We start from the raw sequence: 120,988 nt of genomic DNA, 5'->3' as shown, positions 1-120,988 counted from the left end.
CTCTACCAAGTCGCACACGTGCAGGGGTAGGGGGGAAGTGGACTCTACCAAGTGACACACGTGCAGGGGTAGGGGGGGAAGTGGACTCTACCAAGTCACACACGTGCAGGGGTAGGGGGGGAAGTGGACTCTACCAAGTCGCACACGTGTAGGGGTAGGGGGGGAAGTGGACTCTATCAAGTCGCACACGTGCAGGGGTAGGGGGGGAGTGGACTCTACCAAGTCACACACGTGCAGGGGTAGGGGGGGAAGTGGACTCTATCAAGTCACACACGTGCAGGGGTAGGGGGGGGAAGTGGACTCTACCAAGTCACACACGTGCAGGGGTAGGGGGGGAAGTGGACTCTACCAAGTCGCACACGTGCAGGGGTAGGGGGGGAAGTGGACTCTACCAAGTCGCACACGTGCAGGGGTAGGGGGGAAGTGGACTCTACCAAGTCACACACGTGCAGGGGTAAGGGGGGAAGTGGACTCTACCAAGTCACACACGTGCAGGAATAGGGGGGGAAGTGGACTCTACCAAGTCACACACGTGCAGGGGTAGGGGGGGAAGTGGACTCTACCAAGTCGCACACGTGCAGGGGTAAGGGGGGAAGTGGACTCTACCAAGTCACACACGTGCAGGAATAGGGGGGGGAAGTGGACTCTACCAAGTCACACACGTGCAGGGGTAGGGGGGGAAGTGGACTCTACCAAGTCACACACGTGCAGGGGTAGGGGGGGAAGTGGACTCTACCAAGTCGCACACGTGCAGGGGTAGGGGGAAGTGGACTCTACCAAGTCACACACGTGCAGGGGTAGGGGGAAGTGGACTCTACCAAGTCACACACGTGTAGGGGTAGGGGGAAGTGGACTCTACCAAGTCACACACGTGTAGGGGTAGGGGAGGAAGTGGACTCTACCAAGTCACACACGTGCAGGGGTAGGGGGGGAAGTGGACTCTACCAAGTCACACACGTGCAGGGGTAGGGGGGGAGTGGACTCTACCAAGTCGCACACGTGCATGGGTAGGGGGGGAGTGGACTCTACCAAGTCGCACACGTGCAGGGGTAGGGGGGGAGTGGACTCTACCAAGTCGCACACGTGCATGGGTAGGGGGGGAGTGGACTCTACCAAGTCGCACACGTGCAGGGGTAGGGGGGGAGTGGACTCTACCAAGTCACACACGTGCAGGGGTAGGGGGGGGGAGTGGACTCTACCAAGTCACACACGTGTAGGGGTAGGGGGAAGTGGACTCTACCAAGTCACACACGTGCAGGGGTAGGGGGGGGGAGTGGACTCTACCAAGTCACACACGTGTAGGGGTAGGGGGGGAGTGGACTCTACCAAGCCGGCGTGAGTAGGTTAAACGTTGAGTTTTATAAGGTTCACCACGGGGTGACCAGCCCCTCCCCACCCCCCCACCCAGCCCCACCCTCCCTACCCCCCCACCCAGCCCCACCCCCCACCCGGCTGGGTGGGGAGGGGCTGGGTGGGGAGGGGCTGGTCACCCCGTGGTGAACCTTATAAAACTCAACGTTTCACCTACTCACGCCGGCTTGTGCCCGCCCTCACAGTCGGGCATATTTGCGGAATACACCACGCCGCAGTTGACCCTGGCCATTGACCGAGCAACCCAACGTTCCTACCAGCTCCCTCCGCAGGAGGAATGTGTTTTACAATCCGAGTTACGAAGTTGTGGACTGAGTTCGCTTAGGACTGTACCACTATAGGGAGGGTGGGGGGGTGTGAATCACGCGCCATCGAGTTGGTATCGTCCGCCCCCCGCCCCTCGCCCACACCCCCCGCCTCGACCAATCAGGACGCAAGAGGAGCGCCGTGCAAATTTCCCAGCGCGCATGGGTACCGCAGGGACGAAGGAGCCGCCGCGTATCCGTTGTAGGTAATGTAAAGGAGGCTCTGCCAGTGTCACCAACAGCGCCACCCGCACCGCAGATGCCGTGAAGAGGTGAGGGGCTCGTTCTACACAGGCGAGGGTCGTGTCCTGGTGAAGAGGTGTGAAGAGGTGAGGTGAGGGTAGGTGAGGTGAGGTGAGGGGAGGTGAGGTGAGGGGAGGTGAGGGGAGGTGGTGAGGTGAGGTGAGGGGGTCTGTCTACACAGTCGAGGGTCGTGTCCTGGTGAAGAGGTGAGGTGAGGGTAGGTGAGGTGAGGGGAGGTGAGGTGAGGGGAGGTGAGGTGAGGGGAGGTGAGGGGAGGTGGTGAGGTGAGGTGGTCTGTCTACACAGGCGAGGGTCGTGTTCTGGTGAAGAGGTGAGGGGAGGGGAGGTGAGGGGAGGTGAGGTGAGGTGAGGGGAGGTGAGCTGAGGGGAGGGGAGGTGGTGAGGTGAGGTGAGGGGGTCTGTCTACACAGTCGAGGGTCGTGTCCTGGTGAAGAGGTGAGGGGAGGTGAGGTGAGGTGAGGGGAGGTGAGGTGAGGGGAGGTGGTGAGGTGAGGTGAGGGGAGGTGAGGTGAGGTGAGGGGAGGTGAGGGGAGGTGGTGAGGTGAGGTGGTCTGTCTACACAGTCGAGGATCGTGTCCTGGTGAAGAGGTGAGGGGAGGTGAGGTGAGGGGAGGGGAGGTGAGGTGAGGTGAGGGGAGGTGAGGTGAGGGGAGGTGAGGTAATGGGAGGGGAGGTGAGGTGAGGGGAGGTGAGGTGAGGTGAGTGAGGGGAGGGGAGGTGAGGGGAGGTGAGGTGAGGGGAGGTGAGGTGAGGGGAGGGGAGGTGTGAGGTGAGGGGAGGTGGTGAGGTGAGGTGAGGTGAGTGAGGTGAGTGAGGGGAGGTGAGGTGAGGTGAGGGGAGGTGAGGTGAGGGGAGGGGAGGTGAGGGGAGGTGAGGTGAGGGGAGGGGAGGTGAGGTGAGGGGAGGTGAGGTGAGGGGAGGTGAGGGGAGGTGAGGGGAGGTGAGGTGAGGGGAGGTGGTGAGGTGAGGTGAGGTGAGTGAGGTGAGGGGAGGTGAGGTGAGGGGAGGGGAGGTGAGGGGAGGTGAGGTGAGTGAGGGGAGGGGAGGTGAGGTGAGGGGAGGTGAGGTGAGCGGAGGTGAGGGGAGGGGAGGTGAGGGGAGGGGAGGTGAGGTGAGGGGAGGGGAGGTGAGGGGAGGTGAGGTGAGGGGAGGTGGTGAGGTGAGGTGAGGGGGTCTGTCTACACAGGCGAGGGTGTGTCCTGGTGAAGAGGTGAGGGGAGGGGAGGTGAGGGGAGGGGTGTGAGGTGAGCGGTGTGAGGTGAGCGGAGGGGGGGGTGAGGTGAGGGGAGTCGAGGTTGTCTGTCTCCACAGTCGAGGTTGTCTCGCTAGACGAGGTCTCCCCACACGAGGATCGTGTCGTGAAGAGGTGAGGTGAGGGGGAGTCGAGGTTGTCTTCCTCAGACGAGGTTCGCGAGTAGCTGCTGGGGTCACGGACTCACGATCAGCACCTTCCCCACCACCCCCTATCTCCTCAGAGAGCGATCCAGCTGCTGCTGTGTGGTGATTGGTTGGAGCGGCTACAGTGGTGGAGGAGTGTTCCACGATTTGCCACGAAGGTGACGAGAGTCAACTACAGGTGAAGTGCGCTCCTGTCACGTCTTTGGCGTCATCATAGCCCCTCAACATCATCATCATCATCACTGGCATCACCAACATCATCATCATACCCCCTCAACATCATCATCACCATCATCACTGGCATCACCAACATCATCATCATACCCCCTCAACATCATCACCATCATCACTGGCATCACCAACATCATCATCATACCCCCTCAACATCATCATCACCATCATCACGCTGACATCACCAACATCATCATCATAGCCCCTTAACATCATCATCACCATCACGCTAGCATCACGAACATCAGCCACCAACACCATCATCACGCTAGCATCATCAACACCGGTCATCGTCGTTATCGTCACTCTGGCTTCAACATCATCATCACTGGCATCACCAACATCATCATCATCATCATTCTGGCATCATCAACATCATCCACCATCATCGTCATTCTGGCATGACCAACATCAGCCACCAACATCGCCATCCTCAACATCAGCATCCTCAACATCAGCATCCTCAACATCGGCATCGTCATTATCATCATCAGCGGCGGCGTCAATAACATCACCTCCATCCATCGCGCCACTCGTTACTCATTACCCACCACATAATCGCCGTCCTCACCATCACCACCATCACCTGCATCACGTCACCGACTTTACATCACCTAACACCAAACACTTTCACACACGTGTGCTGCTGCGGTGTCTGCAATGTCTGTCTGGGGTGGCATCGCCTCTGGGCGCCGCTTCTATAACCCCGGGGCGCTGTGGACGAGGAGAAGGGACGCTGCGGGTATCGAGACCATCGCCTCGATGTTTCCAGGAGAAGCGAGTGTGCAATAAGCCGGCAGTGGGCACGCCAGGGGGTTGCTGGCTGGTGGTGCAGACGGAAACCAAGAGACGGAGCGATGGAGACGGAGCGATGGAATCCGCTCGTGTGCGGGTTGAGACGGATGTGGACTGTTGGGGAGCGTGAGAAATCTTCTTGGTTCTTTAGGTAAAGTCACGTAGAATGGAAATAATATTATTTTATTATGTTTTATTTTTATTATTTTATTATTTCCCTTCTACGTGACTTTACCGAAAGAACCAAGAAGATGAATCCCTGCAGTCACGAAAGCTTTAAAGCGTGATAAATGTTGACCGCTTACCGGTAGTGGGACATATCACGGCTGAGGATGAGAAGCACCTAATGGTGGTGATGATGGAGGTGGTGGTGATAGTCGTGGTTTTGATGATGATGGATGGAGGTGGTGATGGTGGTGGTTTTGATGATGGTGGTGATGGATGGAGGTGGTGATGGTGGTGGTTTTGATGATGGTGGTGGTTTTGATGATGGTGGTGATGGATGGAGGATGTGATGGTGGTAGTTTTGATGATGATGGAAGTGGTGATGGTGGTTTTGATGTTGATGATGGTGGTTGATGGATGATGTAATGGTGGTAGTTTTGATGATGATGATGATGATGATGGAAGTGGTGATGGTGGTTTTGATGTTGATGGTGGTGGTTGATGGGTGATGTAATGGTGGTAGTTTTGATGATGATGATGGAAGTGGTGATGGTGGTTTTGATGTTGATGATGGTAATTGATGGATGATGTAATGGTGGTAGTTTTGGTGATGGTGGTTGATGGATGGAGGTGTGATGGTGGCGATGTCGGTGGTGGTGGTGATGACGATGGTGCCTCCTGCGTGTGCAGTCATGCTCGCATACCGGGCTAGAGCTCCCACGCTGTTGGGGCAGCTGCTGAGAGGAGTGACCAGGAGACACGGCACAGCATCCGCTACAGCTACTCAGGGTATGCGAAGAGGGGATCACAGTCATCACCTTGATCGTCATAATCATGTTCAACATTATTGTCCAATGTCGCGGTCATTCACATCCTTGGTGATGATTCTAATTATTAAAAAGTCACCATCATCCTACCATCGCTGACCCCTATTATTATTATCATCATCATCACCACAATCATGGCATAACGAACAAAGTGATCCATCTCAACGGGTCATCAACATCCAACATCATCACGGCATCCACTCTGTAACCTTGCTGCCAAGAATAAACGGTGCCGTTACTTAACAGCGTATTTTTAAACGCGTTGCCAGGTGATGGCTTTGTCATGGCCCAGCGGTCTAAATCCAGCGGCCGCCCTGGTTATTACTGCGGTGTGCATATTTACTGTAAAAAATAAAAACTACTGGCCGTCTGCTTCACTCGCAGTGAACGTTGAAAGTCCCGTGACACCACGAGGAAGGAGAGTGGAGGCCATGGTGTGCCAGGGGTCATGGTCCACATTTGTTAAATGGGAAACATCGCACCGCGATTGGGAAAGGCAGAGCGGCGATTGCTCCCTGCTGGAAAAAAACACGAGCAAAAATAAATACCCTTGAGTCGTCAATACATTGACGATGTGGCCGGTTGCGTAACGCTGAGGCCGCACATGATTGTTAATCGCTTGTAATGTCCCTAAACTTTTGACCCTAGGAAAATCAGAGGATGGGAAGGCAGGGCAAGGCAAGGCCAAAGGTGAGGACATGACACATCTCACGAGTTTGGTGAGCGAGTGACTGGAGTGAATTAGCGAGTGCTGGGTCATCAAATCACCCCGACTGCCCTACATTGAATTCTGTCAAATACAGAGGTAGGAACTGGGTGGGCAACTGCAATGCATGTCTGTGCGCATGTGTGTGTGGGGAGCGGTAGTGTAGCGGTTAGCGCGCTGCGCTATGAACCTGGCGACCCGGGTTCGATTCCCGCTCACAGCCAACACCAGTTACGATTATCTGAACCGGTCCCGGGCCTCCCCTAGGTCGACTCAGCCTCAAATGAGTACCCGGTGCGGTGTGTAAACATCGCCACTGGGGAGACAAAGGCAGTCGGGCGTGGTGCTGGCCAACCACCCCCTCGTGTACCGTTCCGGCCTTCATAGGTGCTTGCTAACAGCACTTGCCCCTACAGTCTGTTAAGGCTATACAGGGCATCTTTGTCTTTGTGGCGAGCGGTAGTGTCACGAACAGCGCACTGCGTTACGAACCTGACGACCCGAGTTAGATTTGTGCTCACGGCCAACACCGGTGATGATTATCAGAACCGGCCCTGGGCCTCCCCTAAGTTGACTCGGCTTCAAATGAATACCTGGTGCCATGTGTAATCATGGTGCTGGCCACCCACCCCCTCATGTGCTGTTCGGGGCTTCATAGGTGCTACTCGCTAACAGCACTTGCCCCAACAGTTTGTTAAGGCTGTCTTTGTGTGTGTGCGTGTAGACTCGGCCCCGCTGTTCAGCTGGCGCGACGGGCTGTGCATGGAGTCGCTGCTGACGGAGGAGGAGGTGATGATCCGAGATTCGTTCCGCACCTACTGCCAGGACAAGCTCATGCCGCGTGTGCTCATGGCCAACCGCAACGAAGGTGCCCCCCCCCCGGCGAAACGTGCTGCGTCACAACTGCTGCGTGACACGTGCCGACTGCGTGACACGGGCAGCACACGAAGCGGCCAGCAAGAAACGGCACCGTGAAAGTCGTGATAGATACGAGTGTCTAGAATGTGTTCGTGCCCGTTTCTAGAATGTGTTTCGTGTATATTCTTGGTTCTTTCGGTAAAGTCACGTAGAAGGGAGATAATAAAATAATATAAATATAAAACATAATAAAATAATATAAATATAAAACATTATAAAATAATATAAATACAATAAAAATTCTCAATTTTATTATCTCCCTTCTACGTGACTTTACCGAAAGAACCAAGAATATGAATCTCTGCAGTCACGAAAGCTTTCAATCAAAATGTTCGTGTATGTTTGCATATTTATTGCGGTTATGCGTCTGCAGTGTTCGACCGGGAGATCGTGTCAGAAATGGGTGAGATGGGAGTTCTGGGCCCAACGATCAAAGGTGCGTGCAGCATTTACACAGCGAGTGCACACACGGGGCGATGAGCCCAACCACGCACAGCAAGCGTAGAGAATTCGTACCAACCAATCGCCAGCGCACATGCGAGTGTCTGCACCCCGTGTCCCTGTTCCCTGCGTCTCCATGTCCCCATGTTCTCATTGGTGTCCCTGGGTCCCCGTGTCTCCACATCATCCCCTTATCCCCATGCCCCCTTGATTCCTGCAACTCCAGTCCCCTTGCTCACACATCCGTTTCCACGTCTCTATATCTCCACATCCCTGTGTTCATGTGGGTCTGTGTCCCTGAATTCCCATGTCCACTGCTCTCCTGTCCTCACACCCTCATTGTCCTCTCGTACCCATGTCCCTGTGACTCGCCGAGTCTCTACATCTCCATGTCTTCACGTGTCCCTGTGCATCTCCACGTGTCCCCATACATCTCCCCGTGTGGGCCCCTGTGCATCTTCCCGTGTCCCAGAGGTCGCAAACGGGTTTTGATTCCTTACCCGTACCCGGCCGCACCAGGGTCGCAAACGGGTACCCGTACCCTACCCGATACCCGGCCGGGTACGGGTAGCCGGGTATCGGGTAGGGTACGGGTACCCGATTGCAACCTCTGGGATGAAGCCATGTTGCAGGCGTGGGTGAGTTGATTCGAGGAACTTGAATTGTGAGAAGAGACAAGACGTTGGGAAATGAGTGACAAACGGTTACTCACCAGTGACTCACGGCCTACCCGTACCCGGCCGGGTACGGGTACGGGTAGGGTATCGGGTACCTGATTGCGACCTCTGCCGTGTCCCCGTTTGTGTCTCAATGTGTCTCTACGTGCATCTCCCCGTGTCCCCATGCATCTCCCCGTGCACCGCAGGCTACGGCTGTGCGGGTGTCTCGTCCGTGGCGTACGGGCTGATCGCGCGCGAGGTGGAGCGGGTGGACAGCGGCTACCGCTCCGTGATGAGCGTGCAGTCCTCCCTCGTCATGCACCCCATCCACGCTTACGGCTCCGAGCAGCAGCGCCTCAAGTACCTGCCGCGGCTCGGTGAGATGTCGCGGCGACCTTGTCGATAGCGAGGACATCGTCGCCTTGCTCGACGCGTGGTGCTTGCATCGGTTTGGCCGGTTCTGTGCGGACGCCAGCAGATGAGCATCGATAATTTGGCTTCATCTTTTTGGTTCTTTCGGTAAAGTCACGTAGAAGGGAAATAATAAAATAAAAAAAATAAAACATAAAATTATTCTTATTTGGGAAATAAAATTTTTTTTTTAACATTATTTTATTGTTTTATTTTTTTTATTTTATTATTTCCCTTCTACATGACTTTACCGAAAGAACCAAGAAGATGAATCCCTGCAGTCACGAAAGCTTTAAATCGAAATTGAATTTGGCTTGTTCGTTGGATATTGCCGTTTTTAGCGATGTTCAGAGCACAAGCGTAAAAACAATGAAAAGCGCTGGTTACTGCGGTAATCGGGCCGTTCGCTTGCTTGCTTAGGACCGTGCAAATGTTTTGGTCGTTTTTTAACCCACTTCCCGTGATCCAATCGAGCTGACATTTTGCACACAGACTCGTTGTGCGTGACAATGCATTTTCGTGAAAAAAAATTTCGAAAATTTTACACTGTTTAGGGAATTGTTTTTAAATATTTAACTACCAATTGTTTAATGCTGCCAGACAATCATCTGACCCATAGGTAGCCATCTCAAGCCAGAAGACGAGAGGACTCTAGCCGCCCCGATGCCATGCATATAAAGGATTTATAGTGAAAAACTTTGTTTTTACGGGTTTACTTGTTTCTGATGACAATCTACGTTTGGTGTGAGATGGGGTGCGTGTTGCTTTTAAGTGGGGATGGATTGGGACATCAGATCAGGTTCTGCTCTCTCGTCAGCTGTCAGGGTATAACACAATTTGCAAACCTCACCCTGTTAGCACTGGTCCGGGTCACCGAGTTTTGGGCATGGACAGACCGCGACTCGTATGTGGAACTTCTTTCGCACCGTACGTAGCCAACCGTGCGCATCGGAGGTGCAGCAGTGGATAATTCCACAGCTCGCTATGATGAGGATGATGATGGGGAGGGCCTTCATCCGGCAGTTGATAGACCATGGTCCACGTGATCGTTGCAGCGAAGGGAGAGATCATCGGTTGCTTCGGCCTCACGGAGCCGAATCACGGCAGCGACCCCGGCGGCATGGAGACGCGGGCGCGCTACAACGCCAGCAGCAACACCTACACGCTCACCGGCACCAAGACGTGGTGAGGGCAGACGCGCACACACCGCACGCGCCGCGTGGTCATCCCCGCTGCTTGACGCGCCGCACGCACACAACATGTTGAGTTTGGAGCAGCCATTAGATGGCGTCTGTAGCCGCCATACGGATTTCGTTTATAACGTCCTGCGCAAGCGGGGCGTGATCGGGATATGGTCGATGATGCGAGTGAAGTGATGGATTACACTTCACTGCAGTCACTACGAGGCTCGCCGTAGACTCACAATGAGGCTTAAACTCACTTGGAGATCCATAGGCTCGCACAGAACCATGCTAAAGAGCACAATGTAGTGCGAGTGATGGATCACGCATCACTGCAGTCGGTGAGGCACGGTCAATTTTACTCCCATCTCATGCAAGCTGTGTCCACTTATCCTGTACATCAATCGAACACAACGCGACACGATGCTTAATATTGGTTCCCAAATGACTTTCCGATCGATAGATTTGCTAAACGAATGACTTAATACACTCACGAATGGCGACGTGGTTGACCCACGCTGTACCGCAGGATCACCAACTCGCCAATCGCCGACGTGTTTGTGGTTTGGGCCAAGACGCAAGAGGATGGGCGGGTGAGAGGCTTCGTGCTGGAACGCGGCATGGCGGGCCTCTCGGCGCCGAAAATCAACGGCAAATTCTCCCTGCGAGCGTCGGTCACCGGCATGATCGTCATGGAGGACGTCGAGGTCCCGGCCGAGAACCTCCTGCCCGGCGTGTCGGGGCTCGCGGTGAGTGTCCCGGTGAACGGGGCCACGGGCAGCCGAGCCAAACAAACAAACGAACACGCGGGACGGAGGCTCATGGGGATGAGACCCGAGCGTCTCGATCCAGTGCCCAACACAATTAGACGGTCGTTATGTGCAACGGAATTTCAGGTTTTTCACGAATGTGAGGAAAACCTTCCTTCGTGGCTTAGTACTCTTTGGTGGAACAATGTTAAATGATGTTCATTCTAGATTTAAAGCTTTCGTGACCGCAAGGATTCATACTCTTAGCTTTTTCGGTAAAGTCACGTAGGTAAAAAATGAAATTAAAATTTATAAAAATAAAATAATAAAAATCTAATCTGGCTGTGACGGTCCCACCTGATGACGGAGACTTGTGTTGCCTCCGAAACGTCGTGATATTTATTATTTAATTTTTATTAATTTCATTTTTTACCTACGTGACTTTACCGAAAAAACTAAGAGCATTAAATGATGTTAGCCGACATAAGGCGACGTTACGCTCCGTTAAGTGATGTCAAGCTACGAGAGGTGATGTCGGGTGACCTGTCGTTGGGCGACGTGATAAAGAGACACCGTCTCCCGCTCCCAGGGCCCCTTCGGCTGCCTCAACAACGCTCGCTACGGGATCGCGTGGGGGGCTCTGGGCGCCGCCGAGTTCTGCTTCCACACGGCGCGGCAGTACACGCTGGACCGGTGAGTGGGCACCGGCGATTCGAGAGTCCTCTGCAGGGACACCGTGACTCAGGTGGTCACCACCCGGTCCCGGTTTCGCCCGGGCAGTCCGGGAAATTTGGCATCTGTGTTCGGGTTTGCTGGAATTGATTTGTGCCGAGATCTGGTACCGCCGCCGCGTTGAACTTTCTTCCAGGCAAATTCGTGGTGTAGATAGACCGAGAAACCCACCCGGGTTTGGTTTGCAGTGGAAAAAGTGGCGACCCTGGGCATTGACTTTCGCCTACGGAAAGATCGCTGTTGCTCACAGGGGAGCACTACTCTCAGAGCGCCGTGTCACCGTGTCGTCACGCAGCATGCAGTTCGGGGTGCCGCTGGCGAGGAACCAGCTGGTGCAGAAGAAGCTGGCCGATATGATCACGGAGATCTCGCTGGGCCTGCAGGCCTGCGTACAGCTGGGACGGCTCAAGGACCAGGGCCTGTGCGTTGACGCTCGCTCACCCACTCAACACGCACACGCTCGCACGCACGCGTCACGGGTGTGTAGTGCGTTCATGTGTGCAAGTGCCCAAGTGTGCAAATGTACAGTTGCTGAGCAAAGGCTCAAAATGCCAAGCGGCCAGCAACGAATGGCACTTTCAAAGTTGCAGTGGATAAGTTAATTGCGTTTTTGGAATCGAGCAAGGTGGTTTATTGTGAGGGCTTCAGGAAAGAGACTGTGGGAGGGAATACCAGAGTGGAGCAGTGCGAGGGAAGAAGCAGAAAGGGGGCAGTGTTGTGACCGGCAGTGTGGTGGCGTCAAACATATTGTGGTTTGGACGAAGCCGTGACTGGTAGACCGAGTGTTCAACATGGGTGGAGCAATCGATGAGTGAAGTTCGTGGGCACGGTAACCATGGTAGTAGCAATAAAAGAGCGCTGATTAGGCCATTGACCACTTGTGAGCGAGTGACTGGAGTATGTATGTCTTTTTGAAGAGCAGTCGTATAGTGATTAGCGCGCTGCGCTACAAACTAGTCGACCCGGGTTCAATTCGTGCTCACGGCCAACACCAGTGACGATTATCCAAACCAGTCCTTGGTCTCTGGTGCAATTTGTAAACATCGCCTTGGCTGTGGTATTGGTCACCCACCCCCTCGTGTGCTGCGCCAGCCTTTCAAGGCGCTCGCGAACATCACTTGCCCCAACAGTCTGTTAAGGTTATACAGGGGATCTTTATCGTGCGTGCGTTTGTGTCGTGTCAGGGCGGCACCGGAGATGATCTCGATGCTGAAGAGGAACTCGTGTGGCAAGTCGCTGGATATCGCCCGCACAGCACGGGACATGCTGGGCGGCAACGGCATTGCTGACGAGTACCACGTCATCCGACACGTCCTCAACCTGGAGGCCGTCAACACCTATGAAGGTATCGCAGCGTGGCAGCCGGAGTACACCAGTGGAATCTCATTTGCCAGTAGCAAAATATGATAATTGGTTTTTTACCCTTTTATCTGGCAACAAAACTGACACCCTTTTTTACAAGGAGTCATGTTTGCATTGACCACAATACCTGCAGTTGTAATGCAAACAAAAAACACAACTTTGATCATGTATGCACTGTCCTTGAAGTTGATTGGTCCACACCCGAGACAGCTTTCCTTAGAGCCTAGTCTCACATGAGTTGGACCAGATGACGCCAAAAGGCGCACAACTCAAAGGCAATGCACCATCAGAGTATGAGAGCTCGGGGTAAGCATTTACACCATTGGAACCTCATTTGCCAGTAAAAAATATAATTGTTTTTTTACCCTTTTATCTGGCAACAAAACTGACACCCTTTTTTACAAGGAGTCATGTTTGCATTGACCACAATACCTGCAGTTGTAATGCAATACTCTGATGGTGCATTGTCTTTGAGTTGTGCGCCTTTTGGCGTCATCTGGTCCAACACCATGTGAGACTGGGCTCTAAGGAAAGCTGTCTCGGGTGTGGACCAATCAACTTCAAGGACAGTGCATGCATTATCAGTTGTTTTTTGTTTGCATTCCTACTGCAGGTATTGTGGTCAATTCAAACATGACTCCTTGTAAAAAAGGTGTCAGTTTTGTTGCCAGATAAAATGGTAAAAAAACAATTATCAGCCGTAGTACAATACAACACCGTTAACGAGACAACACGGCACCGTACACACACACGTCAACATTGTGTGTGTGCGCGTCAAACAGGAACGCACGACATCCACGCGCTCATCCTGGGCCGCGCCATCACGGGCCTGCAGTCCTTCACCGTCGGAAAGTGACGCGCCAACAGCACGAGCAGCGCCATCGCCAACAGCACCAGCAGCAGCAGCAGCACCAGACAATCGAATGCTTCGCTGTTGTGTGTCGATGATTCTGTGCAGGCCTCGGCTGCAGTTACTCGACCCCCATCCTCCGCGCTCGGTAACTTCTGCACAAGCGGCAAGTGCTGCTGCTGCAGCCACGTTAGCAGCTGGTGTCGTCACGACAGAAAGGACGCAGGCCTTGCACCCACAGCTGCCGTAGAAGTCTAAAGTCTCGTTTAAAAAAACTAAAACTTAAAATGGTCCCGCACACAATAACAGCCAAGTGAAATAAGCATCTGCACTTTAGCTCGTGGTTGAAATCCCACATTCCTATGGTCGAGGGCGAGTTTATCCATAGGACAACCACTGATGACATCCCCACAAAGAAGTTGGAGAGATGGGTCGTGTGACCCCTCCCCCCTACCCCCCTCTCAATCAGGATTTGAACTCGTGATTTCTGCGAGCACTGGCTCTGGCGTGGAGCCACGGGGTCGGTCGCGATGGCTTTGCGACGCTTGGTCGCGGTCAATGCCGTGACCGCACTAGCGCCACGGTCCTGCGTGGCATTGCCCACACTAATAATGTCGGACAAGCGAGATGCATTGTCACAAGAGACGGGGCCCGTTTGTGTGCCGTCCTTTCACAGTTGCCGCGCGACTAGCGCGGTTCATTTTGCCTTCTGTGCCAGACGGCCGCTGCGTCCAACGCTGTCCGCGCGTCGCTTGGGTCACGTTTTAAACTCTTCGCCGTTACCTTCTCAAAACCTCGAGTTCCAAACGGCGCACAGTCGTTGGAAAAAACGCGGCGACGCAAAAAAACACACATCGGCATTTCCCCAAGTGCAAAGTGAGGACCACTGCACCAAGTCAGTAATTGCTGCTGGTTTTTGCGAATGCAAAAAAAGGCTGTGTGGTATTTAAGGCGTTTTCCGTTTTGTTTGGTACATGTGCTTTTACAGCAGCCCGGGATTTTTCTCGTATATTACAGATGTGTTGCCCAACCTTGGCGGAGATGCGTGACATGCATTGTTCCCCTAAAAGGGAATGGTGCTCCAAGACCCGAGTGATTTTGCTACACTTTTCAGCCCACGCATTTTTGTTTCACGTTGGGAAAATCCGCGATGCTTTTCTCCCAAACGAGAGGCATGGGGATTCGATGCGGAGGTGTTGATTAAACGTGGTCACGGCACAATGGGTCGCGAGCTATAATCCTTTCCCGTGCCAAGCTGCGTGGGATAACCCCGCTGGTGGTCGAGATGCGTTTGTACCGTGTAGAATTGCACCAAATAAACGCTGCGAGCGACTTTCACCGCCCTCCAGTTTCATTTTGACAGGCCAAGAAACCCGAAATGCCTAAACAGCCTGCAACAAACAGCACCGTTTGAGGTCGCAAGGAATAATGAATTAACGCGCTTCTTGAATCGAGCAAGGTTATTAGAAGGGCCTTGGGGAAAAAGGGACGACGATTGGTGGGGATTCCAAAGTGGAGGATGGAAGCACCCTGGCCACCCCTTTGCGTCACCTCCCTGCCCACCCGCAGGCTCGACACCCATTCCCCTTCTCGCTCATTGCCTAAGATCAACATGCCCCCACCCCCGCCGCTTCTGTGCAGCAGCGGCGTTGAACGCCGTCGCATTTAGATGGAAAATAATCCGCACGGTCGCCGTTGTTTTGGGCTTTGGGACAAAACGTGAAAATCTTGGGAGGGAGGGAATCATCATCGCCAGTCACGGGCAGCGGCGACAGGCGTTAAGTCCCCGAGGTGTCGCATAGGCAGGGGGAGGATAATACGGGGACAAGGTCGCACGGTTGCAAGAGGGCAGCGGTAATGATGGGGGGGGGGGGGGGGAAGATGAGGGCGACGATGGGGACAATGATGGAGGGAACGCTGGGGGTAAATGTGCAGCGTGCAGGCGACGAACCGTGAGGATGGGGTTGAGAACAGGGTGCAAATGCTGTACGGCAGAGTGGGGACAGTAGGTGGCAAGGGGGAAGATGATGGTGTAAGAGAGCGTTGGCAGAAATATCGGGGAACAAACAATTGCAATGTCCGAGTGGCAGGAGTAACCAGAGGACGGATCCCGGGTGATCTGGGGTCAGAGGACCTTGGAGAAGGTGGACGGGATGAAGGAAGAGGGTGGAGAAGTGGAAGAGGTGAGGGTTTGTGTTGAAGTTGCCGCTTAACGAAGTAGGGGGAGGGGCGGTAAGGGGGAGTGGGGAGGAACCCACAGAACTCTTGAAACGGCGGTGCCAGAGGAGGTTCAATAGGTAAATAACTGACAGGGTTGCACTGAGTTCATGGGCACGCAACAGTCAGAATGACATTACAGTCTCATTCGCGTGGGCCATTGCCCGTCGACACACGCCGAGAAATACGCTCGCTGGTTGCGTCGGTGCAAACGTGGATCTGTGACTGCCGTGCGCACATTCCTGCCACAAACCCGCCCAAGTTGGACCGCGTGCGCCAACTCCAGCCGGCGGCGAACGCGCAACTCGAACGGCAAGATGCGTGCGAGGGAACAAGCGAGCAACGTGCACAACCCTTGCGGATATTTATTTTTAACGACCAAACTTAATGGGCAACTGCAGAACTCTTTTTGAACCGTCCGAGCACTTGATAGACCATTTGTAAAAGTCGAACAACACGATGAAAAATTTCAAATCTTTTCACAACTGCCCAACGTGATAAACGCTTAAGTCAATGGACAATCAAAAACGTCAACAGCAACCTTGGTTTAATGAATCTTTTATGTGGGTCCGCTTCTCACGCCCGCCACGACATGGGCCAAACATACAGGGGTTGCTCAGGGTCGGGGGGAGGGGCAAGGGGGGTCCCCTCATTCACCATCACCACACTCGCCACCCCCCTCTCCAACATACACACACAGGCATGCACCACTACACACACACAACACTTTTGCTTTATCGTTAACACTATTCCTATGTTACGATCGTAACGGTCGGTAAATGTACAGCGGCCAGTGATGGAAATGTGAATGTACAAGTCCAGGTATGAAACCCTATCCCCGTCTTGTGCGCAGCCGTCTTTCACGGGCATCTTCCCCCTCTGCGGGGGACACCAACGGGGCAGTAATAGGAACCGTAACGGAAAGTGCCAGTAGTACACGTCTGGTATTGCGGGAGGCGCCGGTAATGCCGCACCGGCATCTTCACAGCCGGCGGTGTGGTTAATCGAGACTCGAGACACGTGGCGATTTTCCCCACCAGCCAGCACTTCTGTGGCTGTGTGAGGTGCTCGGTGCCAGGTCTTTTAAGTGCTGCCACACACCTGCGGGTGGGAAAAGACACGACCATTAGGACTTGTCACGCAAACCAATCAACACCGCGAGGCTGCATCGCTAAGCAAACTAGATGCTCCCCCTGCACACACACACACACTCTCTCTCTTACCTCTCACCATCTCATGATTCCCCTCCACACTCCTACCTCTCATCTCATTCCTCCTCTAAACATTCTCATACCTCTCACCTCACTATATTCCCCAACTCATCTCGCTACTCCCCTAAACACATCCCTGCGGAGGGAGCTGGTAGGAACGTTGGGTTGCTCGGTCAATGGCCAGGGTCAATGGCGGCGTGGTGTATTCCGCAAATATGGCCGACTGAGGGCGGGCACAAGCCGGCGTGAGTAGGTTAAACGTTGAGTTTTATAAGGGCACCACGGGGTGACCAGCCCCCCTCCCCACCCAGCCCCTCCCCATCCAGCCCCACCCCTCCCATTTTTGGATGCACGACAGACAGACACAATAATCCCGTGGGCTGGTGGAACCAGGTGGTTCCTACCAGTAACATTCTCCTACCTCTCATCTCACTCGACTCCCCGACACACTCTCCTGCCTCTCCCCCTCTCACGCTATGACCCCTCCAGACACTCTCCCTACATCTCATCTCACTCTCCTACCTCCTGCCCGATTTCTGTTCTGTCGTCTTTGCTCCGATTGCCATTTGCTTCACTGCCGTGACTTTGTTTTCCGTGTCGTTGTCAGTTTGGCGACCCAGTTCACTCCTGGCCTCTCTCTCTCTCTCTTGAGCTCTCAGCCGGCCAAACAAAATCCCAACCTGCAAACTCTCCGCGAGAACAACGCTGCCCCCCCCCTCACCAACTCGCGCGCAGCCTCACCAAGAGTGTGACCATGACAGCTGTCGTCGTCCCCCGCGTGGGTTTATCGTATCCTGGTGAACAGGTTCAACACAGACTTGGATTCCTGTCGAGAGACAGGCAAAACAAAAATGGTCGTCAAAATTCAAACACCTGCAAGGTTTCACATACTCTTTGTTTTTTTCGGTAAAGTCACGTAGGTAAAAAAATCTATAAAAATAAATTAAAACAATTTAGTTTTTTTTAATGTATTTTTTTACCTACGTGACTTTACCGAAAAAAACAAAGAGTACGAATCCTTGCAGTCACGAAAACTTCAAATCTAAAACCTGTAATGTTACCTCACCTAGCAGGTCTTCACAGTCCTTATCACGATTAATTTTTATGGGGCTGGGCCACGTAAATGATCCGGGGACATATTTCATCCCGAGGACCCTCCAAATCGCACGACGCAGCCCCAAAGAATACAGCTGTCGCGCGGCGTACAAACGTTTTAACGACTCGTCTATTGTAACCGTGTCATCTTGCCAGCGCGCAACTCTCACGGCCAAACCGAGCACCTTCAGGACAGAATCCAGCAAGTCAGAATAAATGCGTCACTTGACCGGGCTCCTTAATTCGGGTGTCATGGCATCGTGGAAAAAGAGTAACCATTACAAATTAACGTATTTTCACTCTTTTTCTAATGAATCTGGGCCAATAAATAACATTGGTATCTTGTTGAATGCCGTCAACGTTGCCAATAACTCGCACGCACGCCCAGCACGCGGCCTCGCATCACACCGGTAAGAGGTGTGCGTGTGAGCGGCGTCGTCACGTGCTGCTACGCAAGCGCCAAATCACAGCCTGCAAACGAATCCATCCCAAGGGATTTTCCAGGTGAAACATTTTACATTCCCCAGTGCGTCCATAGGACCACCACTGCTGATCATCTCCACAAAGTGACACCCTTTCTGTCGACCCTGAAGGGAGAGACGATGGGCGGCAGAGTCAACCTTCACCAAGCGTTGAAGTCGCAAGCCAGGCGCTCGACCATCGAGACACCCGGCCGGTTAGGAACAGGTTTAACATTTTTTATTGAACGGCAGCCTCGTTAGCGCCCACCCCCACCACCCCTCCGTGCCTTGGTGGAGCGCGTCTTGCTGAAGACGTTCCAGAAGCGGAGCGTCTCGTCTCCAGCTCCCGTCACGATCGCCTCGCCGTCCGGTGACATTGCCTGCAAACGCAAAGATCCCCCGTGTAGCCTCCTTAAACTGTCGGGGCAAGTGCTGTTAGGCGAGCGGAGCCCGTGGGGGGTCGGCACAACACACGAGGAGGATGGTGTGGCCGACAATACACCTGGGTGCCTTTGTTGTCTGCCCAGATGGCGATGTTTAACACACCACAGGCACATGCTGTTTGTGGGACAAGTTAACCTCGGGGGGGAAGTCCCAGGAACAGTTCAGATACTCTTAAGTTTTTTCGGTGAAGTCACGTAGGTAAAAAAATAAATAATACAAATAAATAATAAAAAATAATAGAATAAATAATAGAAATAAAATAATAAATCACGACGTTTCGGAGGCAACACAAGCTTCCGTCTTAAGGTGGAACCGTCACAGCATGATTTCTGGAAGCTTGTGTTGCCTCCGAAACGCCGTGATTTATTATTGTATTTCTATAATTAAAAAATGTATTTTTATTATTTATTTATTACCTACGTGACTTTACTGAAAAAACTTAAGGGTATGAATTCTTGTAGTCACGAAAGCTTCAAATCTAGCGGTTCAGATATTCATCACCGATGTCGGAGTGGGAATTGAACGTGGGTCGGGGTTTGTAGCGCAGTGCGCAAGCCACTCCTCTCCACGTACACACAAAGACACGTGCACACTCACATGCTCCATACAAACACGTTCACACACACGCATGTACTTAGACACGCACACGCGCACACATGCATGAACGCCCATACACGTACAAACGTGAGAGGTTGGAGAGGCTGAGTTCAACAGGCAAGGAGGCAGACACGGAGGCAATGAGATAACAGAGAAGTAGTGAGGGAAGGCAGTAGAAGGGTGTGGGAGAGAGACTGGGAGGTGACGGACTCAAGCAAGGGCAGACAGGGCAAGTGTTGGTGTGAAATGTGCGCGTATCGGTACGCGCATATCGGCCGGTGCGCTCACCAGGTAGAGTACGCGGTAGGAGTGCCCCGTGAGCTTGGCGACCTGTGTGAGCGACGGGTACTTCCACACGAGGATCTGGTTCTGCGAGTACCCGTGGGTGCTCACCTGCACAGGGGGACGCGACAGCAACGATCAACGTCAGCCTCTCGCAAGTACAGACGCGCGTGCATCCACGCGCGGAGACAGCTAGCGTGCGCGCCGACGCAAAATCTCGGCTGGAATGACGCTGGTGGGGAGGTGGAGGGGCGAGGCAAATCTTCACCAAACAGCAGAAGAAACTGAAGCGGAGATTATCCAACGTCGCCGGAGGAGTGACGCTCACAACGAGCGGCTAAACCACTGCACTTTCAATGCAGAGGTGAACAGCAATAAGGAACGTTTATTCATCCTCCCTGCCTCTGTTCACCCAGCTGTATACAAAGGGTACAACGCCACAGTGGGTTGCACGGGCCAGTCATCGCAGACAAACCGTAACACCTGCGTCAATCCGTGACCCCCCACTGCCAGCGAGCCTTTCACACTTCACAATGCGACGGCTTCAAAGCGCACCTAGCCGGGTACGAGTGCCGATGGCGACGTTCGCCATCACTCGGTGGCGAACGGCGACCGTCGTGGTGACGAGCGCGTGCGTGCGTGTGCGGCGCCACCACTCACCAGCTCGTTGGCGTGCTTGGACCAGGCGAGGTTGCACACCTGCGAGCCCGTGTCCACGTACTGCAGCGGCTGCCCCGTCAGCGTGTTCCAGAAGCGGATGCAGCGGTCGGCCGTGCCGCCGCCCGACGCCAGCAGGCCGTGCTGGTGCGGGGACCAGGCGATGGCCTTCACGGCCGCCAGGTGCTCCGTGTACTGCTGCACCGGGCTCAGGCTCGAGCCGTTCCACACAAACAGCTGCCCGGGGCGTAAACGGCGGACGTCAGTGGGCACGCGCCCAACGCCTCTGTCAAGACGTCGGCGTGGAGGGACGGGCCAATAACCTCTGGTGCCGCCGCCGCCGCTCGTGGATGCCCTTCCGCCAGCAGTGGCGTGAGCTAGCAGTTGCGGGGTTGCACCTTTACCGTGTAACTGAGAAACTACGGCAACTGGTCGCAATCGTTAATAAAATTCCACTCAATGATTATTGGTTTGTGACTCAAATCAACGACGTAAATGCTTACCGGTTTACCAGTACCGTTTAACAAATGTGGCTCTACAAACATACACACGCAGTCAACACACCATTTGAACCTCATTTGCCAGTAAAAATATGATAATTGGTTTTTTTACCCTTCTATCTGGCAACAAAACTGACACCTTTTTACAAGGAGTCATGTTTGCATAGACCACAATACCTGCAGTCATAATGCAAACAAAAAACACAACTCTGTCTCGGGTGTAGACCAATCAACTTCAAGGACAGTGCATACATTATCAGAGTTGTATTTTTTGTTTGCATTATGACTGCAGGTATTGTGGTCTATGCAAACATGACTCCTTGTAAAAAGGTGTCAGAGTTTTGTTGCCAGATAGAAGGGTAACAAAAACAATTGTCAGGTACCTTGTTGTCGTTCCCCCCGGACGCCAGGTGCTGGTGGTCGGGCGACCACTTTAGGCCGCACACCTCCTGCCGATGGCCCTGCAGCCGGCGCTCCGTGGTGACGGGCGGCGCCCGCACGTCTCGCTGCACGATCATGCGGTCGCGGCTGCCCGAAGACAGCTGGTCGGCGTTCCACGCTAGCGCTCCTGCACCGGCGGCGAGACAGCGGAGGCGGCGCTCGTTTAGGGGAGCATTCGGTACTTGAGTCCAAGTCCTAGTCTAGCTGACGACAACCTGCGTAAGTTTAGTCGTAGCCTCAGTCTGTGGATTTAATTTTGTCATTCTTGAGTTCTTATCGGGCTGGGCGGCCAAGCGGCTCGCAATTGGAAGGTCCACAGTTAAAACGCTGGTTGGGGACTCAGCCCACCATCCCATAATGCCTCTAGGGTCAACAAAACGAGTACCAGTGTGTGCTCAAGTCAACAATGGTTGTGTTATAGATGGACTTACCCCAGTCATCATAGGAATGCTACATTTTCCCTCAGTGGCCAAGGGCTTTACACGGGTGAGCACCGCCTCAACGTTCGACTGAGAAGCACGCCGCTTAGACTCGAGTCCACGACTTCGTCTGCGGATTCACTTTCGTTGCTCACTCGAGTCGACTCAAACAACAAATCCATGCTTTGCTCCAGGTACCTCCCACCCCGGCCCAATGCCTCCCTGCCACCTACCCCCATCGCCATAACCCCCCGCCCCCACCCCGCTGTCGTACTCCCGCCCGCTGTACCCCACCCCCGCCATAACCGCCCCCCATCGTAACTCCCCAACGTAGCCCCCCCCCCCCCCCCACTGTACCACCCCCCCCCACCGCACCAACGCGGGCCGTGTGCCCCTCGAGAGTGTTGATCTTCTTGCCGGCGGCCGCGTCCCAGATCTGCACGAGTCCCTTGTGGGTCCCGACGGCCACGTGGTTTCCCTGCGCGGTCAACACGGGGAAGACTTCACTACCGACAACAACAACAACAACACCAACAACAACAACGGCGACGACGACGTTCATCGCGCGTAACTTCAGCGGCACGGCTCGTGCTTCTGCAGTGGGGGACAAAAACCCGGCGCCTCCTGCGTTTGCAGTGGAAGAAGAGGTGTGCATTTGCAATTAGATATTTAGAATGAGATATTTCTTCTGCACGGTGACGACCATGCTGCTGCAGACGGTGGTTAGCGGGAGTTGGAAAGCGGGCGAGCGCGTTCTCGTTCGAGTCAAAAGTGGTGTCGCGGGGAGAGCCAAGTCACCTACCCGCTCTGACCAGCTCACAGATGTCACCGAATCCCCGTCCACCGAAAGGTCACACAGCCTCGTCACCTGAGCACACACAAAGACAAAGATCCACCCGGTTACATCCGATGAGCACGGTTCGCGATGTACGGTCCGAAAGATGTTAAACGTACATTATCCTTTTTGATTTAAAGCTTTCGTGACTGCAGGGATTCATATTCTTGGTTCTTTCGCTAAAGTCATCACGTAGAAGGGAAATAATAAAATTATATAAAAATAAAACAATAACAATTCTCACGACGTTTCCACTGCAACAATTTTTTCAAATTTTCTTGCTGTGGATTTCACACCTGATGATGATTGCGTGTGTTACAGTCGAAACGTGGTGAGAATTATTTTTTATTTGTATATTATTTTATTATTTCCCTTCTACGTGACTTTACCGAAAGAACCAAGAATATGTGCATTATCCTATTTCATTTTACCAGGTAAGGCCCACTGAGCTATGAAGCTCGTTTCAGAAGCGACCTGGCCACAAATGATAGCTCAATGAAGTGGCTCATTGCGTAGAAATGCATAGCAGCCAAATGCTCTAAACGCATTTTGATTCTAAATGTGGAGGGAAAAACTGCAGGACCCGGAGAAAATCCACACGACTACAGGGAGAGAGACACGCAAACTCCAAATATAGAGCAGGCGTCAGGGTCGGGATCGAACCCACAACCTCCTGTATACCAGGCGAGGTAGTTAACATCTTGCTACCTTGGCGCCCCTTTACATACACACACGTACACAGCCTTAAGACTGGTGGGGAAAATGCAATCCAGAATTGCTCAGCTTATCGGGGAGCTTAAAAATATAAACTTGGCACATCAAATGCTTCCACACGTGACATTTCAATTTGTTTGTCTATGTCGGGTTTGGGGATGGTCTTACGGCAGGTATTTGTTCAGATCGTTATGTGGCCTTGCCCAACAAAATCGATTACGAATCATGACAATGGCTGAGAAAAACCTACACGTTAAATTAAAAAAGCGTCTAATGAAGGGGATGCGTCAGTCTCAGACTCAACACAGCCCCCGCAAATCATGATGGCGGGCGGCAGGGCACAAGCAGGTTCTCCCGCCAATAGCAATAGCCGCCATTCGCCACTGAGTGACGTCACCACGGCGCCTGTACCAGGCCAGGTGCAGTTTGAGGCCACGCCAAGTGTCGAAGGCTTGCTGACAGGAGGTCTCGGGAAAGACCCAGGTGACATGGGTTGGCTGACTGAGATGACTGGTAGATGAACCAGCTGTACTCGCTACTGTTTCCAACTTGCTCCGTTTTAGCCGCCCGGCGCTCCGTTCGTCATGAGCGTCGCTCCTCTGCCCTCAGTTGTTGTTGGAGGGCGACTGCCTCAAACTGCCCAGTAGCAGCATCCTTCACGAGCCTCCTCCACAGAGTACCGCATCAGTTCTTCTCTTCTCCAGCCCGTGTCGTGACCGTTTAGCCCCCTCTATGCGACCAAACAGAAGCTGCTTGGGCATGCGGTAGCTGGGCATGCGGGCTACATGACCCACACACACGCACGCACATACCTGGCTGGTGCAAGCGCTCCACAGGTAGACGCAGGTGCCCAGCCCGACGCTCAGCACGTTGAGCGACGACCAGTCCACCAGGTTCAGATAGAAGTCGTCCTGCAGCTCCGGGGCGTCCAGTACCTTGGCGGCGAGACAAAACCATACCAACCAAATACAACCGCCGCCCGCTGCCGTTGCTGGCATGGCGGATGCTTGGCATTTTGGGCCTTCAGGCCGTTAAATTTCGATTTAAAGCTTTCATGACTGCCGGGATTCATATTCTTTGTTCTTTCGGTAAAGTCACATAGAAGGGAAATAATAAAAATGAAACAATAAAAAACAATTCTCACGACGTTTCGGCCACAACGCAAGCAGCCGTCCTCAGGTGGAGAACAGGTCTGTCAGACTCTGTCTTCTCAACAGACCTGTTCTCCACCTGAGGACGGCTACTTGCGTTGTGGCCGAAACGTCGTGAGAATTGTATTTTATTATGTTAAATAAATTTTTATTATTTTATTATTTCCATTCTACGTGACTTTACCGAAAGAACCAAGAAGAAGACTTCGGGCCGTTGTTCAGCGGCCAAAAAAAGAAAAAAACGAGGCTTTGTCAAACGCGCCGTGCTCTCGGCACGAGCCACGGTCCCGGGCGGGCCCACGGAGCGCGAGGCGGAGATCCGCCGCGTCCGCATCGGCGGCAGCACAGGCCGCGGCACAAACCTTGAAGGGGATCTTGGAGATTTTGCGCGTGGGCTTGCGTGGCGATCGCAATAACTTTTGGCTGCCGAGAGAGAGAGCGAGCGAGAGAGACAAGAGGCGTTAATTAGTTGGTTTTTCTGCAAAGGAACCAGCAAGGGTTTTTAATTAATTACCGTGTTATGGAAATTAATTAAAACTCAACAACTGTTTTAAGTACAACAGAGGGTGTTAATTTGAGTGAAAAGACATTTTTTTTCAGAATAGTGTTGATCTTAGTGTTGCATGTCATCATGATCCTAATTTATTCATCCATCATCATCTCCACATTCCAGTAGGGTGGTGATGTTGGTACCTCGACATAATGAGTATCTATCCATCATAAATTCATCATCATCATCTCTAGAAATAAACGTGGCGCATTGACAAGGGAGGTCTCCAAGTACGAATCACGGAGCCAATTGAATCCTCTCGCTGGCTCCGAGCTCAGATCCTCTCTTAGCTCAGCGTTCACGATGGCACGACAGATGGCATTATCACTAACACATTCCTGCGGAGGGAGCTGGTAGGAACGTTGGGTTGCTCGGTCAATGGCCAGGGTCAACGGCGGCGTGGTGTATTCCGCAAATATGCTCGACTGTGAGGGCGGGCACAAGCCGGCGTGAGTAGGCTAAACGTTGAGTTTTATAAGGGCACCACGGGGTGACCAGCCCCTCCCCACCCAGCCCCACCCCTCCCACCCCCCACCCAGCCCCTCCCTACCCAGCCCCTCCCCACCCAGCCCCTCCCCACCCAGCCCCTCCCCACCCAGCCCCTCCCCACCCAGCCCCTCCCTCCCCACCCAACACGACAGATGGACACAATAATCCCCTGTGGGCTGGTGTAACCAGGAGGTTCCTACCAGTATAACTGCGATCTCTGTTGAGTGCACTCTGCTGCCTCCCAATGCTTTGTTTCACTTGACACTTGGGTTTTTGTCGCTAAATATCATGACTCTCATAGTTGATTTTGGAGAAGGCCACGTGATCTGGCCATACGATGGCTGCATTACCAGTATTTAAATGCGCCTATTACGATTGTTTCAGTTCAGCGGTAAGTTGAAGAACGATTCCCACAACCAACCTCAGCGATTAGATTTGCGACATTTCACTTGAAGCTGCGTCAAGCATCCTCAAGCCATGAAACAGGGAGTCAGGCTTGATTGTTTTCCTGACATTATTTTAGAATAACATAAAGCTTTCCCAAGTACAAATGTTTTTTTTCAATATCTTCTCTATTTCTCAATAGCTCAATCTGTGCAATGCATTAGAAATCTTCTTGGTTCTTTCGGTAAAGTCACATAGAAGGGAAATAATAAAATAATAAAAATAAAACATAATAAAATACAATTCTCACGACGTTTCGGCCTGTCGGAAAGACAGCGTCAGACGCTGTCTTTCCGACAGACCTGTTCTTCACCTGAGGACGGCTGCTTGCGTTGTGGCTGAAACGTCGTGAGAATAGTATTTTATTGGTTTATTTTTATTATTTAATTATTTCCCTTCTACGTTACTTTACCGAAAGAACCAAGAAGATGAATCCCTGCAGTCACGAAAGCTTTAAATCGAAATCTTGGCATTTAGACATGTCAAATGTTGTTAACTCACTGCTGTTGTTGACTAATGCCCGTCGCCATTCAATGCCTTTCCACTCGTGAGGCCTGGGTAAGACTCTATCCAGAGGATCGCTCGTTTGTACTGATGTGTAACCGACTACAGAGGAAGCCCCATCCCAGCATGCCGTATGCTCCGAATTGGGCTCGCGATGCTAGAAAAAAAACAAGGGGCTCCTTTGATGTGATAATACCGTGTTCCCACGGGCAACCCAACACCCCACTCATTCGCCTCCACACACACGGCGGGGCCAACACATTCAGTTCCTCAGAGGAAGCCACCTCGGCATGCTTTAAAATCCCCCGAGAATTAAAAACGCGACGGCCGTCGACATCAAAGGGAAAGTGATGACTGGGCAAAACAGACGATGCAAAACGGCGAACGTCCACACTGTTCCTATTATGCAGCGAGAGACACGACCAAAAAATAAATTAAAGAGCGGCTACTTTCCCACATGCAGTGGAGGCTGCGTGTCTCCGACTCTCTGACACCAGCGGTAAGTTTAGCTACAAGACTTGAGTGACTTTCAGCGGCCATACAGCAACCGAGTTGAAGCAGTGTCGTGTGATCGCAGCACATTGCTACATTGCGTGCCACTGCGCTAAGTGTCACCGCACACTTATATGACCACGGCGACGAGTGCCGTCAGCTGACCTCTTGTTGCTGACGGGCGACAGCGAGTAGGGGGAGATGTCGTGGTCCTCGTCGGGGCTGGAGCGCTTGGTGCTGATCGAGTACTGGGCAGAGACCAATGACACCAGGGGCACGGAGGGGGTGAGCGCGCGGCTCGCACGGCGCAAACACACACGCGGCAGGCGCACACAGTCACGCATCTCCCTTGACCGTGCCCGATGCAGCATTGTGAGGTGCAGGGTGGTGATGATGACCACAATGATCATCGTGGTGGTGGTGGTGTAAATGATGAAGGTAGTGGTGGAGGTGGCAATGATGATGGCGGTGGTAGTGGTCATAACGGTGATGATGTTAGCGGTGGTCATGACGGTGATGGTGGCGGTGATGAGGATGATAATGAAGGTAGTGGCGGTGGCGCCGGTGATGATGATGGTGGCGGTGGTCATGACGGTGATGGTGGCGGTGATGAGGATGATAATGAAGGTAGTGGCGGTGGCGCCGGTGATGATGATGGTGGCGGTGGTCATGACGGTGATGGTGGCGGTGATGAGGATGATAATGAAGGTAGTGGCGGTGGCGCCGGTGATGATGGTGGTGGCGGTGGTCATGACGGTGATGGTGGCGGTGATGAGGATGATAATGAAGGTAGTGGCGGTGGCGCCGGTGATGATGGTGGTGGCGGTGGTCATGACGGTGATGGTGGCGGTGATGAGGATTATAATGAAGGTAGCGGTGGTGGCGCCGGTGATGATGGTGGTGGCGGTGGTCATGACCGTGATGGTGGCGGTGATGAGGATGATAATGAAGGTAGCGGCGGTGGCGCCGGTGATGATGGTGGCGGTGGTAGTGGTCATAACGGTGACGATGTTAGCGGTGATCATGACGGTGATGGTGGTGATGATGAGGATGATAATGAAGGTAGCGGTGGTGGCGCCGGTGATGATGATGGTGGCGTTGGTCACAATGACGATGGCAGCGGCGGTCGCGACGGCGCCCGTACGCACGTGAAAGAGGTTGCGCTTCATGGGTGTGGAACTCTGCAGGCGCCGATCCTCGCTCTGCGGGTCCTGCACCTTCTCGATGCCGGCGCCCAGCAGCTCGTTCTTGAGCAGCGCCAGGTACGCCAGGCTGTCTGCGCACACCGGCAATCCCACGGGACGGGGCGGTGGGAGAGATGTCAACACCTAAACGTGGCCCATGCTTTGCGGGAGGGAGGGGGGTGAACCGCTGCGCGCCCGGCCCACCTCTTGACACGGTGACCCTGCCCCTCGAAATATGGTGCGCATTATTGGGCAGGGCAGCCGAGCGGAATGGCTCACAGAGCTATACATAATAAATGAACTTGAACTAGAAGGGGTAGGTGGGCGGTGTGAGGGAGGGGGGGGTGGAGCAGTCTTGCAGGAGTCGTTGCTGAGAGATGGAGGGTCATGTTATTGATCATTTATTTACTCAAGGAAGCCTAACAGAAACTCGTTATTTGAAGGATCCTGCTACACTGGCACGTTTGGCCAATTCCAACGTGGAGCGTTTGGCTGTGTATTCATATTCTTAGGTTTTTTCGGTAAAGTCACGTAGGTAAAAACATTTAATTAATAAAAGTAAAATAAAAATAAAATAAAAATCACGACGTGCGCAATTTTTATTTTATTCTTATTTTACTTTTATTCATTTTCATTTTTTACCTACGTGACTTTACCGAAAAAACCTATGAATATGAATCTTTGCAGTCACGAAAGCTTCAAATCTAGAACGTTTGGCTGTGCACCGGTGGAAACTGGCCGGTGACTGCCCAGCGGCAGGGCGTTCACCCCTCTTTGCACGGGTTCGCGGTTCAAACTGGGCGACCCACCCAGGTTAACAGGGCGGCGTGTGGCGTATTAACCGCAAGATGCTTTTCGCCCGCTGCTCGCTCGCAGTGGATGTTAATGATCCCCGTAACGTAATTCGAGCTGGTTATAAATTAATCGGGTGTGCGCGTCCCGGTCCAAATTTGGCAAATTACACGGCAGAATACTTAGCTTTGGATCACACATGTGGCAGCAATCGTCACCCCTCCCCCGCTGGCTTACTGATGCCCACTTGCAGGCCGTTGCCAAGTCACTTTGTGCTGCACAGGGACAGCTGCGACTGCCCTTCGAATGTTTGATACGAGATGCAATGCAGGGTTGCTTCGAGTTTCTGAGGCATTTCAGCAAACGCAATGTAACTGGCTGTCGCCTGATGATGCTGGTTGCAATTAAGCGAGTCCCTAAATAGCGTCACAACTTCACGCTATGGTTTTGTTCACATTGGATCATTGCAAGCATTGCTTTGACCTCATTTTACAGACAGGCAGATATAATGCATTCACACATTCTCTCGTTCTCCACGTGCGAAGGAGCCATCTCTCATTCCCCACGTGCGAAGGGGCCACTCTCGTTCTCCACGTGCGAAGGAGCCACTCTATTCTCCACGTGCGAAGGGGCCACTCTCGTTCTCCACGTGCGAAGGAGCCACTCTATTCTCCACGTGCGAAGGGGCCACTCTATTCTCCACGTGCGAAGGAGCCACTCTATTCTCCACGTGCGAAGGGGCCACTCTCGTTCTCCACGTGCGAAGGAGCCACTCTATTCTCCACGTGCGAAGGGGCCACTCTCGTTCTCCACGTGCGAAGGAGCCACTCTATTCTCCACGTGCGAAGGAGCCACTCTATTCTCCACGTGCGAAGGATCCACTCTATTCTCCACGTGCGAAGGGGCCACTCTATTCTCCACGTGCGAAGGAGCCACTCTATTCTCCACGTGCGAAGGGGCCACTCTATTCTCCACGTGCGAAGGGGCCACTCTATTCTCCACGTGCGAAGGAGCCACTCTATTCTCCACGTGCGAAGGGGCCACTCTATTCTCCACGTGCGAAGGAGCCATCTCTCATTCCCCACGTGCGAAGGAGCCACTCTATTCTCCACGTGCGAAGGAGCCACTCTATTCTCCACGTGCGAAGGAGCCACTCTCGTTCTCCACGTGCGAAGGGGCCACTCTCTCGTTCTCCACGTGCGAAGGAGCCACTCTCGTTCTCCACGTGCGAAGGGGCCACTCTATTCTCCACGTGCGAAGGAGCCACTCTATTCTCCACGTGCGAAGGAGCCACTCTATTCTCCACGTGCGAAGGGGCCACTCTATTCTCCACGTGCGAAGGAGCCACTCTCGTTCTCCACGTGCGAAGGGGCCACTCTCTCGTTCTCCACGTGCGAAGGGGCCACTCTCTCGTTCTCCACGTGCGAAAAATGAAGCGGCAGCTGCACCGCACACTGGACCCTACCTTTGCCGTTGTCAGCACTTGCGTCCTTCGCTTTTCGGTTCTGTCCTGGGGACTTGTTGTTTTCTTCCTACACCAGAAGAAATACCACGAGCACGTTGATTCACGCACTCGCACAGCAACGCCAACGCAGCCCAACCAGCAGCTGACACGGGAACATTGGCAAACATCATTGTCAGAATCGTCAATTCATAATACATTTTTGGGTTAGGCCACGTAATTAACTGGTCAAATGAATGTCGTAAGACCCCCCCAAACAAATCAGACAGTTAAATGTAAACATGTTAAGGTGCCTCCATTATTGTTTCAGCTCACCGGTGAGTTTAAGAACAATTCTAGCCACCTAATTAAGCTAATGGATATGACGTTTAACTTGAAACTGCGTCAAGCAACTTCAGATGCTGAAAACAGGAAGTCAGAGTTAATTGTTTTGCTTAAAATATTTTCAACACCGCACAGTTGTTAGAATTGCAGAATTACGTGGCCTAATACTAAAATAAATTCTGAATCATGACATCGGCTGCGAAAACCTACGTGGCGAATCACCATCATTATCAGTCACGGAGCTGTGAGAGTTTGAATTGGCGTTTAATCTAACGACATGTCACAACGACAGCACCGATGGAATAAAAGCGAGAGAGTAAAAAAACATTCGTCTTTTCGACGCTAGGTGGCTCAGCAGTAGGAAGAGCAGCTCGCCATCGGTAGGTTGCAAGTTCAATTCCAAGCGGGCAGAGGAAGTGGAGTGTTCACTCTGCCCATCATCCCTCCCTCCAGGAATTGACAAAAATCACAACTGCTCTGTGAAGATTAACAGCGGTTCTGCTACGGACAGACTTACCCCCACGGCAATGTGGAATTTACATCACTGGCTCTGCCGTTGAGCACCAATGCCTCAACGGTCAATCAAGCAGGAAATGGTGATGGGTTTTTCATCAACCCCCCTCACTGTCAATAAACTGCGGCTAAAATCGCCCTCTCCTCCTACCCCTTTCTCCTCTCCGCCCCCCCACAACCTCCCGAGACGTTTTGACTGCGAGACGCTGTGACGGGGTCAGGAAGGGGGGCACACACTCACCGACGTGGAGTGAAAACCGATGCCCCAGTTGGCGCCAGCGCGCGTGGGGATGAAGCGGTCTCCGCTCTTGCTGGGGGAGGCGAAGGGGGAACCGCTGGGGGTGAGGGCACGGTGCGACGTCGGGGTCTGTGGTGGTGAGGCGGGGGGGGGGGGTGAGGGGGCGAAGGGGGAAAGGGCAGCAGAGAGAGAGAGTTTGTAGCGGTATTCAAGGCTGCATTTCATCCTTCACATTCTGCGATGTCTCCTGGCAAGGGTTGTTCCCGGATGCAGGGTTGATGAGACAGTGACTTATTCGATGCAGGTGCAATTGCACAATTAAAATGAACGAGCACCACATTGTGTAAAGATCAACAGTGGTCGTTCCACGGACAACCTCAACCCATCACAGCAATGTGGAACTTCCGCCACTGGGCTCAGGGCTTGGTTTTAATTGTAACAAAACAAGCAAATATAATGCATACGCAGGTGGATTCGGTATGTTTTTTGCATGACTGTGAGTCAAACATCCTGCAGGTTGAACTTGCAAGGCGTATCCCTGCCCGTACCATGCAGGGCGAGGCGACGCCCGTGTTCTGCAGGTTGATCTGCCGCAGCAGCCGGTGTTGGTGCTCGTAGTCTGGGTCCATGACGTCACAGCGAGTTGCCCGACAGCGCTACCAAACTCCCACTCGCTGCCTCTCAGCACGGCCGGTTTGGACCGCTCGCCCGCTCGCTCCTGGCTCCGGGCAGCACCCGGGTCTCTGTGGGGACACATTGCACCTCCGCGCTCAGCTGCTGAATTCGTTTTTATTTCGCGTTAACAGTAAACACAATTAAAACATCCTTTTCTGACTCCACAAATAACACTTACGCGTCGTTGGCACAGTGCGAGTACAATGAGCGCCCGAAGAGCCTACGGAGGCAAGTTCAGGAGCACGCATTGTGAGCGCAACGCCTGGTGTACTGTCGGGACCACACGTCCTAAGAGGTGTTAGAGGTTTGGAGAGTACCTGATGTACATCATGCACCGTTAATCTTGGTTGCTTCATCTGTTCGATGGATTTTATCACTGTAGGTGGCTTGGGATTTTGCGATTGTCGCAGGCACAGAATGACCTACTTGTCTCATTTAATGAGCAAATAATACAAGACGCTAAATAGTTTGTTCTTAAACTTGAATGCCTATTAATTGTATTACTTTCAGTTTTTTTTTTCCAACTACAATTAATTCATTACATCATTCAATTTGCTTGTGAAAGCTTTTAAAAGAGTTTCATGACTTTTACAGGAGGATCAGTCATACTTGGCAAATTATTTGAAAGTCAAAATGATTATTTCCTGCTCAAATGACCAGCCCTGAGCCAGTGGTATACAAAAAAAAAATACACATTTACATTCTAGATTTGAATCTTTCATGACTGCAAGGATTCATACTCTTAGTTTTTTCGGTAAAGTCACATAGGTAAAAAATGAAATTAAAATTAATAAGAATTATTATTATTATTACTTAATTTTTCATTAATTTTAATTCCATTTTTTACCTACGTGACTTTACTGAAAGAACTAAGAGTACACATTCACATGATGGGGGGGCGGGGGGGGGGGGACAAGTTTATCCATAGGACACAACCACCGTTGATTTCCCCACAAAGTGGAAGTCGTTTTATGCCGCAGCGGGAGGAGATGATGGGCCGAATCAACCCTCAACGAGTATTTGAAATCACGCCCTTCGAATTGCGAGCGAGTGACTCGCAACCGGAAGGTTCCCCCCCCCTCTGTCGCTTGGCTACCCGATTGATTTATTGTATTTGTTGCCGGCACGTAAGGAACATTCAGCCACATTTACAAAGAAAGTCCCGCGGAGGACGTTGGTGAAAGAAAAAAAAAGGGAATCGCGTCAAATAAATCAGAACGTTGCAGACAACGAGTAGCAAACACAATCCCGGCAGAACCAGCATTCAAGTCAAGCACCACTCGAGTAGCACTGGCAGCTATAATGCCGACTCGCACGGGGTTTCGCTAACCAATGTACGGGTAAAAAAAGGCGGATCTTAAAATTAAGGAATAATACATATCTTCTAAATGCAGCCAATAAGGGCATTTATCTAACTGCTAAATTTTGGCTGTGAGAATAGTCCTTCAACTTAGCGGAGAGCTGGAACAATGACAACTGGCGTGGTCATCGCTTGCGCTCAGCGATCATTTCATTTGTTTTCCGTCGGCTGGTGGATGTTGGTGGATGGTATCAAGACAGAGATTTGGCCAGACCATTCGGTGACCCGACACAAAAAAAATCAATTATTAATTATGACGGCATGCATTATCCAGAAACGCCTCGCATACTCGCAAGACGTTCACAGGAGGGTCCCACATTGGGATGTTTGGCCAAACATAGACACCTCAGCTGTTAGAAGCAGCTGCTTTTGCTGCCGCTGTGGCTGGGGGAGGGAAGAGACCTGCACAAGCGCTCAGCTGCGGCGTTGCATCAGAGTCAGCGGTGGCGCAGGTGCCACGGCGGAGAGGGCGGCCGTGATGCAAACACCGCCCCTACAGCTGTTCCCAGGCAGAGATGAAAACAAAGAGCCAAATTCGTAATCGTTCTGACACTTACGACACAGATTACATACAACGTACCACATTTAGTCGCGTTTGTCGTTTGCAATCGAATAAAAACAACAACAAAAAATCACCTCCCTCAACGCATCACCCATTTCTCATTTGGTAAACGAGATTAGAGAGTATAGTCCAGCAGCTCAGAGCCAAGCAACCGCCCTTCCCCCATTACCTCAATAGCCCAGACTACAGCCAAGCCATCGATTCAATTATAGCCAATCGCTCACAAATATTAATAAAAGCCAAAACAATTTGCTGCTCAACTGATCACTGCTTAAAGCCCAGAGCCAGTGGTGGAAATTCAACTGTCCTCTGATGGGGGGAAATAATTTATCCATACGACAAATCCTGTTGCTTGCACAATATTGTCATATGGCGCGGGCAAGTCTATCCATAGGACAACCACAAAGTGGTACCAATTGTATTGACCCTCGAAGGATGATGGGCTGAATGTAATCAGCTGATGTAAACGAGGGGTGGGGTTACCTTCAAATTCTAGAGGAACAGAGAGCGGTCGACTGTCTTGCATGCAAACCCACGACTACCGTGGTTACTGTTCCCGATAACTTCAATTAATTCCTCCATCCATGCCGAGCACTCAATCTACCAGACACTCACTCATTCACCAACGTACTCATTGCAGCAGCCACAACACTTGACGTTATGCTTCTTTCCTGGCACCACTCCACTTTGGAATTCCCTCCTATCTGTCTCTTTCCCAAAGCTCTTTTGATACCCTTGCTCAATTAAATAAACTGTGGATTTCACACCTGATGATGATTGCTTGTGTTGCAGTCGAAACGTCGTGAGAATTTTTATTGTTTTATATTTTTACTATTTTATTATTTCCCTTCTACGTGACTTTACCGAAAGAACTAAGAATATAGACTCTTATCTATTACCACTTTGAAAGTGCTGCTTGCTGCTGGCTGTTTGCTATCTTTGGGGGCTTTGGGCCTGTTCTCAGAAACGATGTTTACAACAAACAAACCACCGAGCAATCACGAGTGTGCGGCACTGACGACGGGTGGCAGCAACGCGACACAACTTAGCGGACAAGCGCCAACTGCGTCTCGTCTGGCTCCAAACACAGCATTCCCTGTACGAACCTGCATGCCAATTTCTGAACGACTGGCAGTAAACATTCATCCTCTCCTAAACGTAGTGCTGCAATTACCAGAACGTTAAATGGGACGATTGTTACCGCCCGTTGTTTGGTAATTGGCACGTAGGTGTCTGAGTAGAACCATTAGCCTAAACACAGCCCTGAAACTGCTTACTCATGACACCGCTGATTGTAAAGTCTCCTCCACTTGACAGAGCTCTCGAGAGCCCTTCTGGTGAGAATGTGGCCACAAGTTGATTTTGTTTAACCAGGCGAGAACTCAAGAACGCGCCAGGATACGTCGCATTTTCAAAAGTGACCCGTGGCATCGAAGAGCAAAACGAAACAAAACCAAGTGCAGCAATGAACGAAATGAATCAGAAGACGATTCTTCCAAAACGAAACAAAACCAAGTGCAGCAATGAACGAAATGAATCAGAAGACGATTCTTCCAAAACGAAACAAAACCAAGTGCAGCAATGAACGAAATGAATCAGAAGACGATTCTTCCAAAACGAAACAAAACCAAGTGCAGCAATGAACGAAATGAATCAGAAGACGATTCTTCCAAAACGAAACAAAACCAAGTGCAGCAATGAACGAAATGAATCAGAAGACGATTCTTCCAAAACGAAACAAAACCAAGTGCAGCAATGAACGAAATGAATCAGAAGACGATTCTTCCAAAACGAAACAAAACCAAGTGCAGCAATGAACGAAATGAATCAGAAGACGATTCTTCCAAAACGAAACAAAACCAAGTGCAGCAATGAACGAAATGAATCAGAAGACGATTCTTCCAAAACGAAACAAAACCAAGTGCAGCAATGAACGAAATGAATCAGAAGACGATTCTTCCAAAACGAAACAAAACCAAGTGCAGCAATGAACGAAATGAATCAGAAGACGATTCTTCCAAAACGAAACAAAACCAAGTGCAGCAATGAACGAAATGAATCAGAAGACGATTCTTCCAAAACGAAACAAAACCAAGTGCAGCAATGAACGAAATGAATCAGAAGACGATTCTTCCAAAACGAAACAAAACCAAGTGCAGCAATGAACGAAATGAATCAGAAGACGATTCTTCCAAAACGAAACAAAACCAAGTGCAGCAATGAACGAAATGAATCAGAAGACGATTCTTCCAAAACGAAACAAAACCAAGTGCAGCAATGAACGAAATGAATCAGAAGACGATTCTTCCAAAACGAAACAAAACCAAGTGCAGCAATGAACGAAATGAATCAGAAGACGATTCTTCCAAAACGAAACAAAACCAAGTGCAGCAATGAACGAAATGAATCAGAAGACGATTCTTCCAAAACGAAACAAAACCAAGTGCAGCAATGAACGAAATGAATCAGAAGACGATTCTTCCAAAACGAAACAAAACCAAGTGCAGCAATGAACGAAATGAATCAGAAGACGATTCTTCCAAAACGAAACAAAACCAAGTGCAGCAATGAACGAAATGAATCAGAAGACGATTCTTCCAAAACGAAACAAAACCAAGTGCAGCAATGAACGAAATGAATCAGAAGACGATTCTTCCAAAACGAAACAAAACCAAGTGCAGCAATGAACGAAATGAATCAGAAGACGATTCTTCCAAAACGAAACAAAACCAAGTGCAGCAATGAACGAAATGAATCAGAAGACGATTCTTCCAAAACGAAACAAAACCAAGTGCAGCAATGAACGAAATGAATCAGAAGACGATTCTTCCAAAACGAAACAAAACCAAGTGCAGCAATGAACGAAATGAATCAGAAGACGATTCTTCCAAAACGAAACAAAACCAAGTGCAGCAATGAACGAAATGAATCAGAAGACGATTCTTCCAAAACGAAACAAAACCAAGTGCAGCAATGAACGAAATGAATCAGAAGACGATTCTTCCAAAACGAAACAAAACCAAGTGCAGCAATGAACGAAATGAATCAGAAGACGATTCTTCCAAAACGAAACAAAACCAAGTGCAGCAATGAACGAAATGAATCAGAAGACGATTCTTCCAAAACGAAACAAAACCAAGTGCAGCAATGAACGAAATGAATCAGAAGACGATTCTTCCAAAACGAAACAAAACCAAGTGCAGCAATGAACGAAATGAATCAGAAGACGATTCTTCCACCATGGCCAGACCGCCTCGCAAGAGGCGGGAGAGTACCCACAGTAAAGCCAATCTGTCGATTCACTGTGGTGACAATTGTTTTTATACTGCTGGGTGGGAGGGATTTTAAAAACGGTGCCAAACCAAAAAAAATCAACGGCTCTTGTCTTGGAAGCAGTGGCACACGCACGGATTTCAAAGGGGGGGGGGGGGGGGGGGAGCAAACTCGTCCTGCGAATATCGTATTTCAATTTTACTATGCTGAGAGATTTAAAAAAATACCAAAAATGGTCCACTACATAGAACGGCTGTCGCAAACTTAGAGGCGGAGAGGGGGGCGACTTGTCCTTTTTGCCAGAGTGCAAGACCCTACCGACACAGCGGGAGGGAGAGCCACTCGGCACAGCCGCACACAAAGTCGTGGAACAACGCTCCCCCGCGCCACCCCCTCCCAACCTCAGCTGCTCGGTCTCAGCTGCTCGTCTCTCAACAATCGGCTGCTCTTGATTTGGATTCGGTGGTGCGTGCCCGTGACGCGGAAATTTCGACGCAAGGGTCGGTGGATAACGTAGAGATTTGTGAGATTCCCAAAAACCCGCTAGACAAATTAATAGCAATAAGGTTAACGTGCCAATTTTAACAACCGATCACAAATTGTATTCTACATGTAATTCTCATCAGGCACCAAGGTGTTAAGTGCAGTCACCAACCCCTTATTAAACTGTATCTCTGGCTTTTTCTTGGTTCTTTCGGTAAAGTCACGTAGAAGGGAAATAATAAAATAATAAAAATAACAAAAGTTTATTTTATTTTATTATTTCCCTTTACCAAAAGAACCAAGAAGATGAATCCCTGCAGTCACGAAAGCTTTAAATCGAAATGTATCTCTGGCCTTACTGTTGATGAGCTATGAAGGGTCATTGCCCGAAACGTCGCAGATTGTTTTTTTATCTCTCTTTGACGGCAGTGTTGTTGGCGTGTTTTTTCTTGGAGGTAAATACATCACTAATACCGTGACTCTCCATCTCCCAGCCAACGACTCCTAAACACGCCTGTTTCGCTCCGTCACCCCCTCTCCCAGGACTGGGCCACTTCTCCACTCTCTCCCAGCTGCCCTGTCCAATAAACAATGCAGCATCTGTGAGGGCAGTCACCGTGTGGAGAGACGGTCGGACACACAACGGTTCAACCACCCCGCCTACTGCCCCTCTGCCACTACCTTGAATTCAATGAACCGTCACGATTCAAAGTGACTTTGAAAATCAACAATTTACCTCTTAAATTTTGATTTAAAGCTTTCGTGACTGCAGGGATTCATATTCTTGGTTCTTTCGGAAAAGTCAAATTTTCTTGCTGTGGTTTTCCCACCTGATGATGATTGCTTGTGTTGCAATCGAAACGTCGTGAGAATTGTATCGTTTTATTTTTATTTTATTATTTCCCTTCTATGTGACTTTACCGAAAGAACCAACAATATCAATTTACCTCTTCATTCATTTGTCAGTACCACTCGCTTTTTTTTCAAAATCAAGACCATCCCAGTTTCTTGCGTTTGCCACCTGATCAGGCAGAATTAAACTTTCACTCTTTTGGACTGCCTCTGGTGCTCTATGTCACCCGCAGTTGTTGTTTTGTAATATCCACCTCACTCGCACCGCTTCACCCGCACCGCCCCGTTCACGTCTCGTCGTCCGATCGATCAGCCCTCGCCACGACCGACACGGGATCGGGGGGAGAGCCTCCGCACGGAGTACAAACGCGGTCGCCACCATCGCAAAACCAGAAGTGCTCTAAAGTCGTGACGCCCTGTCAATGTCGATACCAGGGGGAGAGACCAAACGTAGACTGAATAAGGACCACGTTTACACCATTGGAACCGCATTTGCCAGTAAAAAATATGATAATTGTTATGATAAATGCTTACCCCGAGCTCTCATACTCTGATGGTGCATTGTCTTTGAGTTGTGCGCCTTTTGGCGTCATCTGGTCCAACCCATGTGAGACTAGGCTCTAAGGAAAGCTGTCTCGGGTGTGGACCAATCAACTTCAAGGACAGTGCATACATTATCAGAGTTATGTTTTTTGTTTGCATTATGACTGCAGGTATTGTGGTCTATGCAAACATGACTCCTTGTAAAAAGGTGTCAGTTTTGTTGCAAGATAGAAGGGTAAAAAAACAATTATCAAGGACCACGTTTTTTTTTTTGCACAAACCATGAGCCACGCGGCCTTCCTGGAGTGCAAATGATTGCAGCGGCATCGGTTCAACGACACGAGAACAACAACAACAACAAAACCTCTTGGGATCGATGTCGACATTCCGTGTTTCGACAGCAAGTCAGATTGGCTTCACGGGGGGCAGATGTGTGTCGGCACGGACCGTCTGTTATGATGCGTCTCTCCTTGATTTGAAGCTTTTGTGACTGCAAGGATTCATATTCTTAGGTTTTTTCGGTGAAGTCACGTAGGTAAAAAAATAATTAAAATTTTTAGTCTCTCCTTGTCGAGAACATACCAAAATGATACCGACAAATACAGGGATGGGAGTTGTCCCTCGCCCATGGTTTCCACAACTTCAGATTCTCCCCACGACGCCGGTGTTGAGGAATCTCTCTCTCTCGATGTCTGCACCCTCACGGAGCAAAGCGACTGCCTGCCTTGCGTGCAGGCCTCACACCGACAGCACTTACCCCCTCACCGCCCCCCCCCCCACCGTGGCCCTGCGATTTAAATCCTCCTCGCACCTCCAACTCAGCCGCTGTTTCGGCAAAGTCACGTAGAATGGAAATAATAAAATAATAAAAATAAAACATTATAAAATAGTGAGAATTATTTTATTATGTTTTATTTTTTTATTTCCATTCTACGTGACTTTACCGAAAGAACCAAGAAGATGAATCCCTGCAGTCACGAAAGCTTTAAATCGAAATTCAGCCGCTGTTGTTGTTGTGGTTCTTCTCGCGTAACTCCAAAAAAACTTTGTGCGAGGACAGGGGCCATCCATTTAGTACGTACGCATGGAGGGGGGAGGGGGGGTTAACCCAAATGCGTAGCTTGTGTAATGGGGGTTCTACTGACAATGTACTTACGCATAGGAATTGGGCGGGGTGGTAACGCCTCGATAATAATTTGTCTCCATCGGCCTTCAAATGAGCCACAGTTCAGCGTCTCCAGCTGTCAGACAAGTACTAGCGGGAGAGGTGGGACTGTGGGAGACGTGTCACTTCGTGTGCCACCGTGCCCCTGACTGCAGCTATCATGCAGCATCAGTGGCCAAGGTGCGCAACTTAATTCTTTCATACAGCCGGCGGTGGACTGTTTGCTTAAACACGTTCATATTATTAATCCTTTATCGTTTCTGCGTGGATTACATATCTGCCGTTCTATAGGATTCGGGGGGTGCGTCAGGCGTACGTACGCAGGTGGGAGGTCTAAAAAGTCCGCGTGAGTACACAGGGAGAAGGGGAGGAGGGGTCAAGCTTTGACAGATTTTTGCGTAACCTACTCAATGGATGGCCCCACATCTTCAATAAGGTGCGGACCCATCGCCAACAAGTGACGTGGTTGCGATTTTAAAGACAGCGAAGTTGAACGTCGGGTGTCATCATGTCAAACAGTTGTCTTCTCCCCCCTCGCACGCACTGCAGCTACGATCGCCACGTGGAGATGTTCATTCATCTAGCAGAGGTGGTGAACGTTTCTTCTGCCAATGTGGACATTAATAACACCATTCGCGGGCCATACAAAAACATCAACTTAAAGATTAGCCCGTGATATTTGGTCAAACATTGAATTAACTCACCCCTAATGTGATGTCTGGAACTGCCAAATGATTTCGCGAGCGAGATTGCTTTAAACTTTAAAACTTTAAAGCTTAAAATTTTAAAGCTTTGAACTTTAAAGCGATCTCGCAACAATAATCCACACGACCGTCGCCATGACAGCAGATGTCAATCAGCTCCACTGCTGGATGAGACGCGCGCAACAAAGACAAAGATCTTCTTGGTTCTTTCGGTAAAGTCATGTAGAAGGGAAGTAATACAATAATAAAAATAAAACATAATAAAATAATATAATGATTTTTTTATTCTGTTATTATTATTTTATTATTTCCCTTCTACGTGACTTTACCGAAAGAACCAAGAAGATGAATCCCTGCAGTCACGAAAGTTTTAAATCGAAAAAAAGACAAAGATCCCCCGTGTAGCCTTCACACACTGTAGGTGCAAGTGCTGTTAGCGAGCACCTATTAAGGCCGACGCGGCACATGAGGGGGTGGGTGGCCAGCACCACGCCCGGCCGCCTTTGTCTCCCCAGTGGCGATGTTTACACATCGCACCGGGTACTCATTTGAGGCTGAGTCTACCTAGGGGAGGAGGCCCAGGACCGGTTCAGACAATCGTCGTCGATGTTGAGCCGTGAGAGAGATATCGATCTCGGGTCACCGGGTTCGTAGCGCAGCGCGCTAACCACTACACCCACCGCTCCCCACACACACACAGACACACACACACAGACCTACACCGCCCGTCGCGTTGATAATTGTCACCACAGCACACGTTACCGACCTCAATAACAACAACGACGATGATGATGATGACGACGATGACAGCGCGATGATTGTACAAGGCGAGAGAAGCCGACGTTCGCCGTGTTTGTGGGAGTTTCTCTCACCAGCCCTGACGGATTGCAGCCGCCGCCGCTGCTGCTGCCTCCTCCGCCACACCCGTGACACCACAGCAGCAGTAGTTGTTGTTGTTGCTGTAGTACTCACGATAACCCACCACAGTGATCGTGGTGATGAGTGAGGGGTTTGTTGCGAATCGTCGACCAAGGCAGCCTCAGTTAAAATCCCGAAGATGGCGGCATGGGGGAGGGCTGGGCGGACGCGCGTTGCATCACGGGAGCCCCACGCCCCCCACCCCCCACCGCATCGGGGCCGCGCTCCCATTGGTCGGCAGCGTAAACAGAGGCGGGGCCGCGCGTTCCTAGGCGACGTGACGTCACACAGACGTTAAATTCAAATCGGAGCACGCGGGGCAAGGCAATGATTTTGCCCAGCACGTGGTCAGTAGCTAACAATGATTTTTGTAGTAATAGGTTTTTACTCTTTTACCTGCAAACAAAACTGAGACCTTTATACAAGGGATCGTGTTTGCATTAACCACAACACTTGCGGTCAAAATGCAAACAAAAATACAACTCCTTTTGGCGTCATCTGGTCCATGTGAGACTAGGCTCTAAGAAAAGCTGTCTCGGGTGTGGACCAATCAATTTCAAGGACAGTGCATACATGATCAAAGTTGCCGAGTTGGCGGGAGCGGCGTTTTGACGGGATCAACGCCACAACCAGCCGCCGATTTGGCGGGAGCCGGGACTTGAGGACCGATGATGTCGTCTTCACTTCGGAGTTCAACAGCCCCGTTCTGCATCCACACCCCGCTTATATTCGCTCCGGCGTAGCCGGCTCTGCCCAGGCCACGCCTCCCTTCCCCCACCTCACGGGAAGGTCTGGGTCCCTCCACCACGTGACCCCCCAGGCACCCCCTTGGGGCCCCCAGCCCTCGTACGGGCCGACACAGTAGTGACGTCCTATGTCACTACACATCGAATGACAATAGCCTATAGCCCTAGTGTCATGGTACGGTTATTCGAAGGCGGTCTAATTGTGAATTGATAGCACTGAAGGCCGAGGTGTAAAAGACACGGCCCGCCACTTGTTAACACTGCGCTACGAATCCAGAAACCCGAGTTCGATTCCAACTCGTTGCCACCACCAGCGACAATTATCTGAACTAGTCCTGGGCCTCCCCTAGGTCGACTCATCCTCAAATGAGTATCTGGTGTGGCGTGTATACATCACCACTGCGGAAACAAAGGTGGCTGGGCGTGGTGTTGGCCATTCACCCCCTCGTGTGCCATGCCGGCTAACAGCGCTTGCCCCAACAGCCTGTTAAGGATATGCAGAGGCTGTTTGTATTCATGCTCGTGTAGTGACATAGCGCCGGCTGCTGGCAGAAAAGGGTAACTGCGGTGTATGGCAGTACTCAACGTCAGCAGGCCACGATATAGACGAGAAGGGGACATTTAGGGGAAGGTCACAGAAGGGGCCCATCGGGAAGCCTCGGGAACCCGCTAGTAGGTTCCAGAAAGGGGGGGTGGTCAGGGCGGAGCGAGGCCACGCTGGGAGTGTAAGAGGGGTCCCCACGGACGCACTCGGAGACGGAGGTAAGTTATGGGCTTTCGCCAGGGTTTATTAAAGGTTAACAATAACACACAAGGGTACACAACTCCCAGGGGCTAGGGGTCCTACTCTGAGTCCGGGTCCCTGCCGGCTAGCTCCGGTCTCTCTCTCTCTCATGTCGGATCGTGGACTCTGCCGACTCCACCGAGCGGAGAGAGAAGCACCTCTACGGCTACCACCGGCTTCTCCCCAGACTCCCTTATTCGATCCCTCTCTCTACCCATGGTTCCCTCTTCACCCTTCTTACTCTACCCGTTCCCACAGTGACCCCGCTTTCGTCACGGGGTCTCCCTTAAGTACCCTAGGAGACGTGACGTCATCGCACTGAACGGCACACCTGACGTCACGTCCCCATTTTACTCCTCTACACTTGTGTGGGACCTTGTGGCTGTTCCTGGAAGTGGGATCCTCGTCGTGTCGTTCAAGATCGCCGTCGTCAACTATCTCGTCGTCGCTGTCGTCTCGTCGCCGTCGTCGCTGTCGTCTTCGCTCGATATTGCGCTGCTGGATAGTTATTGGCTGTCTCCGTCAGCGCAGTCGATGTTAGACGGCGAGAGTTGTGTAGAGGCTAGCGACTGTAGAGTGTGCACCCACGTGGGGTGTGTGCTATCCCGATGGTGCTCGTTAAATATAAAAATACTTTTTTTTAAACACGCTTTAATGAAATGTACCGTACGAGTAATGGCAGAACTCCACGACTCCAGGAAGTGGCCCCGAGGTTTGCCATAACGTGAGGGACCGTGGTGATTTACAGCCAACGTGAGTTGAGCGTGGACAATTAGACCCAAGGCGAAACATAACATATAAAAAAGATGGTTTAATTTTTTTGTTATTTTCATGATAGAATATAGGATTGTCATCCGTATGACATAAATATACCAAGTTTGCAGTCGATACCACATTGGGAAGTGGGTTAAAATTGAGTTACAAGATTTGAGGATACGACAACAACAACAGAGTTAATAGAAAGCGTGTAAAAAAAGATCGTTTAAAAAAATATATATTATTTTTATGATAGAATATAGTATTGTCATCAGTAAGACATAAGTATACGAAGTTTGCAGTCGATACCACATTGGGAAGTGGGTTCAAATTGAGGTGCAAGATTTGAGGATACGACAACAACGACAACAACAATGAGTTAAATGATAATACAAGAAGTGCCTCCAAGTCTTATGTTTTCCGAGTTGAGTCACTACACTTATTTGCGTGAAGTGTTGTAATCGAGCAGCCGCACTTACACGCGCACTCGCATGTGGACAGTTATACGATTTAAAGGTTTCGTGACTGCAGGGATTCATCTTCTTGGTTCTGTCGGTAAAGTCACGTAGAAGGGAAATAATAAAATAATAAAAATAAAACATAATAAAATAATTCTCACGACGTTTTGGCCACAACGCAAGCAGCCGTCCTCAGGTGAAGAACAGGTCTGTCGGAAAGACGCTGTGAGAATGATTTTATTATGTTTCATGTTTATTATTTTATTATTTCCCTTCTACGTGACTTTACCGAATGAACCAAGAAAAAGTATACCTTCTATAGCCCCTGGGCAACATCGACACGTAATTTGTGTAATATTGGGAGAGACAAAGACGGCCGGGCGTACAGCTTGCAACACCATCCCTGGTGTGCCCCGTTCGGCTTCATAGGTGCTCGCTAAGAGCACACACGCACACATACGTGTCCAAGCGCACACGCACACATACGTGTCCAAGCGCACACGCACACATACGTATCGAAGCGCACACGCACACGTACGTGTCCAAGCACACACGCATATGTGTCCACGCACACACGCACAAATGTATATGTGTCCACACACACACGCACACATGTATATGTGTTCAAGCGCACACGAAAACCACGCGCGCACCCACAGCTCCGATATTCGAATAAAAAATCCACGCAAGTGGCTGGCGAATCGCAAATGCCGTGGCAGATGCTAATTAAATCCGTGTCAGCCGAGATGAATACCCAAGGGTGGTTTGTGGTGTGCCCTCCACGTATGCCGCGCGTGAACGCTGGGGAAGGAGGAGGGGGTGGGTGCGAGGAAGGGGGTGAGGACAGGGGATGGAGGAGGGGGCTATTTGGTCTGAATTTTATTGGGGAGGGGTTCGGGGCGGTTTAGAAGAAGAACATTTTAAAAAGGCGATTTCCAGTTCAAATGCACGTGGGGCATCTCCGGTTTTACAGCCCTGAGCCAGCGGAGAAAATAAATTAACCCGTAAAAACAAAGTTTTTCACTATAAATCCTTTATATGCGTGGCATCGGGGCGGCTAGAGTCATCTCGTCCTCTGGCTTGAGATGGCTGCCACCTATGGGTCAGATGATTGTGTGCCAGCATTAACCAATTGGTAAATAAATATTTTTAAAAAATTCCCTAAACAGTGTAAAATTTTGGAAACAATTTTTCACGAAAATTCATTGTCACGCACAACGAGTCTGTGTGCAAAATATCAGCTCGATTGGATCACGGGAAGTGGGTTAAAAAACGACCGAAAGATTTGCACGGTCCTAAGCAAGCAAGCAAGCGAACTTAATATAAAGGATTTAAAAATTCCACATTCCTACGGCGGTCATCGTCCGAGATGAGGGTTTTTGACTAGATCGGCGGGCCCATCCCCCCTCGGGTGACTTCGTCCTTGCGTATCCACGCGACTGTCAGCGAGACAGATAACGCGGTTACGATGAACGGGCATTGTTTGCGGGTCAACGTCATTCACGTCTCCCGACGTTTTGTGTTTGAACGACGAATTACAAAGTGGGCCAGGCCACCGCGCGCGCCTGGCGAAGCATCTCGCCAAATCCCAGAACCTGCGTCATCACCAGCAGATGCAATTACTTCCGACAAATGCTCAAGGTCGTAATTAAAGTGTAACAGTATATAATCATTATTATTATTAAACGAGTGTGTGTGTGTGATCTGGTACATTTGTGTAATAGAGAGAGAGAGACAGAGAGAGAGAGAGTTTCAGGGATGTGATCGGCGAAGTATCTGTGCTGCCTTGGTGGAGCAACGACCGGCTTTCAAATCCCCAAATCGAGGATGGTTTCCTCCTCGAGCTCAATCCCAACGCAGGGGAGCTCAGCTGCCGAGTGCAGAATCAGCGGCACGTAACGAGAAGTTCAAGTTCATTGATTAGGTATAGCCCTGTGAGCCATTCGGCTCTTGAATCGGGTGCAACCGCAACAAACAAAAAACAAAAACATGAACAAGAAAACATCTTAAAGTGAATATGTGACTAAGTGCAAACAGTAAATCCAAGAAAAGACAGCAAAATATTGCGATCGAAACGTCGTAGTTTTTGTTATTTTATTTGAACCTATCCACGTGCCTTTATCGAAAGACCCAAAGAATATGAATTCCTGCCGTCACGAAAAGTAAAGTTTCCTGCTCCCACGTTGAGGATTCGGTCAACCACACTGCAGGGCACAACAACTCACTCACACACTCACAGTCATCCACACCTGCGCGTTACCACCGCGCACCATCTCACTCACCACAACCGCAACAAACAAAAAACAAAAACATGAACAAGAACACATCTTAAAGTGAATATGTGACTAAGTGCCAACAGAAAATCCAAGAAAAGACAGCAAAATATTGCAGAAAAAACACCGCACACCAAAGCGACCGGCAAAAAAGAGACGACGGAAGATAAATTCCTGAGCGGAGCAGTGCGAGGGAGAATCGAAGGGCGAATCTGCGGTGTTGGTTGGGCGAGCGAGCGAGTGAGTCGGAGAGGGCGTTGTGGAATTGCGGGTTGTGGTGAGTGAGATGGTGCGCGGTTGTGACGTGCAGGTGTGGATGACTGTGAGTGTGTGAGTGAGTTGTTGTGCCCTGCAGCAGTGTGTGGTGGTGGTGAGGGTGGGGGTGACCGAATCGTCAACATGGGAGCAGGAATCTTTACTTAAAGCTTTTTGTCACTGCAGGAATTAATATTCTGTGGGTCTTTCGGTAAAGGCACTTGGATAGGTTCAAATAAAATAGAATAGCAAAAACTACGACGTTTCGATCGCAACACAAGCGGTCGTCATCATGATGACGATCGCTTGTAGTGCGATCGAAACGTCGTCAATTTTTTTGTTATGTTCTTGTTATTTTCTTTGAACCTATCAACGTGCCTTTACCGAAAGACCCATAAGAATATGGGAGCATGAATGAATGAGCGAGATTCACGGTAACGGTGCCCATTGTGGTAGCCAAAGCAGATCGACAAGGAGGCGGCTGAACACTGCTGAACGAGTGGATCGGTGAGTGGAGGCTCTTCCACCAGCAGTGGGGTGAGCAGGCAATTGCGGGGCTGCGCCCTTAGCATCGATTGTAAATAACCGGCTCGGTTCGAACCTCCTTTGAGACTCAGCGAGGTCCTCCTGCTTACACGAAGGATTGTTATGAACGGCGATCGTGATGGCTTTCCGAATCTTAATTAAACCTCCCATCGCCCAATCTCCCCGGCCCTCTCACCCCCCCCCCCCCCACGTGCATCGCTCGCTCCCGACTCATTAAGCAGGGAACGGGACCACGTGATTGATGGGGTGGCACGCGTGCGCTAACGACTCCATTAGGGTTGTGTTCACGCACGCGAAGACGCGGGGAGACATCCCCGCTGCTCGTAACGACAACAACGACAGCAACAACACAAATATCAACGTCACTTATCCAGGAAACCCGTGACTATTATAACTCTGATCGTACCGTTTGTTGCTGGCCGCTTGCTATGTTGAGTCTTTAAAGGAGGGGGTCGCGCGACGTTGGGCAAAAAAGATAGAGGCGCAGCCCTGCAAGTGCTCGCTCGCGCCGCTGCTGGCACGAGGGCCTCCACTAGAGAGGGGGGGCTCCTAGGGAGCTCGTCTGGAGGGGACTTTGGCGACACTCCGCTCGTAGTTTTGAGCGTCGCTCCTCCACCCAGTTGCGTCCTTCACGAGGAGCCTCCCCCACAGAGGCCCATCTTGACACCTCTGATACCGGTCATCGGCAAGTCCACTCAGCTTCTCGCACTCCATCTCTTCTCCCAGCCCGTGCGGCTCCCGTTTAGCCCCATCTATCCAGTCGAACGGAAGCTGATTGGGCATGCGGTGGCTGGGCATGCGGGCTACACGACCCAGCCAACGCAGCCTCGCCTGCCGGAGGAGCTCACCGATGGGACTGTGTCCGGATCTTTCAAGGATCTGTGACAGAGGTCGCAATCGGGTACCCGATACCCGTACCCTACCCGATACCCGGCTACCCGTACCCGGCCGGGTATCGGGAACGGGACCCGTACCCGGGTACGGGTACCCGTTTGCGACCCTGGTGCGGCAGGATACGGGTAAGGAATCAAAACCCGTTTGCCACCTCTAATCTGTGAGCTCCTCACACGATCCACTCAGGATGGAGAATAGGCAGACCAGCCTGAATGTTTCAAATCAGCGCAGATGTTTCTTCACATAGGTCCACGTTTCTCAAGCGAAGAGAAGGGAGGGCATAACTGTGGCCGCGAAGACTTGGAGCTCCGTGTGGTGCGGCAGCCGACCTTGACAAATGAAAGCCACGAGCAAAGACCCCCATGTAGTCTTTAGCAGCATGTTGGGCCAAGTGCTGTTAGCGAGCACCTATTAAGGCCGGCACGGCACACGAGTAGTTGGGTGGCCGTCACCACGCCCGGCCCCTGTCGTCTTCCGAGCACGAACATTTACGCATTGCACCAGGCACTGAGTTCAGGCTGAGTCGACCTAGGGGATGCCCAGGACCGGTTCAGATATTCGTCGCCGATGTTGGCCCTTGAGCCGCGCCGACTGCCACAGTCGCAGACGGACGAAGCGCGCGTTGGGGTCAACCGATCAGCTGATTGCTCCCCGTCTCGAATCTGCTTGCCGCGTCTCCACCAGACTCGTCTCGGATCCCGCAATCAACATCGCCCGCGGTGTGGAGGCGCCAGATTCACGCGCTCCCTGATTTCGCGGAGAGCGCGCGAGTCGGGGCGCACTGATTGAGGAGCGGGTAGTGTCGGCGATAAGGGGGGCATGGGTCAAAGTTCACGTGATCGCTACACTCGCAAAACATCCACCTGCTCACTCACCTGCCCACTCACCTGCCCACCAAACTGCCCACTCACCTACTCACTCACCTACTCACTCACCTGCTCGTTTACCTATTGACTGACTTGCTCACTCACCTACCCACTCACCTGCCAACTCACCTACTCACTCACCTGGCCACTCATTTACTCACTCACCTACCCACTCACCTACTCTCTCAACTACCCACTCACCTACTCTCTCAACTGCCAACTCACCTGACCACCAACCTGCCTACTCACCAACTCACTCACCTGGCCACTCACCTACCCACTCACCTACTCACTCACCTACCCACTCACCTACTCACTCACCTGCCCACTCACCTGCCCACTCATTTGCCCACCAAACTGCCCACTCACCTACTCACTCACCTGCCCACTCACCTACCCACTCACCTACCCACTCACTCACCTGCCCACTCACCTACTCACTCAACTGCTCTCTCACCCTCTCGGTCACCTACTCATCTGCCCACTCACCTGCTCACCCGCCCGTTAGAGCTATGGAAGATGATGACGAAGTATAAAATGAAACCGAACGAGGTGTGTTGATGATGATATATTTGGTTATTATAACACAGAGCGAGGGATACTGCTGCTGCTGATGATGATGATGAGTGACAGCCGGAGGAGGTATGTGGCTGTGTGAGCGGGCGATGATGATAATGATGCTGATGTACGACGACGTGGCAATGCGCAGCAGGAACAGCTAGAGTTTCTCCACCAATTACCGAAATCCACGTGGAGACACCGGGAGATTTGCCCGCACGTGTTCACGCCGCGTGGACCCATGGGAGGGGCACATTGGTGGAGGGATGGGGGGGGGATAGAGACGGCGGGAGGGGGGGGGGGTCCAGGCAGGGTCAGGGGGGAGCTATGTTTGACCTCTGTGTGGTTGAGTAATGAGTCAACCGTTGCTCCTACCACCCCCGTCTGATCCGATTAGCAGAGTAGATGGGTACTTAAGGGATTGGGAGGGCAGATGTTAATGATCGACGTCGCTAGGCACTCACACTTAAGTACATACACAAACACAAACGTAAATACCAACACCCGCCATTCGCCACTAACGGTGACGTCACCACGGCTCTCGTGCCAGGCTAGGTGCGCGTTGAGGCTGCCACGTGAAGTTGTCGAACGCCCGCTGGCAGGAGGTCGCGGGACAGACCCAGGTGCCATGGGTTGGCTGACTGAGATCACCGGCAGATGCAACAGCTGTGCCCCCCCCCCCCCACTGGGCGAACTTGCTGCGTGTTTATCCGCCCGGCGGTCCGCTCGTTGTTGTGAGCGTCGCTCCTCTGCCCTCCGTTGTTGCTGGAGGGTGACTGCCTCCGACTGCCCAGCAGCAGCAGCAGCGTCCTTCACGAACCTCCTCCACAGAGGCCGATCTTGACACCCCACACACAACAACCACAACAACCACAACAACAACCACAACAACAACCACAACAACAACCACCACCGCTCGCCACGAAGCGGCGGTAACGCCACCACGGCGCCTGTGGCCAGGCAAATGTGCACCTTCAAATATCAGGAGAGAGAGAGAGATGAGAGAGAGGAGAGAGAGATCGGGCTGCGTGCAGAACGAGAGTGAGCGAGAGAGTGACCGAGAGAGTGAGCGAGAGAGTGGGTGTTTTACGTAAAGCTAAGTAAAAAAAAATACGAAATGATGAACGAAGCAAAGTGCCGAATACACCGAGCATCTTCTTATTTCTACTGATCGTAAAAAAAAGAGAGATGAGAGAGAGGAGAGAGAGATCGGGAGAGAGATGAGAGGGAGAGGGAGGAGGAGGGGGAGGCGAGAGGGGGGGGGGTAGAGACGCATCAGCGATGGACAAGAACCGCCGTCTACTCGACGATTCCGAAGCCTGTGGGAGGAATCGCGTGAGATGGGGGGGGGGGGGGGGGGGTCGGTGCAGATCCGCGCCCGCGAGTTGTTGGATGCAGAGGGGTGAATCGACGCACGTGCCCGGGGGGGACCGCTCGCTGTGGGCTCCTCTTCACCCGACTCCCCCCTCTCGCGTCGTCTCCATCATCCTCACGGCGCAGAGACGCCGTGAGGATGAAGGACGCGCGGGGGGGGGGGGCTGGGGGGGGGGCTGAGGGGGTCTGAGGAGCGCGGCGTGCGGAGCGAGTCGCTGACGGCTCGACGCAGCGAGACAGGCAGAGAGACACACAGAGAGAGAGAGACGCAGAGAGACAGAGAGAGACACAGAGAGAGAGAGAGAGACGCAGAGAGACAGAGAGAGACACAGTGAAAACACGCGCAGAGAGACACACACAGAGACAGAGAGAGACACACACAGTGAGTAGCACACGCACAGTGATGCACGCGCAGAGAGACACACACAGAGACAGAGAGAGACACACACAGTGAGTGACACACACACAGTGATGCACGCGCAGAGACACACACAGAGAGAAACACACAGAGTAGCACACACACAGTGATACACGCGCAGAGAGACACACACAGAGGGAGAGACACACAGAGAGACAGAGAGAAACACACAGTGATACACGCGCAGAGAGACACACAGAGAGACAGAGAGAGACACACACAGTGAGTAGCACACACACAGTGATACACGCGCAGAGACACACACAGAGAGACACACACACAGTGAGTGACACACACAGTGATACACGCGCAGAGAGACAGAGAGAGACACACAGTGAGTGGCACACACACTGTGATACACACAGAGACACACAGCGAGACACACACAGAGCGACAGATACAGGCACACACATAGAGACACAGTGAGACACGATGACACACACAGTGACACACACACAGACACACGTATCGACAAACAGATAAACACACACATAAGCGAGGAATCACAGTGGAACACCGAGATACAGAGAGACACACGGACACACATAGACACACAGACACGCACAGAGACACACAGACGCACAGATGCACATAGACACACAGACACGCACAGAGACACACAGACACACACAGAGACACACAGACACGCACAGATGCAGACAGACACGCACAGAGACGCACAGAGAGTTAGAGACACGCACAGGGACACAGACACGCGGGTTGAGACATGCAGGGAAGAATAAATAGTTGTGTATATACATCCAGGGAGAGACATACAGAGGTACGGCATATCGAGACCGAGAGAGAGAGGGGGGGGGAGAGACAAAGACGGTTTGGGCAATCCTCGCCGACCATGCTTAAGAATCCGGGCCAAGAGACGGATCGGGATTTGGGAGCGGTCAAGGTCAGGAATCTCCATCGCGCTGAACAAATCTCCCGGACAGCCGAGGGGCGGGGCTGAGCCCCCTCCGCCCCCCCCCCCAAATTAGCCACTTTGAGCATCAATCACGGAAGAGGGAGAGGGGGGGGGCAGCGACCCGGGGGAGAGAGCTGGTGGGGGGGGGGGAGAAGCGAGCGCTCGGCATTAACGCGCACAGCGAACAGCGAATCAGAGGCTCCTCCAGATGGCATCCCAACAACAACAATAACAACAACAAACAAACAACAACAACACACGGACAAGAAGCCGAGGCGTGGGTGGTTTCCCGTGGCGCCGCGGGCGACAATGCGAGTTCCTGGCGAGACCCCGCGGCGCGCGCTCGGCGCGGTGCTGAAACGGACAGCGAGGCGAGCGGCTTCCAACCACAACAACAACAACCACAACAACAACAACAACCACAACAACAACAACCACAACAACAACAACAACCACAACAACAACAACCACAACAACAATCACCGCGGTGGTGCTGCTGCTGCTGCTGCTGCTGGTGTTAGTGGCATTGGCAGCGGCGGTGCTGCAGCGGTGGTGGTGAGGTCGGAGTCATGTCGTTAGCAACACAGCTGCTGCAGTCGCTCCGAGTCGCGCACGCTATGAACTCCTCGGCACCAGCGGGGACTCCTGGTAGCGGCGGTGGTGGTGGTGGTGGCGGTGGTGGCGGTGGTGGCGGTGGTGGCGGTGACGTCGTGGCCGCTGGCGTGTCCTCCCTGTACCCCCCCGGCCACGGCTCCCTCTCCAGCGGCACCACCACCACCACCACGCCACTGCCCCAGGCCGTGCTCTACCTGCTCATGGCTGCGCTCGTGGTGGTGGGGGTGGCCTACCTGATCGTGGGCCACCTCCTGCGGGACATCGCTCACGATCTTGTGGGTGAGTGCCCTCCGGTGATGCACCGAGTCGGAGTGATGAGCCGTGTCCCCCCACCCCTCCCCATTCCCCTAGAAACACATCGTGGCGTTACGCGCGTGTCTCTCTCTGTGTGTGTGTGTCGTGTAGCGGTTAGCGCGCCTGGCGACACGGGTTCGATTCCCGCTCACGGCCGGCACCGGTGGCGATTTTCTGAACCGGTTCCGGGCGTCTCCTAGGTCGACTCGGCCTCAAATGAGTACCTGGAGCGGTGCGTAAAAACATCGCCACTGGGGAGACAAAGGCGGCCGGGCGTGGTGCTGGCCACCCACCCCCTCGTGTGCCGTGCTGGCCTTCATAGGTGTTCGCTAACAGCACTTGCCCCAACAGTCTGTTAAGGCTACACCGGGGATCTTTGTCTTTGATTTATATGACTATGGGGAGCGGTGGTGCAGTGGTTTGCGCACTGATTTACGGAACCCGGCAAGCCGAGCTCGATTTTCACTCACGGTAAAATGACAGTGGCAAGTCACATGCTTCTTCTAGGTTGACTCGGCCCTAAATGAATAGCTGACGCGGTGTGTGAACAACAAGATTGGGAAGACAAAGGCGGCGGGCGTGGTGTTGGTCACCCACAACCACCGTACGTGCCACCCTTAAAGTGATCATTGCATTTGTGTATATATATGCGAGTACTGTACTAGCCTTTTGCCCGTCCTAGGACGGAAGTTGTAATATTTACGAAAAAATTGAGCAGAGTATAATTGTATCGTGTGTAAATTTAATGGCAGTGAATCTTGCACGAAAGTACGTCATCAAACACTTCACTGCATTTCACTGTAGCACTGTATTAATGACAGTGATTGTTGCACCAAACGAAGTCATCAAACATCTCACTTCATGTCACTGTAGCAATGTATTTAACTGACCGTCAATTTGTTCAAATTCACTGCTCTGCAACTTTATTCTCTTCTGCTTTCGGTGGCTGGGGGTGAGTGTACTGGCAGTCTATAATGTAGACTGTAGCCTGGTTATTAAGTTTGGTGAGTGTACTGGCAGTCTATAATGTAGACTGTAGCCTGGTTATTAAGTTTGGTGAGTGTACTGGCAGTATATAATGTAGACTGTAGCCTGGTTATTAAGTTTGGTGAGTGTACTGACAGTCTATAATGTAGACTGTAGCCTGATTCTCAACCTCGGTGAGCGTACTGACAGTCTATAATGTAGACTGTAGCCTGGTTCTTAACCTCGGTGAGGGTACTGGCAGTCTATGTTGAGTGACATCACGCGCGTTACACACAAACATTATTGTCTCATTATAGTCGTAATATGTGTGGACTCCCTTTAAATCAATATCTGCGCCGGTTTCAAACATCCAGGCTGGCCTGCTTACGATCCATCTAGGGTTCAACCAGACTAAATTCTGTGATGAGCTCACAGACCATTGAATGATCTGTCCCCAATCAGTGCGAGGATGTCACGCGGGCTGGGTCACGTAGCCCGCTCGAGCAGCCAACGCTTGCTCAAGCAGCTTCTGTTTGGCCAGATGGAGGGGCCGGGAGTCGAGATGGGGTCTGATGCGGGGCTCGGGAGAATGGGGAGCCGAGTTGACTTTGCCGGTACCCGGGCAGCCTCTGTGAACGACGCTACTGAGCAGCAGAGGTCGCAAACGGGTTTTGATTCCTTACCCGTACCCGTACCCGGCCGCACCAGGGTCGCAAATGGGTACCCTTACCCGGCCGGGTAGCCGGGTATCGGGTAGGGTACGGGTATCGGGTACCCGGTTGCGACCTCTGCTGAGCAGTGCCAGGCCAGGTGCACCGTGGAGCTACTGGCCAGTTGGAGGGCAGTCACAGGAGGACAGAAGAGAGACGCTCACAACAAAGAGCGGAGTTCGGGGCGACTAAAATGCAGCGAGGTGCCACAGTGGCAAGTACAGGCGGTGGATCTGCCAGTCATCTCAGGCAGTCAACCCACAGCACCTTGGTTTGTCACGTGACCTCCTGCCAGCGCCCCTTCGACACTTCACGTGTTCGCAAAGTGCATCTTAGTTTCGAGCGGCCGTTGTTTTGGAAGGGGTCGTGTAGCGATTAGCGCGCAGCGCTACGAAGCCAGCGACCCGAGTTCGATTCCCGCTCACGACCACCAACACCGGTGACGATTATCTGAACCGATCCCGGACCTTCCCTAGGTCGACTCAGCCCCAAATTCGTATCTGCAGCGATGTGTAAACATCGCCACGTGGAACACAAAAGGCGAGCGGGCGTGGTGCTATCCACTTACCGCGATCGTGTGCCGTGTCGGCCTTCACGTGTTTTTGATTTTACAGCACTCGCCCCAACAGTCCGTTAAAGGCCATACGGGTTGATCTTTTGGTCTTTTGTATATGAGCGCGCGTGTGTGTGTGTGCGTGTGTATATGCGCGTGTATGGGGAGCGGTGGTGCAGCGGTTAGCGCTACGCTGCGCTATGAACCTGGCGACCCGGGTTCGATTCCCGCTCACGGCCAACACCCAGCGACGATTATCTGAACCGGTCCCGGGCCTCTCCTACGTTGACTCAGCCTGAAATGAGTACCTGGTGCGGTGTGTAAACATCGCCACTGGGGAGACAAAGGCGGTCGGGCGTGGTGCTGGCCACCCACCCCCTCGTGTACCGTTCCGGCCTTCATAGGTGCTCGCAAACAGCACTTGCCCCTACAGTCTGTTAAGGCTACACGGGGGATCTTTGTCGCTGCTCGCTCCTCTCGAGCTCCGCTCATTTGAACCAAAATCATCGCGGGCGGTGCAACAGTCGAGCAGCCGCCTCGACTCGACTCACGTTCTCTGCACCCCCCCCCCACCACCTCTCCTCTCCCCCCCACCTCACCTCTCCCCCACTCTCTCCTCTCCCCCCACCTCTCCTCTTCCCCCTACCCCTCTCCCCCACCTCCCCCCACCTCTCCTCTACCCCCTACCCACCACTCCTCTCCCCCCCACCTCTCCCACCACCTCCCCCCACCTCTCCTCTCCCCCCCACCCCTCCTCTCCCCCCACCTCTCCTCTCCGCCCTACCCACCTCTCCTCTCCCCCCACCTCCTCCCACCTCTCCTCTCCCCCCACCTCCCCCCACCTCTCCTCTCCCCCCACCTCTCCTCTCCCCCCTACCCCTCTCCCCCACCTCTCCTCCTCCCCCACCTCTCCTCCTCCCCCACCTCTCCTCTCCCCCCACCTCCCCCCACCTCTCCTCTCCCCCCACCTCTCCTCTCCCCCCCACCTCCCCCCCACCTCTTCCCCTCCCCCCACCTCTCCCCCCCACCTCCCCCCACCTCTCCTCTCCCCCCACCTCTCCTCTCCCCCCTACCCCTCTCCCCCACCTCTCCTCCTCCCCCACCTCTCCTCTCCCCCCACCTCCCCCCACCTCTCCTCTCCCCCCACCTCTCCTCTCCCCCCCACCTCCCCCCCACCTCTTCCCCTCCCCCCACCTCTCCCCCCCACCTCCCCCCACCTCCCCCCACCTCTCCTCTCCCCCCACCTCTCCTCTCCCCCCTACCCCTCTCCCCAACCTCTCCTCTCCCCCCACCTCTCCTCTCCCCCCCACCTCCCCCCACCTGTCCTCCCCCCCCACCTCCCCCCACCTCTCCTCTCCCCACCTGTCCCCCTCTCCTCTCCCCCCCACCTCTCCTCTCCCCCACCTCCCCCCCCCCTCCCCCACCTCTCCCCCCACCTAGCCTGGCTGTTCGGACCCAGCCGCAGGAAGCACGCCAGGGAGTCAAACCGGCCACGGTTCTGTTCGGCGTCATCGCCGCGCCGAGCGAGCCGCGTGGACTCTGCGTGTCTCGTGTCTGTCCTCCTGGAGGAGCGGCTCGCCGAGCCAGACCTCGAGCCGAACCCCGAGCCAGACCCCGAGGCTCAGCAGGTGCTCGCCAACGGCCACAGGGGAGGTCGCGGGCGGTCGAGGTCGGGGCTGGAATCTGGAGCCGGGAGCCCTGGCGGTGCGGGCAGCCACGGGTCACGGCACCTCCCCACGTGACCGGTCCCGGCGTCAACGCGAGACACGAGCGAGATATGGACTCGAGGTCGCAGCACATCAACAACAACAACAACAGCAACAACAGCAACAACAACAACAGTAACCACGTCCATTATTCACCCAGGAAGGCGCTCCCCCCCACCTCCCCACGAATCGCAAGATGGTCGGTGTCGTCACGGTGGTGACGGCGATGATGGTGATGATGTTGGGGGATGGCGGCGGTGATGTGGCAGAACGAAGACGACGCTGGTGACATGGGGGGGGGGGGCATTGTGGTGCTCATGTTGGTGGGTCGCGGTGATGGGTTTGACGGTCGGACCCGTTCAGGAGGGGTGATTTGGCCACAACCAACGTTGAATGAGGCAGCCAAACCACGCGGGGGGTGACATTCAAACAACCCCGCACAGATGGAGTCAAGAATCCATCGTTGCGTGGCCACCACGCAAACCTGAGCCCGCACCACCTGAGCAGGTAACCTGCTGCACGCGGCTAACCCCCAACACAGAGATATATTAGACCTATGCTATGGATGGACTGCTCCCGGCATGGTAACGTCGCCTGGCTCAGGACTATGAGCAGGAGAATGAACGCCTCGGCACGTGAACAGCGCTCTCGAGTTTAGCACGCGGAGGGTTTTCGCGACAAATATTACACTGGTCAACAACAAAAAATTCTGGCCTGGACTTTCGCAGCTGTTTTAGACTAATTTCAGGGTGCTGATTCCAAATCTGATCTCAGATTTGCTCTATCACATCTCATTTTATGCTATCGGCATACCCCATTTTCATTGATTTTTACCCGAAATGAACTCTGTCACTTATGATTGCAAGTTGTTACGAGTCAGTGACTGCTTTAGTGTTAAAATATGGTGCTGTATTTTTAGGATAGTGTGTTTATAATATCATTTTATGTAGATATCCACATTCATTTAATATTTTTCTTTTGCATTTTTTATTGAAAATGCAATATTTGATATCTCTAAAACCTGATGTGATGCCAGATTTGGAATCAGCACTCCAAAATTGCCTTAAACCCGTTGGAATACCTTATGCCAGAAAAAGTGTGTTGACCAGTGAATTATCCACAAGGGGAGTCTCCAGGTCAGATCGCTTAAATGTAACCGCGTCTTTTACCGTTTTATCTGGCAACAAAACTGACACCTTTTTTACAAGGAGTCATGTTTGCATAGACCACAATACCTGTAGTCATAATGCAAACAAAAAACACAACTCTGATAATGTATGCACTGTCCTTGAAGTTGATTGGTCCACACCCGAGACAGCTTTTCTTAGAGCCTAGTCTCACATGGTGTTGGACCAGATGACGCCAAAAGGCGCACAACTCAAAGACAATGCACCATCAGAGTATGAGAGCTCGGGGTAAGCATTTACAGCATTGGAACCTCATTTGCCAGAAGAAAAAATATGATAATTGCTTTTTTACCCTTTAATCTGGCAACAAAACTGACACCTTTTTTACGAGGAGTCATGTTTGCATAGACCACAATACCTGCGGTCGTAATGCAAACAAAAACACAACTCTGATAATGTATGCACTGTCCTTGAAGTTGATTGGTCCACACCCGAGACAGCTTTTCTTAGAGCCTAGTCTCACATGGTGTTGGACCAGATGACGCCAAAAGGCGCACAACTCAAAGACAATGCACCATCAGAGTATGAGAGCTCGGGGTAAAGCATTTACACCATTGTAACCTCATTTGCCAGAAGAAAAAAATATGATAATAGTTTTTTTACCCTTTTATCTGGCAACAAAACTGGTGTAAAAAAGGTGTCAGTTTTGTTGCCAGATTTTTTCTTCTGGCAAATCAGTTTCCAATGGTGTAACCGCGTCATTAAACCCCGCCACCGCCTTGCAACTCAACCAAATCGCCATCGACTCTCTCGGCTCGATAAAACGCGAACCCGCTCGTCACGGAGCAGGCGCTGTATGGGTTGCATTCCTGATGGACTGGTCACCGTCGCGGAAATGTGGAATTTCCACCGCTAAGATGGGCGGCTAACAGAAACACGGGGAGAACGCCACGCGTTTGAGCAGTGACGCAAAGTGGATGGACGTGTTGTTGTTGTTGTTGTCACATCGGTCGGACTAATTGTCAATGCCCATTGGCTTCAGTGGATAACGGAATGCCCCATAGGGTAACGCGTTACAGATACTGTTCATATTTTCCACGCGTTCGAAATCTACTGCTGGATGAAGGCAACCTCAACGCGATGTCGTCAATGGGGGGGAGGTTTGACCATACTTCACCACGCTGGTCAGTGCGAGGTGGCCGGCGAATTCAACTCGGGCCGTCGGGTTAAGAGCGCCGCACGCTAACCGCTGCGCCACCGCTCCCCCGTTTAACCATTTACATGCGATCCCAATAATGATCAACCAATCTCTTATCTGGTAACTGCGATTAAAATCGTTCGATTTGGTAATCATCAATTTCGTACATTATCATCACCACCCTAATCACCATCGCTACATCATCATCACCATCACCACCATCACCAGTATCGCCACATCATCATCAGTATCCCTGTCATCATCATCGTCATCATTATTCCTTTCATCATCATCAGCATCGCCACATCGTCATCATTATTCCTGTCATCATCAGCATCGCCACATCATCATCATCAGTATCGCCACGTGATCGTCGGTGACGTCTCCCGGCGGTGTCCGCGCGTCTCCATCGCGCAGCTCGCTGCTTTGTTGAACGCGCTGATTAAACAACAACAACAACCTGCACGGTACGCGGATTAAACAACAACAACACGCGGTGAGTGGTGTGTTGATCTCTCATGGAGTCAGACCAGGTGACTAATAGAGCCAGACCAGGTGACTCAGAGAGCCAGACCAGGTGAGTCACAGAGCCAGACCAGGTGAGTCACAGAGCCAGACCAGGTGACTCACAGAGCCAGATCAGAGTGACTCACAGAGCCAGGCCAGGGTGAGTCACAGAGCCAGACCAGGTGACTCAGAGAGCCAGACCAGGTGACTCACAGAGCCAGACCAGGTGACCCACAGAGCCAGACTAGGTGACTCACAGAGCCAGATCAGAGTGACTCACAGAGCCAGGCCAGGGTGAGTCACAGAGCCAGACCAGGTGACTCACAGAGCCAGACCAGGGTGGCTCACAGAGCCAGGCCAGGTGACTCACAGAGCCAGGCCAGGTGACTCACAGAGCCAGACCAGGGTGGCTCACAGAGCCAGGCCAGGTGACTCAGAGAGCCAGACCAGGTGACTCACAGAGCCAGACCAGGTGACTCACAGAGCCAGACCAGGGTGACCCACAGAGCCAGGCCAGGGCGACTGATGGAGCCACACTGTTGTTGTGTATTCCCCGCTCCCCTCCCCCACCCCCCCGCGGCGCCCCCGCGTCTCGCCCACAATGGGCAACTTCTTCACTGCTGCCCCTCCCCCCGCTGCCTCCTCCTCCTCCTCGTCGTCCGGTCGCGTCGCAGTCGAGAGCCACGGTGCTAACGGGCGGCGTGGAGTCTCGAGTCCCCTCGGTAACGCTGACCACACTCCACGCGGACAACATACGAACAACATACGAACAACATACGAACAACGCGCATACAACGCAGACTGACACACACACACGCGCGCACGCAATCTCTCAACAGCTGATAGTCACACGCTCGCACACACAACACACTCGCACGCAGACACCACGCAAACGACACACACACAACACGCAAACAAACACAACACGCAAACGACACACAAACAACATACACACAACACCAAACGACACACAAACAACACACAAACAATACACACACAACGCGCAGACAATACACAAACAACACGCAGACACACAACACGCAGACACACACACACAACACGCAAACGACACGCAAACAATACACACACAACGCGCAGACAATACACAAACAACACGCAGACACACAACACGTAGACACACACACACAACACGCAAACGACACGCAAACAACGCACAGACAACACACACAACACGCAAACAATACACAAACAACGCACATACAACACACACACAACACGCAAACACACACAAACAACACGCAGACAATACACAAACAACGCACAGACACACACACACACAACACACCCACACGCAGACAATACACACAACACGCAGACAATACACAAACAACGCACAGACACCCACACACCCACACGCAGACACCCACCCTCACGCGCGCACACGCACGACCTCTCAACAGTCGACACTGGGACCCTGACGCTGCGATGAGCAGATTCCCGTGGATGGAGGAGCGGGCCGCTGCTGGGGTCGACTTGCCCGCGGGGATGAGTGGGGGTCCCGGGGGAGCGAGACCCCCTCGGTGGGGTCAGTGGGACCCCCCTTCGCCGGGGCAGAGAGACAGGATTGAGCGGCTTCGGACGGAGATGGTGAGATACGCTGATGATCATCATCATAATCATTATGATCATCATCATCATGATCACCATCGTCATGATCATCATCATCATGATCATCATCATAATCATCATGATCACCATCATCATCATCATGATCACCATCATCATGATCATTATCATAATCATCATCATGATCACCATCATCATGATCATCATCATGATCATCATAATCATCATCATCATGATCACCATCATCATGATCATCATCATAATCATCATCATGATCATCATCATCATGATCACCATCATCATGATCATCATCATCATGATCATCATCATCATGATCACCATCATCATGATCACCATCATCATGATCATCATCATAATCATCATCATGATCATCATCATCATGATCATAATCATCATCATGATCATCATCATCATGATCACCATCATCACGATGATCATCATCAGGATCATCATCATCATGATCACCATCATCGTTGTTATCATGACGCATCGATGTCGTCAATGTAATCTACATTATACGGTCGCACTCGTTACACACAGAGTGCTCTGACCACCTTGCAGATCTCGTCAAAGGAGTATAAGTCATCCTCAGCATCATCATCATCACGCGAACCTCCGGTCAATCCTCGCAGCAGCAGCAGCAGCGGCGGCTTCTGGCTGACCACCCAACAATGACGCTCGCCCACATCGCGCGCTTTCAGATGCGTTTCTGTGGCCGTCTGGAACGCTCTTCCCTTCCTATGCTCTTTTAAATCGTCCAGATTGACAAACTCATTTTGTTTTTAGAACAGTTTTTTGTGTGTGTTTAGTTTGTTGTCTGTCTGTCTCCGATTAGCGTGGTTGGCTACTTACCTAGCGTAAGAAGGTAAACATAGACACACAGATTATAAATCAACCATCGTCACCACGATCATCGTTGTCATCAACTCATCATCCTTATCATAACACTGGTCAACAAAAAAAACATTTTTTCTGGCCTGGACTTTTGCAGCTGTTTTAGACTAATTTCAGGGTGCTGATTCCAAATCTGATCTCAGATTTGCTCTATCACATCTCATTTGTATGCTATCGGCATACCCCATTTTCATTGATTTTACCCGAAATGAACTCTGTCACTTATGATTGCAAGTTGTTGCGAGTCAGTGACTGCTTTAGTGTTAAAATATGGTGCTGTATTTTTAGGATAGTGTGTTTATATCATTTTATGTAGATATCCACATTTATCTAATATTTTTCTTCTGCAGTTTTTATTGAAAATGCAATATATTTTATATCTCAAAAACCTGATGTGATAGACAAAAACTGATGCCAGATTTGGAATCAGCACTCCAAAATTACCTTAAAACCGTTGGAATACCTTATGCCAGAAAAAGTGTGTTGACCAGTGGATCAATGTATTCTGTGTATTGGTTTAGCCATGTTTGTTTGTTGTAGTACAGAGTTAGACTGATGGCTTTAATCTAAGTTGTCTTGTGGTTGTTGTTGTTTGTTTGACTTGCATCCCGCTGGGATTTTTGCACACAGCGTTGGTGTACGGTGATTTTTTTCTGCAATATTTTGCTGTCTTTTCTTGGATTTTCTGTTTGCACTTAGTCACATATTCACTTTAAGATGTTTTTTTCGTTCATGTTTTTTTGTTTGTTGCGGTTGCACCCGATTCAAGAGCCGAATGGCTCACAGGGCTATACCTAATACATGAACTTGAGTGCCGAGGTGACGATGGCTGAGCGAGCCGTGTGGCTGCCCGGCTGTGCGATTCACTCACGCTCGAGCGGAGAGATCAGCAACTTGCGGTTGCGAGCCGCACGTGGCGGTGGCGGTGGCTCTTTAAGAGCCGCTGCTCCGTGACAGCTGTGATACGACGGAGCGCCGTCTCGAATTCGCCACACAGTGCAACGCGGCTCTTGAAATATTGAGGGTTTTTGTTGGACGAAATTCGAAAAGAATGTCTCTTCTTGTTTTATCCACCAATAGATGCTTTTTTTTTGGGGGGGGGGGGGGGGGAGTTAGATCGCGTAAATGAGTCGTGAAACCTGCCACCGCCCGTACACTTCTTCTTGGTTCTTTCGGTAAAGTCACGTAGAAGGGAAGTATTCAAATAATACAAATAAAACATCAAATAATTCTCACGACGTTTCGGCCACAACGCAAGCAGCCGTCCTCAGGTGAAGAATAGGTCTGTCGAGAAGACAGACTCTGCCTTCTCGACAGACCTGTTCTTGTCTTCTCGACAGACCTGTTCTCCACCTGAAGACGGCTGCTTGCGTTGTGGCCGAAACGTCGTGAGAATTATTTTGTTTTATTTTTATTATTTTATTACTTCCCTTCTACGTGACTTTACCGAAAGAACCAAGAAGATGAATCCCTGCAGTCACGAAAGCTTTAAATTAAAAATCCCTTACTAATTGCCGTGTCGGGGTGGTGGCGGATTTAACGACACATTTATATACTCTTTGGTTCGGTAAAGTCACGTAGAAAAAAAAAATAGAGTACGACGTTTCGATTGCAACACGTCATCATTATTTTCTCTTTCTACGTGACTTTACCGAAAGAACCAAAGAGTAATTCCTGCAGTCACGAAAGCTTCGATTCAAGTTTGACACATTTATATATTTACGTGATCTAACCTCCTCCCACCCCCCCCCCCCCAAAAAAAAACCTCTACTATGAATAATATTGGCCGTAAAAGCCTCCTCCTACCACCACCACTACTCGGTGTTAGACGGACTAAAATCACTGGCATTGGCTGTGCACGTTGGGGGAAGAGCTGGACGGACCCCGCTTAGCTCTGCCACCTCTGCACACTGACAGGCGAGACATCTTCTGGACGTCTGCGAAAACTGCCGGGCCATCCTCTGTTAAAAGGAACTCCATAGCTCATCGGATTCCTCCAGCAGGAACAAAAGATTCCGATGATTCCGATGATTCCGATCTCCTCCGGGTTGCGTGGGGCCAGGGAGGCCGGACACGCGGAGTCGTGCCCTGCCGAGGCCGAACGTTTGACCGAAGCAGTTTTTCGATCATATTCTTAGGTTTGTTCGGTAAAGTCACGTAGGTAAAAAATTAAAATTAATAAAAGTAAAATAAAATAAAAATAAAATACCACGACGTTTAAAAAAAAAATGTTTTACCTACGTGACTTTACCAAAAAAAACCTAAGAATATGAATCCTTGCAGTCACGAAAGCTTCAAATCTAGAGTTTCCCGATCGTCAATACCGTGCGGAGGAGCCGTCGGCCTAGCAGTGGATCGAGAATGGGCGCGTAAACAAACGAGGGGCAGGCGGGGGGGAGGGAGGCAGGCAGGTTGTTGGTAAACGCGCGAATGCAATAGCATCGCGCGCGGCAATGTAAGCTGCGACCTTTCCCGCGATGCGTGCAGAGGGCGTATAACTCGTGCATCCATCAGCGCGCCCACCGTGAATACATGCAGCATGCGTGCGAATTCAATCGAGTCAACTTGTCCTACACACGGCCTGTGCTAGCGAGCACCTGTCGGAGGTCGGTACGTGGCACACATAAGGGGGCGGAGGGGAGGGGGTATGGCCGGACTACAAAGATAAAGGCCACCCGCACAGCTCTACCAGGCGGTTAGGGGCAAGTGCTGTTTGCGAGCAGCTATTGAGGTCGGCATTGCTTGCCCAGCGATGATGTTTACAGCTGAGCCCACCTAGGTGAGGCATGACACCGGTCCAGACTTTCACCACAGATGTTAGCCATAGACGAGAGTCGAACTCAGGTGGCCAGGTTCGTAGCTTTTGGGACAAATGTCACCACCACAACCGGCGATGGTCCGCTCCACTGGTGCCTGTCCCCCGTGTCCTCATGTCCCCCCCCGTCCCCCCTCTGTCCCCATGTCCACCCCCCCCCCCGCGTGTCTCCAGGCGACCGTGCGAGCGATGGACGTGGACCTGTTCCATCGTTTCACGCAGCTCCTCGCCGAGGTTCGCTCCCTGAGGCTCCACCTCAACCACGAGTGCGCGTCCTCCTCCTCCTCCTCCAGCAGCAGCAGCAAGAGCAGCACCAGCAGGAACAGCATCATCATCAGCAGCAGGAACAGCATCATCATCAGCAGCAGCAGCGTGGGCGAGCCTTGCGCCTCGAGCCCACGTGAATCTGCCGAGCCTCCTGAACTCATGACACCACCTCCTCGACCACCGACTCCTCCTCATCATCGCCACCGCCTCCTCCTCCATCGCTGCAGGGACAGACCCAGATGCCTCCACCTGCCCAACAGCTCCGCGCACTCGCGGGAGACTCAACCCAAGGCGGCGGCGGCGGACTTGCAGCGTGACGAGGTGGCCCAGGACGACGGTGGCGACGATGTTGGCGGTGGCGGCGAGCGGCCGGGCGATCGGGGGTTGACGCTCGGCTCCACCGGGAGCTCCGATTCCGACGACTCCACCTTGCGCTTCCACGGCCCGCTGCCGAGGCTGAGGATTTGCGAGACTCCGGCGGAGGCGAGCAGCGCCGAAGAGGAGGACGAGGAGGAGGACGGGGGAGAGGAGACGATGGGACGAGGGAGCAGAGCCTCCCTGCCGCGGCTCCCCGTAGTCCCCGGAGCGCCGGTGGCGCACGGGGGTCACGGGGGCCACGAGGGTCACGAGGGTCACGAGGGAGGCGTCCGCGTGGTGGTCGGGTCGGCGCAGCTGCGCGGCGAGGGCAGCCGAGGGGAGCGTGGAGGAGGCAGGGCCCCGAGATTCGCGGAGCGCTGGCGGTGGCCGGGAGAGGGGGCGGACGCGAGCTTCGTGTAGCGCTGGACGCTCGGCAGAGTTCGCAAACGGGTTTTGATTCCTGACCCGTACCCGGCCGCACCAGGGTCGCAAACGGGTACCCGTACCCGGCCGGGTACGGGTAGCTGGGTATCGGGTAGGGTACGGGTATCGGGTACCCGGTTGCGACCTCTGGCGCTCGGTGGTTCACTCGGCCGGCCAGCGACTAACTCCGCTGCAGCGCCACCCGTTTCGTTCATTCCGTCGGGGCAGCCACAGGCGACCACCTCGCGCCTCTTCGCGCGAACAGGGCGGACGCACGCGTCGACAAAGGTGCCACGCGTAGACGACTCCTGGGGCAAGTGCTGTTTGCGAGCACCTATTAAGTAATGCCAGGGAGGGAGGGGGGTGGGGGGCGGGTGGTGCGGCTAGCGCATCGGCCCGCCCGTTGCGATGTTCATCGTCGATGTTGGTCACGAAGTGGGATTGGAACCGAGGTCCGTCGGGTTCGTGGCGCAGCGAGCGGCGACGGCCCAACCGGCGCTCCCCGTACGCAGAGCGCACCCACGGACACGGGCACAGCGCTCGCACAATCGCCCCCTTGTTTATCCGTGCGCATTCATCCGGGCCGCTCCGCACAAGGCGTCCCTTGTGCGGCCTCCCGGGTTTCGTGCCGAGCGGACCTGAGGGTAGCCCGCGCGTAAACGATCCTGAAATGAATCAATCGGTCTCCCTCCGTGAACGAAGGTGGGTGAAGAGCTCCCAAGGAGCGCGCTCGGATTACGCACGGGCAGGCCGACCCACCCACTTGCTGTACTGCCTTTCGCATTTGACATGCGCCGACTCGCATCCAACGCCCAACGCGACGAGCGGAGACGCGAGACGCGAGATGTTGTGCGGACTAAAGACGTTTGGAACGGAGCGACGAACGGGCGGCCTCGATCGAAGATTTGTTCCGGATCGGCGAGCGTCGAGTTCCAAGCGGCTGTGCCCGCATCCCCGAAACCGGGGGGGCTCAAGCGGGGGGGGGGGGGGGGGCTCGAGAAAGCACCTCGGGTTGTCTGTCGACTCGAATGTCACTCGTGACGGGCACGAGCGCAGGGCGAGTTAAAGAGTTACAAAGGGTGAACGAACGTTCGTTTACAAGTCAACGCTTTGTGTTGTTGTTTATTGAGGATTGCCAACTTGCGTGGTATTAAAATGTCATAATTATTTTTGCAAAAATGTTTTTGTCGTGTTTTTTTGCGCGTCACTCTCCTCCGCGTTATCCCGATTGCGCCATCGGCGTCAGGCAGAGTGTGGCCGCGGAAGTGGACATCACAGAGCAGAAACTAGCGGAGAGCCTTTCTTCAAAGCGACACTCTGCTCCACACACACACGCGCACGCGGTAGAGGGCAGCACCTCGCCACTCGCTCTGATTGAGGGCAAGGTTCGTCACGTGACGGTCAAACCGATATTTTCATTCTCAAGACCGGAAATGTGGCCACGGTGGGTTGAGGGTGTAGGGGGAGAGGGTGTAGGGAGGGTGTAGGGGGAGAGGGTGTAGGGGGAGAGGGTGTAGGGATGCAGGGTGTAGGGGGGGAGGGTGTAGGGGGGGGAGGGTGTAGGGGAGGGTGTAGGGGTGCAGGGTGTAGGGGGGGAGGGTGTAGGGAGGGGGGTGTAGGGGGGGGGTGTAGGGGGGGGAGGGTGTAGGGAGGGTGTAGGGGGGGAGGGTGTAGGGGTGCAGGGTGTAGGGGGGGAGGGTGTAGGGGGGGGAGGGTGTAGGGGGGGGAGGGTGTAGGGGGGGGAGGGTGTAGGGAGGGGGTGTGTAGGGAGGGAGGGTGTAGGGAGGGGGGGTGTAGGGAGGGTGTAGGGGTGCAGGGTGTAGGGGGGGAGGGTGTAGGGGGGGTGTAGGGGGGGAGGGTGTAGGGGGGGAGGGTGTAGGGAGGGGGGGTGTAGGGAGGGGGGGTGTAGGGGTGTAGGGGGGGAGGGTGTAGGGGTGCAGGGTGTAGGGGGGGAGGGTGGAGGGAGGGGGGGTGTAGGGGTGCAGGGTGTAGGGGGGGAGGGTGTAGGGAGGGGGGGTGTAGGGGTGCAGGGTGTAGGGGGGGAGGGTGTAGGGGGGGAGGGTGTAGGGGGGAGGGTGTAGGGAGGGGGGGTGTAGGGGGGGAGGGTGTAGGGAGGGGGGCTGTAGGGGGGGGAGGGTGTAGGGAGGGGGGGTGTAGGGGGGGAGGGTGTAGGGGGGGTGTAGGGGGGGGGTGTAGGGGGGGAGGGTGTAGGGAGGGGGGGTGTACGGGGGGAGGCTGTAGGGGGGGAGGGTGTAGGGCTGCAGGGTGTAGGAATTGAATGACTCGTGCTCTGTATGGAGAACCCAGGGTACGGGGAGCGTGGTTTGCATGCACACGCAGTGTGCGGCGACATTTGCATTCCGCATCGAGTGCCGCTGATTAAAACACGGCTCGCGTGGAGAATGCAGTTCTTTATGTCTAAAAAAAATGCCCAGGATGGGATCCTTATTTAAATTCTTTTAAAAAATATACCCACATGCACAGAAGACAAAGAACACACAGAGACATTCACATATACAGACGGACACAAACACCGAAATACAAAGACACCACTCAAAAAAACTACACACACGCTCGCAACAAAGATCCCCGTATAGCCTTCAACAGCCAGTTGGGGCAAGTGCAGTTAGCGAGCATCGATGAAGATTGCCACGACACACACTCGGGAGGGGGTGGGTGGCCAGCACCACGCCTGGCCGCCATCGTCTCCCCAGTTGCGATCTTTACACATTGCACCACGTACTCATTTGAGACCGAATTGACCTAAAGGGGGACCACTGGTGTCAGCTGTGAGCGGGAATCGAACTCGGCTCGCCGGGTTCGTTGAGCAGCGTGCTATCCACTACGTTCTGCCCACCCCCCACACGCAAAACACACAGGCTGTTGGGGGAAAGTGCCGTTCGTGAGCCTCACACAGATTCGACGCAAAGACAAAGATCCCCCGTATAGCCTCAACAGACTGTTGGGGCAAGTGCCGTCACGTGAGCCGAGGGGGGGTGGAAACGCAAACCGACGTGAACAACGGGGTGGTGGGTTTTGAAATGTTGATATCCGAGCCATGGCCTTTGTAGTCTGGTCTCTAAAGCACGTGCACCCCACCACCCCCACCACCCCGCTCTCTCTTCCTTCTACAAACAACCCCAGGTCACCCCATTCCACGCGGCGGGGAGTTCTATGAATGCGAAATTAAAACGACACTCGGCCCTGCACATAAATCATTCATGCGGGCAGATGAAGCTTCGTGAAGGTGCCTAGGGCATCGCTACACGCCATGGCTAATCTCAACACGCGGAAGCCACCACCACCACCACCGCGCATTAATTGAATCCTCCTTCCCCCCCCACCCAGGCAGAAAAGATGTTATCAGTTGTGACCTGCGTGGGGGAAAAGTGAAATGTAGGGACCCCCCCCCCCCGCGTTCCCCGCCTCGGCAAAAGGGCCATCGCTCGAAACGTTGCCCCCCTCTTCTGTGCGCGCCGCTGCGGAGAAATTAAGAAGACAAAATAATAAACATTGGAGCGCATGACAATGGCACGCGGTCGATTATCTCGTCGTGCGGATCGCTGGAGCCCATCTCCGCGAGGGTCCACGCCACTCCAGGATCATCGGGCGGGTCTGCCGGGATTGCTTCTCGCCAGCCCCGACGATTCGCTGGTCAGACGACAAAATATCGAAGCCGATGCACAGTTTGCTTGCATCAACATGTGCACCTATTGTTCTCTTTAAGCCCCGCCCACCCCCCCCCCCAACACGTTCCATTCATACTAATAGGGTTTTTCCCTTTTTTTTCTGGCAACAAAACTGACACCTTTTGCAAGGAATCACGTTTACATTAACCACAATACTTGCAGTCAAATGCAAAAAAAAAAAACAATGCTCTGATAATTTATGCATTGTCCTTGAAACTGATTGGTCCACACCAGAGACAGCTTTCTTTAGAGCCTAGTCTCATATGGTGTTCGACCAGATGACGCACAGTTCAAAGACAACGCACTATACGTTCCATTCATTGGCTACCACATTCAGATAAGCCCTTCCCCCCGTCCTCCCCCTCTTAACTTGTATTTAAGAGCTCGTCTCTTGGAATTTTGCTTCACTTGATACAGCAAATCTAGCTGTGACGGTCCCACCTGATGACGGAGACTTGTGTTGCCTCCGACACGTCGTGATTATTTTATTTCTATTATTTACTTTTACCTACGTGACTTTACCGAAAAAAACCCTAAGAGAATGCTTCTGATATGGTGCACTCCCGCAAAACATCGCGTGGGATATCAATATACTGCACGTACAGTATACACAATAGGTGACATCTCGGGCGATGCCGAACTTATCTGTGTTCTCAGAGAACAGCCGCTCCCGAAACACGAAACGAATGAAAATAATAAAATAATTCTCACGTTTCGGCCACAACGCAAGCAGCCGTCCTCAGGTGGAGAACAGGTCTGTCGAGTCTTCTCGTGAGAATTATTTTATGTTTTATTTTTATTATTTTATTATTTCCCTTCTACGTGACTTTACCGAAAGAACCAAGAAGATGAATCCCTGCAGTCACGAAAGCTTTAAATCGAAACGAAACGAACGTTTCACACATTCGTGTGTCATCATCGACGACCGGGCCGAGACCACGTGACACCTCCATGAAGAGAACCCGGCTAATGCAGAGAGGCAGCGAGCCGCCTCGACTCGTGTAACTCATGATCTGGGCGGCGTCTCTCGACAGGGCCACGAAAATCGAACCCACGACAGAAAGCGCTCGACAGCCTAGCGGGGTGGGGGGGTGGGGACGACGACACACACCGTTCGCAGAACTTTATTGTGAACGAAGCGTTGCTTGTACAAGCGCCCCTCCCGGCTGACTCGCGTGTCGTGTCCGCTTCGTACGCTCACGACGGTCGGAGTCGCAAACCTCGCGGAGCCGAACCGCGACAGTGGCGCGTTCACGGCGTGGGCGCGAGGTGAGGAAAGGCTGCGAAAAAATCCTTTCCGGACGTTCCAGCACGAACCTGCAAGTGAATTTGGTAGGACACAGCTGTATTTATAGTCTGTCGCTTCGACGACGACAGCGAACTACTCCGATTACCGTGAATCAGCAACGATGACTCCCACCCCCCCCACCCCACACACGCGCACCGCTGAAGCTCGCAACCTCCTTGGGCACGGACGTCACCAACAAACTTTGCCACATCGCCGAAAACCAGAGGCAACCCCGCAAGCTTCACCCTGACCCCTCTCACGCCGAGGCCCACAACTCCCCCGATGTCCGAGCACTCTGAGAGGAGGGGGGGGGGTGTCTCTCTCGGTGTGTGGAGCCTTAATCTGCAGAGGCAAAGCTCTCACGCGCCAGTCGTCCCCTCTCGTGGTTCAATCCTCGGCACCCGCGCTGTTCACGACCTACACGTCCACGCTCCCTTCTAGCGCACTAACAATTGCTGGCTCCGCTCTCCGTTCCTCCGACCACATCAAGTCCGTCGGCGTTACTTATCGGCTCCACCTTGTCCTCTGACAGCTACGCCAACGGCACCGTCAGATGCCGCCCATCTACCACCCCGCGAGTCCACTCGTCACCGATGCGTCCACTGGCTTCCCGACATCGCCAGCAGGGCCGGCGGCTACGAAGTCCCCTGCCGTCCGACTCGCAACCTCCGCCTCCTCTTCACACCCGAGGACCAGGACGATCGTTCCCCTCCGTGGCAGCCCCCCGCCGTGTGGAACGCGGCCATCGTACCACCGCCGCCGGCGCTGCTGCTGCCGCACGTTCACGGTAGCAGAGAGGTCGCAACCGGGTACCCGATACCAGTACCCTACCCGATACCCGGCTACCCGTACCCGGCCGGGTACGGGTAGCCGTTTGCGACCCTGGTGCGGCCGGGTACGGGTAGACCGTGAGTCACTGGTGAGTAACCGTTTGTCATTCATTTCCCAACGTCTTGTCTCTTCTCACAATTCAAGTTCCTAGAATCAACCCACCCGGGCCTGCAACATGGCTTCATCCCAGAGGTCGCAATCAGGTATCCGATACCCGTCCGGGTAGGGTACGGGTACGGCCGGGTACGGGTACCCGTTTGTGACCTTGGTGCGGCGGGGTACGGGTAAGGAATCAAAACCCGTTTGCGACCTCTGCGGTGATAGCAGCAGCGGCGGCGGCGTCAACTCCGCAGCGACTCCGAGAAGGCCCCAAACTGCTTCTCCCTTCGAGCGACGCGCCCGTCGGCTCTGAGCCTACCGGGAGTCACGGCCATTTATGTCCGTGAAATATTGTGCGCGTTATAAAATTGCTTTTATTCCGAATAAAAAAAAATTACATAACACACGTACTTACTGTACATAACTTAACACGTAGGATATTGCAGTCAATGCGATTCCTAATTGATTCTTGGGTTGGGTCAATTAAATGATTTGGCCAAATAGCTTTCACAAGACCCTCCACCACTGACCTGGCCAAGCAAATTCAACCGTCACCTGTATTTTATTCCGACTTTCTGGATATGAATAACTAACTTTTTTGCCCAAGGACGGGTGTATATTGCAGTAAATCTGAAATATTCAATAGAAAAATGGTTCAGCTCATGATTATTAATGGGGGGGGGGGATGGTGCGGCATGTGGAGTGCACGACCTTGTGCGTTAGTGTAAATTTCCACGTGGGCATGAACATTGAGGTTGGGGGGGGGGGGCTCTTTTGCAGTGAGGTCACGGGCGGGGCGGACAGACATTTCTGGGAGCTTATCGAAGGTAATAAAGGTGTTTGGGTTAGATCGCGTAAATGTGTCGTTAACCCACCAGCACCTGACAATCAGTAAGGTTTGTCACGTGACTAAAACTTGCCTCCTTCAGCACATCGGTGTGATGGGAGAACAAACCCACAACATTTACAATTTCAGTATGATGTTTCGCAGGCTACTACAACCATCTTCAGGCGGTTGTGGCAGAATTATGAAGAGGTCTTTCTCCGTCCGGTCTGGCCACATCATTACATGGCCTCACACCCAAGACTCAAAATAACGAATCGCAGGTACGACAGTTACGCTACAGCCCGGACTCACTACCGCCAATCACCCGGGGCTTAGCATCTCACTCAATATTGTCTCGGTCACTCGCAAGACCGGATGAGTATGTAGCGCGTGACTGCTAGTCACAACCGTAGCGACCAGAGGTATACTGGATGTGGTGTGCCGAGTGCGGAAATACTTTCCAAGTCGCTGGCAAGACCGTAGTGGGTGGGCTAGCAGAAGTCACAGCCACGGTGACGAGAGGTATACACTGGTTCATCGGCATTGTCACCACGACCGCAACTACAACAACAAGAACCCACGTGGTCACTGTACGAAAACCACGAGCGTTTGCTGTCGTAATGACCGTAATGTGATCTCCCGCCACGCTCGGCAGTATCACGTGACAATCCTCATCATCATCACAATATCATTATTCATACAACTGATTTTTTTTGTCGCTGTTGCGACCCAACACGCCCAGCACAACAGCAACATCAATCATCACGATCATCATCATCATCCCTACTCGCTTAAACACGTAGTTTTGATGCGACACACGTTTAAGGAAGCATGCGACAGTGATCCCGACTTCCTGGATTGTGACTCAAGATTTCCTGGACCCTGTCCTGATGATGTTTGACGCAGTTTCAAGCAAAACCTCGCGTTTCTAATTGCTAAATTTGGCTGTGAGGATTGCTCTGGGAACTCACCGGCGAGGTGAAACAACAGCCATCGGCGCGTTGTCGAAAGCCGGCACGCGCGACAACTTAATGCGTCCAGTGGTGGAAGGTTCGTCGCGATACCGCCGCGGTCAGCTAATTCGGTGGGGCCTAAGCCAAAAAATCACACGTGAACCATTGCTACTTCAACTACTCCTGTGAAAACTACGCAACACCCGCGGGGCGTGCAATGGTGTGGACGAGGCGGCGGCGACGTTGCGTCAGGAGATGAGCACGCAGCTGCAGCGGTGCTTGTTGAGGTGTATGAGCTGGATGAAGCCCTTGCCGCAAGCGTGGCAGGCGTACGGTTTCTCGCCCGTGTGCGTCTTGCGGTGCCGTGTCAGGTTGCAAAACACCGAGAAGCGGCGGCCGCAGTCAGCACAGGCGTACGGACGCTCGCCCGTGTGCCGGCGCCGGTGGATCTGCAGCGAGCCCTGCTGCAGGAAGCTCTTGCCGCAAACCTCGCAGCAGAACGGCCGGGGCGGGGCCGGCCCGGCCGGCGAGGCGGACGGACCGATGCCGCCGTTGCCGTCGCTGCCGCGCCGACCGGCGCTCCTGAACCGCGCCGGCTGCGCCACGGTGATCCGGTAGCCGGATCCCGTCGGTGGAAATGGCGATTCCTGCGAGGCGCCCGTCGCCGCTTGCTCGTGCTTCTGCAGCCGGGTGATGATCGTGGCGCCGTTCCACGCGGAGCCATCGCGGGTTTTGGGTTCTCTTGCCGGTCCCGCCGGGGTGCCGTAATGTTGGTGCTGGTGGGGCCGGATAGGACGACCGGGTCCCACCGTCGCCGCCGTGCCGGCCTGCTGGTGATGGCCAATGGAGGCGGCGTCGACGGCGGCGGCGGCGAAGTGGTTACGGTCGAAGTCGGGGTTTTCGGTGTGGAGCTGCCCCTCCTGGTACTCGTAGCAGTTCTCACCTTGTCAATCACACGTGGACATTGCATCTCATTAGCAATCACTGTGTGTGCAATGATCCATAGAGCCACAAAGCATCAGTCAACGCGACGCCTTCACACGTCGATTCCTCCACGTAAAAACATAAAAGTATATATTTTTTACACATCCCATCAGCGACGAGGACTTTTGGTCGTGCATGATTTTCAGAACGTTGCTTTAACAAGAGGCAAACTATGGACCAGTTTGAACATTTTGCGTCTCGTCAGCCGAGGCAGAGCGTATATTTAAGCTGGGTTAAATATACGCTCCCCGACAAACCTGGTCTTCACCTGACGACGGCTGCTTGCGTTGTGGCCAAAACGTCGTGAGAATTATTTTATTATAATTTATTTTATTATTTTTATTGTTTCCATTCTACGTGACTTTACCGAAAGAACCAAGAAGATGAATCCCTGCAGTCACGAAAGCTTTAAATCGAAATGTAAACATTCTGCTCGCTTTTCAACTTTCCTCCGGTTTTCTGAATAAAAGCCACATCGGTTGGCGTATTTTGCCCACGCAGCAACTTAATTTGATTGACTGCCATGTGGTGGAGGGCGACAGTTGACACCATATCTACACCACCATCTCTCCGGAAAAGAAACAAATTGCGTACCAAGTCCTAGATTCACCTACTTAAAACTGATCCACCCTGGCAATCACAACCAATAAACCAGCAAGTCAACTAGATTCTAGATTTGAAGCTTTCGTGACTGCAAGGATTCATACTGTTAGGTTTTTTCGGAAAAGTCACGTAGGTAAAAAAATAAAATTAAAAGTTAATAAAAGTAATAATGGAAATAAAATAATAAATCACGACGTTTCGGAGGCAACACAAGTCTCAGTCATCAGGTGGGACCGTCACAGCAAAAATTACTGCATCAAGTATTTAAGGGCTGGTCTTTTGGAATTTTTCCTCACTGATGACGGAGACTTGTGTTGCCTCCGAAACGTCGTGATTTATTATTTTATTTACATTATTACTTTTATTAACTTTTAATTTCATTTTTTTACCGTGACTTTACAGAAAAAACCTAACAGTATCAACTATTAATGATCGCACAAAATAAACATGAATCAAACATAAATAAAAGCCATGCTCGAGGAGGTAAGACTCACAGCTTCATAGACATAGAATCAAAAATCCGCTGCCGAACTGCCCTCTCCTGGCCACTTGGCAGCCTAAGCCGACAACAGTCGGCGTTCCCAAGCAGCCACGCATTCAAGCACAACCCAGGATCAGCCCCACCAGCTTCTGATCTGTGACAATATCGGGCGCGTCCGTGCTTGATCTGTTTGAATAACTTCACAACAACGACGACGACGACGAAGCCGCTCAACCGCAGTGGTCATGCTCGTGCGCTGTACCAGTAGCCACCGAGTCCATGAGTATGGCCGGCTCAACACCAGACTCCATGTCGGTCATCTCGCCTGCACCGCAACACAACAGCCGCAACAACAACAATAATCACGACAACAAACACCACATCAACCACATTTACAGACAAGTGGTGGGAAGGCAGCTAGAACTGGCGGCAACCGTTTCCCAAGCTCTGTGGCCCTACGTTGGTATGTTTGGCCAACTACACATAACGAGACAGCCTGGACCTACAGATCCCTCTATGCATACTTATCAACAGCTTGTGTTGATTCAACGCAGGAGCGGATTCGAAATACAGGGTGTCATCGGCAGCGTCAAGCTCGCTTCAACCATTGCTGGTGAACAGCCAGTAGGCACGCTGAAAGAGGCACACCGTCTGCTTAATTACTCTGCTACTCATATTTTCCACAACGCTTATAATGGTGACGATGATGTCCTCTATTCACAGGGGGCCGCACTCCTCACCACCGCAGGCCGTGTCCTGCTCGGCTTTGAGGCTGGCCCATCCGTGCGCCGTCTCCTCCTCGTAGCAGTCGGCTGGGTCCCACTCGCCGACCTGCTCCCCGGCTTGCGAGCCCTTGAGATCGCACTTGGCGTCTGCTCCTCCCTCTGCCCGATCAAAGCGAACGAGCGATTCGTTAGTGCGCCCTGCTTCGTGGTGCTGGTGCCGTTGCACGCGGCGGCGGCGACGCAGCCCGTTTGATTTTTACCCGCTTGTTTTACGGAGCTTCGTGGTTTCGAAACCGGCAGGCTGCCCTGGTTATTACCGCGGAGTGTAGCTACAATAAAATGATACGCGCCGCCTGCTTCGCTCGCGGTCAACGTTAAAGATCCCGTGACGTCATACAAAATGTCTAGGCTGTTGTTTTGCCGGTGTCAGGGTCCGAATTTGTCAAGAAAAAAAATCATTACCGGCAAATTACTCGATTGTGATAACAGGCGCCGGTCACAGACGAAGGTGCCGAGCCACATTGTGCCCACAGGCGCATCTGCCACTAGGGATGCCCTTTTAAACGTGTTGAGATGAGATGCCATACAAGTTGCTTATTGAGAGTAAAGCACTCGGGAGACGCCTATAAAGGAGGGCAGCTCTATGATCGTAAAGCCGCGAACGCGCAAACTATTCGTAAACAAAACATTGCAATCAACACATCTTTCGTGCTCGATCCACGGGGTCTCTTTGAGAAGTGGTGGCCACCCACACATCCTGCTGCCTCCCTGCGGTTGATGATGACGTAACCAAGCCCCACCCATCACCTCTTATGTAGCGGCACGCGATAGAACAGAAGGGAAACCTTATTCGCCCGATAATTTTTGTGTAAATAATCGGCAGACGACCAATTACTTACACAACCGGCGAGCCCAGCTCTATCGATTACCCCATGGGCTCCGCATTACCCACTAAACCACAAGCGCCACGGGACCTCGTACCCGACTCCTGCTTGATGTTATCGGTGCTCATCTCGGCCCATCCTCCCTGCTCCTCCACCGATTGGTAAGTCTCCACCGGCTCGCTGTCCTGCTCTCCTCCTTCCACCACCGAGGGAGCCGTCGGCCCCTCGACAGCCTCGACGCCGATCGCTCCGAGCGCCGGCTCCAGGCAGCGGAACCGCTGCGCCGACTGCAGCAGCTCGCGGCTCAGCGAGCTCAGCGTGGCCACGATGGCGTCCAGGAGGCTGCCGAGAACCGCGCGGCTCGCCAGCGCCCCCTCGCAGCGGGGACCGCACGCCCCCGCCTCCTCGTTGTCTTCGTCCACGGACCCTCGCCGCTCCTCTCCCTCGTCGTCGCTGTCGCCGCCGGCGCCCTGGGTCGTCCCCCGCCGGCGCCGCCCTCGCCGCCGCGTCGGCGCCAGGGCGAGCACGAGTCGGCGCAGCACGGCGTAGAAGGCGAAGGGCAGGCGGTCGCGGGCGGCGCCCAGCAGCTCGGCCGTCACCTGCGCGTCCTCGGCGCACGCCAGCAGCTCCTCGTAGTCGCTGATGCCCAGCTCGCGCTGCATGGCGTCGGCGAACGTGGGCTTCATGCCGCGCGCCGCCAGCCACGCCGGGAAGTCCCCGCGCGGGTTTGCCTCCACCGCGCACGCCGCCATCGCTCGCCCAGATAGCGCTGCCAACAGTGTGGAGAGGAATGGTGGCGCTTATTCCAAGAATTGCAAGTTTTTATGAAATATTTGTATTCCACATCCTCCCTCACATCATACATTTGACTGATATAGGTCAACATTTTGACGTTCTAGGCGGTCGTTCTAGGCCATTAGCAATATCAGGCATCAGTCCCCACACGGGGGGAGGGGAGTAATGGGTTTTTCTTCGGGGGATTTGGGGTTGACCGCTCGTTGTTGTTCTGGGTTGAGGTGTTTAAGACTGGTCTAAGGTTTAGAAATGGACATCACGTTCATGTGTATTATTCTTCCTTGTCTCTAGAGCTTATAGCTCAGATGCTACAGGTCCGAGATCGGGCCTAATGAATTCAGCCATTGAGTATAGGTGGGTGGGAGGTGGGTTCGTGATTTTTCCACGTACTCAATATAGTTTTCCTGGCCGCTATATTAAAAGTCCTTCACAAAGCGCTCCTCCGTTCTTGGGTCAGCTCCACTTCTCTTAGGGTAGTTTCCACACTGGTATTCACAGATGTATTGTTCATCTTATGGCAAACCCCCGATATATGTTCACAGAGCTCAGCCAGACGGAGATGAGGCTGCACCAAGCTTGGCCCTCCTCAGGTTGGTCATGTAGTGCTCCGTGTAGGAATTTGAAATGAGACCATTCTCTGGCACTTTGAGAGGGTGGATTTACAAATCTGGGTCCAGGTCTGGTTGGGGATCGGCCCAATTACTTATTTTGTTACTTAAATTGTCCACAACAACGTTACATTTACAGTGAGGACGCTACTATAAAAATGTGTAGATCACAGCACACTAAGCCAGTAATCTCTGCTAAATAAACAGTTCCGTTTTGGGGAAAATAGTCAACTTAGTTGACTGAAAACAGAAAACGCAACACATTAATCAATATCACTGTGGCCAGAGAGTTGGTGAATGCACTTTACACCATGGGGCCATAGAAGACTTACATTTTTTAAACTTTTCTGATGACAAGTTATTAAATTGGCATATGAAGTTACTTATTAGTAGCTATTGAATAACAGATAAAAGCCACAATAATAAAACATGGGTCACTACACAAGGCAATTTATATTTAAAAAAATACACGTTGCTGGCACATTGCTTCATGAGTAACAGTCATCAGCATAATCCAATTAGCGGAAATATCCTAATTATTATTGAAATAGGCCTTGGAAGGACATCAAAAAACGTTGGGCTCAAAGGGACTTTCAAATCGTTATATACTCCGTTATATATTCCTGAACCTTGCACGCAGGGTAGAGGAATCTGCAGAAAGCAATTTAAAAACGAGTTTAATGTGTTAAGTAAACGCAAGTGTTTCCTACAGGGAGGCTACGCCGTCTTTGAACAATTGGTGGACAAAAAACATATTGCACATTTGGGGAGAGAGTGGACTTGCGGTTATAATTGCTTGCAGAGCTTTCTCGACAACACAAACATAGAATCACACCGCGACTGTTGCAACAACAACAACCACCACCAACAACGCGGCCCTCATTCACAGCAAAGGCATCAACCCCTCAGCGGCCAAGGGCCATTGCCCGAAACGTCGCCAGTTGCCCCCTCCGATGGCCACATTGTTAACAAACGAAAGCGTCGAGAGCTCCGCGTTGTGCCGTGCAGCAGCAGCAGCATCATTGTGGCACGAGAAGACCACCCAGGCGGCGTTAAAATTGCATGCAACTTGAGCCAACAATCCACTTCGTGTTCGCACGGCGAACTAAACCCTCCATAGGCAGTCGCACGCAAAACACGAGCGCTCGTAACGCGCGCGTGTCACTCAAGTACACACAACGCGTTATTTTGTAACAAACAAATCAATTCGCAACAGATTTAAAAGCAACACACGCGGCAAACTAACTAACAGCTGTGTGGCTGTGTGTGTGTGGGGTAGCCCGCGGTGGCAGAATGGCGTAGGCCGAAGGCTTCTTACCCCCCTCTCGGCCGAAACTCCCACGACCACTTGCAGGCACCCGAGGCAACTCAAAGAGTGGCTACCCTCCTTCTCCTCCTCGGTTGAGTCGCTAGCGACTCGCCCTCTGACGGCAGCGAGAGGAGAGAGAGGAGAGAGAGAGGAGAGAGAGAGAGAGGAGGAGAGGTGGTGGGTGGAGACCGAGGCGCGCACGCCACGGCGAGACAAGAGGGCGGACGGGCAGCCGTGACGTCACCGGGTCAAAGGTTGACCGCCGGTCTCCCTCGGCCCTCCGCCTGTATGTGAATACGGCTAAACCGTATGGGTTGACAGGTATGTGCAGGAGGTTGTGGGTTCGATCCCGACCCCAACGCCTGTATATTTCATAGGCGTAATATTAGTACTGGTAGGAACCTCCTGGTTACACCAGCCCACAGGGGATTATTGTGTCCGTCCGTCGTGATTCAAAAAATGGGCTGGGTGGGGAGGGGCTGGTCACCCCGTGGTGTCCTTATAAAACTCAACGTTTAACCTACTCACGCCGGCTTGTGCCCGCCCTCACAGTCGGGCATATTTGCGGAATACACCACGCCGCCGTTGACCCTGGCCATTGACCGAGCAACCCAACGTTCCTACCAGCTCCCTCCGCAGGAATGTGTTTATTTATAGGCGTCATGTCATGCGACAGATTACGGACGCCGCTGTGGCGAGATGTTAACTACCTCGCCTGGTTTACAGGAGGTCCGTGGGTTTGACCCCGACCCTGATGCCTGCTGTATATTTGGGAGTTTGGGTGGATTTTTCTCCGGGTCCTCTAGTTTTTCCCTCCACATTTAGAATCAACATGCGCTTACTGTATTTGGCAGCTATACATTTACACACGATAAAGTCACTTCGTTTGGCTATCATTTGCGGCCAGGTTGCTGGTGCAAAAGAGATATAGCGCTCAGTGGGCCTTACCTGCTAAAATCAAAACGTTTAGTTTATAGAATGTAATATCTAATGCTTAATAATGTAGATAGTTTAGTCGGCTCTAAAAGAGCATTGGCATATTTTTTTCACACTGGTCAGACGTTTTGAGAGAAGTGGGAGTACACACACTTAACCCCACCACACGTGACCTGTCCATCCACGAACTGTGGTGAAACCATCGACACTGCTGGATGGACAGAGGCAGAGCGTGGGGGGGTGGGGTTATGAAACGTTGCCCCATTGTTTCAACTCCCAGCGCCGTGAGATGGAATCGAACCGGTGACCTCTGGATTGCAAGTTCAGTGCGCTGACCACCATGGCAGCATCCGGGGAAGGAAATACATATAAGCTCAAAGTTTATCTTCTTGGTTCTTTCGGTAAAGTCACGTAGAATGGAAATAATAAAATAATAAAAATAAAACATTATAAAATAATTCTCACGTTTCGGCCACAACGCAAGCAGCCGTCCTCGTTGTGGCCGAAACGTGGTGAGAAATATTTTATTATGTTTTATTTTTATTATTTCCATTCTACGTGACTTTACCGAAAGAACCAAGAAGATGAATCCCTGCAGTCACGAAAGCTTCAAATCAAAATGTAAGCTCAAAGTTACGACAATAACAATGGGTTCACAAGCAACAACAATAGCACTCGCGCACCAAATCAACCCTGTTGGTCCTGCATACAGACAAAAGCTCTTTTATTTCAAGTTAGTGTAAAGCGCTTTTACACAGGAAAACCGACTGGTCGAAAAATTATTTAGCGAACGCGATTCTTCCGACTGCACCTCCGTTTAGCACGGTTGTGGCTACGTACGGTGAGAAAGAAGTCCAACATACATACAAAAGCTGCAGGACATATGATAATTTGTTTAAAATACGGCATGCGGTTTAACGCCGACGAACATGTGTGGGCATTTATACAAGGTCGCGCTTGAAATTAGCAAGATCACTAAAGGTTGCCATTATAAAGCATTTACGAAATGGCTATAATGGTAAAAAAAAACTTACAACAAAGATTCCAACCATTGTCATTAACCATCCAAAAATGTACAGCTCTTATGGAACAGGGTAGAATATTTACAGCAACAAAAATTTATTTGAAAAAAAAAAAACATGGTCCTGTAAAAATACATGCGGCGGTCGTGTGGCCAAGAGGTCAGAGGTGCTGAGCTGTCACCAATGAGATCCTGGGTTCGACATTTTCAGCAGCACGGTCACCACAGACTGCACAAAAAAAATATTTGAAATACAAAAAGTTTGCGGGACACTACAACATGTGCCACTGGTGTGGATGAAGAGGCCGATTGACGCGACTTCAGAAGTAGTTCCGTGAAGTTATCTTACAGGGTCCGCTCTTATACATGATGGTTGCACTGCCAGCTGAAAGATTTCTTCATCTCACAACACGATTCCGACAGCAGTTGCGGGAATTACAAAGAAACTGAAGAATAACCGTGTCCGGCCAGAGACCAGGGGAAATCATCTCGGCATCTGCCGCGGTTCCGCGTTCCTCCGAATATCCACTGCTGGATGAAAGCCTCTCCATGCATTCAGTCATCGGGATCACTTCATCATACTTTACCACGCTGATCAGTTCGGGTGGGTTTCAACGGCTGGTTCACAGCTATCACTTGCAACCAATGCTAGCCATGTTCAAAATTCTAACTCCCAAGATATTAATGGGGTTTGGGATGGTCAAGTTGCGAAGTCGGGATGACTGCCGGTCAGTGGTCGATCATTACAGTGCCAACCACAGCAGGGAACGACGTGTCTGAGAGGACGTACATCTCAGAGACGGAGTGATCAACTTGGCTCTTGCGCAGGAGATGGATCATTCCGTCGCAAGACCCATGACAGGTGGCGACGGTTGTGTAGAATCCTTCATCCAGCAGCAGACGGATCATGGCCGATAGAACCAATAATATAGTACGTTAGACTGAGCCCAGAGCCCAAATATCGTAAGCACCGACAAACAAAACCCTACATTCTGTAGACTCTATTCAGCATGTGATTATGGCCCATATAGACAAATAGTTGCAATTCGACACCCACGAGATAGCGGTGGTTTGCAGAGGCCTTCATCGAGCAGTGGATAGATGGCTAACGATGATGGCACAGACTGCAAATTTATCTCGCTCAAAGTGGAGACCGAGCTACTGAAACTCCCGTGGTACCAGTCACATATTGGTTCGCCAATTTTAATCAAATTCAACGGCAGACAGCATCGAGCAAACGCCTGGCTGAGTGTACTCGGTGCTGCCAACTCAACCATTTTGTCGCTAGATTTGAGCGACGTTGTATTTTGGTATATCGAAGAGGGTCCTTGCTTCAAGCAAACCCGTCTCTGCTGATGAGACAATGAATTTCAAAAATGGTCCCGAGTTCGCTTGTGTTTAAATCAATGTTGCCGAAATTTGCACATCCAAAAAGGGTGTGTGGCCGATGGGATGTGTAAAAAAATATTTTATTTTACGTCGAGGGAGAGTTGAGGGGTCGTTACCCCAAAGGTGCCAGGCTGGTGTGAACCTTCGTAAAATCATAAGATTCTGTTCCTGGAACGTCCCAACTCTGGTAGAATATGATACCTTACCTCTCCTATCAAGGGAATTGGGCAGACTAAAGGTGAAAGTGGCCTGAGGTTCATTGTTGTCTTTTCCCCGCACCTCCGATTAGCAAGGTTGGCTACGGACGGTGCAAAAGAAGTTCAACATTCGGATTAGAAGTGTGTATTGGTCCACATGGCTTACGAAGTTTCGCAACGAATCCTCGCTCTTTAACTTTGCAACGTCCGAGTGGCTGAGAATTGCTGGTTCACGATTTCCGACGGCTTCCTGGCCTGCATCGCTGGACTTGGACCTCCGACGCCAGCCAATGCGGAGGATGGAGAGCGATCATGTTTTCGTGGGCTGGAAGCTCCTGCATTGACTGCATGGTCTCCAGGGACGTGGTTTTCCTCAACACTGATCGCTGCCTCCTGAGCGTGGAGACCCTCAGGATCAGCTTAGAGTCCCTCTCCGGCGGGGAGTCGGGTTTCCTCGTGGCTGCAGCGGGTTGAACCGTCACCTCCAGGGTGGGGGACCTTGCGTGAGCTGAGCAGAGGATGAACGCGACCGTGGGCTGCGCAGGACAATGCCCCCCATATCTGATCTGAGATATGTGGGAAAGGAGCGCATGGTGTACTTGTTGATTTTGCTGCTTATATTATCTCCACAACGACAATGATTATTTGTGTTATGCCGATTTCAGGCGCGTATTCAGGCTTCTCTACGAGTTTATTTTGTGATGCAGCCAGGTGGCTCAGCGGCTGAGCAAGCAGTCCACGATTGCAAAGTTGTGAGTTCAGATCTTGATCACTGGTGTCGACTCAGACCAGGTTGATGAAACAAGTACCACCTTCTGAGGAAGTCAACATTGGCTGTCCTTTAGATTGATTCGCCACCCACCATGGGATGTGGAATTTCCATCATTGGTTCTGCGAGGCGATAAACAGAAGAGCACTGCCTCAATTGTTCATTTGAGCAGGAAATAATGTTTAACTTCTGCGCAATACATGGCCACATGCCTAGTAACATATTTTGCTAAAGTGACTGGCAAACAATCTGGTCACATTCCAGATGAGAACATAATTCAAATGTATATGCAATTTATGGATGTGGGTGCATTCAGGGGACCCCGTATCAGCTCGCTACATTCAATGCTCGCTAAATCAACGCGATAGTTTCGGCGAATTTAAACATCGCATCGATCAACATCCGGTATACAGGTACTCCTCTACTTACGATGGAGATGCGTTACGACGACCCCATCGTAAGTCGAAAATATCTTAAGTCGAAGATGGCCTAGCCTACCCAGGAGTCTTAAAGAATGGTGATAATTTAGCAAAACAGAGCAATTTACAGTACCGTACTGGATAAACGATATACTGTATGTATTTATTAATTACAATACTGTATTGCACAGTACAATTTAAAATAATAAACAAGGTAAATTCTTAGCCTACCTATATGAACTGCAATTTAATAGAAAGTTTTTTCAGGAAACAATCCTATCTGCTATAAAAACGTTTAACATGCATTGAACGTATGTATCGTATCGTGGTAACCTTAAAATGAAATCGCTAAAGCTACGTATCATACATGCATTGAACGTATCGTAACGTATCATATTGTACTGTACTCACCAATATTGTCCGTCGTCTGCACACTTGAAAGATGTTAGGTTGTTGATGGCTACATTAACTTAGTTGTCGGAAGAGGATGGCAATGATAAAGTTTCAGTATCGTACCTCGTACGCTGCTGCGTTTGCCTGCCGCGCGAAATGTAAAATATGACAATTTTATTATATTGCTATCGCCAGATCGAAATATCGTTAGTCGGACCATCGTAACTCGGGGACTACCTGTATTCCTGTGGTTTGAGTTGGCAACACTGGCATCCGGGATGACAGGCGGTAGCAAGGGGCAATATAAGAATAGGTTTTACCCTGTCTGGCAATAAAACAGCTGTGTTAAGATGTTAAAACACCAAACTGAAACATCTTGCAAAGAATCATGTCAGCATTGACCACATATACTTGTGGTGAACATGCAAACTGCTGACCCCGAGCTCTCAATGTCCTGATAGTGGCATTGTCGTTGTGCTGTTCGCCTTTTGGCGTCATCCTCTGATCTAACACTGCTTGAGACGAGGTTCTGAAGAAAGCTGTCTCTGGTGTGGACCAATCAGTTTGAAAGACAATGCAGATACTGTCAGAGCATGTTGTTTTTTTGTTTGCATGTTCACCGCAAGTATACGTGGTCAAATGCCGACATGATTCCTTGCGAAAGGTTTCAGTTTGGGGTAAAAGCTATTCTTATATTTTGATACTGGCAAGGGAGGTCCCAGGGAGCAAGAGGAAAGTGGCAGGGTTCCGCAGGTGGCACGGCTCAGGAGACATCGGCCGCTCGGGGCAGGGAGAGAGGGCGGCGCGGGTCGTGCGGCGGCGGCGGCGGCGGAGGCAGCGGAGGCAGGGGCCGTGCGGTGTGGAGGCGACGCAAGTGCCGCGTCAGGCTGTAGGACTGCGTGAAGCGAACGCCGCACGCCTCGCACGCGTAAGGTTTCTCGCCCGTGTGCGTGCGCATGTGACGCGTCACGTCGCGGCCCTTCAGGAAGCGCTTCCCGCACACGTGGCAGCGGTACCGCCTCTCCCTCCCGCCGCCGCCGACACCGCCCCACTCGCCGCCGCCGCCGCTTTCGCCGGGCACGGCCAATTCGGCGCAAGCGAACTGCCCCGCCGCCAATCCCCCACCCATCGCCTCGTCGTCCTCGTCCTCCCCGTAGTCGTCGGCAAAGCCCTGCTCGTCGTCCAGGTTTTCGTTGTGGTTGTTGTCGTCGTTGTCGTCGTCGTTGTCGTCATCGTCGTTGGTGGTGGTGGCGGCGGCGGCGGCGCCGCTATTGCCGCAGCCAGTTGCACGGTAGGAAATTGGCGGTGCCGCCACCGCGACGCGACGGTAACGCGCCGCATCCGTTGCCGGTGCCCAGTTCCGGTCGCGCTGCTTGGCCGAGTTCCGCGGAGGCGGTTTTGCCACGTGCTTTTGCTCAGCGTCGACTGTCAAATCTGGTGCCAGGGAAGCGGAAAGACGGACAAACGGATCAAGGCGTCGCCCGTGGCCAAAGCTGATGATGCCACCACCAGTCATCGCTACAAACGCTTTCTCCCAGATCTGCCCTCACGGTCTCCCACCATCTGCTCTTAAGACTCGCACAAAGATGCACAGAGACCGCCAGCATCATACAGGAAGCTGTAGGCTCACAGAAACCCATAGATCTTCCTTGATAGTCTCCCACCATCTGCTCGCTCTTAGGCCATTTCCTTTGTGGAGACCGTGTCAGTGCCTGTCTCGGCCATTGACCCTCCTCCCCCAACGTGCACGTCCCACCCAGCGCAGCAGAGGTCGCAAACGGGTTTTGATTCCTTACCCGTACCCGGTCGCACCAGGGTTGCAAACAGGTACCCGTACCCGATACCCGGCTACCCGTACCCGGCCGGGTATCGGGTAGGGTACGGGTACCCGATTGCGACCTCTGGGATGAAGCCATGTTGCAGGCGCGGGTGGGTTGATTCTAGGAACTTGAATTGTGAGAAGAGACAAGACGTTGGGAAATGAGTGACAAACGTTGACTCACCAGTGACTCACGGCCTACCCGGACCCGTACCCGGCCGCGCCAGGGTCGCAAACGGTTACCCGTACCCGTACCCGGCCGGGTACGGGTAGCCGGGTATCGGGTAGGGTACGGGTATCGGGTACCCGGTTGCGACCTCTGCAGCGCAGCCAATTCTACCCAATCACGTCTAGAAGTGGAGACAGGCGTGTCGTAACAATGTGCGCACCGTGTGTGACCGTTCAGATGGTAACAAGAGATGACGAGAGACGTATAACTGCGTGGTGTTGTTTACCGTCCCACATGCCCTCGCCGCTCCGCTCGCCGTGCTCCCACGCGCCCTCCTCCTTCTCCTGCACCACCAGCGTGTCTGCGGCACAAGCGAGAAATGCATGGGCGCCCGAAACCCGTGACCTGTGGACGTGGCTCAGCGATGGCGCGTTTGCCACTTGTTGCAGAAACCCCCAGTTTGTAAACCGGTGGGACGCCCCCTGGTTGTTGTTATTCTTGTGGGGCGCTTTACTGTCGTGAAAAACGCTTCGCTTAGTGGACGCAAAGATTCCGCGAGATGTCATTCTAAACGAGTAGAGGCCATTGCGCGACGGCCTCATGGTCGTAGTTTGCCAAATTCAAAAGATTACCGAATATTTCAAAGAGGGTCCTGCGCCAAGCTCTCGCGAGATCGGGGACATTGTTGCTGCTGCTTCAAACGATCCCAACTGAGAAATTTGCTGGGCAATTCTTCAGCATTTGGATGTTTAGGACAATACCAGTTACATCGTACAGATGTTTTGCTTGAGCTATGGGAGGGAAACAGGAGGACCAGGAGGAAAACTCAGAAAGTATCCCAAACCCTTGCGGCGCGCGGTGCTGGGGAATCTGAAATGGTCACGATCGCCGTCGACATCACGACGACGGAATGAAACGCGCGCCGGGTCTGTCTCGCCACCCGCTGAAAACAACGCATGGTAACGTCTCGGTTAATCAACAGCATCATCGTTTATTACGCTCGTTTCAAAATTATAAAACACTTTACAAGAGAAGCAGTTATAAAACCAACGGGGAGAAAAACCACCTACAAACAAGCGAGAAGGCGTTACAAAAGCGAGCTTACATACAGAAAGGGGGGGCACAGCGGACTGGCTTCACAAAATAACTTGCAGCATGCAAGGCCTGGACTCGTTTTGACTTCCCTGAGTCTCATCAGCACGGTGTGACCAATGGGAAATGGCGTTCAGCTGTTGGTGAATTCTTAAAATACAATGGAAGTTGTTCACGTTTCTGTTTTTCGTTCACCAACATGCAATTAACAACCTCAAACTAACATTAGTAAAAAAACATTGAAATACAATTTTTAAAAAGTCAACGAGATTGATTTCCCCGCGCAAATGCGCATCAAGTCCTGAGCCAGGTGAAGAATTCCACATTTTTACAGGAGGGGAAAGTCCACCCATTGGGCAACCACCGTCGAAAAAAGTGGTACTCATTTTAACAGCCTGTGTAGGGATGATGGGGTCGCGACACCCCGACCCTAAAACCAACCAACATTCGAGTCTCCCACAAGGTTTTGATAGCGAAGCCGCTCGTTCCGATTGCCGAGCCACCTGGCCTCAACATAAGTATAAATTGATACAGGGGTCTATAATAACAAAGTTAATGTATGCTGATTAATGTGTTAGTTCTCCGAAGTTAATTAATCTACGTCAATTAATTAATGTAAATATTACATACTTTGTGTTAACATAAAAAACATAGAAATGGATTATACTTGTAAACAGTACATGTGCTATTTAAATATCTACTGTACAGTAATGCATCTAAAAAAAAACAAAATATTTCACCTGCAAAATCCCTCGGGATGGATTAACATCTCAAATTGCAAATGTGTCCAGTGTCGATAGGCACACAGATAGCAAACGAGTAATAATTGACAATTTAGTTTATCGAAATTGGCTACGTATGGAGCGAAATAAGTTCATATCCTCAGGTTTTTTCGGTAAAGTCACGTAGGTAAAAAATTTAAATTAATAAAAGTAAAATACAATAAAAATCACGACGTTTCGGAGACAACACAAGCTTCCGTCTTCAGGTGGAACCGTCACATCACGATAGCTGTTTTAAGTGATATCAAGTAAGATACAGCTATCGTGCTGTGACGGTTCCACCTGAAGACGGAAGCTTGTGTTGCCTCCGAAACGTCGTGATTTTTTATTTTATTTTTATTAATTAACATTTTTTACCTACGTGACTTTACCGAAAAAACCTAAGAATATGAATCCTTGCAGTCACGAAAGCTTCAAATTTAGAACGAAATAAGTTCAACATACAAAAATCTGGTATTTGCGCCATTCTCATCGCGCAGTGTTCTTCATTGCAAGGTCAACGGGCCACTGATGCGGTCTCCCAACAAGACACAAAAGTGAAAACACAACTTGCAGGCGGTGGCAACCCTCACACTGATGATGTATTACACTGGTCAACACACTTTTTCTGGCATAAGGTATTCCAACGGTTTTAAGGTAATTTTGGGGAGCTGATTCCAAATCCTATCACATCAGGTTTTTGAGATATTAAATATTGCATTTTCAATAAAAACTGCAGAAGAAAAATATTAAATAAATGTGGATATCTACATAAAATGATATTATCAACACACTATCCTAAAAATACAGCACCATATTTTAACACTAAATCAATCACTGACTAGTAACAACTTGCAATCATAAGTGACAGAGTTCATTTCGGGTAAAAATCAATGAAAATGGGGTATGCCGATAGCATAAAATGAGATGTGATAGAGCAAATCTGAGATCAGATTTGGAATCAGCACCCTGAAATTAGTCTAAAACAGCTGCAAAAGTCCAGGCCAGAATTTTTTTTTGTTGACCAGTGTAATTATCGGCGAAATTGTCCCCCCCCCCCCGCCTTTGAAAGCGAGTGAAGAACACTGGTATAGCACGACGCTTTCACGGTCTGCAGTAGTTTCACAGTGGAGGGTGATGTGGCTCTGCAAACCCACCGATGACTGACTAATCTTTCCAAATGACGCCACGAGATCTCCGAAGCCCACCATTTACTTTTTAGTCTCACGTTTAACGACCTGTTAGCGTTGCTTTACAATTGTGTTTCCTCGCTGGCTCCAGGCGGTGTACACCGCTCGATGACTCGTGCAATTTTTATTTGACAGGGTGCGCACGTCTATAAATTAATACGATGGAAGTTATAGATTTCAAATGTGTGTGTGTGCGCGCATAAGCGGCACCATCACGCGTTCGCTACGCAAGTGTCAATTGATAACCTGGACTCCCCTGCGAATGGGATGGTAATCCGTCCCAAGCGATTTTCCAGGTGAAATATTTGAACAAAATTCTCTAACAGGCGTCCCTCGCATAACGCACCCCCCCCCCCCCAACCCTCCCCCCACTGCCGAAGCACAAATTCGGGGTCAAGAGATTCATCTTTAAGGAGCATACGTCACACTTAGACTATGCGTTTCACAGTTGCGTGCTCAGAAAGCAGAAAACAAACCTAAGAGTATAAAACATTTTCCAAGTAAAAAATAATCTTTAACGATAACAATTCCGATAATAAAAAAACCCGAATATTTCTGATGGCGTCACCGAGGCTGGGCGTAGCCGTTGTAGATTTGCCGTCTTTGTTTGCATCGTGCACGGAAAGGGTTCAAGAAGCCCTCAAAGTTACCCTTATCAAATATAAATTTTTGCAAGGAGCAATTATTTTATGTTAATAAGTGGTTATTAAAGTAATTTTTGCAATGTTAATATCATAATTAGGTACGATAATTTGCATGTATTTTACAAATCCAGGGCTAAAATAATGAAATGATAATTGTTTATTCGGTAACCCCCCTCAGGAATGCATGTCGCACGCTATGCGAGGGACGCTTATATTTGGTTGAGAGATTTTCTGAACCCACGTGGCGAGAGTGAGCCGAAACAAAAATAGTTGGTACGTTAAATGTGTTACCCTAAGTTTGGTCTGGGAGTGTTGTTGTTGTTTTTGCTACCTTGTCCAAGCCTTGAAATAGTTGAATTATATGTTTTCTTGGTTCTTTCGGTAAAGTCACGTAGAAGAGAAATAATAAAAATATAAAAAGAATAAAAATTATCACGTTTCGACTGCAACACAAGCAATCATCATCAGGTGTAAAATCCACAGCTTGTGTTGCAGTCGAAACGTCGTGAAAATTGTTTTTATATTTTTATTATTTTATTATTTCCATTCTACGTGACTTTACCGAAAGAACCAAGAATATGAATCCCTGCAGTCACAAAAGCTTTAAATCAAAACATAATTGTTGTTTATATCTCCTGACTTTCTTACCTATTGTGCACTCCTATAGTTGTTTTGAAATTATTTGCCATTGTGACTTGCTGAGCCCGCCCTTAATGATCCCGAAATGCCTTGTGACAATCTGAATTGGTGTGACCGTGTTTGACAGTGGTGGATCTTAGGGAAAAAAAAGATTTTGGCCAGATCATTGCAGCTTAACCCAAAAATCAATGACTCGCAAAAAAAACATGCGTAAACTGTACGGCAAGTCTTTGCTTAACGCAATTTCACTATAACACGGTTCTTCTATTAGGGAATACTTTTTTTGCACATCATAACACGATTTCTGAGCATCCGACGACGAACTACTCTTCTCCTTGAGCTGCACGGCTGAGCGGTACGGGAATGCTTACGCGCAGAATGACAGTGCGTAACGTACCCGAATTTCAATTCTCTGCCCCGCCACCTTATGGTGTGTGCGTACATCGTAGCTGGCCAAACTTTTTCCTAACCTCATCTCGTGGGGAATTTTTTTTTTGCTTCATGACTTTCATGTTAACGTGCCACTTCTTGGGAACGAGGAATTACTGTGCGACGCTCAAGTAGCCTAATGTACCAAACGAGAAGGACAACACAAAGAGTGACAGAAAACACAAGCGAGACGGAAAACACCACAGAAACGGGCAGAGCACACGAGAGCACCCAAACGAGATGCACGATGCACGCAACAGATTCATGAATCAGGTTGCAACCCTGACAACTTCACGATGCATCGACTCTCCTGGGAGAGACGGCGAGGGCGGTGGAAACTTAAGAAATTACATTGTGTGTGAGGGGTGGCGGTCACTGTCCGCAGCTTTGATGAATCATTCTGGTGTCGATCTGCCAGCATTGTGGTGCCGGTTGGAACCTCGTCTTATTGCTGTCTCCATGTAGGGGACTCCATGGTTGGTGTGCTGTGGTCATTCTCTAGACGTTCTGCAATGAGAGGGGCTCAAGTGTTTACCGTCACCCCACCTGGTTTGCGTTTGGTTACCACACACCCTTGACCGTATTTGTGTTGTCTTGATAGCATTCCTCATCCCTTTCTGGACGTTATTCGTGGTTCACAATCTTCAGTGTTTTGAGATAAAATGTGCATGGATGACGCTAAAGAAAGTTAAAATAATTATTTGGTATTTTCCCCACCCTCAAAGCACACCTTTGGGGTGGGGGGTTAGCAGTGAATCGTTACACGGCAACTTATCAATCAACGACTGCTCGGCCTACTAACCAGCTACTGCTCACCTACTAATAAGTATGGATCACATTCGGCTGTACTTGCGCACAGCAGCAGGCGGTGGCCACCGCGATGGCACGAAACATCGACGGGGCGGAGACGGCGAGGGGGACGAGCTCGTTGTTCGGCAGACCGATCGTCACAAGCACTATCTGGCACACCCCCCACCCTTCTCCTCCTTCACTGCTGCCGGTGGCGGTGACGGCGATTGGCACTTGTGCTTCTGCAGCTCGCTCTGCTGAATGAAGGCCTGCCCGCAGTTCTGGCACTCGTACGGCTTTTGCCCCGCGTGAATCCGTCGGTGCCGCACCAGGTTCCATGCCTGCGCGAACGTCTTGCCACAGCAGGAGCAGCGGTAGGGCCGCTCGCCCGTGTGTCGCCGCACGTGCACCAGAAGCTTGCTGCGGCACGAGAAGTAGCGTCCGCACTGCTCGCAGCAGCGGCTCTTCTCCCCGCTGGTGGAGCCGCTCCGCGCGACGCCGATGCCGGCCCGGCACAACGCCCCGAGCCCTGGCCCTTCCAGGCCGCCGTCTACCAGTGCCAGCGCGGTGCCGTCGAGGTAGCCCAGGAATTCTGGCCGGCACGGTCCCTCGTCTGCCGATGCAGAGCGACCGCACGGGTCGTCCTCCTCCTCCTTGTCCTCATCGTAGTCGCAGTCGAGAGGCGAGCTGCCGCTTTTGTCTCTCTCCGGCAAAAGTGTGACGCGGAAGTTTGAGTCGGAACTGCTGTGCTGCGAGCTACTGGCGTCAGCGGCCTGCGGCTCTGCGGCTGGTGGCTTTGAATAGCCGGCGTGCAAACGGCACCCTGCTGCTTCGGCTGCTGTGTCTCCTGCAGGGCGAAGGCAAAGATGTTTTGAGCTCCAGCAACTTGCCAAAACCTTCCTGAAGAAAGACGAAGATGCTAGGAGGCAGCGCTGGTCCCCCGTGCTGGGCCACGGTGTAACGATTCACCTCGTCCCCTCCCAACTGCCACCGCCCCCACCCCCCCTATCTGCCCCGACCCCTCCCACGCGACTGGATGAATTGTCGTCATTTTGATTCATGGACAGATTCTTCACTTTGCTGCGTCTCGTTGTACTGTCTTTTTTTTACACGGTTGCTGGGCACAGGCCCAAAGGTCTAAAATGTCAATCGGCTAGCAAACAAACAGCACTGCCAAAGTTGGAATAGATTAAAAAAAAATTACACAAATATTGAAATGGGAAAAGAATCGACGGGAGGAAATTCCAGAGTGGAGCAGTGCGATGGAAGAGGCAGAGAGAGAAGTGAGGTGATCTGCAGTGTCATCGTTGAACGGAGTGTGAACGAAACAACACACTCGGTCTAGGAGGCCGAGTGTTTTATTTGTATTCGCAACAACACCCGCCGTTCACCTCCCACGATGATGATGCCATCAGTGCTTGTGCCAGGTTAAATGCACTTTCAGGCTATCACGCAAAGTGTGGAAGGCTCGCCAGCAGGCGGTCACGGTACAGACCCAGGGGCCATGGGGTTGACTGGTAGATACACCACCCGTGCTCGCCAATATGCCAACTTGATGCGTTTTAGCTGCTTGCACTCAGCTCGTTGCGAGCCTCGCTCCTCTGCCCTCCACTGTTGCTGGAGGGCGGGCTGCCCCACAAGCACTCCACACACAGACGCATCTCACCTTCCGTCTCGTCCTCTTGCTCGACCTTGATGCTCAGAAACGGCGTCTCTGTGCTGGTGGTGTGGAGGTCACATTGGGCACGTTGGGGGCGGTCTAAAAACACAAAAACAAGCACGGAACTTTGTCAGCTCGGGTGCTGCTCGTCACACAAGCTGCGGACGGAGAAAAAATATATTGCCGGTGTATCATTTCTAAGCGGTAGGCCTTATCTGACCCACAGGCCTTAAGTTACCGGACCCCTGTCCTACGTAAACCACCAACCTTTGCCTCCAAAGTGTGGCCACCCACCCACCAACCTCCTCTCACCTGCACAGGGTTTTTGACTCGAAATGGCATGTCCGTTCATTCCTATCTCGTCGTGCTGCAAGTCCGCCAGGCTCTCCACGTTATCATCGTCCACCATGTCTAGGGAAAGCCAGAGAGAACACACCACTCAGACAGAGACCTTTACTCAGCAACACAAAGTGAACTCCACGCATCCATCTGAGTTTGTAGAATTCACTTTGTACGAGTCTATGGGTCTCTGCAAGATGCTCTGGGTGTCTGTGCGAGTCTTTGATTATATATGTAACTCTCTTGGTGAACCCATGTGAACTTTGCAACGGGGGTGCGTCACGTAATCCGGTAGGCGTGCGTGCGTGTTGTTTTAGCGCGTGTCTGCGAGACCAGAAACCTATAACGGCAGTGGTGGCGTGACGGCGTCACCTGTGTCGATTAGCTTCTCTCCAGGAGAGTTGGACCCGGCCACACCAATGGAGCCACAGTATCCGGGCTCCAGCGCCGGCTCCAGGCAGCGGAACCGCTGTGCCGACTGCAGCAGCTCGCGGCTCAGCGAGCTCAGCGTGGCCACGATGGCGTCCAGGAGGCTGCCGAGAACGGCGCGGCTCGCCAGTGCCCCCTCGCAGCGGGGACCGCACGCCCCCGCCTCCTCGTCATCTTCGTCCACGGACCCTCGCCGCTCCTCTCCCTCGTCGTCGCTGTCGCCGCCGGCGCCCGGGGTTGTCCCCCGCCGGCGCCGCCCTCGCCGCCGCGTCGGCGCCAGGGCGAGCACGAGTCGGCGCAGCACGGCGTACAAGGCGAAGGGCAGGCGGTCGCGGGCGGTGCCCAGCAGCTCGGCCGTCACCTGCGCGTCCTCGGCGCACGCCAGCAGCTCCTCGTAGTCGCTGATGCCCAGCTCGCGCTGCATGGCGTCGGCGAACGTGGGCTTCATGCCACGCGCCGCCAGCCACGCCGGGAAGTCCCCGCGCGGGTTAACCTCCACCGCGCACGCCGCCATCGCTCGCTAATCAGCACTGCTGGGGTATGGTAGGATGGGAGGTGGTGACATAAAGATACAATCACTTTCAATACTTTTATATTAGTTTTATAGAATACCTTACGATGTTTCACGCAGTGTCCAGCAATCCATCGTATCCAACTACCAAATTCGGCTGTGACAATTGTTTAACTTATCGGCGAGCCGAAACAATAACTGGCAGATTAAATGCCTTTACACTCACATTTGAGAACCCCATTTCACAGCGGTGATGCTGTCGGGTGGTGGAGGGTTAACACAACAAAAGGTTGAACAGATAATTAAGTGGCCCAACCCAAAAATCAATTGTGACCGAAATGATACTGGAAATCGACCAAAAATGTGATTTATTTTATTTTCTAGTGTTGGTGGAGGTGGTGAGACAGACTAACATTAGCATTTCTAATTCAACAGCACCACGTGCTGCAGGGGTCGAGGTTACATCCTGCCCTGAGATAATGTATTCAGGCAGAATTTTCTGGATCTGATACAGAAATGTTGAGATGTCTGCTTGGCTCAGGGGTATATAATCAGAGAGACAGCACCGCCGAGAACCTGGAATTAAATCCATGTTTAAGCCACCTCTAACAAAACCAGGTGATGCTCTGAGCCCAGTGACAATTAACTCACGTGACATTTAAGACTTATATGGAGACCAACAAACTGACTGAACGAGTTGTTCTGAGGTGTGGTTAGTTTTGACGAGTCTCAGATTTGTCACCAGACACTGCACAGACAAACCCATCAACTTAAATGTGGTCTTATAATTGGTCTGAAACCCAAGTTCTAAAAATATCGACGATATGGCAGATGTAAATGAGATCTGCCCAACTTGCTAGGAGACGACAGTTCCAAGAGAAACCCCACCGTCGTGTGCGATGGTTGCATTGTATCGTTCCGAGCTGTGTAATGTGGGCGAATATCGACTTTGCCAAATTGAGAACCAGGAGCAAGGGGACCAGGACAGAACCAGTGGAGCAAGAGCACCAGGACAGAACCAGTGGAGCAAGGGAACCAGCGCAGAACCAGCGGAGCAAGGGAACCAGGGCAGAACCAGTGGAGCAAGGGGACCAGGGCAGAACCAGTGGAGGAAGGGGACCAGACAGAACCAGTGGAGCAAGAGGACCAGGACAGAACCAGTGGAGCAAGGGGACCAGGAGAGAACCAGTGGAGGAAGAGGACCAGGACAGAACCAGTGGAGGAAGAGGACCAGGACAGAACCAGTGGAGCAAGAGGACCAGGACAGAACCAGTGGAGGAAGAGTACCAGGAGAGAACCAGTGGAGCAAGAGGACCAGGACAGAACCAGTGGAGGAAGGGGACCAGGAGAGAACCAGTGGAGGAAGAGGACCAGGACAGAACCAGTGGAGGAAGAGGACCAGGACAGAACCAGTGGAGCAAGAGGACCAGGACAGAACCAGTGGAGGAAGGGAACCAGGAGAGAACCAGTGGAGCAAGAGGACCAGGACAGAACCAGTGGAGCAAGAGGACCAGGACAGAACCAGTGGAGCAAGAGGACCAGGACAGAACCAGTGGAGGAAGGGAACCAGGAGAGAACCAGTGGAGCAAGAGGACCAGGACAGAACCAGTGGAGGAAGGGAACCAGGAGAGAACCAGTGGAGCAAGAGGACCAGGACAGAACCAGTGGAGCAAGAGGACCAGGACAGAACCAGTGGAGCAAGAGGACCAGGACAGAACCAGTGGAGGAAGGGAACCAGGAGAGAACCAGTGGAGCAAGAGGACCAGGACAGAACCAGTGGAGGAAGGGAACCAGGGCAGAACCAGTGGAGCAAAGGAACCAGGAGAGAACCAGTGGAGCAAGAGGATCAGGAGGACAGAACCAGTGGAGGAAGAGAACCAGAAGAGAACCAGTGGAGCAAGAGGACCAGACAGAACCAGTGGAGGAAGGGAACCAGGGCAGAACCAGTGGAGCAAAGGGACCAGGACAGAACCAGTGGAGGAAGAGAACCAGGAGAGAACCAGTGGAGCAAGAGGACCAGACAGAACCAGTGGAGGAAGATAACCAGGAGAGAACCAGTGGAGCAAGGGGACCAGGACAGAACCAGTGGAGCAAGAGGACCAGACAGAACCAGTGGAGCAAGAGGACCAGACAGAACCAGTGGAGGAAGAGTACCAGGAGAGAACCAGTGGAGGAAGAGAACCAGGAGAGAACCAGTGGAGCAAGGGGACCAGGACAGAACCAGTGGAGGAAGGGAACCAGGAGAGAACCAGTGGAGGAAGGGAACCAGGAGAGAACCAGTGGAGGAAGGGAACCAGGACAGAACCAGTGAAGGGAACCAGGGCAGAACCAGTGGAGCGAACCAGGGCAGAACCAGTGGAGCAAAGGGACCAGGACAGAACCAGTGGAGCAAGAGGATCAGGAGGACAGAACCAGTGGAGAAAGGATCAAAAATCGGACATATTTCCGAGTCGGCCCAGGTCTATTATTTAACCAAGAAAACTGTGCAGTAAAGGGCGATAGCTCAACACAAAAGCGGCACAAAAATCTCGGCCAAAAAATAAAATATAAATTCCTGCTACTAACCGAACACCACGGACGCCAATTGGCAGGCAAACACGGGGGAGGGGGGAGCCACGCGCCCAGCCACCCGGTGGTGGACGGCTCCTATCGGGTGAGGAGGAGGAGGCGGTGGCGGTGGGGGTCACGGCGAACAGAGAACCCGCTGAGGAGCACAGCAGCAAAGCTCCAAATGATGGCGGAACGACGACGAACTGCGCGAGCCACGGCGCCAACTCCCGAGTGGGTGGGGAGGAGGATGAGGAGGGGGGTGGAGAGAGGCGGCCCCGGGGCACGGGTCGAGAGGGGAGTCCCAGGCTCGGCCTGGGCCGCTGAAGCCTGGACTAGGCCTCACAAGAGCGGCGTACGCCAATCGACGCCACGTGTTTCCCCGGTTGGTGCGAGGGTGGCCGTCTCCCCCCGCGTGCGAGAGAGTTTCTCTCCCTCGACGACGTCGCCGCCACTCGCCGCCAGACGCCGGTCCCGAGTGTAGGAGTTGTATGGTGGACGAAGGGGGAAGGGGGTTGAGGGGGCCGAGGGTTGGTGAGGAAGAATCCGGCGGGAAACCTCCGCGCTCACCCGCTCACGTGACGCGCGTCTTCGCGTCATCAGGGTAGCCCCTCCCCCCACTCCGCCAAACCCCTCCCCCCCCACTCCCGCCAAACCCCTCCCCCCACTCCCGCCAAACCCCTCCCCCCACCCCGCCAAACCCCTCCCCCCACCCCGCCAAACCCCTCCCCCCCACCCCGCCAAACCCCTCCCCCCACCCCGCCAAACCCCTCCCCCCACCCCGCCAAACCCCTCCCCCCACTCCCGCCAAACCCCTCCCCCCACCCCGCCAAACCCCTCCCCCCACCCCGCCAAACCCCTCCCCCCACTCCCGCCAAACCCCTCCCCCCATCCCCGCCAAACCCCTCCCCCTACCCCGCCAAACCCTTCCCCCCACCCCGCCAAACCCCTCCCCCCCATCCCCGCCAAACCCCTCCCCCCACCCCGCCAAACCCCTCCCCCCACCCCGCCAAACCCCTCCCCCCACTCCCGCCAAACCCCTCCCCCCATCCCCGCCAAACCCCTCCCCCTACCCCGCCAAACCCCTCCCCCCCATCCCCGCCAAACCCCTCCCCCCACCCCGCCAAACCCTTCCCCCCACCCCGCCAAACCCCTCCCCCCCATCCCCGCCAAACCCCTCCCCCCACCCCGCCAAACCCCTCCCCCCATCCCTGCCAAACCCCTCCCCCCACCCCGCCAAACCCCTCCCCCCATCCCTGCCAAACCCCTCCCCCCACCCCGCCAAACCCCTCCCCCCATCCCCGCCAAACCCCTCCCCCCACCCCGCCAAACCCCTCCCCCCATCCCCGCCAAACCCCTCCCCCCACCCCGCCAAACCCCTCCCCCCATCCCCGCCAAACCCCTCCCCCCACCCCGCCAAACCCCTCCCCCCACCCCGCCAAACCCCTCCCCCCATCCCCGCCACACCCCTCCCCCCACCCCGCCAAACCCCTCCCCCCACCCCGCCAAACCCCTCCCCCCATCCCCGCCAAACCTCACCCCGCCAAACCCCTCCCCCATCCCTGCCAAACCCCTCCCCCCACCCCGCCAAACCCCTCCCCCCACCCCGCCAAACCCCTCCCCCCATCCCCGCCAAACCCCTCCCCCCATCCCCGCCAAACCCCTCCCCTCACCCCCGCCAAGCAAGACGACGCACGATTGGTGGAGACCGGCGGCGCGCCTCGGACTAAGACGGCGTTCTATTGGCGGAGAAGAGTGGCCAATCGGAGTGAGGCGCGGCCGCGCGGGGGGTGGGGGGGGGCTAACGAGGGCGGTGGAATCGATAAGAGGTGAAATCGATAACGATGGAATTAGAAAAATATGGCATCGATGAAGATAGAATCTGTCCATAAAGGTTGAATCTAAAGACGTGGAATAGATGAAGATTGAATCTATCAAGGTGGAAACTAAAGGCGTGGAAATCGATATATGTGGAATCGATGTACGTAATTCATTGATTTGTATGACTGTCCGGAAATTGAAAGTGACGCGTCTAAATAGCCACAACGTTAAGTAACACGCGTCACGATAATTAATAGAAGCAACGCATTGTTTTTCAAAATGAACGTAAAGGATATCGAGTATTTTGACGAGCGAACTCGAGATCGATTATAAATGATTCGGCGGCCAAATGGTTGTGCTTTTAAAATACTGACGAGACGACGGCATGCACCCGTATTGTACGAGGAATCGATCATCCATTGTTATTCAATCGATATCATTGCTGACACTTAATGACGAATCGATTCGGAAGCCACTGACCAATCGAATAGGCGACTTCAGGTACTCATTTGCATATGAATAGTTAGGCGAACTTCTGCATTAATATTTCCATTTCTTTTTTTCAAACGACTCATTAGGAAGCACATCTTGGTTCTTTCGGTAAAGTCACGTAGAAGGGAAATAATAAAATAATAAAAATAAAACATTTTATTTTATTATGTTTGATGATGAATCCTTGCAGTCACGAAAGCTTTAAATCGTTAGGAAACATTTCACAGGCCGACGTGCTGTGAACAGGCGCAACATCTAAACCTTAAATGTAATCCACTCTACCCACGTGCTATATGCAGAAGGGCAGTTGACCGAAACGTCGTGCTGGTGCGTGCCACTGCTCAGGAACCCAAACCTGTCACAACCTCTTATCAGTGCCTAGCGTATAACTGATCAATTCAGACCTTATTGGTCACCCCGTGCCCCTATAAATCTCAACGTTCATCCTATACACTACACTATACACTACACTATACACTACACACTACACTATACACTACACTATACAATACTATATACACTACACTATACACTACTATATACACTACACTATACAGTCCAGAGGTGTGGACTCGAGTCATGTGACTTGGACTCGAGTCAGACTCGAGTCATGAATTTGATGACTTGCGACTCGACTTGGACTTGCATAACAATGACTTTGTCCCACCTATGAGATGTGGACTCGAGTCATGTGACTTGGACTCGAGTCAGACTCGAGTCATGAATTTGATGACTTGCGACTCGACTTGGACTTGCATAACAATGACTTTGTCCCACCTCTGCTATACACTACTATACACTACACTATACACTACACTATACACTACTATATACACTACACTATACACTACTATATACACTACACTATACACTACTATATACACTACACTATACACTACACTATACACTACACTACGTTATACACTAATATACACTACACTATACACTACACTACTACAAACCTGTCAACCCCTTATCATTGCCTAGCTTATCACAGACCAATTCAGATCGTATTGGTCACCCCGTGCCCCTATAAATCTCAACGTTAATCCTACAAAGTCCCATCACAAGGGAGAAACACAAACAAATACGACAATAAATATGATTAATGTTTTCCCGGATTGAAACGGCGGCTGTAAGACGCATGGCCCTGAATGCTCAATTCCTCTGCACAAGAACGCGGGGTAAACAGGATGGGTTGACAGCCATGGTCATGCCCCGATCATTTGACCGAAGTGTTTTTATTATTGTTATGATTTAACGCTTTTTTAAATCCTTTATATTAAGTTCGCTTGTTTGCTTAGGACCGTGCAAATCTTTCGGTCGTTTTTTAACCCACTTCCCGTGATCCAATCGAGCTGACATTTTCCACACAGACTCGTTGTGCGTGACAATTAATGTTCGTGAAAATGTTTTTCCAAAATTTTACACTTTTTAGGACAAAAATATTATATTTAATTACCAATTGCTTAATGGTGCAATGCAATCATCTGACCCATAGGTGGCAGCCATCTCAAGCCAGAGGACGAGAGGACTCGAGCCGCTACGCATATAAAGGATTTATAGTGAAAAACTTTGTTTTTACTGGTTATACTTGTTATTATTATTGTATAACTCACTTCGTCTGTTGTATCCTCAAAAAAGAAATCTTGTAACTCAATTTTTACACACTTCCCAATGTGCTATCGACTGCAAACTTCGTATAGGTATGTCATACTGATGACAACACGATATTCTATCATACAAAAAAATCCAAATCATATATTTAAAAACTTTTTACACGCTTTTATTTAACTTACTGTATGTGTTGTATCCCAAAATCTTGTAACTCAATTTCAACCGTATTCCCAATGTCCTATCGACTGCAAACTTGGTATAGCTATGTCACACTGATGACAATACTATATTGTATCATTGAAAATTTAAAATAAATATTTGTTTACAATTTATTACGGCTCTAATTGTCCACGCTCAACTCACGTTGCCTGTAAATAAACCACGGGGTCCCTGACGTCACGGCAAGCCTCGGGGAGCCACGCCGAGGGGCGGGGGATGTGGAAGGAGAGGAGGGGCGATGGGGGAAGGGGGCAGGGGGAAGGGCAGCTCGGGCAGTACATTTCATTAAAATGTGTGTTTTTTTTTAAGTATTTTTAAAATATTTTATTTGTATCGTTCTGACCTTCTAACCCCGTGTCCCATCGTCAGAAAGTCTGGGGAGGGGGGTGGAAAAGAGCTTCATAGCTCATCGGATTTCCTTCTGCAGTCTGAATGAGTTCACCGACATTGTCGGACTGGCTCTGCCCGGTCACGTGCTCACGCCAAATTTACCGCCGAGGATCGCCCAATCAAGACGCGTGGCGTAACAGCTGTCAGCAGAGGGCGGTGCAGCCCAATAAATTATTGGACTCTACGACTATGCTCCCTCGCCGCCTTCACCAACCCGCATCAGCCAGGGATGGTGAAGTATGGTGAAACATTCCCCAACGACCCGAACGGCGTGAGGAGGCCCTCATCCAGCAGTGGATTAAAAGGATACAGGCGCAAACCCTGCAAGTGCGAGCTTAATTAGAGGGAGCTTTAGAGAGCCCCTCGAGAGGGCATTTGGCCTACTCTTCCATGCTGACCAGACCTTTGAAAGAGCGGTTGCGCAACCACAACTAAAACAACGCCACACATTCGTCAATGACATCAGCGTGCCTTTACCAAGTGAAACGTATATATGAAGTATAGTAAACTACGGCGGGAAACCACTTGACGGGTAGCACACTTTATTCACACTTGGGTTGTCACAATAACACGTGTTGTCACTACAGCTCACGCTACACGTTCCACCTGACACGGGTGGTAACTACTGCTCACACTACACGTTCCACCTGACACGGGTGGTAACTACTGCTCACGCTACACGTTCCACCCGGCTACACACACACGGGCATTCCAGCCCCGTAGCATCCAGGGACACCTCTAGACCCACCCCAGCTTGGGTACGGATCACGACCACTGGGTCCCGTGGCCCGGTCCTCACACGGACGTCCGGCCCCCGGGTCCCAAGGTCCCGCCTCTGAGCCACACAGGGCCCCGGTCCCTACAAGGACAGCGGGACTAGGTGTCTCAGGGCCCTATCTCTTCCTCCTCCGTCTTCACTGGTCACCAACTTCTCTTCCAGCGCCCGCGCGCACCGCCTTATATAACCCTCCGCTCCAAGGAGACGGAGCCTATGCGGACCGCGATGCGAGCACCCACCCTAACCGACCAATCATCACGCGCTGCCACACGATCCATCACTGTCAGCGCGCGTCACCAACACACAGCCAATCACCATCACATAACCCATGACCCCGCGCTGACCTACGATCCCTCACCGTCAGCGCGCATCACCAACACACAGCCAATCACCACGCGCTACGCCACGATCCTTACTACCAGCGCGTATCACCACTACATATACAATAGGCGACGTTGCAGGCATCGGCCTTTCTTCGTGGCAAATAACCTGGCCCAGTGCCAGATCTCATTCAATGGGAACGCGTTAACATTTCAGGAGGAAAGAGTGATTTCACATCTGCGAACCGGGACGCGTGTTCATTTCTCTCTCTCTGTTTTCAAGTCGATTTTAATTTGCAATTCCAATTCTGCCTCCCCCCACCCCACCGCCGCCGTGAGCGAGTACAGGAGCGTTTTGGTGTTTGTCCTGATCGGTGCCCACTCGCTCACTGTCTCCCTTGGAGGCGTTATCCCCAATTCGGAACGGGGCACTGGCCTCAAATACATCACTCACTGAGGTTTTTCAGACATTTGGTAAACGAGATTGGCGAGCGGAGAGCCCAAAGGGCTTAGACCTCCACAAAGCCCCCCCCCCCCCCCGCTCTGCACAGCAGCAAAGCCAAAACGGGTTCAATTACAACCACTAGTTCGTAAATATGAAGGGAAGTCAAAAATATGTCCTGCTCATGTATTGCTTTACAGTCCAGAGCCAGTGGTGGAAATTCCACATTCCTATGGCAGGAGGTACGTGGAGGAGAAATGGACAAGGCGTACCAGGCCCCGCGTAAACCATGCCACACCACTCCATGTGAGGCTATTGGGTGTGAGTCTCGTAAATTGGTCTCTCGACTTATCGGTCTCCACGTGAATCTATGACTCTTCATGCGAGTCTGTGTGAGGTTTGTATTTGGGTGGCAAAGTGGAACACCTTGCGGGGGCTCGATTAATCCAGCACGCGTCTTTTTTTTGTTAAATAAATTCCGTTCCATTATTCAGGAGGCTCACCCCAGAGACCGGCAACCTTTCTTTGGGCTATTTAACGTTTGGCTCAGGTCGTGAGAGGTGGCGGTGGCTTGCGGAGGCCTTCATCCAGCGGTGGATTGACCATGGCTGACGAGGACGACGATTGCACAGTGATACAATCATGCGAGAATAGTTGAGGCTGTGCAAAGAACATTCTAAATCACGACGTTTCGGAGGCAACACAAGTCTCCGTCATCAGGTGGGACCGTCACAGCTAGATTTAAAATAATAGAAATAATAGTAGAAATAAAAATTCTAAATCACAGCGAAGTCTCAGTGTAACCTGGTTACAGTAAAATTTAGCTGCGACGGTCCCACCTGATGACGGAGACTTGTGTTGCCTCCGAAACGTCGTGATTTCAAATGTTTATTTCTATTATTTATGTTTTATTATTTATTTTTACCAACGTTACTTTACCGAAAAAACCGAAGAGCATGATGTGAACAGATGGTGCGCCATACTTGCTTTGCTTGTGGGTGCGGGGAGCGGTGGCGCAGCGGTTAGCGCACCGCACTCTGAACCTGGCGGCCCGAGTTCGATTCCCGGCCACGGCTCACGTCAATGGCGCGTCGCTCCCGAGCAGATTCTGAGCCCCCCCCCCCACCACCTTCCATCAACCTCCACTGACCAGCGTGGTGAAGTATGGTCAAACAAACCGCCGTGATTGACACGGCGCGGGGAGGTTGTCTGTTAAAATCGAAACGAATAGATATATCGTTTACCCTGAGCTAATTGTAATTGGTCATCCAGACACATGGCAGCTCAGAGCAATTGAACAACCAGTGTTTGCACTGCGCCGTCGCCTTATCGAGATGTAAATGTCAGGCTGATGTAAAACATTCCGATGCCAAATCACTCAACTAATGAGAAGTACCTGACAGCATGGATTACACATCTCATCAGCCACGCGGCCAAGTGGGAGTGCACACATTTTGCAGAATTGGTCCAACGCAAGCAACAATCTGGACCGGTTTCGATATTCAATGTCTCATCAGCAGACTCTGGCTTACTTGAATCAATGCTGGTGAACTGCCCGATATTTACAAACGAGCGCAGCGGGACGCAGCGGTGCACGGTTCGATTACAGTGGCCGCCCTGGTTATCACTGCGGGTGTAATACCCGCAGTGATCATCACACGACGTATCGTCTTGAGCAAGTTTTCACAAATCCCTCCACTGCCTCTGTCTACCCAGGTGGGTTCACCACACTCTAAGATTGGCAGGTCACGTGTGGTGGGGTGAATTGTGGGTACTCACACCTCTTCCGAGACGTCAGCGTGGAAGAAACGCTCAAAAAACCTTCAAGAGAGGGGGACGAGCTCCCTGGGGAGGAAGGCCCTTCCGTCAGCAGTGGTGTGAGACATTGCAGGGCTGCGCCTGTACCCACACGTGGGGCAGCCCCGAGCAGAGCAACATTGATCCCGGTGACCACGCCTCGGTACCGATCATTAAACCACTTCCCTTAACGAGCACATCAGACGAGTGTGGGAGTGAGGATTGTTATCTGCTTCGCCCGTGGACATCGATTCGAAACGGGCGCGAAACCTGCGACGAGCGTTACTCTTCCATGGCAGGGCAGGTGAGACACCGCCGACCCCGGCTGTGATTAAACCGGGTAGCCAGAGAGACCAATAGACACACACAGAGACCCAGAGACTCACACAGAGACCCATAGACTCACATAGACCCAGACTCGCACAGACCCAGACTCACACAGACACCCATAGGCTCACACAACGACCCATAGACTTACACGGAGACCCATAGACTCACACAGACCCATAGACTCACATAGAGACCCAGACTCACACACAGAGACCAATACTCACACAGACCCATAGACTCACACAGAGACCCATAGACTCACACACAGACCCATACTCACGCAAACCCATTGACTCAGAGACTCACACACACAGACCAATAGACTCACAGAGACCCATAGACTCACAGAGATCGATAGCCTCACACAGAGACCCATAGACTCACACAAAGACCCATAGACTCACACGGAGACCCAGACTCACACAGAGACCCATAGACTCACACAGAAACCCATAGACTCACATAGAAACCCAGACTCACACACAGAGACCCATAGCCTCACATAGCGACCCATAGACTCACACACAGAGCCAATAGACTCACACAGAGACCCGTAGACTCACACAGAGACCCATAGACTCACATAGAGACCCAGACTCACACACAGAGACCAATAGACTCACATAGAGACCCATAGACTCACACAGAGACCAATAGACTCACACAAATACCCATAGACTCACACAGAGACCCATAGACTCACACAGAGACCCATAGACTCAGAGACCCAGACTCACACACAGAGACCCATAGCCTCACAGAGACCCATAAACTCACACGGAGACCCATATACTCACACAGAGACCCACACACACTCAAGAGCCGCCATCGACACCCAGTGGCTGTGACGTCACCGCGGCATTTGTGCCAGGTTAGGTGCACTTTGAGGCCACGTGTAGTGCCGAAGGCTCGCTGGCAGGTCAAGGGACAGAGCCCATGCGGTGCCATGGGTTGAGATGATTCGCAGGTATTTAGTGTTGTGAGAAACGTCGGCATGGCGTGCCACCTTATACCGATACATTACCACCACAGCGTGTGAATGTACACAACAACACTGATCTTTATTACAAAGGGATTCATACTGGTAGGAACCCACTGGTTCCACTAGCCCACAGGGGATTTTTGTGTCCGTCCGTCCTGCAGGGAGGGGCTGGGTGGGGAGGGAAGGGCTGGGTAGGGAGGGTGGGGCTGGGTGGGGAGGGTGGGGAGGGGCTGGGTGGGGAGGGTGGGGCTGGGTGGGGAGGGGCTGGTCACCCCGTCGTGCCCTTATAAAACTCAACGTTTAACCTACTCACGCCGGCTTGTGCACGCCCTCACAGTCGGCCATATTTGCGGAATACACCACGCCGCCGTTGACCCTGCAGGCCATTGACCGTGCAACCCAACGTTCCTACCAGCTCCCTCCGCAGCAGGAATGTGTTTATCACCATCATCAGCCATGATCTTATCCACCGTAGGATCAAGGCGTCCCCAAAGCCGCGTCATCTCTCATGGCCTTGCCAGCGTCCAGCTGCTGCACACTGGCTCCGACGATGTCCGGTGGTCGAGACGAACCATGGAAAGGGCAGCCAAGGAAGGGAACGTGCCCGTGGCTCGAACACTCAAAAGTAATGAAAAACATCTTTGAATGCATTGGTGAGAATACAATTTAAAAAATATATTTCGCCACGCTAGTCGATTGCGGGTTGTGAAGGGGCGGCCAGGACCGGTACAGATATCACTTGCCACTGATAATAAGAATTAAAATGTTTCATGCGCATTCCATCCTAGGATCTCAACGTGCAATGTATGAAAGGCAGGAAACAAAAAAGATATCCAGAGCAACCGACCAAACTAAAGAGGGAAGGGCCACTTGAAAGAGATGGGGTTTTCACGCAGACTTAAATATATCTACCGACTCTGATAGCCCTGATTTCAAGTGGCGAGGCGTTCCATGGCTTGGCTGCCACGCTAACAAAAGTACCGATCGCCAAAAGAGCTCAACCTGTAGACATGGGAACGCTGATCAGCTGGAGATCAGAAGAGATTAAGGACCTTAATAGAATATATAAATGTAATAGTTCCTGCAAGTGATGTGGGGTGAGCCCTTTTAAAGCCTCGTCGGTTAATAGCAATACCTTTAAATCCACTCAGATTTTGACTTGTAGCCAATGGATATAAGAGGGCTGGTGCAATGTGCCCATGGAATGGTGTATGTGGCGTAAGAACTCTAGCAGCTGCAGTATAAACAAGCAGGAGTTTGCCCAGTACTTTGATGTTAGCCGTGTCCGGGAATCTAATGCAGATCGCCGTGTTTACAAAACATTGCGCTAACGACTGTGGCACAGACCCCTCCACCCACATTCATGATACAAGGCAGTGTTAATGATGGGTATGGAAAACAATTCTAGATTTGAAGCTTTCGTGACTGCAAGGATTCATATTCTTAGGTTTTTTCGGTAAAGTCACGTAGGTGACTTCCACCTGAAGACGGAAGCTTGTGTTGCCTCTGAAACGTGATTTTTCTTTTATTCTTATTTTACTTTTATTAATTTAAATTTTTTACCTACGTGACTTTACCGAAAAAACCTAAGAATATGGAAAACTAGTTTTGATTGGTTATTTCAGTAAAGTCACGTAGAAGGGAAATAATAAAATAAAATAAACACAACTAAAATTCTCACGTTTCGACTGCAACACAAGCAATCATCATCAGGTGTGAAATCCACAGCAAGAAAATTTGAAAAAAGTGGCTGTGGATTTCACACCTGATGATGATTGCTTGTGTTGCAGTCGAAACGTCGTGAGAATTTTTATTGTTTTTATATTTCCATTATTTTATTATTTCCCTTCTACGTGACTTTACCGAAAGAACCAAGAATATGAATCCCCGCAGTCACGAAAGCTTTAAATCGAAGTTTTGATCGATGACAGCAGTGAGCCCATCGTGGTACTTGCCGTCGAAGGGCTACTGCACAGCCACGCACCTTCAGAGTCGCACACCACACAACCCAAACCTCTGCAAACTTCACCAACCCCACCAGAACCCGACTCTCTCCACGACCCCGACGTCCGCCGATTCACGGCCGCGTATCGCCGGGACCGCCGTCGAGAACATCTCCCACGGCCTCCAACGCCACCGTGCCCGCCGGTGCCTTCCCCGCGTCTCCGTGGCGGTGTCCCTGTTGGTGGCGCAGGAGGGCGGCGCGCCTGCCGAACGCCAAGCCGCACTCGTCGCACAGAAACGGCCGCGTGCCGACACCGCCGGCCAAGTGCTGGCGCCGGTGTTTGCGGAGGCCGCTGCTCTGTGCGTAGACGTTGCCGCAGTCGACGCACCCGAACGGCTTCCCGCCGGCGTGCGTGAGCGCGTGCTCCGCCAGGTGGTGCCGGCTGGCGAACCGGCGCCGGCACTCGGCGCACTCGAACGGCTTCTCCCCGGCGTGCGCGCGCCGGTGCTTGGCGAGACCGGCGGGCTGCGCGAACGCCCGACCGCACTCGGCGCAGACGTGGGGCCGCTCGCCGGTGTGCGTGCGCCGGTGAGCGTCCAGGTGGTGGCGGCCGGAGAAGCGGCGCCCGCAGCGTTCGCACTCGTGCGGCTTCTCCCCGGTGTGCACGCGCCGGTGCGCCCGCAGGTGATGCGGCAGGAAGAAGCGCTCTCCGCACCGCTCGCAGGCGTGCCGGCGCTCGCTCGCGCGGCCGTGCCGGCAGGGAGGGCGCGGGTCAGGCAAAGCGGCGCAGGCCCCGCACGGCGGCGGCGGCGGCGTGGGGGGGGGCGGCGGCGACGGCGTGCGTAGGCCGGTGCCTGCGGAGGTAGGCCTGTCGGGAAAACCGGCGCCCGCACTCGGCGCACTCGAACGGCTTCTCCCCGGTGTGCACGCGCCGGTGCTGCCGCAGGCGCCCCGCGTCGGCGAACAGCTTGCCGCACTCCTCGCACATGTGGAGTTTTTCCGCCGAAACGGAGGCGGAGGCGCCGTCGGCGTGCGTCCGCCGGTGCGCGCGCAGGGTGCCGGCGAGGGCGAAGCGCCGGTCGCACAGCTCGCAGGCGTGCGGGCGCTCGCCCGTGTGCACGCGCCGGTGCTTGCGCAGGCCGGCGGCCAGCGCGAAGGCCAGGCCGCAGGCGGCGCAGACGTGCGGGCGGGCGGCGGTGTGCGTGGCCGCGTGCGCCCCGAGGTGGTGCTTGAGCAGGAAGCGGAGGCCGCAGCGCTCGCAGGCGAAGGGGCGCACGCCCGAGTGCGTCTGCTCGTGCTCCTGGGCGGGACGAGAGGAAGGGGTCACAAACCGGGGTGACGAGATGACGTTCCGTAAATATTACTGCAGTGTACTCGTCTCCACCAATGTGTACGTGAGTGACGAACTTCATTCGCACCGTACGTAGCGACCGTGGTAAGCGGAGGTGCGGGGAAAGGACAGCAAACTCAATCAAATCACCTGATGATGAACGCTTGTGTTGCAGTCGAAACGTCGTGAGAATTTGTATTGTTTTATATATTTTTTATTTTATTATCTCCCTTCTACGTGACTTTACCGAAAGAACCAAGAATATGAATCCCTGCAGTCACAAAAGCTTTAAATCAAAATTCAATAAAAGCTGTTCTAATTTAATTAGTTTTCAATCTAGACGATGATTTAAACAAGTGCATTGCTCCAGTGGCTGCCCAATATTGGAAGAGCGTTCCAGACGGCCGTAGAACCGCATCCGAAAGCGCGCGAACGCGTTGACCGTCTTTGTTCGATGGTCAGCCAGAAGTCGCTGCGAGTTTATGCGCGATGATGGTTTCTGCTCCTTCGCCGCCATCGTCAAGGCACTGTGGTTCATTGGTGGCAATCACTCTGTGTGTGTACACTATGAGACATCTCCTTTACCAGTGGCAAAATATAGTAGTAGGTTTTTACCCTTTAAACTGGTACAAAAACTGACACCTTTATACAAGGCATCATGTTTGCAATAACCACAACACAAGCAGTAAAAATGCAAACAAAAAGAAACAACTCTGATGATGATAATGATATGCACTGTCCTTGAAGTTGATTGGTCCACACCCGAGACAGCTTTTCTTAGAGCCTAGTCTCCATTGGTGTTGGACCAAATGACGCCAAAAGGCGTACAACTCAAAGACATTTCGATTTAAAGCTTTCGTGACTGCAGGGATTCATCTTCTTGGTTCTTTCGGTAATGTCACGTAGAAGGGAAATAATAAAATAATAATATAACTAAAAAACAGCGCACTATCAGAGTATTGAGAGCTCGGGGTAAGCATTTACACTATGAGACATCTCCTTTACCAGTGGCAAAACATAGTAGTAGGTTTTGACCCTTTAAACTGGTACAAAAACGGACACCTTCATACAAGGCATTTTTTCGTACCGGTTTAAAGGCTAAAAACCTACTACCACTTTGTGTGTGTGAACGAGTGCGTCATCAAGTGCGTGCAGACGTACCCTGAGCGTGGAGGGCTTCATGAAGCCCTTGCCGCACACCTGGCACGGGTAGGGCCGCTGGGTCGCGTGCATTCGCTTGGCGTGGGCACGGAGCGAGCGCTTGTTCGCAAACTCCTTGCGGCACTCGCCGCATGCCATCAGCTCGGACCGCGCCACCGCGAAATCGCACGGCAAAGGGCCTGAAGCCACCACTGCAGACCCCCGGGACTCGAATTCCACGGCACCAGGTGCCTCGGCCTTCTCCTGCATCTCCTGTTGCACAGACAGAGGCTCCATGGGCAGACGCGGTGAGTGCGGATACGGAGAGCGGATACACGGGGTGGTCACCAATCGGCGAAGATGATGGGTGTGCAGATAACGGGATCGAGACTGAGTGGCAGGGAATCGAGATGCGTGGAATGCTGGTGATGGGGGGTCATGGTTCGTCCTGATGGAGGAGTCCAGTGTCACGATGGACTCATCGTGGGAAGAAAAGAGACGTCGGCATCGTGGATGCGCGTGGCCACAATACGAATTTAGTTATCTTCAAAGGGATCGCGGTTAATGGGATCGCGGATTAGCGGAGTGGGGTCGCTGTTAATGGGATTGCGGTTAATGGGATTGCGGTTAATGGGATCGCGGATTACGGGAGGTCGTTGTTAATGGGATCACGGATTACAGGAATGGGGGGTCACAGATTACGGGAGTGGGGGGGGGCTCGCGGATTACGAGTGGGGGGCTCGTGAATTACGAGTGGGGGGCTCGCGGATTAGGGGAGTGGGGGGAGGGGGGCTCGCTGATTAGGGGAGTGGGGGGGGGGTCACAGATTACGGGAGTGGGGGGGGGCTCGCGGATTAGAGAAGTGGGGGGGGGGGGCTCGCGGATTAGAGGAGTGGGGGGGGGCTCGCGGATTAGAGGAGTGGGGGGGGGGCTCGCGGATTAGAGGAGTGGGGGGGGGGGGGGCTCGCGGATTAGAGGAGTGGGGGGGGCTCGCGGATTAGAGGAGTGGGGGGCTCGCGGCATCTCGAGCAGCTCTCCGCTCCCCCGCCTCCATGGGACCGTCAGAGAAAACAAAATGAACCCAACAGGGAGACGAGTCTTCACGTGTCAACGTAAACCCCCAAAACAACAACAACAACCACCAGAACAACAACCACCAGAACAACAACAACAACAGCGCGTGAAGTGTCGAGTGGACGCGAACGCGGGAGACCTTGGCGAGTTCACCGCGGTCCCTTGAAGTCCCCCCCCCACCCCTCCCCCCCAATCAACACACCAAGGGACCGCGGCAATTTGCTCACCGGTAACGCGTTCCTTACAACGCACTTATGTTGTTGAATAAATGATAATGGTGATGATGATGACCTAACTTAATGTGAATCAGCCACGGTCGTTCCACTGCTGGATGAAGGCCTCCCCAAGTCGCCGCCATCTCGACGATATTTATGATTCAGCAAGTTAAGGGAGGAGATAATCGCTTGCGTTAGTTTTTAGTGACCCCTACGGGAAAACTTCTATACTGATATAATTAACTCGTTATGTTATTATTATTGCTGCAGCGCAGCAAGTCCTCGTTGAACGATGTAGATGCGTTCCAAATAAATGCCCCCTTTAAGTTTAAAACGCGTTCGGCGAAAACAATTAGCCCATAAAGACCGAAACGGTAGCGTTTGGCGAGGTACGATCTTAACTTTTTGGTGATTTTCGAAAAGTTTTTTGGTTTGGCCATGTTTGTTTGTTGTAGTACAGAGTTAGACTGATTGATTTAATCTAAGTTGTCTTGTGGTTGTTGTTGTTGTTTGACTTGCATCCCACTGGGATTTTTGCACCCAGCGTTGGTGTACGGTGCTTTTTCTGCAATATTTTGCTGTCTTTTCTTGGATTTTCTAGTTGCACTCCGTCACATATTCACTTTAAGATGTTTTCTTGTTCATGTTTTTTGTTTGTTGCGGTTGCACCCGATTCAAGAGCCGAATGGCTCACAGGGCTATACCTAATAAATGAACTTGAACTACGCACACAATTTTAAAATAACCGAGGGTGCACACAAGCTGATTAGTGCCCTACCTTGCTACAGGCCATTTCAGACCTTATTGATTATCCCGTGCCCCTTATAAGTCTCAACGTTCATCCTATACGCTACACTATACACTACACTATACACTACACTATACACTACTCTATACACTACTCTATACACCAGAGGTGTGGACTCGAGTCATGTGACTTGGACTCGAGTCAGACTCGAGTCATGAATTTGATGACTTGCGACTCGACTTGGACTTGCATAACAATGACTTTGTCCCACCTCTGCTATACACTACTATACACTACACTATACACTACACTATACACTACACTATACACTACACTATACACTACACTATATACTACACTATACACTACACTATACACTACACTATACACTACACTATACACTACTCTATACACTACACTATACACTACTCTATACACTACTATACACTACACTATACACGACTATACACTACACTATACACGACTATACACTACACTATACACGACTATACACTACACTATACACTACTATATGCGACTATACACCACACACTACTATACACTACACTATACACTACTATACACTACACTATACACTACTATACACTACACTATACACTACACTATACACTACTATACACCACTATACACTACACTATACACTACTATACACCACTATACACTACTATATACTACACTATACACTACACTATACACTACTATACACTGCACTATACACTACTATATACTTCACTATACACTACACGATACACTACTATACACTACACTATACACTACTATTCGCGACTATACACTACACTACACATTACTATACACTACACTATACACTACTATACACTACATTATACTCTACTATATACTACACTATACACTACACTATACACTACACTATACGCTACATTATACACTACTATACACTACTATACACGACTATACACTACACTATACACTACTATACACCACTATACACTACACTATACACTACTATATACTACACTATATACTACACTATACACTACTATACACTACACTATACACTACACTATACACTACACTATACACCACTACACACTACACTATACACTACTATACACTACACTATACACTACACTATACACTACTATACACTGCACTATACACTACTATACACTGCACTATACACTACAATACACCACTATACACTACACTATACACTACACTATACACTACACACTACTATACACTACACTATACACTACTATACACTACACTATACACTACTATACACTACACTATACACTACTATACACTACTATACACTACACTATACACTACTATACACTAGACCAGGGGTCCTCAAACTTTTTAAACAAGGGGCCAGTTCACTGTCCCTCAGACCGTTGGAGGGCCGGACTATAGTTAAAAAAAACTATGAACAAATTCCTATGCACACTGCATATACCTTATTTTGAAGTGAAGAAACAAAACGGGAACAAATACAATATTTAAAATGAAGAACAAGTAAAGTTAAATCAACAAACTTGCCAGTATTTCAATGGGAACTATGGGCCTGCTTTTGGCTAATGAGATGGTCAATGTCCGGTTCCATATTTGTCACTGCTAGTCGTAACAAGTGATGCAAGTGTGCATCCGTTAGTCTAGATCTGGTTGGAGATTTCAAATGTTTCATTCTGGAAAAAGTTTGTTCACAGACATAAGCGCTGCCAAAGATGGTTGCCATTTTGAGTGCATGGTTCCTGAGATGAGGATATGTCTTAGAGGAGAGAAATGCATAGAAATTATGAAGGCTGCTTGACTTGAATGCGTCTTTTAGAGAGTCACAATTCTGCAGTTCAGCCAGTTCCATTTGGTAAATTGTATCCACATTTTCAATGTCAATAGAAAATGGGTTACGGAAAAGCTGTATGTCCTGTTCATGGAGATGAAGCTCTTTAAATCTAAATTGGAACTCCTTTTGCAATTTTTCCAGAGAATCCACACATGTTTTGTTTGGGAATGCAACCAATGGTTTTTCCGCTAACAGATTTTGAGTTGTGGGGAGATGGCAGAAGTTTTCCTCCTTCACTTGTTTGATGAGGAGGCCTAATTTTAGTTCAAATGCTTTGACATGTGATTGCATATCACAGATGAGCTTCCCCTTTCCTTGAAGTTGCACATTGAAACTGTTGAATAGCTCTGTTACATTTGTCAGAAAGGCAAGGTGCCATTTCCATTCTGCATCATTGAGCTCTGGTACTTCTTTGTTTTTTGAAAACAGAAAAGCTGTAATCTGTGGAAGTAAGTCATAGAAACGTTTCAAAACTCTCCCTCGACTCAGCCAACGGACTTCTGTGTGGTACAGAACATCTCCATAGTCAACATTTAGGTCAGACAGAAATTCCTGAAATTGTCTGTGGTTTAGTGCATGAGCTCTAATGAAGTTAACAGAGTCCCACTTCAGTGATTTACTACACAGCGCTTGTTGGTGGATGAGGCAGTGTATGGCTATTGGATGAGAATGGTTATGTTTGTCCATCTCTTGGTTAATGCGAGCAATTACTCCTTTCTTAGACCCCACCATGCTAGGAGCACCATCAGTTGTCACACTGGCTAGTTTAGCCCAGTTCAGCTCCAAACCATGCACAGTTTGGCAAACCTTTTCATAGATATCCTCTCCTGTAGTTGTTCCTTTGATGCTTTGCAGTGCAGCAAGCTCTTCTGTGACTTTGAAATAGTCATTCGTCCCACGAATAAAAATTAGAAGTTGTGCAGAATCACGAACATCATTGCTTTCGTCGAGTGCTAAGGAAAAATAGGAAAGTTTTTTTGTGGAGTTTTGCAAATGCTGATGGAAATTGTCTCCCATTTCTTCAATCCTCCGTGTAATTGTAGGTCCTGAAAGACTCACTGTACTAAATAAATCGGCCTTCTCTGGACACATCTCTTTGGCAACAGAAAGAAGGCATTCTTTAACAAATTCTCCCTCAACGAATGGTCTGCCAGTGCACACTATTAGCTTGGCAACTTGAAAACTTGCTCGCAGTGATGAAATATTTAGCTGCTTCTGCTTCACAAAAGTATTTTGCTGAGTTGTTAATGTATTTTTCAGTTTTTATATTTTATCTTTTCTCACTTCTCCGACCAAACAATCATATTTATCTTTATGTTGAGTTTCATAGTGTCGACGTACATTGTATTCTTTGAACACAGACACTATATTCTGGCATATCAGACACACAGCTCTTTCCTTGTACTGCATGAAAAAGTAATCATAAGTCCACTGTTTTTTGAATATCCTACACTCCGAGTAAATTTTTCTCTTTCTTGACATCATTGTTTCCTAGGGAGTCAAAATTGATATTTGTAAAATACCAATATATATACAGCGCTACAAAAACAATATACCAGCAATAACTTTGCCCACACAGAGACATACAGACTGCACTGCCCATCAATGCAGTCTGATTGGGGGAACTCCGCTTTTACCCCAGGCTCACACTGGTGCGGGTGCCATTAAAAAGTTAATTACACCTGCAGTTTTGTTCACAGATCGCAGCCCAATGAGTGCTCACCAGCGCAGCCCAATTAGTGCTCACCAGCGCAGCCCAATTAGTGCTCACAAGCGCAGCCCAATTAGTGACCATGGGCCGGATAAATGCCCTCGGTGGGCCGCATGTGGCCCGCGGGCCGTAGTTTGAGGACCCCTGCACTAGACTATCCACTACACTAAACACTCACTATACTACTACACTACTACATACCTGTCACCCCTGACCAGTGCCCTACCTTATCACAGACCAATTCAGACCTTAGTGGTCACCCCGTGCCCCTATAAATCTCAACGTTCATCCTACAAAGTCCCATCACAAGGAGAGAGACACAAACAAAGACATTTTGGTTGTTGTCCGTCTTGAAACGGCTGCACGCCGTATGAACCTGACAACTCAATTTCCCTGTACAAGAATACGGGGTAGAGCATATGGGTTGACAGGTATGATAGTTTAGTGTATGGGTAGTGTAGTGTATAGATGAGTATTTGAGTATAGAGTAGTGTGTAGTGTATAGTGTAGTGTATGGGTAGTGTAGTGTATAGTGTAGTGTATAGATGGGTATTTGAGTGTATAGTTTGTAGTGTATAGTGTAGTGTATAGTGTATGGATAGTGTAGTGTATAGTGCAGTGTATAGATGGGTATTTGAGTGTAAAGTAGTGTGTAATGTATCGTGCATACCTATCAACCCCTTATTAGTTCCCTGCTTTATTTACACACCTGATGATGATTGCTTGTGTTGCAATCGAAACGTCGTGAGAATTGTATTGTTTTATATATTTTTTATTTTATTGTTTCCCTTCTACGTGACTTTACCGAAAGAACCAAGAATATCAATCCAATCCGCTTTGCAGGAGAGAGCCGCTTGCTGATGCCACAGTGATGGGGCAGCGGTGAGCGGCGCACGGAACCTGCAACTCCAAACCAGCCAGTTTGATTCCATCTCCTGGTGTAGCGGTTGAATAATGGGGGACGAGTTTATGACAATTCCGCATAGCCACCGAAGTTGGTCTAGGTCATGGGACCTTTTGTTGTTGTTTTTACCAGGATAAAAGTATGAAATATAAGATTAGGCTTTAATCTTCTTGGTTCTTTCGGTAAAGTCACGTAGAAGGGAAATAATAAAATAATAAAAAGAAAACATAATAAAACACTTTTTATTATTATTTTATTATTTCCCTTCTACGTGACTTTACCGAAAGAACCAAGAAGATGAATCCCTGCAGTCACGAAAGCTTTCAATCGAAATTTAGGCTTTAATCCTTTCTGGTAATAAAACAGCCAAGGGCGGCCCGTCCATACAGGGCGACCTAGGGTGGTCGTCTTGGGCGCCAAGTTGGGTGGGTGACAAGATCAAAGGGCTCGCATCATGTACGTTGACTCATGAGCGAAACGTCGTACTCAGATTGTAAATGTTGTGGCTTGGCTCTCCAACACACCGGTTAGTGCTGTACTAGTACACTACACTATACACTACACTATACACTACACTATACACTAGTGCTGTACCAGTGACGAATTGTCCACGTTCTGTTTACGTGACAACCCTTACTAGTTGGCTGTGTTGGGTGGTGGTGGGTTTTAACGATACTTGTATATATTTACGCGATCTAACCCCCTCCCCCCAAAAAAACGCTCTATTATGGAAATACTAATACAATAACAATGATGTCATGATTTCAATTCCCGTGCGCGTGCCGAGGGAATAATGAATTCCCATTAATTTCTCAGCATTTCTGGGAATGTATTGTTTGGACAGACGGACGGACGGACGGACAACCCGAATAATTGTGCCTCTGTTAAAAAAAAAAAGACGAATTGAAAAACATGAAACGGGAAAAAAAGAGATTTGCCCTTGGGGTGTATGAGTGGGCGACGCCGAGGGAATGGTGGGCCGAGGACGAAGAGTTGCTGGCAGCTAGCCTAGGGCCGCCCCTGATAACAGCGGGTGTCAAGATTTCTAGATTTGAAGCTTTCGTGACTGCAAGGATTCACACTCTTAGGCTTTTTCGGTAAAGTCACGTAGGTGAAAAATAAAAAATAAAATTAATAGAAGTAATAATAGAAATAAAATAATAAATCACGACGTTTCGGAGGCAACACAAGTCTCCGTCATCAGGTGGGACCGTCACAGCTAAATTTACTGCATTAAATTTCGATTTAAAGCTTTCGTGACTGCAGGGATTTATCTTCTTGTTTCTTTCGGTAAAGTCACGTAGAATGGAAATAATAAAATAATAAAAATAAAACATAATACAATAATTCTCACTATTTTATTATGTTTTATTATTATTTTATTATTTCCATTCTACGTGACTTTACCGAAAGAACTAAGAAGATTACTGCATTACTTGTGTTGCCTCCGAAACGTCGTGATTTATTATTTTTTTTCTATTATTACTTCTATTCATTTTTTTTTTACCTACGTGACTTTACCGAAAAGTCTAAGAGTATGGGTGTCAAGATGTTCAAACACCAAATGGATACATAACACAGGTTTTTTTTTATTAGATCGCGTAAATATATAAACGTGTCGTTAAACCCGCCACCACCCGACACAGCCAATTAGTAAGGTTTGTCACGTGAACGTAACGTGCCAATTCGTCACTAGTACGGCACACCGGTGTGTTGGAGAGCAAAGCCACAACATTTACAATCTGAGTACGACGTTTCGCCAGTAATCACGACTAGCTTCACCAGGCGACAGCTAGATTTGTGGAGAAATCCTCCTGTTTCGTTCCTTAAATAGAGGGGTAGATGTGATGGCATCGCTCGTGAGATC

The 120,988-nt window shown here is 51.4% G+C and overlaps 7 protein-coding genes across 18 annotated transcripts; 3 read left to right on the top strand and 4 right to left on the bottom strand.

Annotated features, from left to right (window-relative positions):
• The first annotated feature begins 1,821 nt into the window (after positions 1-1,821).
• GCDH (glutaryl-CoA dehydrogenase) lies at positions 1,822-14,703 on the top strand. 3 transcript variants are annotated; one of them, XM_078876940.1, is made up of 13 exons: positions 1,822-1,948; positions 3,416-3,516; positions 5,220-5,318; positions 6,005-6,046; positions 6,787-6,930; positions 7,354-7,416; positions 8,287-8,457; positions 9,547-9,676; positions 10,202-10,421; positions 11,011-11,114; positions 11,449-11,574; positions 12,338-12,498; positions 13,298-14,703. In XM_078876940.1, exons 3-13 carry the CDS (start codon positions 5,222-5,224, stop codon positions 13,369-13,371), a joined length of 1,332 nt encoding a protein of 443 aa, XP_078733066.1. In that variant the 5' UTR covers positions 1,822-1,948; positions 3,416-3,516; positions 5,220-5,221; the 3' UTR covers positions 13,372-14,703. The 3 variants fall into 3 exon arrangements, with proteins under 3 accessions (XP_078733066.1, XP_078733065.1, XP_078733067.1); XM_078876939.1 differs by having other exon boundaries at positions 1,840-2,005; XM_078876941.1 differs by having other exon boundaries at positions 1,840-2,010.
• A 1,409-nt stretch (positions 14,704-16,112) lies between these two features.
• FZR1 (fizzy and cell division cycle 20 related 1) lies at positions 16,113-42,074 on the bottom strand. 2 transcript variants are annotated; one of them, XM_078876937.1, is made up of 17 exons: positions 41,871-42,074; positions 33,819-33,915; positions 31,930-32,124; positions 31,385-31,510; positions 30,310-30,376; positions 28,017-28,144; positions 27,034-27,116; positions 24,752-24,812; positions 24,051-24,173; positions 22,492-22,557; positions 22,065-22,167; positions 21,213-21,397; positions 20,333-20,566; positions 19,679-19,783; positions 18,637-18,729; positions 17,535-17,619; positions 16,113-16,683 (listed from the first exon to the last, which is right to left on the bottom strand). In XM_078876937.1, exons 3-16 carry the CDS (start codon positions 32,008-32,010, stop codon positions 17,578-17,580), a joined length of 1,497 nt encoding a protein of 498 aa, XP_078733063.1. In that variant the 5' UTR covers positions 32,011-32,124; positions 33,819-33,915; positions 41,871-42,074; the 3' UTR covers positions 16,113-16,683; positions 17,535-17,577. The 2 variants fall into 2 exon arrangements, with proteins under 2 accessions (XP_078733063.1, XP_078733064.1); XM_078876938.1 differs by lacking the exon at positions 33,819-33,915.
• Positions 42,075-53,260: 11,186 nt separating this feature from the next.
• SMIM44 (small integral membrane protein 44) lies at positions 53,261-57,640 on the top strand. The gene is made up of 2 exons (XM_078876792.1): positions 53,261-53,654; positions 57,339-57,640. Exons 1-2 carry the CDS (start codon positions 53,330-53,332, stop codon positions 57,638-57,640), a joined length of 627 nt encoding a protein of 208 aa, XP_078732918.1. The 5' UTR covers positions 53,261-53,329.
• On the top strand, positions 57,542-67,143 carry LOC144947597 (uncharacterized). 3 transcript variants are annotated; one of them, XM_078876810.1, is made up of 4 exons: positions 57,542-58,111; positions 61,111-61,158; positions 61,891-62,044; positions 65,928-67,143. In XM_078876810.1, the coding sequence occupies exons 3-4, from the start codon at positions 61,901-61,903 to the stop codon at positions 66,795-66,797; spliced, it is 1,014 nt and encodes a 337-aa protein (XP_078732936.1). In that variant the 5' UTR covers positions 57,542-58,111; positions 61,111-61,158; positions 61,891-61,900; the 3' UTR covers positions 66,798-67,143. The 3 variants fall into 3 exon arrangements, with proteins under 3 accessions (XP_078732936.1, XP_078732935.1, XP_078732934.1); XM_078876809.1 differs by having other exon boundaries at positions 61,858-62,044; XM_078876808.1 differs by lacking the exons at positions 57,542-58,111; positions 61,111-61,158 and having other exon boundaries at positions 61,179-62,044.
• Positions 67,144-71,624: 4,481 nt separating this feature from the next.
• Positions 71,625-81,105, bottom strand: LOC144947671 (uncharacterized). 3 transcript variants are annotated; one of them, XM_078876934.1, is made up of 5 exons: positions 80,885-81,105; positions 78,261-78,932; positions 77,295-77,438; positions 76,817-76,879; positions 71,625-75,429 (listed from the first exon to the last, which is right to left on the bottom strand). In XM_078876934.1, the coding sequence occupies exons 2-5, from the start codon at positions 78,913-78,915 to the stop codon at positions 74,735-74,737; spliced, it is 1,557 nt and encodes a 518-aa protein (XP_078733060.1). In that variant the 5' UTR covers positions 78,916-78,932; positions 80,885-81,105; the 3' UTR covers positions 71,625-74,734. The 3 variants fall into 3 exon arrangements, with proteins under 3 accessions (XP_078733060.1, XP_078733061.1, XP_078733062.1); XM_078876935.1 differs by lacking the exon at positions 76,817-76,879; XM_078876936.1 differs by lacking the exon at positions 77,295-77,438.
• Positions 81,106-82,518: 1,413 nt separating this feature from the next.
• Positions 82,519-99,602, bottom strand: LOC144947670 (uncharacterized). 5 transcript variants are annotated; one of them, XM_078876929.1, is made up of 7 exons: positions 99,036-99,602; positions 95,903-96,492; positions 95,504-95,602; positions 95,198-95,290; positions 88,274-88,348; positions 86,018-87,433; positions 82,519-85,309 (listed from the first exon to the last, which is right to left on the bottom strand). In XM_078876929.1, exons 2-6 carry the CDS (start codon positions 96,471-96,473, stop codon positions 86,763-86,765), a joined length of 1,509 nt encoding a protein of 502 aa, XP_078733055.1. In that variant the 5' UTR covers positions 96,474-96,492; positions 99,036-99,602; the 3' UTR covers positions 82,519-85,309; positions 86,018-86,762. The 5 variants fall into 5 exon arrangements, with proteins under 5 accessions (XP_078733055.1, XP_078733057.1, XP_078733056.1 ...); XM_078876931.1 differs by having other exon boundaries at positions 82,519-84,984; XM_078876930.1 differs by having other exon boundaries at positions 95,903-96,489.
• Positions 99,603-110,815: 11,213 nt separating this feature from the next.
• Positions 110,816-113,856, bottom strand: LOC144947596 (uncharacterized). Its single transcript, XM_078876807.1, has 3 exons — positions 113,834-113,856; positions 112,642-112,893; positions 110,816-111,450 (listed from the first exon to the last, which is right to left on the bottom strand). The coding sequence occupies exons 2-3, from the start codon at positions 112,888-112,890 to the stop codon at positions 110,923-110,925; spliced, it is 777 nt and encodes a 258-aa protein (XP_078732933.1). The 5' UTR covers positions 112,891-112,893; positions 113,834-113,856; the 3' UTR covers positions 110,816-110,922.
• Between the last annotated feature and the right edge of the window lie 7,132 nt (positions 113,857-120,988).

This window comes from Lampetra fluviatilis, chromosome 46, assembly GCF_964198595.1.
Source record: "Lampetra fluviatilis chromosome 46, kcLamFluv1.1, whole genome shotgun sequence".
NCBI lineage: Eukaryota > Metazoa > Chordata > Hyperoartia > Petromyzontiformes > Petromyzontidae > Lampetra > Lampetra fluviatilis.
This window is presented reverse-complemented; position numbering and strand designations above follow the sequence as displayed.

Excerpts from the sequence above, each read along its gene's own strand:
- GCDH (XM_078876940.1), top strand. The coding sequence starts at position 5,222 with ATGCTCGCATACCGGGCTAGAGCTCCCACGCTGTTGGGGCAGCTGCTG. Across the intron at positions 5,319-6,004 it reads ATCCGCTACAGCTACTCAGG|GAAAATCAGAGGATGGGAAG; the intron begins GTATGCGAAGAG and ends TTTTGACCCTAG. Across the intron at positions 11,115-11,448 it reads CGGCAGTACACGCTGGACCG|CATGCAGTTCGGGGTGCCGC; the intron begins GTGAGTGGGCAC and ends GTCGTCACGCAG.
- FZR1 (XM_078876937.1), bottom strand. The coding sequence starts at position 32,010 with ATGGACCCAGACTACGAGCACCAACACCGGCTGCTGCGGCAGATCAAC. Across the intron at positions 27,117-28,016 it reads TGAAGCGCAACCTCTTTCAC|TACTCGATCAGCACCAAGCG; the intron begins GTGCGTACGGGC and ends GTCTCTGCCCAG. Across the intron at positions 18,730-19,678 it reads CCTACCGCGTACTCTACCTG|GCAATGTCACCGGACGGCGA; the intron begins GTGAGCGCACCG and ends TTGCGTTTGCAG.
- SMIM44 (XM_078876792.1), top strand. The coding sequence starts at position 53,330 with ATGTCGTTAGCAACACAGCTGCTGCAGTCGCTCCGAGTCGCGCACGCT. Across the intron at positions 53,655-57,338 it reads CATCGCTCACGATCTTGTGG|CCTGGCTGTTCGGACCCAGC; the intron begins GTGAGTGCCCTC and ends CCCCCCACCTAG.
- LOC144947597 (XM_078876809.1), top strand. The coding sequence starts at position 61,883 with ATGAGCAGATTCCCGTGGATGGAGGAGCGGGCCGCTGCTGGGGTCGAC. Across the intron at positions 62,045-65,927 it reads AGCGGCTTCGGACGGAGATG|GCGACCGTGCGAGCGATGGA; the intron begins GTGAGATACGCT and ends GCGTGTCTCCAG.
- LOC144947671 (XM_078876934.1), bottom strand. The coding sequence starts at position 78,915 with ATGGCGGCGTGCGCGGTGGAGGCAAACCCGCGCGGGGACTTCCCGGCG. Across the intron at positions 77,439-78,260 it reads TAACATCAAGCAGGAGTCGG|AGGGAGGAGCAGACGCCAAG; the intron begins GTACGAGGTCCC and ends TTGATCGGGCAG. Across the intron at positions 76,880-77,294 it reads GCAGGACACGGCCTGCGGTG|GCGAGATGACCGACATGGAG; the intron begins GTGAGGAGTGCG and ends GTTGCGGTGCAG.
- LOC144947670 (XM_078876929.1), bottom strand. The coding sequence starts at position 96,473 with ATGGCGGCGTGCGCGGTGGAGGTTAACCCGCGCGGGGACTTCCCGGCG. Across the intron at positions 95,603-95,902 it reads AGAGAAGCTAATCGACACAG|ACATGGTGGACGATGATAAC; the intron begins GTGACGCCGTCA and ends GGCTTTCCCTAG. Across the intron at positions 88,349-95,197 it reads GCAAGAGGACGAGACGGAAG|ACACGCTGGTGGTGCAGGAG; the intron begins GTGAGATGCGTC and ends CTTGTGCCGCAG.
- LOC144947596 (XM_078876807.1), bottom strand. The coding sequence starts at position 112,890 with ATGCAGGAGAAGGCCGAGGCACCTGGTGCCGTGGAATTCGAGTCCCGG. Across the intron at positions 111,451-112,641 it reads TGAAGCCCTCCACGCTCAGG|GAGCACGAGCAGACGCACTC; the intron begins GTACGTCTGCAC and ends CGTCCCGCCCAG.